The following is a 144,179-nucleotide window of genomic DNA, read 5'->3' on the forward strand; positions in this document are numbered from 1 at the left end:
TAAGGTGACAAGGGTAAAAGTGAAATCCCCATCTTTTTGCCCAGTGGGTAACTAACTAGTGATAATAATTTTACTTAATTCACAATTAAATTATTTAATTCCCAATAGATTCAGACTTCTGAACTAGGGTTAAATGGATGTCCTATGTTAGAAACTTCATTTTACCAGCTGACTCCATGACCTTAGACAAGTCACACTATATCTTAGTTTCTTCATCTGGAAAATGAGGAAGTTGGAAGGATGACCACTAAGCTCCTTTCCAACCCTAAATGTATGAGCTGTATGATTGTAGAGAACAGCAACAACAATCACTACTGCTATATGTTTATCTAAAGCAGTGTAGTTTAGGAAGCCAATCACTGGATACAGAGTCAGAAGAACCAGGTTCAAATCCCTGCTCTGCCACTTACAACCCATATGGTGCTGGTATGTCATACCCTCTCTGAGTCTCAGTTTCTTGAGGTATAAAAATAAAACCATTGAATTAAATAATCTTTAAGTTCTCTCAGAGTTTTCAATCCTGTGAAAGCCATCTTATATGTGATAAGACAAAATCAAAGACCAAAAGTTCAGAGAAACTGAGTAAAACATTAAATCTGCTAAGGTTTTGATTTGTAATAATCTTCTGATATGATTCTATATATTCCTTCATGTGTAGTCCAGAAACAGAATGGAGGAGGGAAAAGTTTTCCATTGCTTGAGTAGTCAACAATAAATCCACATTTTTGGAGGTTGTATTGAAAGATTGCAATCTCCCCAAATTGTAATCCACTGAACTCATATTACTAAGAGCAGAAAGTCTCCACCCTGGAGGGCATGTTTAGTGATCACATTCTAACATTATGAAGGCATCAGAAACCCAGAAATAAATGGAGTTTTCTTGGGCCAATTAGATTAGCTTGAGCTCTTTCCACATGTGATTGTAGATGATCTAATTGGCCTGTTCAGTAAGTAAGTTATACTGAGTGTTTGAATATAATGCATGGATGTTTACAATACTAAAAGACATTAGAAAAATTTTCATTTACTCCCTTTTTGTTGATGTAGATCCAGCTACAAAAATCTTTGCATAGCACTCTCAGTGTCAAGAAGAATGTTTGTGTTAGATTAGAATATAACTTTCTTATAGTTTTCTCCTAAGTGAATCACTAGCTATCATGGAGTTCTACTGTCAGAGGGAGTTGACCCTTCTGGAATGACTTTCTACTCAAACTGCTTTCTACCTTTGGTTTTCACCAGTTCAACATAGTGTACAGATTTGAATAAAAGACAGAGACAGAGAGAAAGAGACAGAGAGAGACAGGGACACACACACACATACACACACACACACACATGGAGAGAGAGAGAGAGAGAGAGAGAGAGAGAGAGAGAGAGAGAGAGAGAGAGAGAGAGAGAGTTTTTAACTTGGTATTTTTGGTTGTTGCAGAACACAAGATGAGTGGATAGAGCTGCCTTTAAATTCCAGAATACTTTAGTTCAAGTCCTGCCTCTGCTGCAATGGTCACATGTCTGTTGGCAAGTTGCTTAACTTCTTAACTAGCCAGGCAACTGTTTTTTAAGATTTTAAGTTGCTGAAAAGATGCTGATCTGCATTGGTAAAGAGATTTTCTTCACCTGGGAGTTCCTATGACCTTAAAATGACAGCTCCTGTCCTTATTCTTCTATCCTATTGTTGCCATTATAAATTATATGAAGATGTTCAATTTAACCTGTTATTATATTCCAAAGTAGTGTTGGTCTTGGCTGCCATATGTCTACATTTGGCAGGTAAATTAAGTATTTGATGATTAATTAAATTCTTAGACTCTTCCAGGCTTCTTGTTAGGGCAATTGGTTTATGTCAGTTAAACTGTAAGAAAAAAGTCTGGACTTGCAATCAAGGAAACCTGGGTTCTAGCCTCAACTTTGGTGTATGCTAATTGTGGGACCCTTAACACATCAGTTAGCTTCTCAGTTCCCCTAGGAAATGCTGTATGATTACAATCTGGAGAGAAATAGAGATCATCTACATTGAGAAATTGATTTCCTCGTAGGGAACTCTGTATGCCAATGGAATTAGAGCTTTGACATAGGTAAAAGTAAGTATTAAAACTTGATATAGTTAATGATGATTTCTTTTCCTCCCTTTGCTTCCTGTTGTTTTTTCTTCTTGGTTGTTGTTTTAAATTGTAAGAAATGGGAGGAGAAGTTTTGTTTCCACAGAATTGAAGGTGTACCTTTCCCCCTCTCCTACCCCAGCTTTAGCAGAAACCAGGCCTCAGGTCGGTTGAGTGAAAGGTCAGAGGCTTGTACACATGCTTAAATGAGCCATTTGAGAAGGACAAGGTGTAGGCAGTCAGGGGGTTGTATCTGGCCAATGAAGAGCTTGGCAGGAGATTTGAGGTGAGGGCCTATTAAAGGACTGGCATCCATCTGAGTCCTTTGTACTTATTCCTATACTCTGTTCAGGGGGAATAAATGTAAATTATAATTAAAATGTTCCTGCCTTCCCAACAAGTCTTGTTTATTCCTACACAATATAAGTATGTTTCTAACATAAATGAGGTTAAGTGGAAAGGATTTAAAAATTATATCTCTTATTGTTGTGTGGCCCTGAGCAAGTCATTTAATCTGATTGGGCCTTGGTTCCTTTATATGTAAAGTGGCAGCATTGGATTAGAAAGCCTTGGAGGTCCCTTCCAGCTCTGTACCTATGATCCTATGATCTTTTTCATTTCTTTTTTTCTTCTAGCTTTTTACTGATTGTGATATTTCCTATAACAAATTGGTGAATGGACTATACACAGCTAGCTGATTAAAAAAAGTATCTCATATTACTAGTGAGTCATTTTCTATCTACTAAAATATAATCAATTTCATTTTGGCATGTTGTTTGGAGCTCACCATTTCTACAGTTTTCTAATTATTTTCTTGATGAAAGTATTAATGACAGAGAGGCATGAACTCTTTCTATAGTTCTTCAAGTCTTTGTCTTCTTTTAGTTTTTACTATTCAACTGTATTTTCCAACATATATTTCATTGTCTTTGTTCATTACCATACTTGCATTAAAGTCACCATGCATCAATGTATATTGTTTTAACTTGATTTAATGATGGCTTTGTAAAATGTTTCTGCCTCCTCATCCTCTGTAACATGTTTTACAATTTTTCCTGGTGGTCTTTTTACAAATACTTATCATGAATGAGCAGTGTACACAAAGCCCACATCAGAGTCTTGAAGACCTTGTTTCAAACACTTGTTTTTCAGGCTATATGATCCTGGCCAAGTCACTGAAACTTTCACTACTTCAGACAATATCCTAAGACAGTAAGTCAAAAAGCATATGCCAGTCCCCATTAATAGAGGGGTTTTCCTTGAAATCCCATTATTTCCCAATATTAATATAATCATAGATTGATCAAAAACAGCCACCATAACCATAAACTTATGAGAACTGCAATACAACACGACCAAATGGCCCATGATATCTTTGTTTATTATTGTCTTTGGCCATATGATGAAAACTAATTCCATTAAATCCTTTACTTGTGTCATCAGAAAGAACCCTTGAATTATCCTTCCCTTTAGCTGTTGCAGTAATGTCCTTCTGTTTTCATTTATATTTAGTGTGACTGATTAATACAATTCAATTCATCCAATAGGATGTCCCTCTTTGGACATTGGATTTCACATTTAGAGCACTAACAGTGAACTATTGCTTATAGAGAGTCTAAAAATTATGTTTGGCTGCTGCCCTCTTTTCTGAAACTGCCACCATTACCGCAAAAGGTAGGCCTCACAGGTTTTATGAGACTTTTATATTTTTCTCTTTTTTTAAGAGTTGCTGTGATCTCAGAATTTATCACCAATTTCCAACCTATTAGTGATGAGTCTCCCCATTCTTAGCTAGGCTGATTCTCTGGGGGAAAAAAGACAGTCTATTGCTAGGACTATAGCAGTCTTTCCAGCAACCTGTCAAAATCTGAACCTTAATGAACTCAGGGTAACAAACACTGGTACACAATAGCTTTTATTTCACTCCATAGAAGGTGAAAAAGTCAGTCAGTGAGTCAACAAATATTATTAAGCATTTACTATGTGACAGGCACTATGCTAACTGCTGGGATACAAAAAAAGCAAAACAGTAGCCCTTGAATCCAAGGACTTCATGGTCTTATAAGAGAGATAATATGTGAACAACTTCATACAAATAAAATATATAAAAGATAAATTGAAGATCACCTCAAAAGGAAGGCACTAACACTAAAGAGTATCAAAAGCAGCTTCTTCTTTTTAGTTGGGATTTGAATGAAACCAAGGAAAGCAAGAGGTGGAGACAAGGGAAAAAAGAATTACAGCAATGGGTAACAGCCAATGAAAATGTCTAGGGTCAAGATATCAAGGATTTTGTTCAAGGAACAGCAAGAAAGCTAGTGTCACCAGATCATGTAATATGTGGAGGGGAATAAGGTGTAAGAAGACTAGAATACATCTGAGTCATGCGAGCAATCAATACCATGGCAGCCTAGACAATTTCTCTTATTCCAAAAACCTCCTAACCCTCTTCAAAATAGAAATTATGTGCCAAAGGTAAAGCAGCTTCAGCTGTCTTCAAGGTGTGAGGCACACCAAAAGAAGTTAAATACCCAAGAACCCAGAAACTAATGGTTACTGACTCTCTGCTCAATCAGCATCCTTTCCCCACCCTCTAACACTATGGGCAGCAAGGCTGCACTAGAAGACCCTAGACTTACATCAAAACCTACCCTAACATTCTGGTCCCTCTCCCCTCTTTCCAATGCCATGGATACCCTGGTTTGGGACTGTGAAAGTTTGCTTAGGACAGCCAGCTTGGCCACAGCACTTTGGGAATAAAAGTCTCCAGAAGTCTGTACATCAGAACCACTAGTACTTTGAGAGAAAGATCTCTGAAAGGAAAGGATATTCAAATAATGCATGACTATTTTGAACTCACAAGAAAAAGGAGGAAGAAATGGAATATATTTTGAAGAGCAATCGAGCTCAAGATACAACCCAGAATGACCTACCCTGCAAATGTGAGCTTAACCATACAGAACAGAATATGAACATTCAATACTAAAGGAGAATTTGAAACATTTTTAGAAAGAAAACCAGAACTGAAGGGATTATTTCCTTCTTGAAAAACCCCAGACAACAGAAATGCAGGAGTGTTTTAATGGGCCAAAAACAGCAACAGTGAAAGAGTGACATCACAAAGACCAGTAGGAGACTTCTTTCTAAATGTACACAAGGAGAAAGGGGGTAGAGGCAGAAATCTGATAGAGGCAACAGTGATGAGGCAGACAGGAAGCAATATAGACAGAACCTGGTAGCACCTTGCCTACAGGTGAATCTTCTTTTGTAGGAGTGCATTACAACATGGGAAGGTACATAAAAGAGATGGCAGGGAGCAGGAGAATAGAGAGGAATGTGAGATGAGCTGGAGTCTAATTGAGGGCTAATAATGAAGGGGAAATGGCCTTTGTGGTCACAGAAAGACACCAGCTTCCAGGAAAGTGGATGAGGAGACAGGGGAAAAGACTGAAGAGAAAAGGAAAGAAAATAAGCCTTACTTTGGACATAGGAGGAAGATCCACTAATAAATGCTCCTACAGGCAAAGGTAGAAGCCTGGTGAGGGAGATGAAGACCTCATACTGGATAAAGCCTGGGGGATGTGGTGCTTGAACAGTTTACTTGTCTTGGGAAAGAAGGGGTTGGAATCCCTGGAAACAACTGACACCTGGAAGGGTTGGAGTACAGGGACAGAGGGAGGAGATTTTCAAGTAAATGTAAGACAGAAAAAGGTAAACAAGAGAAGGTATAGATCAGTAGTAAAGAAAGGTCTCTACCATGGGACATTGTCCTTTATCACATCTTCAATAACAGGCATTGTTTTTGATCATGAAGCACTATGGAAGGGGAGAATCAACGAGGTAAATCTTATAAGGTAGTAGCAAAAGCACCTAGAGGGGAGATCCTAAAATTAATACCTGGGAAACTTTGTGTTCATGGAGAATACAGAAAAAAAGAGAGAGATCTGATAATTATAGTGGTGATGAATCAGAGGATGATGGCCTAGAATAAGCAGAAGGAAAAGAAGAATAATGAAGGAACTAAGAGAAATACTTTTTGAAAAGGAGAGTAAAATATGAAATTTTAAAAAGCTAATAAATAGGACTAGCTGAAGGGGAAGAGAAGAAGAGCTAATCTACTTGACTGACAGAGGTAAAAACAAAAGAGAAAAATATATAGCTAAATAAAAGTAGGAATGAAAAAAGGAATTAATAAAAAAAACCTAAAGGAAAAGGGGAAAGAAATGAGAAGAGGTCATCAGCATTGAGAGGAAGAGAGCCTGTAGAAACAGGCATTTTTAAACAGATTAAAGTAAAGTAACTGAAGAAAAATACTACTGTGTTTATAGCAGAAGAGGTGAAAATCTTAGCTTAAAAGAATTTTAGAGACAGATGGAGGAAAATATAAAGCTGACTCAAAACTTTAAATGTGGATGGATTAAACAAACCAATAAAATGAAAAATAGTGACAGATGGATAAGAAAACAAAATCCTACAATCTATTGCTTACAAGAAACACATTTTTTTTAAAAAAGTAACAAAGAAATGCACATAAGAAGAATGGAACAGATATATAGGAGGATATTAAGAGATATATAAAATGTATAAAGCCCTAACAGTAGCCAATAAACTCTTCTCAGAAGGGAATTGAACTTGGTGTTGTAACAGGGGTTACCTAGGAGTTCTTATTTTCCATGGAGTCCTACATAGTTCCCCCATGATTCAAAATACCATATTGAGGTTTAGAATCTATCTGGAAGGGAAATGTACTTGGGGGATTGCTAAATAAACAAATTCATCCTTATCTACCCACTCTGGATCATTGCCTTCTTTTCAAGGAGGGGCTTGCATAGTTCAATTGAAACTATAAGCTATGCCATACAGGGTTACCTTAGATGGAGAAGTCACAATGGAGAGTTTTGACAAAAGGTGAACCACTGGACAAGGAAATGGCAAACCACTGCAGCATCTATGCCAAGAAAACTCCACAGACAGTACTAAAATGACAAGAGATATACTATTGGAAGATGAACCCCTCAGGTCAGAATGTGTCCAACACGTTACAAAAGAAGAGCAGAGAACAACTACAAGTAGCACCAGAAAGAATCAATCAGCTAGGCCAGAACTGAAAGGAAGCCCACCTGTGGGTGTATATAGTGATAACAGGAAAATTCAATGCCTTAAAGGTCATTGTTCCATAGAAGCCTGGAAGGGGATGACAAGTTTGAGCATTGACATCTTGGCTGTCAGTAAGCTTAAATGGATGGGAATGGGTGATTTTAATTGAGGTGATCATTACATATATTACTGTGAATAAGAATCCCTTAGAAGAAATTAAGTTGCCCTCATATTCAATAAAACAGTGAGAAAAGAAGTACTGGTTTATAATCTTTAAAATGATAGAATAATATGATATCTGTTCAAATCCAAGGCAAACAATTAAACATCACGGTAATACAAGTCTATGCTCCAACCACTGGTGCTGAGGAGGTCAAAGTTGGTCAGTTCTAGGAAAGAACTACAATATCTTCTAGGAATAACACCAAAAAGATGTCATTTTCATCCTAAGAGATTAGAAAGCTAAAGTAGGAAATGAAAAGATATTTGGAATAACAAGCAAGTTTGGCTGTGAGTACAAAATGAAACAGGGAAGACACTAATAGGGTTTTCTTAAAATAACTTGCTGGTCATAGCAAACACTATTTTCCAACAACCCAAAGGGTGACTCTGCACATGGACATCACTAAATGTTCAATATTAAAATCAGGCTGACTGTGGCTCAAGTAATGAGCTTCTTATTACAAAATTTAGATTTAATTTGAAGAAAGTAGGGGAAACCACCAGACCATATAGGTATGATCTAAATAACATCCTTTATGAATATGAATTGGAAGTGATGAATAGATATAAGGGAATATATCTGGTAGATAGAGTGCTTGAAGAACTATGGAGAGAAGTTCACAGTATTGTACAGGAGGCAGAAGCTGCAGCAACAAAAACAACAAAAATCCCAAAGAAAAAGAAAAGCAAAATTGCTGTCTGGTGAAGGCTTACAAATAACTGAGGAAAGAAGGAAAGATAAAGGCAAATGACAAAGGGAAAGATATACCCAGCTAAATGCAGAATTCCAGAGAACAGCAAAGAGAGATAAGGTTATCTTAAATGAGCAATGCAAGAGATCTCTTCAAGAAAATTAGAGCTATCAAGAGCTATCATACCAAAAATGGTGTGACAAAAGACAAAAATGGTGGGGACTTAACAGAACAGATTAAGAAAAATGGAAAGAATACACAGAAAGACTACACAAGAAAAATCTTACCATGACTGATAACTACAATAGCTTGGTTGCTGATGTAGAACTATACATCTTGGAGAATGAAGTCATGGGAGCCTAGAGCATTGCAGACAATAAGTCTAGTGGAGGTGATAGAATTCCAGCTGAGCTATTTAAAATCCTAAGGATGGTGCTGTTGAGATACTACATGCAATATGCCAGCAATTTTGGACAATTTAATAGTGGCCACTGGATTAGAAAAGATCAACTTATGTTCCAATCCTAAAGGAGAACAATGAAAAAGATGTTGAAATTAGTGAAGAGTTGTGCTCATTTCACATACCAGCAAGGTTATGCTTAAGATTCTGTAATCTAGACTTCAGCAATATATGAAACAAGAATAACCAGAGGTGCAGGCTGGTATTTGAAAAGGCAGAGGAACTAGAGACCAAATTGCTAACATTTGATGAATTATGGAGAAAGCAAGGAAGATCCAAGATTCATCTACTCCTGTTTCATTGACTACATTAAAGCCTTTTGACTATGTGGATCACAACAAAATGTGGCAATTCCTTAAAGAGGTAGGAGTACCCGATCATCTTACTTGTCTCCTACGGAACCTGTATATGGATCAAGAAGCAACAATTCAAACCAAATATGAAACAACTGGTTGGTTTAATATTGGAAAAGGAGTATTACAGGACTGTATATGTCACCTTATTTATTTAAGTTATATACAGAGTACATAATGTGAAATGCCAGGCTGGATGAATCAAAAGCCAGAATTAAGGTTGCTGGGAGAAATATCAAGAATCTCAAAAACTCAGACAATGCCATTCTGATGGCAGAAAATGAAAAAGAACTAAGAAGCCTCTTGATAAAAGTGCAAGGGGGAGAGTGCAAAAGCTGGCTTGAAATTTAGCATTAAAAACACTAAGATTATTGTAACTTGTCTCATCACTTTCTAACAAATAGAGGGAGAAGAAATGGAAGCAGCATCAGATTTTATATTCTTGAGCTCAAAGATCACTGCAGATGGTGACTACAATCATGAAATTAAAAGACATTTGGAAAGAAAACCAAAGCAAATGTGGACAGCACACTAAAAAGCAAATACATCACCTTGCCAGCAAAGGTCTATATAGTCAAAGCTATGGTTTTTTCAGTAGTAATGTATGCCATTAGGGTTGAACTATAAGGAAAGCTATGTGCCACAGAATTGACACTTTCAAATTGTGGTGCTGGAGATGTTTGATAGTCCTGTGGACAGAAAAAAAGATCAAATTAGTCAATCCTTAAAAAAATGATTCAGACTCTTCATTGGAAGGACAAATATGGAAGCTGAAGCTTAAATACTTTGGTCACATCATGAGAAGGTGGGACTCATTGGAAAGGACCCTGATGTTGGGAAAGATTGAAAGCAAAAGGAAAAGGGGATGACAGAGGATAAAGTGGGTATATAGTGTCATGGAGGCAGTGAACATGAGCTTGGACAGACTTTGGGAGACAGTAGAGGATAGAAGAAACTGGCATGCTATGGTCCACGGCATCACAGACAATCAGGCATAACTGAACAATAACAACAAAATTCTTATCAAACCTTCAAATCTGCACATCGTACTAATTCAATAGCTGCTCAACATGGAGGATCCTTCAAAGAACAATATGAACTATGTATTTCATTCTCCAGGGAATAGACTAGAGTAGGAGACCTCAAGAGAAGGTGAGAGTTAGGATCAAAAGAGCCCGCACATACAGTTGAGAGAAAAGGGAAGAGAAAAAATATTTGTTAATTGCCTATTATTTCCCAAGCACTAATCATTTTTACAAATGGTCTTGGAAAGGAGAATTTTGGGCTCACTTAGATATCACCTGATGTTCTTCTATACTGAAAACTAGAAGACTGTGTTAGTAACTGTACTATTAAGCATTGTCAGGGAATTTGAACTCATCTAGGGAAGAAAGAATGGTTGAAGATCTTGAAGATCTAGTTAGACTCCAACTGAAGAAACTGACTAATTCATTGGTGACATACTTAGCACATTTCTAAGACATGTTTATAATGACTTGAAAGCCTATTGATGCCTTTCTCCTCATGTGCTGAAGAAAACTTAAGCAACATCATCCATTATGCAATGTTGACAATAATGAGAATAATATTTGCAAATACGGTAATAACACATCTCCCAGGGTGTGAAACCATCTGTCATAATCACAAAAGCTTGTCTTTGCCAAGTTATCAAATTGTTATGCACAGCTCTAAAGACCATTCATGGCCTGTGTTCACCTTCTGCTGTTGCCCAAATTTGCATCCTGCCTTAGGGTACAGTGGATTTTTCCAGGTCATACAGACACAGTTAACATGGACCCATACCATCTATTTACTTGACTGAAATTTTGTAGTACTTAGAAAATAAGAACCATTTGTGGGTTGGGATACATTGAGTACTGAAGATTTTTGACACTAAAGTGTGAAAACTGAGTAAACTAGACAGAGGGACAAGTAGATGCTTCTACTGAGAGTCCAAATGCAATATCCTCAGACATGTTCTCCTCAACCCTAGCAGGGTGGAATTAGATTATTCTGGCCACGTGCTCTGATATAGCAGTTTCACAGATTGCCCTCCTTTGTGTCTGAATGCTAGTTTTCTCCCACCTGCAAGAGGCAGAAAGCAGCCATAACTGAGTAAGAATGAATTGGATCAAGTTCATGCACAGTCACTAAGCATGGAGGTTGGTTGTCTAATAGATATTTGAGTGCTGGTAGCACGAGCAGCACATTGGGCCAACTGACAAAATAGTGGATTTCATAATACAAAGAAGTCTTTTCACTATTTGACAAGTATGGAGATGGTACTATGACAACAAAGGAATTGGAGTCTGTATTGAGGTTACTTGGGCAGAGCCCCACAGAAGATAAATTACAGGATGTGATTAATGAAATAGTTACTGATGGTAATGGCCCAATTGCTACTCCAGAATTCCTGACAGTAGTGGTAAGAAAAATGAAAGACATAGATAGTGAAGAAGAAACTGGAGAAGAATTTCGTGTATTTGATAAGGATAGAAAAATTATATCATGGCAGCACAACTTCACCATGTGATGACAAATCTTGGAGAGAAGCTAATAGATGAAGATTGCTTTGAAATGTTTAGGAAAGCAAATATTGATAATATTGGTCAAATAAGTTATTTTATATGAAGGATGACAGCAAAGGTCATTGTAGAGAATGTGTTAATTTTTTGTACAAAAATGTTTACTTACCTTTTCTTTGTAATTTAACTGTAAAAGGTCACCCTGACCTCCCACTGTGAGAACATATATATATATAGCAATTAGGACTTCATTCCTCTGTGCTTTTCTTGCTTTGTCTTGTGGGCATTGTCCAGAGACTTTATTTTGGAAAATTTATCATGTAACATGTTCCATGTTGCTTGCTCTAGATATACTGAAGCCCTCCTACATATTTAAACTTAGATAGAGTTGGCTAAATGAGAGAATATTTGGGTTATGCCTTCCTATTTTTTTAAAAATCATTTTCTTTAGGAGTTGTCATCTTTGTTAGTTTTTTCCTTTTTTATTTTTAGTTTACAATACTCAATTCCACAAGTTTTAGAGTTCCAAATTTTCTCCCCCTTCCTCTCCTCCCCCTTCTCCCCCCAAAATGGCATGTAATCTGATATAGATTCTATATATACCTTCACATTAAACTTCTTTACATTATAGTCAAGTTGTAAAAAAGAATTATAACCAATGTAATAAATCATGATGAAGAAGAAACAAAACCTAAAAGAAGGGAAAAAAGAGAGCAAATAATTTGCCTCAATTTGCATTCAGATTCCATAATTGTTTCTTGTTATGTGCATAGCTTTTTCCATCATGAGTCTTTTGAAGCTGTCTTTTTACCTTGCATTGATGAGAAGAGCCAAGAATATCAAAGTTAGTCCTTACAGATAACATGTGTCTGTAATCGTGTATAGTGTTCTCCTGCTTCTGCTCCCCTCACTCAGCATCAGTTCATATAAGTCTTTCCAGGTTATTATGAAGTTCATCTGTTCCTCATTTCTTATACCACAATAGTATTCCATTACATTCATATACCACAATTTGTTTAACCATTCCCCAATTGATGGGCATTCCCTTGATTTCCAATTCTTTGCTACCACAAAAAGAGCTGCTATAAATATTTTTGTACATACTGGTCCATTTCCCACTTGTGTGGTTTCTTTGGGTAACATCCCTAGAAATGCTATTTCTGGGTCAAAGGCTATGCACATTTTTATAGCCTTTTGGGCATAGTTCCAAATTGCTTTCCATAATGGCTGCATCAGTTCACAACTCTGACAACAATGTAGCAATATTCCAATTTTCCCACATCCTCTCCAGCATTTATCATTTTCCTGTTTTTTCATGTTAGCCACTCTGACAGGAGAGATGTGGTACCTAAGAGTTGTTTTGATCTGCAGTTTTCTAATCAATAGTGATTTAGAGCATTTTTTCACATCACTATAGATATCTTTAATTTTTTCCTCTGAAAACTGCCTATTCATATCCTTTGACCATTTCTCAAATGGAAAATGAATTGTATTCCTATAAATTTGATACAGTTCTCTGTATATTTTAGATATGAGGCCTTAATCAGAGACACTGGTGGTAAAAATTCTTTCCTGATTTTCTGCTTCCTTCCTAATCTTTGATGGATTGGCTTTGTTTATACAAAAACTTTTCAACTTAACATAATCAAAATAATCCATTTTGCATTTTGTAAGACTCTCTATCTCTTGTTTGGCCATGAATTCTTCCCTTCTCCATAAATCTGACAGGCAAACTATTCCTTGTTCTCCCAAATTGCTTATAGTATCAGGCTTTATTCCTAAATCATGAACCCATTTTGACTTTATTTTGGTATATGGTGTAAGCTATTGCCCAGTTTCTGCCATACTATTTTCCAGTTTTCCCAGATTTTTTTGTGAAATAGTGAATTCTTAACCCAGAAGCTGGGCTTTTTGAGTTTATCAGTTTTGTTGTTGAAATGTGGAGCTATAGTTCTGATCATGCTATAGACAACCAACAATAACATGTACTTAAAGTTGAACTATTGCAAAACAGGTGGATTACACAGATTTTCTATTTAAATGTTTTCCCAACTATGTGTAAAGAAATCAATTTTTAACATTTATTTTTAAAAATTTTGAGTTCCAAATTCTCTCCCTTGCTTCCTCCTCTCCCCATCATTGAGAAGGCAAGCAATTTCATATAGATTATACATGTGCAGTCATGCAAAACATATTTCCATACTAGTCATGTTGTGAAGGAAAACACAGACCAAAGAAAAAAATGAAACAAAATTTTTTTTTTTGCAAAATTACACTTTGATGTGCATTTAGATTCCACCAGTTCTTTCTCTGGAGGCAGATAGCATTTTTCATCATAAGTCTTTCAGAGTTTTCTTGTATCATTATATCACTGAGAATAGCTAAGCCATTTACAATTCATCATTACACAATATTGCTCTTACTGTGTGCAATATTCTCTTTGTCCTGCTCACTTCATTTTGCATCAATTCATGTAAGACTTTCCAAGTTCTTTTGAAAGCATTCTGCTCATCATTTCTTATAGCACAGTAGTATTCCATCACAATCATATATCACAACTTATTCAGCCATTCCCCAGTTGATAGCTATCCCTTCAATTTCAAATCCTTTGCCACCACAAAATCACTACTATAAATATTTTTGTACATATAGACCATATAGATGTTTTTCCTTTTTTGTCTTTTTAAGATATAGACCTGGCAATGGTATGGCTGGATCAAAGAGTATACAGTTGTATAGTTCCAGTGCTCTCCAGAATGGTTGAACTAGTTCACAACTCTACCAACAGTGCATTAATGTTCTAAATTTCCCACCTCCGACATTTGTCATGTTCTTTTTCTGTCACTATTTTTTGTACTGCTGGTCTTGTACCAGAAAATGTTTTCTTCTGTTGTTACTTTGATTTTAAACTTTGTTTAGTTATTTACTAAATTTTTTTAATATTTTCTTTTTTTATTTTTTGAAGGGGGGAAGGCAGGGCAATTCGGGTTAAGTGACTTGCCCAAGGTCACGCAGCTAGTACATGTGTCAAGTGTCTGAGGCCGGATTTGAACTCAGGTCCTCCTGACTCCAGGGCCAGTGCTCTGCTCACTGCGCCACCTAGCTGCCCCATTTACTAAAATTTTAAAAAACCCTTATGGCACAATTTCCATCAAATCTATTCCAAGTTCTATATGTTTTCAAATTTTTGAATTACAATTAAAAATAGAATAAGTTAGACTATTTGTGAAAGGTTTTCTTGCCACAAAGTTGACTTCATCTGAATCACCCAGTGAAAAGCAATACCATATGGTGAATAGATGAACAGCCCTGGAGGTAGAATCCTATATTTGAGTTCTATTTCTACTACATGCTATAAAACCATGGTCAAGACTCTCATCTTTAGAGTCCCAGGTAGCTCTGGAAGACAATGTTACAGACAAGTTGGTAACCCACCACAGTAGAGGGAGTTTTCATGCTAGAAACTTCCTATGCTTATAAAATAAAATGGTCTAGAATCTACCTCCTCTTAAAATTAGGTTGTAATCATCTTTATCATTGTTTTATTATATGATAATACATGCATATGCTCTTTATGATTTAATATCATGATACTTTCTTCGATTTACAAAATAAATGTATAATGATTATAATGATGTTGTCAATGATGATGATGAGGATGATGACATGATAAACAAAGCACAGCATTCTAATATGGCCCTTGCTAAGCTTAGGTTATGAAAATGGAAGCTAAGAGATATAAATTGCTATGGAGAAAATCAAAGTAAGCACAAATAGGAAGATGACAAAGTGTCAGGAACTTGAAAACCTATAATCCACTAAGGAATAGGATGGATATTAAAGAACAAAATGGCCTCTGACCATTGGTTTGGGAGAGGCTTTTAAACATTTTTGCATTGGGCATGAGATAAAATTCCATCAAAAATAGAATATTTGCTGTGATGGATAAGACAACATGAATGGAAAGCAGAGAGAAGATGGGATTAGTCTTATTTTGCATTTGACTTCATTTCTAAGAGTAAAGCTGTACAATGATATGTAGTCAGGAAAAATGGTTAATAGAGAATCACAGCAAGGATTAATAGATGGCAAAGAAACAAATGACTGACCTCAACTATTTCAAGTCATCAGGTTCAAATGAATTACAACTCAAAGCAAAAAAAAAAACAACTTAGGAATTTACAGGAAAAATCATGAATAATGAAAGTGACACAGGACTGGCAATGGAAAAAGTTTTTCCCTATTTTCAAAAGGAGGAAAAAAAGTAGATTGTTTAATTGACTAGGGCTCAAACTCAATATTTGAAAAAATCTAGAAGGAACAATTAAAGGGGCCATGTATAAAATTTGGAAAGGGAAACAAAGATCACTATAAACTTGTATATAACAAGAATAAACTCTGCTAGAAAAATGTCATCACCTGTCATGACATAGTCACTAGACCAGTACATGTGAAGCAACAAAGAATAGGTCTTCAAAATGTTCCAAGATATCTTTGTGGAGAAGATATAGGTTGTGGTCTACATAACATTTCAGTGAAGAGAGTTTGGGATAAACTCAAGTCATGAAAATCTTCAAAAGTTCAGGGATGGAGTGGGTATAACAAGGACTAGTGAAAATGTATTTGAATCAAAGAGACGCAACTAAAAAAAAGAAAAAAGGAAAGGGAGTAAATTGCCAACATATATCTTCCAAAATAGAAATACAGAGGAGATAAAATGAAAGGACAATAGCCATAGAAGTGCTGAAAAATTAACAGAAATACAGTTTTCAGCAGTAAAACCCATGATCTCAGTTCTCTATACAATAATGCATGAAGTATAAATAACAAGAAAGGTCGAAGAAGCAATCTTAATATTTGTGCAAATTAAGTTTGACCTCGTAATTATCACTAAGGTATGATGTTATGAGACCCAGAGCTATAATGTGATTCTGGAAAGGTGTATCTTTTAACCAAAAAGTACAGGACAGCTAAAATATGAGAAGAGCAGAGTAGCATTATGTATTCAGAAGGGACAGAATAGCATTATGCAGGATGTCCAAAAAGTCATTGTGTAGTTTTTATTTTATTTTTATTTCAGTTCCAAATTCTCCCCTTCCCCTTGCCCCCACCTTCATGCATTGAGAAGGCAAGAAATACAATATCCATTATATATCTGAAGTGATGCAAAACATATATTTGCATTAGTCGTGTTCTAACAAAAAGCAAGAAAAACAAAGGGAAAAAAATATGCTTCGATCTCCACTCTGAGCCCCGAGTTCTCTGTCTGAAGGTGGATAGCATTTTACATCATGAGTCTTAGAGTTATGATGGATCAGTGTATTGATCAGAATTGCTAAATCTCAGAGTTGATTATCTTTATATTTCTGTTACAGTGTACATTGGTCTTGCTCTGCTCACTTTGTTTTGCTTCAGTTCATATAAGTTTCCACAATTTTTTTTCCCTGAAACCATACTTTTCATTATTTCTTACAGCACAGTAGTTTTCCATCAGATTCACATACCATAATTCATTCAAACCAATGGATGGACATCCCCTTGGTTTCCAATTGTCTGCAGCCAGGAAAACACAAATATTTTTGTGCATATGGTCCTTTTTCTTTGCTTTGATTTCCTTGTGGTACAGCTCTAATAATAGTATTACTGATAAAAGGGTAGGCACAGTTTTATTGCCTTTTTGGCATAGTTCCAAATTGTTCTCCAGAAAGGTTAACCTAGCTGACAACCACACTAACAGTGCCTTGCTGTATTTATATTCCCACATCCTTTTAGCAATTGTCAGTTTCCTTTTCTGTCATCTTTACCAATCTGAGGAGTGTGAGGTGGTACCTCAGAGTTGTTGTAATTTGAATTTCTCTAATTATTAGTGATTTAAAGTGTATTTCACATGTCTATTGGTAGCTTTTATTTATTTCTCTGACAAATCCCTGAATACATCCTTTGATTATATTAATTTTAGAATGGCTCATTTTAAAAATAAATTTGGATAATTCTCTATACATTTGTGTAATTAGATCATTCTCAGAAAAATTTGCTTTAATTTTTTTTCTGCCAGTTTCCTGCTTTTCTTTAATTTGGGCTGCATTGATTTTATTTTTGTAATTGAAAAATATGTAATCAAAATTATGTGTCACACCAGGAACCACTCTATCTTTTGTTTGGCTATGAGGTCTTCCCCATCCATTGGTCTGAGAGATGACTTTCCCCATTCTTCTTTAATTTGTTTATAATATAATTTTTTTATATTTAAATTATGTACCTATTTTAGCTTATTTGTTATATGGTGCAAGCTGTTGGTCTATCCCTAGTTTCTGCCAAACTGTTTTCCAGTTGTCCCAGCAATATTTGTCAAATAATGAATCCTTACCATAAAATCTGGGATCTTTGGACTTATAAAATACTAGGCTTCTGTGTTTATTTACTTCAGTATATTGTGTATTTTATCCATTTCATTGATTAACCACCCTACTTCTCATCCAGTACCAAGTTAGTTTTGTGATTACCACTTTGTAGCATAGTTTGAAATCTGGTACCACTTAGTTACCTCTTTCATCACATTTTTTTCTGTCAATTACCTTAATAGGCTTGACTTTTTGTTACTCTAGATGAATTTTGTTATGTTTTCTAGCTCTTTAAGATATCTTTTGATAATTTGATATGGCACTGACTGAGTAAATTAATTTAGGTAGTATTGTCATTTTATTACATTAGCTTGGTCTAGCTATGAGCACTCAACATTTCTACAATTATTTAGAATGTTATATGTGTAGTGTTTTGTAATTGTGTTCACATAGTTTTTGTGTGTCTTGGAAACTATATTCTGTCTTCAGCTTTTTAATTGAAATTTATCTTTATATATTTTCCTGTAGGTTTTTGTGGTAATATGTAAAAAAATGCTTATGATTTGTATGGGTTTATTTTATATCCTGCAACTGTGCTAAAGTTGATAATTGTTTTGACTATTTTTATTTGATGCTTTAGAGTTCTCTGTGCATAATATCATATCATCTGGAAAAAGTGATAGCTTTGATTCCTCATTATCTATGCTTATTTTTTCAAAATGCTATTCTTGTCTTATTGCTATAGCAAGTATTGCTAGTACCATTGTGAATAATGATGGTGATGAGAGACATCCTTGCATTACTCCTGATCTTATAGGAAATATGCTCTAGCTTATTTCCATTACAGATGATGCTTTTTCTTGGTTTCAGATAGATACTACTTGTCACTTTAAGAAAAGCTCCATTTATTCCTATCATTTCTAGCATACTTAGCAGGAATTGGTATTGAATTTTGTCAAGCTTTTCCCTCATTTATTGACATGATCATATGATTTTGGTTGTTTTTGTTATTCATATTACCAATTATGCATATAGTTTTCCTAATAACGAACCAGCCCTGCATTCTTGATATAAATCCAACCTAGTCATAATTTACAATCTTTGTGATATATTGCCATAATCTCCTTGCCAACATTTTATTTAAAAATTTTTCCTCAATATTCATTAGAGAAGTTGCTTTATGCTTTTCTTTCTCTATCTTTGCTTTCAGTGGTTTAGGTTTCAAAACCCTATTTGTTTCACAAAAGGAACTTGGTAGCGTTCCCTCTTTATGAACTTTGAAAATTTTTAAATTTTGAGCTCCAAATTCTCTAACTCCTTCTTATTACTCCTCACCCTTTGAGAAGTCAAGAAATGTGACACCCATTATACATATGAAGTCAAGAAAAATATATTTCCACATTTACCATGTTGTGAGAAGGGGAACAAAGCAAGAAAAAAAAAGAAAGATGAAGAAAATATGTTTCAATCTGTTCTCAGAATTCATTAGTTCTCTCTTTGGAGATGGATAGCATTTTTCATCAGGAGTATATTGGAATTGTCATGGATCATTCATTTGGGCTTTCACAGTAGATTGTCATTACAGTATTGTTACTACTTATAGCAGTTCACATAATCTTTTTTTTAATTTTTTTTTTATTTTTAGTTTGCAACACTCGGCTCTACACAACTTTGAGTTCCAGATTTTCTTTCCTCCCTCCCTCCCCCTTCCCCAAGATGGCATGGAATCCCATATGACTTCTATGTATAACTTTGCATTGAATCAATTTACACACTAGTCAAGTTATGGAGAAGAATTGTGATCAAAAATTATCCATTTTGCATTTTGTAATGGTCTCTGTCTCTTGTTGGGTCATGAATTCTTTTCTTTTCCATAAATCTGATAAGTAAACTACTCCTTGCTCTCCCAAATTACTTATAGTATCAGCTTTTGCTCCTAAATCATGAACCCATTTTGACTTTATTTTGGTATATGGTGTAAGATATTGGTCTATGCCCAGTTTCTTCCCTACCATTTTCCAATTTTCCCAACAGTTTTGTGAAATAGTGAGTTATTAGCCCCGAAGCTGGTCTCTTTGGGTTTATCAAATAGTAGATTGCTATAGTTGTTGACTTCTCCATCTTGTGTTCCTATCCTATTCCACTGATCCACAACTCTGTTTCTTAGCCAGTACCAGGTAGTTTTGATGACTGCTGCTCTATAGTACAGTTTAGTATCTGGTATGGCTAGGCCACCTTCTCCAGCATTTCTCTTCATTAATACCCTAGATATTCTAGACCTCTTGTTCTTCCAGATGAATTTTGTTATTATTTTATCCAGCTCTGTAAAATAATTTTTTGGTAGTTCAATTGGTATGGCACTGAATAGATAGATTAATTTAGATAAAATTGTCATTTTTATTATATTAGCTCAGCCTAACCATGAGCAACTGATATTTTTTCCATTTATTTAGATCTGACTTTATTCGTGTGAAAAGTGTTTCATAATTATGTTCATATAGGCCCTGGTTTTGTCTTGGCAGATAGACTCCCAAATATTTTATAGTTTCTACAGTAATTTGAATGGAATCTCTCTTTCTATCTCTTGCTGTTGGGCTTTGTTAGTAATGCATAGGAATGCTGAGGATATATGTGTGTTTATTTTATATCCTGCAACTTTACTAAAGTTATTTATTATTTCAAGTAGTTTTTTACTTGATTCTCTAGGATTCTCTAAGTAAATCCTCATATCATCTGCAAAAAGTGATAATTTAGCTTCTTGTTTGCCTATTCTAATTCCTTCAATTTCTTTTTCTTCTCTTATTCCTACAGCTAATGTTTCTAGTACCAAATTGAATAGTAGGGGTGATAATGGACATCCTTGTTTCACCCCTGATCTTATTGGAAATGCATCTAGCTTATCCTCATTACAAATAATGCTTGTCGATGGTTTTAAGTAGATGCTATTTATAATGTTAAGGTCATGTAATCTTAGAATTAATTGTTCTTTAATTATTTAGTAGAATTCTTTTTAAATTTATTTGGTCCTGTTCCACCCCACCTTAGGGAGCTCATTTGTATCTCATTTAATTTCTTTTTCTAATGTAAGGATATTTAGCTGTTGTATTTCCTCTTCTGTTAGCCTGTGCAATTTATATGTTTGTAAATATTAATTTAATTCACTAAGATTACCAATTTTATTGGTACATAGTTGGGGAAAATAGCTCTTAATAATTCCTTTAATTTCTTCTTCATTTGTTGCATCCTTTTCATTTTTAATACTAGCAATTTGGTGTTCTTCATTTTGAAATAAAATTGGCCCAAATTTATCTGCAATTTTGTGTTTAAGTTAAGCCATCTCCAGGGAGACTTCCAGGAGACAAGATGGAAGAGTAAACAGTAAATTGCCATAACTCTCCCATATTCATCTCTAAGCAGCCAAAATAAAATAAAAAACCAAATAAATGCTAGAACAGCAGAAGCAGGAAAAATATGAGGTGAAACAATATTTAGCACAAGAAACATGGAAGATTGGAGGAAAAGGTCTGTCTCAGTTTGGTAGAAAAGGAATGCAGCCCAGGACAGGAAGCCTCCCAGCAAGCCAACAGCAAACCCACCTCAGCAAACCAGGAGGAGAGCCTGAGTCCCACTGCAGTGGAGCAAGTAAACACCAATACCAGGACCCCTCAAGTGCCTCAGCATAGCCAGGGGAACCAGCAGACTCCAGCTCCAAGAACTACCAAGTGCTTCAGGGTAGCCCCAGTAAAACAGGCAACCTTCAGTGGCCAGATCACCACATACCTCAAAGTAGACCAGGGGAAATGATGAAACACCCTACTGGCTGTAGCACATGACAAATACAACCAGTTGGACCTTGGCTTACTACTGGTAAGTTTCCAGACCCCTTATGGCCTTCATCTCAGCACTGGATATAAGGTGAATTTGAGGGAATGATACAAAAAATGTTTAAGGCATGAAAAAGAAGAGTACATTGGGTGGAAAAGGAAATGAGAGGTAGAATGTGATAAATTATTTAACATGAAGAGTCATGAAAGACCTATCATAGCAGAGGGGAAAATGAGAGGGTTGGCTCTTGGCATTGCTTGAACATTACTCTCATCAATATTGGCCTCAAAGAGGGATATGCACACAAATGCACACGCGCACAAACACATACGTATGTATAGATATGCATATGTATACATATATGTATATATACACATACATAAACATGCACATACATGTGAATATACACTTACATATACATACACATACATATACACATACATGTACATATACATATACATATACATATACATATACATATACATATACATACAGTCACATGAATATAGAAATCTAGCCTACCTGACTAGAAAATAGGAGGGGAGGAGATTAAGCAGGGGAGGAGCCTAACAAAAGAGAAGGCAGACCAGGGAAGGCAGTAGACACAAGAAAAACATCTTCTAGAAGGGAAAGGGTGAAAGGAGAGAGAAGACAAACAAGAGAAAAATAGTATGGAAGGAACTAAAGGGTTGGTAATAATAACTGTGAATGTGAATGGGATGAACTCTCCCATAAAAAGAAGCAGATAGCAGAATGGATCAAAAACCAGAATCTTACAATATCTTGCTTAGGAGAAACACACCTGAAGCAGAGAGAGATACACATACAGTATTGGTAAAGACCTGGAACAGAATGTATTATGCTTCAGGTAAAGTAAAAAAAAAAAAAATTAAAAAAAGCAGGGCTAGCAATCTTGATATCAGACAAAAAAAAAGCAAAAATACACCTAATTAAAAGAGTTAAGGAAGGAAACTGTATATTGCTAAAAGGAACCTTAGACAATGAAGCAACATCAATGGTAAGCATATGTGCACCAACTGGCATAGCAGCCAGATTGTTAAAGTAGAAGTTAGATGACTTTCAGGAAGAAATGAACAGCAAAACTATACTAGCGGGTGGACTTCAGTTATCCCCTCTCAGAACTTGATAAATTCAACCAAAAAAATAAACAGGAAAGAAACTAAGGAGGTATATCGAACATTAGAAAAGTTAAATATGACAGATCTTTGGAGAAAACTGAATGGGAACAAAAAGAAATATGTTATTTTCTCAGCATTATATGGCACCTACACAAAAAATAACCATGTATTAGGGCATAAAAACCTCAAAATCAAATGTAGAAAGGCAGAAGTGCTAAATGTATTTTATTTGGATCATAATGTAATAAAATTATATTCACCAAGGGGCAGTGGAAAGACAGATTAAAATTAATTGGAAACTAAATAATCTAACCCTAAAGAATAAATGGGTCAAAGAACAAATCTTAGAAACAGTCAATAATTTCATTAAAGAGAATGACAACAATGAGAGAGATACCAAAATTTATGGGATGTAGACAAAGCAGTACTTAGGGAGGATTTTATTTCTCTAAATTCTTACATTCCATGTAGAAGGTAGAGGAAGTATAACATTTATTTAGACTCCAGAGAAGGAAATCTCAAGACCAATAATCCCAATTAGATATAGCAGTAATTATATTACAAAACCAGTAATCCCACCTCAATGTAGCAACAAGGAAATTACAAGACAGTATTATATCTAGGAACCAAGTCACCTGTAGCCTCCCCCCCTGCTAGGGCCTTCCTGTAAACAATCACTTACTAATCCAAACTCTCTATTCAGCACTCTCTTCTGCAGCTCTGCACATGCTGGCTCTCTGTTTTTCATCACCCTCTTGGTGTCTACTGCCCCAATGTCTTCTCAGCTCTGCTGCTCTTAGTTCTGCTGCTCTCAATTCTGGGCTCTCTTTATATACAGTCCTAGCTGGTATCTTATTGGCTAGAACTCAGGTCTCTGATTGGCTGAATTCATGATTGACTAGAACTCAGTGCACATACCATTGGTTCAGGTCTCAGCAACTCCCATTAGGGCCCTGAGGGCTTCACACCTCTCCTGACCTAAAGAGCAAAAGGGTGTGAGCCTGGGACCTCACACTTAGTTAGTGAAAGTGTGTGGGCTGGCCTACAAACAAAACTCTAATTAAGCTTTCCCACCTAGCCCCAGCTTATTGAAAGGATGGGAAAGATCCTTCACTTACTGATTGGTCTCACATACATCAACAAAACAGCAAAAGAACAAATGAATGAATTGGGCATGTAACTAAAAAAACTAAAAAGAGGACAAATTAAAAATATCAAATTAAGCACCAAATTTGAATTCTGAAAATCAAAGGTGAGATTAATAAAATTGAAAGTAAAAATTTTATTGAGTTAATAAAACTAGGAGCTAATTTTCTGAAAATAAAAACCAATAAGACAGACAAGCCATGGGTTATTTTGACTTTAAAAAAAAAAAGGAAAACAAGATACTAGCAAGGTGATTGCAGCAATATATCACAAGGATTATACTGCTTAAAAGGGAGAATTGGCCAAATGGAAAAGGAGATACAAAAGTCCACTGAAGAAAACAACTCCTTGGAAAGTACAATTGACCAAATGTGAAAAGAAGTACAAAAGTTAACTGGGGAAAACAATCCTTAAAAGTTAGAATTGGGCAAGTGGAAGCTACTGACTCTATAAGACATCAAGAATCAATCAAACAAATTCAAGAGAAGGAAAAATAATAGAGGAAAATGTAAAATACCTCTTTGGAAAAACAAGTGATTTAGAAACTAGATCCAGGAGAGACAAAGTCAGAATCATTGGACTTCCTGAAAGCTATAACAAAAAGGAGAACCTTTCCCGCATCTTTCAAGAAATTATCAAAGAAAGCTGTGGGGGCGGAGCCAAGACGGCAGCTGGAAAGCAGGGACTAGCATGAGCTCCCCACCAAGTCCCTCCAAAACCCTATAAAAATGGCTCTGAACCAATTCTAGAACTGTAGAACACACAAAACAGCAGAGGGAATCAGGGCTCCAGCCCAGAACAGCCTGGATGGTCTCTGGGTGAGGTCTACCCCAAACGGAGCTGGGAGAGGAGCAGAGCTGAGCAGAGCAGAGCTCAGCATGGGTGGTGCAGACCAACCAGTCCAGGAGCTGGGCAGAGCAGGACCTAGTGCCCTAAATCAGTGAGCTGCAGCAGTTACCAGACTTCTCAACCCACAAACACCAAAGACAACACAGAAGGTTAGTGGGAAAAGCTTCGGGAGTGGAAGGAGTTCACGGTTCAGCCACCACCCCCAGGGCCGTGGAGGTGGGGCAGCTACAGAACTACAGATGCTGTTGCTTCAGGCCCCAGGCCCACCTGGTGGGAGGAATTAAGTGGTGGATCAGAGCAGGAGTGCAGAGCCTGCTGAAGATCTAAGTCCAGTCCGAGTTGGGGGTTCTTGGGGAAGGAGAAGTGCTGGTGTGGCAGAGCTAGCACATCCCCCCAAGCTTGGAACATAGTTCTCTTAACTCTACAAGCAGTCATACCCTGCTGAAAAACTCAAGGGTCAAGTTAGTTGGCTGGGAATATGGCCAGGCAGTGAAAATGCACCCAGATTCAGTCTCAGACTTTGGAATCTTTCTTTGGTGACAAAGAAGACCAAAACATACAGCCAGAAAAAGTTAACAAAGTCAAAGAGCCTACAACAAAAGCCTCCAAGAAAAACATGAACTGGTCCCAGGCCATGGAAGAGCTCAAAAAGGATTTGGAAAAGCAAGTTAGAGAAGTAGAGGAAAAATTGGGAAGAGAAATGAGAATGATGCGAGAAAACCATGAAAAACAAGTCAATGACTTGCTAAAGGAGACCCAAAAAAATACTGAAAAATATAATGGAGAAAACAACACCTTAAAAAATAGACTAACTCAAATGGCAAAAGAGCTCCAAAAAGCCAATGAGGAGAAGAATGCCTTGAAAGGCAGAATTAGCCAAATGGAAAAGGAGGTCCAAAAGACCCCTCAAGAAAATACTACCTTAAAAATTAGATTGGAGCAAGTGGAAGCTAGTGACTTTATGAGAAATCAAGATATTATAAAACAGAACCAAAGGAATGAAAAAAATGGAAGACAACGTGAAATGTCTCATTGGAAAAACCACTGACCTGGAAAATGGAACCAGGAGAGATAATTTAAAAATTATTGGACTACCTGAAAGCCAAGATCAAAAAAAGAGCCTAGATAATCATCTTTCAAGAAATTATCAAGGAGAACTGCCCTGATATTCTAGAGCCACAGGGCAAAATAGAAATTGAAAGAATCCACCTATCACCTCCTCAAATAGATCCCAAAAAGAAATCTAGGAACATTGTCGCCAAATTCCAGAGCTCCCAGATCAAGGAGAAAATATTGCAAGCAGCCAGAAAGAAACAATTTGAGTATTGTGGAAACACAATCAGAATAATCCAAGATCTAGCAGCTTCTACATTAATAGATCGAAGGGCTTGGAATACAATATTCCGGAGGTCAATGGAGCTAGGATTAAAACCAAGAATCACCTACCCAGCAAAACTGAGTATCATGCTCCAAGGCAAAATATGGACTTTCAATAAAATAGAGGACTTTCAAGCTTTCTCAGTGAGAAGACCAGAGCTGAATAGAAAATTTGGCTTTCAAATGCAAGAATCAAGAGAAGCATGAAAAGGTAATCAAGAAAAAGAACAAGAAAAAGAAATTGCAAGGGACTTACTAAAGTTGAACTGTTTTGTTTACATTCCTGCATGGAAAGATGATGTGTATGATTCATGAGACCTCAGTATTAAGGTAGCTGAAGGGAATATGCATATATATATATATATATATATATGTATATATATGTATATACATATATATGTTTATGTATATATATGTATACGTGAGTATGTATGTACATATGTATGTGTGTGTGTGTATATATATATATATATATATATATATATATATATATATAGAGAGAGAGAGAGAGAGAGAGAGAGAGAGAGAGAGAGACAGCAGGCACAGGGTGAGTTGAAGATGAAGGGAAGATATCTAAAAGAAATAAAATCAAATTAAGGGATGAGAGAGGAATATATTGAGAGAGGGAGATAGGGAGAGATAGAATGGGGTAAATTATCTCACATAAAAGTGGCAAGAAAAAGCAGTTCTGTAGGAAGAGAAGAGAAGGCAGGTGAGGGGGAATGAGTGAACCTTGCTCTCATCAGATTTGACCTTAGGAGGGAATACCATACATACTCAATTGGGTATCTTACCCCACAGGAAAAAAGGAGGAAGAAGATAAAAAAGGGGGGATGATAGAAGGGAGGGCAGATGGGGGGAGGAGATAATCAAAAACAAACACTTTCAAAAAGGGACAGGGTCAAGGGAGAAAATTGGATAAAGGGGGATAGGTTAGGAAGGAGCAAAATATAGTTAGTCTTTCACAACATGAGTATTGTGGAAGGGTTATACATAATGATACGCATGTGGCCTATGTTGAATTGCTAGACTTCTTAGGGAGGGTGGGTGGGAAGGGAAGAGGAGAGAGAATTTGGAACTCAAAGTTTTAAAAACAGATGTTCAAAAACAAAAACAAAAGTTTTTGCATGCAACTAGAAAATAAGATACACTGGCAATGGGGCATAGAAATTTATCTTGCCCTACAAGAAAGGAAGGGAAAAGGGGATTGAAGGGGAGTGGGGTGACAGAAGGGAGGGCTGACTGAGGAACAGGGCAACCAGAATATACATCATCTTGGAGTGGGGGATAGGGTAAAAATGGGAAGAAAATTTGTAATTCAAACTCTTGTGAAAATCAATGCTGAAAACTAATATATTAATTTTTTTAAAAAAGATTTATTCTGATGAAATATTCCCCACAGTTCTTTAGAATAATTCACCCCATTATATGCCAGCATTCTCATTGACTTAATCAGAATTAAACACTGATAAACACTAAGTACATAACTGTACACTTTTTATTCACATAAATTTGATTAGGTGGTTTAAAAAAAAAAAAACAAAGAAAGCTGCCCTGATATCCTGGAACCAGAGGGAATACTAGGCATTGAAAGAATCCAAGGTTCATCCCAGGAAAGACTTCAGAAAAGAAAAACTAGAAGGAATATTATAGCCAAATTTCAGAACTATCAGGTCAAGGAAAAAATCCTGCAAAATGCCAGAAAGAAGCAATTAAAAAATCTAGGAGCCACAATCAGGATTATACAGGACTTTGCAGCTGCAACATTAAAGGATTGAAAGTCATAGAGCCTGATTTTCCAGGAGGCAAAAGAGCTAGGACTACAACCAAGAATCCTCTATGCAGCAAAAAAAAATGGGGGGGAGGGACCGACATGTTGAAAAATATTTATAGCTGCCCTTTTGTGGTGGCAAAATTTTGGAAATTGAGGGGATGCCCATAAATTGGGGAATGGCTGAATAAACTGTGGTTTATGAAATTAATGGAATTCTACTGTGTAATAACAAACGATGAACTTGCAGATCTCAGAAAAACCTGGAAAGACTTGTATGAACTGATGCAAAGTGAAATAAGCAGAACCAGAAAAAAAAACATTGTACACAGTATCAGCAATGTTGTGTGATGATCAACTATGAATGACTATGCTCTTCTCAGCTACACAGTGATCCAAAACAAGCACAAAAGAGTCATGAAAGAAAATGCTATAGATAAAGAGCTGATGGACTCTGAATGCAAATTTCTTTTCACTTACTTTATTCTTTTCTTTGGTGTTTTATTTTCTTTTGATTTGTATCTTCTTTCACAACTATGACTAACAAAGAAATATGTTTTATGTGATAGCATGTGTATAACCTACATTGAATTGTCCACGATTTTAGGAAGAGGGGAGGAAAGGGAGAGAAAGAGAGAAAATTGTCTTGACATGTGATTGGGAAAAATAAAATACTATTAAACAGAAATAAAAAGGAAATGATTTTAATAAAAAGACATTAATTCAAAACATAAAAAATAAAGTAAATTAAACCCCTTCTCTCTTCTGTAGTTGTGCTGCAACTCTCTCTAGTTCATGAACTTAACAGTGACTCATCTGGACTATTGTATTATATTTCTAACTCATTTCCCTTCCTCCCATCTTCCTTGCCTTTAATTTTTCTTTCAAGTCTATTTTCCACACCTGCCAAAATTATCCTTTTAAGTCATAGTTATGACCATGTTGCTCATTTGTTCAAGAACTTTTCAAGACCTCCATAGTGCCTGTTAGGGAGAAAATGTGAATTTCTTAGACTAACATTAGAGACCCCTTGCAAAGTGGATTAAGCTTTACTTTTCAGATTCACTTCACTCTATTCCCTTGTACATATTTTATCTTCTATTCTCTCTTAACCCTATCCTCTCCTCTCTTTCCAAATCTGATCCATACTGGGAAGTCATTAATATCAATGCAAAGATCTCTATTTGTAACATTTTTTTCTAGTCCTTCAACATCAGTTTATAGGTCACCTCTTGTATAAACTATTCTCTTATCTCCTCACCTGAAAGTGAAGTCTTTCTCCTCAAACATTGAAATATATCTGTCTCTCATCTATATATATAGCATGCTGAGTTCAGTGAGTAGATAATACTAGAATTATGTTAATCTCATAGATGTATATTCAAATTGCTTGGTTCTTCTTTCTATCTGAAAAATCCAGTATAATATTGCTTGTTGTTCCTTGACAAGTGATATTTCTTCACTTCTTCTAACAGCTTGAAATAACTTTCCTCATTTTTGTACCTTTGGAATGAAACTATATTTCTAGGTGAGCTAATTCTTAGATTATTCTTTGGGAGAAGAGAACTCAGGATTCTTTATAATTATATTTTGAAAGTTATTTTTGCCAATTAACAAAAGATTTATTTGACAATTTTATGAAATATGGAGCTCAGATTTTTCTATTTAATATTTTCTTGGTCATCAATAATCTTGAAGTTGCTACTCCATGATTAATACTCCAGGTTAATCATTGTATCTTCATGATTTCCAACAGTTTGGAAAATTCAGTATTTTTTTGGATCTAAATTTCTTGCTACTAAGTATTTTAAGCCCTTTCTTTTTTCTGATATTATAAGCCTACTTGCTTTTGTTGATTTTTTCTGTTGTACTCCACATTTCAGCATTGTCATCATTATATCTGTGTAATATGCATGCATATTATGTAGATTTATATCATATGCATATGATATGTGTGTAGGTGTGTATATGTATAGATTTACATATATGCAGACATATACATATGTGTAATTTGCAGTGGAGGAGTAAGCCTACAGTGGTAGAAGAAGTTTAATCACCCAACTGTTCTCTGCAGCAATAAAAATGAAATCATATGCTCAGTGCTTAACCCTAGCTTATGTGTGCATGTATGTGTGTGCATATATATGTCTCAGTGTAAATATATGTGTGTATGTATGTATATTCTTAAGTTGAGGCTTTTACTTGAGTGGAAAATATGGCAATACTGACAAGAAGCAGGGGTTGTTTGGGGGTTGACTGCTCCAGAACATTAGAGTGTGTTTTGACAAGTGCTACCATGTATTCTGTAATGGTGAAAAGAAGAGATGAGCAGTGGTGATTGGTGATTCATTCCTAAGGAAGTACCGAGGAAACTCTTCATTGACCTGGCATAAATAATAGAGAGATCTTGATGTACCTAAGGCATGAAGTTGAGACTCCTTTGAATTTTCAAAGTGATGACTACTCCTGGTGATTTATATGGGAACAAATGATACTTCATGAAGCAATCAAGAAAACATTGCTAAGTGTTATAAGCTCTTAACTTTAATAAAACCAAAAAAAAATGACAAAAGAAAAACTGAAGATCTTAGTGAGTGGGTGATACGTTTTTATCACCATTGCCAATTTGACCATAAAGATTGTTGTTTCAGAATGAGATTTGGATTTCTGGACATCTCTTAAAAGATTCATGTCAAGATCTGGGCTTCTGGTAGTCAAGATGGCCGAGTAAGTAACAAATCGTGGTAACTCTCCTCTATTCACCTCGTAACAACAATAAAATAGCACCCCCAAACAAATCCTCTAACAGTAGAACCAGAAAAAAGATGGAGTGAAATAATCTTTTTAGCCCAAGAAACTTTAGCCCAAGATTGGCAGGAAAGGTCTGTCTCACTTGGGTAAAAGGGAAACACAGACTCAGAAAGGAAGCATCCCAGCAAGCCAGCAGTAAGCTCCACCTCAGCAAACCCATGAGAGATCCTGAGCCCCAGTGTGGTGGAGCAGGCAAACACCAACACAAGGGCTTCCCACAGGCATCAGCATAACCAGCAGAATGGGTAGGCTGTAGGTCTGAGAGCTACCAAATGCTTCAGCATAGCCCTTGGCAAACAGGTAGCCTGCAGTGGGCAGACTGCCACATACTTCACCGTAGCCTTGAGGAAACATAGAAATACCACACTGCCCTCAGCAGATTTCAGACATCACCACTATGACCCCAACTCAGCACTGGGTAAGCTGCCAAACCCTTATGGCCTCCAAGAGCACCAGTCACCCCTATCTTAGCCCCTCAGCACAGCACCAAACATGAGTGTCCCCCATGAGTCTCAGGGCAACATCAGTGCAGCACCAGGTTAAAACCCTGGGCCTGTAGCCTCAGACACAAGAAGCCTGAGACAGTGCCCCTCCCACCCCAGGAGCAGAACTCCAATTTAAAAGAAAGGGGAAAAGGCCAAAAACAATAAGTAAAAAACAATTTAAAAAAAGAATCCAACCATAGAAAGTTATTATGGTGACAGGGACGATCAAAAAACAAACTCAGAAGAGGACAACAATCTCAAAACACCTATGCAGAAAACCCCAGAGAGAAATGGGAAGTCATCTCAAGCCCAGAAAGAACAAATGGAAGAGCTCAAAAAATCATATAAGAGAGGTAGAAGAAAAATTGGCAAAAGAAATATAATGCAAGAGAATTATGAAAAAAAGTCAACAGCTTGGAAAAAAGGAAACAACTGCTTAAAAAGTAGAATTGACCAAATGGAAAAGGAGATGCAAAAATCCACTGAAGAAAACAACTCCTTAAAAATACAATTGGCCAAATGGAAAAGGAAGAACAAAAGTTAACTGGGGAAAACAATCCTTAAAAGTCAGAATTGGGCAAGTGGAAGCTACTGACTATGAGACATTAAGAATAAATCAAACAAAATCAAAAGAAGGAAGAAAAACAGAAGAAAATGTAAAACCTCTCTTTGGAAAAACTGACTTAGAAAATAGATTGAGGGGAGATAATGTCAGAATCATTGGACTACCTGAAAACAATAACCAAAAGGTGAACCTGGACAGCATCTTTCAGGAAATTATCAAGGAAAACTGCCCTGATATCCTGGAACCAGAGGGCAAACTAAGCATTGAAAGAACCCACTGACCACCTCAGGCAAGAGATTGCAAAAGAAAAACACCAAGGACCATTGTAGTCAAATTTCAGAACTATCAGGTCAAGTTAAAAATGTTGCAAGTGACCAGAAAAAATAATTCAAATATTGGGGAGTTACATTCAATATTACACAAGACTTGACAGCTGCATGATTAAAGGACCATGACAAATGATATTCCAGAAGGCAAAGGTGCTAGAACTACAACCAAAAATCACTTACTCAGCAAAATTAAGTCTAATATATCAAGGGAAAAATGGTAATTCAACAAAATAGAAGGTTTTCAAATTTCATAAAGAGAAGACCAGAAATACACCAAAGATTTGACCTCTTATATCAAGACCCAAACAAAGCATAAACAAGTAAAAAGGGGAAAAAAACCATAAGGGATTCAACAGAGCTAAACTATTTATGTCCCTACATGGGAAGATGATACTTGTAATTCTTAAAAATTGTATCACTAACAGTACAAGTAGAAGGAATATACATAGACAGAGGGCTTGAGTATAAGGAGAATTTGAAGGCATGACATTAAAAAATTAATAGATGAGAGTAAGGAGTACAATCAGTGCAGAAGGAAGGGAGAGGAAGAATGAGGTAAATTATTTCACGTGAAGAGATGCAAAAGATCTACTACAGTGGAAGGGGAGATGGGAGAGTGGGTGATGAGCATCCCTTAAACCTTACTCTCATCACTATTGGCTCAGAGAGGGAATTACATACACAGTCAGTTGAATATAGAAAACTATCTTTCCTAACAGGGAAGTAGGAGGGAAGGAGAACAAGAAAAGGGAGTGGGGGTGGGGACTGACAGAAACATGGACAGATCAGGGGAGGTGGTAGACAGAAGCAAAACACTGGTGAGGAGGGAAAGACTGAAAGGACAGAGAGGACAAACAGGAGGAAGAATTGGATGGTGGGAAACACACAGTTAGTAATCATAATTGTGAATGTGAATGGGACGAACTCTCCTATAAAATGGAAGTGGATAGTGGAGAGGATCAAACAGAATCCCACAATAGATCATTTAAAAGAAACATACTTGAAAAAGAGAGACACAGAAAGAGTAAAGGTAGGGGCTAGAGCAGAACCTATTATGCTTCAGCTGAAGTAAAAAAAAAAGCAGGGGTAGCAATCCTGATGTCAGACAAAGTCAAACAAAAATAGACCTAACTAAAAGAGATAAGGAAGGAAACTACATCTTGCTAAAAGGTATCATAGGCAATGAAGTAATATCAGTTCCAAAACTGTATGTACAAAGTGATATAGCATCCAAATTCTTAAAGGATACGTTAAGTGAGTTACAGGAAGAAATAGATAGCAAAATTATACTCATGGGAGAACTTAACAGTCCCTTATCAAAACTTGATAAATCCAACTAAAAATAAATAATATAAAACTAAGGAGGGAAATAGAATATTAAAAAATTAGGTATGGCAGACTTTTGGAGAAAACTGAATGGGCATGCAACTAAAAGAAACTAGAAAAAGAACAAATTTTTTAAATCCCCAAACTGGAAATTCTGAAAATCAAAGGTAAGATTAATAAGGTTGAGTGTAAAAAAATCTATTAAGCTAATAAATAAATATAGGAGATAGCTTTATGAGAAAAATCAATAAAATAGATAAGCCATTGGCTAATTTAATTTTAAAAATGATAAAGGAAACCAAATATATACAGTATCAAAAGTGGAAAGAGTGAAATCACCACCAATGAATAAGAAATTAAAACAATCATTAGGAAATATTTTGCCCAATTATATGCCAAAAATACCTGACAATCTGAGTGAAATTAATGAATATTTACTAAAGTATAAATTAACTAGATTAACAGATCAGGAAATAGAATGCCTAAAACACCGCATCTTAGAAAAAAAATTGAACAAGCCATTAATGAACTCCCTAGGAAAAAATCTCCAGTGCCAGATGGGTTCACAAGTGAATTCTAAAATACATTTAAAGAACAATTACTTCCAATACTATATAAACTATCTGGAAAAACGAGCAAAGAAGGAGTCCTGCCAAACTCCTTTCATGATGCAAATATGGTGGAAAGTCTTATAGGACTGATGTAAAGTGATATGTGCAGAACCAGGAAACATTATACAAAATATCAGTAACATTGCGTGATGAGCAGCCATGAATAACTCAGCTCTTCTCAGCAACATAATCATCAAAGACAAGGACAAAGGACTCACAAACGAAAATGCAATCAATATCCATTTCAGAAGAGGGAAGGGAAGGGAGAGAGGGAGAAAATCTGGAATTCAAAGTCTTGTAACAATGTTGAAAATTTGCTTGATATGTAACTGAAGAAAAATAAAATACCAATAAACATTAAAAAAACAAACAAAAACAAACAAATTCAAAAGAAGAAAAAATAGAAGAAAATGTAATATACCTCATTAAAAAAAACTGACCTGAAAAATAGATCCAGGAGAGACAATGTCCGAATCATGTATCTACCTGAAAGCCTTAACCAAAAGGAGGACCTGGACAGCATCTTTCAAGAAATTATCAAGGAAAAGTGCCCTGGTATCCTGGAAACAAAGAGCAAAATAGGCACTGAAAGAATCCACCAATCACCTCAGGAAAGAGATCCCAAAAGAAAAAACTCCAAGGAACAGTATAGTCAATACAGAACTATCAGTATCAATTGAACGCATTTGACAACATGAAAACATCATGCTAAAAAGCATGGGAGAAAGCACATAGCCTTGTTTCACTCCATTGGTGACCAGAGAAGTACTAGAGGATTGTCCATTATTTAGAACCTGGACAAGGAAAAGGGGAGGGGATGGAGAGAGAAAAATTTGGAATTCAAAATTTTGTAACAATGAATGCTAAATTTTTTTCTTGATCAGTAATTGAGAAAAATACTATTAAAAGAAAGAAAGGAAGAAAAAGATTGATATGTACGTCACTGCTGAGCCAGGGATGGAGTACATCTAAAAAGGGCCTTGAACCAATTATATTTTCTGGAATTTTATGAACATTATTCATTGAAATTTAAACTGAAAGGGGGTAATAATGGAAAGAGAAAGTTCCTTATGAGTCTGTCAAGACTGAAGAGGAGAGTAATTCATAGGAAACAATTTACAAAAAGTGACCTAACTGAAAAAAAAAACCACCATACAAAAACTGACCTTAAATGTCTATATGAATGTACAAAGTAAGGACAATAAACTGAATTAACAAAAGGTAGCCACAAAAGAGGTAAATGTGGCTTTCTTAATATTACTGAGGCATGATGGACTGGAACTTTATAAGAACATAAATCTAAAAAGAATAGAATAGATAAAATAAGCAATGCAGGAAGAACACACCTTAAGAAGTTATGCACATGTTGGGAAATCCAGGAAATGACTGGGGGAAACACAATACAGAACATTGGGATAAGAACAAATAAAGAGAGAAACAGATGCAATATTGTTGTATGAATTTCCAGTGGTTCATAGAAAGTATAAATATGATCTTATGGCCCAATGTTCTTCAGGAGAAAGTCAAGCCATGGGTGAGAGTAGGGAATAGTAAAGTTTCAAGAGTGAAATCCTTAAGACATGCAAAAATAAGCATGAAAAGAGGGAGATGCCAAAAGAATTTGATGTGACTGAACAAAGCATTCATTAATTGTCTAAGATTTTTTAAAAAAAGATATAGAAGACTAAATGTATACAACAGTATTGCACAGTCTTGAAAGTATAGTTAAGAAACCCAGACTGAGCTAAGATTGATGATAAATACTAAGGCCAAAAAAAGGTGCTGGTACTTTTCTTTATCAGCTGTGATTTAATAAAAAAAAAGGACAAAGATGGAAGATGGGCTAGGGACAGTCCTCAGGATGGATGGAATGATGATAAAAGACCACGGTAAGAAATTGAATTACTCATCTCTTTTTCTTTGCTTCTCCTTTCCTCCCTCCCCTTATCCTCTTAAAAGAGAATCATATTTGTTCTGAGGACAGAACAAAAAATGGTTAAAAGGGAGTGAAACTAAAAATAAGTGAGGATATTAAAAGACAGGATACCTGCCCTAACAAGTTCAAGTCACCAGGCCCTGTTGAACTACAGGGTATTGAAAGGCCTGGCAGATGTGTTTGTTTAACTGCTGTTAGTGATCTTTGACAGATCACGGAAATTATTCACTATGACCAAGTTGGACCTCTACCAGGAATGCAAGGACAATCCAACATTAGGAAAACTATAAACATAAAAAACCATATCAATAACAACAATAATAAAAATCACATGGCTATAGCTAGAGACACGGAAATGGAGTCCAATAAACCACAGTCCTCATTTATGTTTTTTAAGAATTTTACTTAATATGATCAAAAAGATCTCTCTAAAACCAAGAGTTTTCATCACTAACTTTTGTGTTTATATCACATTCATTTTTCAATCTACCCTTCCTAACCAATACCTAGGGAGGCTTCTTGATTAAAAAAATATTTTTAAATAAAGGAAAAGTTTCAGTGAAATCAAATAACATGTCAATTATTTGTAACAGTGTCTGCAGCATTCTACAGTGTTATAGAATATCAAATAAAGGAAGGAAAGTACATTTTCTCACCTCTTCTTCAAGACCAACCTTGATTATAATTACACAGCAATTAGATTAATTTAATTTTTAGTGTACACTGTTGTAGTCATTGTGTGTATTGTTTTCCTGCTTCTGCTTAGCTCATTCTGTATGATTTTGTCACCCCATGCTCCTCTGAATCTTGATATTCAATGCTTCATATGATACGATAATATTCAATTCATTTATATCACAATTTGTTTAACGATTTCTTAATCTACTACTTTGTAGCTACTTTCTTTCCAGACCTTGGTTACCATAAAAAGGGCTGCTACAACTTTATGAGACCTTTCTGTCTTTGATAGCTTTGGGGCATATGTTTAGCAGTGGCAACTCTGGGTTAAAAGCTATAGATATTTTAATCACTTTTGTTACCTAATTTTCAGTTGTTCTCCAGAACTTTTGAAATAATTCACAGTGCCAACAATAGATTATTAGTGTGTTTTCCAATTTGTTGAGAAAAGAAACCACAAGATTGTTATAATTTGTATTTCTCCCATTAGTAATTTGGAGCAATATTTCATATGGCTGTTAAAAGTTGGCAATTCTTTTCAAAATTGTTTGTTCATATTTCTGGACCACTTATTCACTGAGGAATGGCTTTTGGATTTCATTCCTGCAAAAACTTTTCAATTCCATATATTTTAAATTATCTGTTATATCTTTTCTGATCACCTCTTACTCTTGTTTCTGGATAAAAACCCTCCCTTTAGTGATAGTTCTGGGAAATACCTTCACTCATTTTCCTTCGGTATATTTTCTCTTCTTTGGATATCTGATGCTGATCTTTTGTGATTCTATTGCCAGACTGATCCTACTTGGTATCCTTTGCTGGATCATCATTCATACTATTCATTCTTACTATCTGGATACTGCAAATATCTCTCCTAGGCACTTTTCCATCTTCCAATCAGCTCATGTGAGTTGAATTATAATTTCTGTTGCTGACTCTCAGTTCTATTCACACAGACTGAGTCTCTCACTGGAACTCTAGGCACACATCACCCACTAACTGCATCCTGGACATTTCAAACCAGATATGCCATATACACCCAAATTTAATTGTCCAAAGTGGACCATTATCTTTTATTAAACTCATCACTTTTCCAAAATTTCTTCTCTCTATTGCAGGTATTACTCTGTCTTTCCAATCACTCAGGTTCAAATCCTTGGAGTCATTCTTGACTCCTCATTCAACTCACATAGAAAATCAACTGCTAAATCTTTTTGTTTCTACTTCTACATCAACTTATGTCTGTATCTTTCTCTCTACTTACATGGCCATCTAATTCAGGCCATCACCACCACTGGCTGGGAGAATTGTTATACACTTTGAGCAGTTTCACTGCCACTCCTTCATGCTTGAACTGCTTTCTATCCTCATCTCTGACTCCTAGTTCACCTTACTTCCTTCAAGTCCTTGCTAGTTTCAACTTTATTGGAAGTCTTTTCCAAAACCTCTTAATTCTAGTGCCTTTCCTCTCTGGATTATTTCTAATGTATCTTGTATGTTGCTTATTTATATGTTGTTTTTGTCATATTGTCTCCATCCTCAAACTGTGAGCTCCTTGAGAGCAAGGACTTTTTGCCTTTTTTTTCATTCCTAGCACTTAGCCCAAGGCTGGCATATAGTAGGCACTAAAATTTTCTGAGCAATTAACTGACTGGTGTCCCTGACTCAAGTCACTGCTCACCCACATATAACCAGCTCATAGTTGCCAAAGTGATTTTTCCCAAAGCAGAGCTCTGACTATATAACTCTCCTACTCAAACTGCAAGTATTCTCTCTTCTCTAGAAACAAATTTGATCTCCTCTGTTTGACATTTCATGTCCTTCATGACCTGGTCCTATCATATCTTTCTAGCTTTATTATATATTATGCCATTCATGCATGCTATAGTCTAGCCAAACTGGCCTTCTTACTATTCCTCACACACCGTACTTTATCACGTATTTCCTATATTAACATTGAATGTTTTATATTTTCATCTCTACCTATTAGAATCACTAGTTCTCTTTAAGGCAAACCCTAGCACACAAAGCCTTTACTGATTCCTTCAGCTATCAGTGCCTTCTCTCCCAAATTATTTTGTCTCTATTTTTTCATTTGCCTATCTAAATGCATGCATATGTGTATGTATATGCATATATATACATATATATATGCATGCATGTGAGTATGTGTTGTGTATGTGTGGATATAGATAGAGATAGAGGTAGAGATAGAGATAGAGATGTAGATATAGATGTAGATGTAGAAATATCTGTAGATATAGACATAGACATGGACATAGACATAGACATAGATATAGATATATATATACACTCAGTTTTCATAGTAGTTTATGTTATCAGATTAGCATTATTTTGTATTCAAAGAACCCTGGAAGCTTTCCCAATAGCACTTGAATAATGCAAGGATGTCTACTCTCTTCACTATTTCTTTCACATGGTGATAAAAAAAATGCTACCAATAGAAAGAAAAAAGAAAACAACAACAAACATCTTATGGAATAAGCATGGATAGAGAGGAGGCAAATTATCTGTATTTGCAGACAATATGATCATTCACTTAAAGAAACCCAGATTTTTAATAAAGTAAACAAAGTAATAAATAATCATATTAAAGTAACAGGTTACAAAATAAACAAATAAAAATTTTCACCTTTCCTATATGTTATTAATAAAACCCAAGAGGACAAAGTAAAAAAAAATTCTGCTAAATTAATTGTAAACTATTAAAACCATTTGAATATTAACCAAAATAATATATATAAATTATATGAATGCAACAGGATATATTTTTTCATAAATCAGAGAATATCTAAACATGAAGAAATATTCATTTCTCATGGTTAGGCCATAGTAATTTAATCAAAATAATAATATCTAAATTAGCATAGACATTATTCTGCACCAGACCTTGTTTAGGCAATCTAGTCCTTTGATTCAGATTTAGGACGGGAATGTAACACTTACAATCCACAAAATGCAACAAAGCCACCTTTCCTTGGAATTTAGTTAAAATAGATATAACTCCTATGACTAAAATGGATACTTATTCAGATAAAAACACTACACCCCTCTACCTCTGTATTCACTATGGCAATTATTAATGCTAGGTCAGGTAAAGGAAATTCTGCTAAAATACTGGGTACCAATTAGCCATAGCTGAGTCTTGAGACATCCAAGTGATGCAGTATATAGAGTACTGTACCTGAAGTCAAGGAGATCTGAGTTCAAATTCAACCTGACACCTGTCTGCCTTAGTTTCTTCAACAGTAAAATGGAGATAATAATGGCATCTACTTCCCAGGGTATATAAGGATCAACTGGGATATTTGCAAAGTGCTTATCACAGTTCCTGGCTTATAGTAGACACTTATTAAATGCTTATTCCCTTTTATACCTCACAAGGCATAAAAGCCCAAATAATAATTCATTCCTACACTCCAAGGCCAAATAAATCCCAAAGATGGCCTTCCTGACTCTTTAAAGAGAAATTAACCCAGTTAATATAAAAAGATGCAAGTCTACTTCCAGGGGGTAAGCCAAGATGGTTGAGTAAAGAAAGTCAGCCAAGTTCTCCTAACATTCTCATCTTAACAACCTTAAGAAAACACTTCAAAAGGAATTCTGAAGCTACAGAGCCAACAAAAGATCAGAGTGAGACATTCCTCCAAACCAAAACAACTTAAGATGTTGGAAAGAGAGATCTGTGACAAAGGAATGAAGGCTAGCCTGGAACGCACATGGCTGAGACACCAGTGGTGGGAGTAGGTGGCAGAGACAGAACCAACATCAGCTTCAGGAGCACTCAAGACAAAGACAGTAAGGGTATCTAGCAACTGATTAGAAAGAGATTACCAGTATACCTGTGCTAGCACTAGATGAAAAACCATATGCTATTTGGCAATCGTATTGCCTAAACCAATTTGTAGATCATAGTTTAAGGGTGGAGAGGAGCATTCTCAGTCAAGAGGGAGTGGAAACCCTGAGCAGCAATATTACTTTGCATCTCGAGGGAGGAGGGGCCCTGAGGAGCTGTATAAATTTCAATTCCAAGGGATCAGGAGCCCTGCCTGGGTAGAACCAGAGTGCAGAACAAGAGAAGAGTGACCATATCTCTCCTCAGATTACACCATTTGGGAAGAACCAAAAACTTCCAAACCCCAGAACAAACTCTGAAAACAGCAATGTGAAAAAGTCTGAAGTTTGAGATAGAGACTCTCTTCCATCCACATGTCAGGAATAGAGCCCAATATTAACATAAAGTTCCAAATTAAGAAATAAGGTGGAAAAATAAGCAAAGAAAAAAGAATTTGACCATAAAAATTAACAATAATCACAGAGACAATGAAGACACAAAATCATTAGAAGAGAACAAAGCTACAAGTAAAGCATCCAAAAAATGTGAATTGTAGATAACCCTCAAAAAATTTCCTGGAAGAACTAAGAAATTATTTTCAAGACTACTAGAGAAAAAAATTAGGTAAAGAAATGAAATCAAAGGAAGAAAATTATGAAACAATAATTAAGAGTTTGGTAAAAGACACACAAAGGATGCTGAAGAAAATAACACCCTAAAAAACACAAATGGAAATGGAAAAAGAGATACAAAAGCTCACTGAAGAAAATAATTTCCTAAAAATTAGAATGGGGCAAATGGAAGCTAATGACTCCATGAGTTGTCAAGAAACAATAACATAAATTCAAAAGAATGAAAAAATAGAAGAAAATGTGAAATATCTCACTGGAAAAACAAATGAGCTGGAAAATAGCTCAAACAGAGATAATTGAACATTATTGAATTACCTGAATGAAAGCCATGATTAAAGAAAGAGCCAAGACATATTTAAAAAAATATATCAAGAAAACTACCTTGATATTCTTAAACTGGAGAGTCAAATACAAATTCAAAGAGCCCACCAAACACCACCTGAAAAAAATATCCCAAAATGAAAACTTAGAATATTGTAGCCAAATTCCAGAGCTCCCAGATCAAAGAAAATACTTCAAGTAGCAAGAAAGAAATCATTCAAATACCATGGAGCTACAGTCAGGATTAAACAAGATTTAACAGCTACTACACTAAAGGAGAAGAGGATAGGGTAGGTGGGAGGCTTAGAATATGATATTTAAGAAGGCAAAAGAGCTGAGATTACAACCAAGAATAATCCACTGTGCAAAACTGAATATAATCCTTCGGGAGAGGGAGAAATGGATAGGTAATGAAATAGAGGACTATCAAGAATTCCTGATAAAAAGCCTAGAGCTGAATAAGAAATTTAACTTCTAGATATATGACTCAGGAGAAGCATGAAAAGGTAAACATGAAAGAGAAACCATAAGAAACACAGTAGTTTAAACTATTTACCTTTCTATATGGGAAGATGATACATATATCTTCTAAGAACTTTGTCATTATTAGGGTAGTTAGAAGGAGACTGCTTAGACAGAAGGTGCAGTAGTAACTTGATTGTGTTGGGATGATAGAAAAAATGGGTAGGAAAGAAAGAGGGATGCCCTGGGAAAAGGGGGAAGGGAAAGGAAGAATGGGGAAAATTACATCACATAAAATAGGCATGCAAGAAAGGGATGTTAAGGGAGCAACTCTTGAACTTCACTCACATCTAAATTGCTTTTAAAAAGGGAAAAATATATTCAGATTCAAGTGGTAATAGAAATCTATCTTACCAACATGGGAAATAGGAAGGGAAGGGGATAAGATAAAGAGCAAAGTATAAAAGGGAGGGCAGATAAATGAAGGCAATAGTCAAAAGCAAAACAGGGAGGGAGGGAGAGAATCTGAAACTACATTTTTTAAATGGTTATTTTAAAATTTCTTCATGTAATTGGTAATTTAATGAAACAAAAAATAATTAATAAAAAGATTTCTGTCTTAACAAAAAGATTTAATGCTCCAACAATCCAACCAAGAGGATACCTTCTAACAACAGACTAAATAATAACAAAATTCAAACTTATCTAGAAGAACAAAAGAACTGGGATCTCAGTCAATAAGCATTTATTATTTCAAGAAAAAAAATGAAAACAACAGAAATATTGACAAAAAGAATTAAGGAAGCCTAGCAGTACTTGCTCTTTAGCTATATTATATAAAGCAGTAATTATCAAAACTATTTACCTTGGGTTAAAACCATTACACACACATGTGCACACACACATATATACACATATGTGTGTATATGCATATATGCATACATGTGTATATGTACACACATATATTTATCAGTGGAATAGACTAGATAAGCCAAACTCAGAAGCAATTAAACATTTAAGCTCATTGTTCAATAAGGCCAAGAACACAAAATACTGTTATGATACTCTACTGTAAAAGAACCCTGGGAAAACTGAAAAATAATATGGCAGAAATCAGATTTAGACCAGTATCATTTACAATGTTTACAAAAATCTCCAGTGGCCTAGATTTAAAAAGTCATAACCTAAAAATATAAACAATAAAAGAAGACATATTTCAGTTCTATGGTAAGAGGTATTAAAGTTTAAGCAAACAGCAGAAAGAAGCAATCAGAAAAGACAATATAGATACTTTTAATTGCATAAAATTAAAAATATTTTCTCCTTCTTGTATTTCCCTATCCCAAGGAAATCACAGGTTTCTATACCAATGAAATTACAGGTCCCATCCCTCTCCCTTCAACAAATAAAATCAGTGCAGTTTAAAGAGAAAAAAGGTGTTAATCAGAGAGAAAAATCCCTGGTTGTTTATCTACAATAAACATCTGGTATCCAAGATATATATAGAATGTGTGTGTATGTATATACATACATATATTTATGTGCATGTGTATATATATATATATTTCTCTGTCTATATATATATATATATATATATGTACACACACAAATACATATATGAAGAGTCATTCCTTAATACAAGTAGTCAAAATATATGAACTAACTATTTTTTTAAAAAATGCAAATTATTAAAAATTACATTTTAAAATATTGCAAATAATGAAAAAACAGAAATGACAGACTACTAAAGTTTTACCTCACATCAAATTGGTAAAGGTCTATTTTATCAAAAATAATAATAATCAAAGTTGAAGCCACTTGCTATTGGAAGGTGGGCATGGTAATATAATATTGATATTGTAGCTCTAAATGAATTCAATGATTCTGGAAAATGGTTTGGAATGCTGTGATTTTGGAGGAAAATTTATACCCTTTGGCCAAGTAATCCTTCTCACTGCTAGGCATATATCCCAAAGAGGTCAAAGACATAAGGTTCTTTTCAGGAAATGGTTGAACAAACTGTAGCATGTGAATAAAATGGAATATTATTGGATCAGACCTGTGATTTCACCAGAATACTATTGAACCATAAGTAATTAGCAGTCTGAGAAATTTAGAAAAGCAGGAAAGAGCTGTGTGAAATGAAGTAGAAGGAATAAAGCAGAATGAGGAGAACAATATGCACCATGCCTAAATAATATAAATTTTTAAAATAATGCTAAAAATCAGGTGAACTCATGTTATTTCTAACATTCAAACAAGGTTGGAGTGTCTTCTTGGAAGAACTTCTCTTACTACTACTAAAGAAAATCGCATTAGCTATCACATGCAGTTATTTTTGTGAGCTTTTGTTAGCTATTTTTTGTTGTTGCCATAAGGAAAGATTCAATGATGGAAAGAGGTTAAACTGAGAAATTATGGTGATATAAAACAAAAAGGCATTAATAAAATATTTTCTTAGTATTAGAATGACACTGATTGTGGAAGGACTTAAATGGTGAGCAGAAGAGTTAGAACCTTCCACTATAAATCCTAACATGGGTTTTCCAGGGGCAGAGCCAAGATGGCGGCTGGAAAGCAGTGAGCTCCCCGCCGAGTCCCTCCAAAAACCTACAAAAAATGGCTCTGAACCAATTCTAGAACTGCAGAACCCACAAAACAGCAGAGGGAAGCAGGGCTCCAGCCCAGGACAGCCTGGATGGTCTCTGAGTGAGGTCTATCCCACACGGAGCTGGGAGCTGGGAGCGGAGCAGAACAGAGCCCAGCATGAGCTGCTCAGACCAACCAGACCAGGAGCCTGGTGGAGCGGGCCCTAGCGCCCTGAATCAGTGAGCTGCAGAAGTTACCAGACTTCTCAACCCACAAACACCAAAGACAGTGGAGAATGTTAGTGGGAAAAGCTGTGGGAGTGGAAGGAGGTCACAGTTCAGCCACCACCCCCGGGGCCGTGGAGGTGGGGCAGCTACAGCTGCTGTTGCTTCTGGCCCCAGGTCCATCTGGTGGGAGGAATTAAGTGGCAGATCAGAGCAGGAGTGCAGAGCCTGCTGAAGATCTCGGCCCAGTCTGGGTTGGGGGTTCTTGGGGAAGGAGGAGTGCTGGTGTGGCAGAGCTGGCGCATCCCCCCCAAACGTGGAACATAGAACTCTATAGTCTACAAGCAGTCATACCCCGCTGAAAAACTCAAGAGTCAAGTTAGCTGGTTGGGAATATGGCCAGGCAGTGAAAACACACCCAGATTCAGTCTCAGACTTTGGATTCTTTCTTTGGTGACAAAGAAGACCAAAACATACAGCCTAAAGAAGTCAACAAAGTACAAGAGCCTACAACAAAAGCCTCCAAGAAAAACATGAACTGGTCCCAGGCCATGGAAGAGCTCAAAAAGGATTTGGAAAAGCAAGTTAGAGAAGTAGAGGAAAAATTGGGAAGAGAAATGAGAAGGATGTGAGAAAACCATGAAAAACAAGTCAATGACTTGCTAAAGGAGACCCAAAAAAATACTGAAAAATACACTGAAGAAAACAACACCTTAAAAAATAGACTAACTCAAATGGCAACAGAGCTCCAAAAAGCCAATGAGGAGAAGAATGCCTTGAAAGGCAGAATTAGCCAAATGGAAAAGGAGGTCCAAAAGACCCCTCAAGAAAATACTACCTTAAAAATTAGATTAGAGCAAGTGGAAGCTAGTGACTTGATGAGAAATCAAGATATTATAAAACAGAACTAAAGGAATGAAAAAATGGAAGACAATGTCAAATATCTCACTGGAAAAAACACTGACCTGGAAAATAGATCCAGGAGAGATAATTTAAAAATTATTGGACTACCTGAAAGCCATGATCAACAAAAGAGCCTAGATATCATCTTTCAAGAAATTATCAAGGAGAACTGCCCTGATATTCTAGAGCCACAGGGAAAAATAGAAATTGAAAGAATCCATCGATCGCCTCCTCAAATAGATCCCCAAAAGAAATCTCCTAGGAATATTGTTGCCAAATTCCAGAGCTCCCAGATCAAGGAGGAAATACTGCAAGCAGCCAGAAAGAAACAATTTGAGTATTGTGGAAACACAATCAGAATACCCCAAGATCTAGCAGCTTCTACATTAAGAGATCAAAGGGCTTGGAATACAATATTCTGGAGGTCAATGGAGCTAGGATTAAAACCAAGAATCACCTACCCAGCAAAACTGAGTATCATGCTCCAAGGCAAAATATGGACTTTCAATAAAATAGAGGACTTTCAAGCTTTCTCAGTGAAAAGACCAGAGCTGAATAGAAAATTTGACTTTCAAACACAAGAATCAAGAGAAGCATGAAAAGGTAAACAAGAAAGAGAAATCATAAGGCACTTACTAAAGTTGAACTGTTTTGTTTACATTCCTACATAGAAAGATGATGTGTATGATTCATGAGACCTCAATATCATAGGAATATGCATATATATATATATATGTTTATGTATATATATATATATATATAAATGAATGTGCATGTATGTATATATGTATGTGTATTTATAGAGAGAAAGAGAGAGAGAGCGCGTGGACACAGAGTGAGTTGAAGATGAAGGGAAGATATCTAAAAGAAATAAAATCAAATTAAGGGATGAGAGAGGAATATATTGAGAGAGGGAGATAGGGAGAGACAGAATGGGGTGGATTATCTTGCATAAAGGTGGCAAGAGGAAGCAGTTCTGTGGGAGGAGGGGAGAGGGCAGGTGATGGGGGAAAGAGTGAATCTTGCGCTCATCAAATTTGGCCTGAGGAGGGAATACCATACATACTCAATTGGGTATCTTACCCCACAGGAAAGAAGAGGGAAGAAGATTAAAAAAGGGGGGGATGATGTAGGGGAGGGCAGATGGGGGTGGAGGTAATCAAAAACAAACACTTTGGAAAGGGGACAGGGTCAAGGGAGAAAATTCAATAAAGGGGGATGGGTTGGGAAGGAGCAAAATATAGTTAGTCTTTCACAACATGAGTATTGTGGAAGGGTTATATATAATGATACACATGTGGCCTATGTTGAATTGCTTGACTTCTTAGGGGGAGGGTGGGTGGGAAGGGAAGAGGGGAGAGAATTTGGAACTCAAAGTTTTAAAAACAGATGTTCAAAAACAAAAAAAAAATCGTTTTTGCATGCAACTAGAAAATAAGATACACAGGCAATGGGGTGTAGAAATTTATCTTGCCCTACAAGATAGGAAGGGAAAAGGGGATTGGAGGGGAGTGGGGTGAGAGAAGTGATGGCTGAATGGGGAACAGGGCAACCAGAATATACACCATCTTGGAGCAGGGGGGAGGGTCGAAATGGGGAGAAAATTTGTAATTCAAACTCTTGTGAAAATCAATGCTTTAAACTAAATATGTTAAATAAATAAATTTTTAAAAACTTAAAAATAATTACTAAAAAAAAAATCCTAACATGGAAAACAATTCAAAAATGAAATGAACTACCTTAATGGGTAATGAGTTCTGCTTAATTAAAGTTCTTTAAATAAAGACCTGTCAGGTATGCTGCAAGATATAATTTTGTTCAGGGAAAAGATGAATTGGATGACCTCATATAGAGATAAGGAAATAAGCATGTTGAAAGGGTAAAATAGGGGCAGCTAGGTGGTACAGTGAGTAGAGCACTGACCCCGGAGTCAGGAGGACCTGAGTTCATATACAGGCTCAGACACTTGACATAGTTACTAGCTGTGTGACCTTGGGCAAGTCACTTAACCCCAATTGCCTTCCCTTCCCTCCTCCAAAAATAAAAATAAATAAAGCATTAATAAAAAGAAAGGGGAAAATACTGTGTAATCATCCTAAGTGTGACTTTCACTAACATGACTGGAGACTGTAGAAGTAGGAGCAAATAAAACAGGAGGGATAAGGGAAATACAAAGGAATTTTCACCTATAGGATTTTTAGATGTGCTGCTAATAATTAATAATACAATTTCTGTGAAATTTAATGATTCTGAAATTCTCAGACAACAGAATCATGAAAGGCCCACTAAAGTTTTTTTTTCCCCAAATAGCTACCTGAGTAGCACCAGATTCCTTTCCAACAACTACACACACACACACACACACACACACACACACACACGTATACATATACGTGTAATATATAAATATATATGCATGCATGCATACACACATCCATATATTTAATAGCTTAAAACTGCACTAAAATATTTAGGACACCTTGAGTGTATTACATTTACCTTTCATGGGACTAATATTCTCATTGTTGAGTAAGAAACACTTATCTTTGTGTTCAGAGCTTTTTGCTTACTGGGAGAAAGCCACAGCTCCAGGCAAAAGGATGTTGCCAAGGGTGAAAAGCCCTAAATTTGACCTGCTCAACTGAATTATTCTCATATTTTATGTATTCGTAAAGCTCAGCTTATATCTAATGAATTCTTGTGGCTTATTTTTAAAACATCCCTATGCATTTTCTTTTTTTTATTTAAAAAAGTAAAGAATTTCTAACAGCCCAATCAATGGGAACCCATCTTTAATATAAATTCAACTATTGAAAAGAAGACAGAAATATTAACTAATCAGGAAGCTTTGGGATTGTGGGGAATTTTAGAAACAAAAAAAGGTGGGAAAAAGGTGGAGGCATGGCAATGGAGAGAGAAGGGTCAGCATCTTCTCTACTCCTACAAAAGAGAACCTCAACATTTTAAGAGAACTTAAATCAATAAAATCATCCTCCCCCTTTTAATTAATTAATAGACATATATAATAACTTGGTCCAACTATATACTATTTTTTGTGTAGAAAAAAACACAAGGAATATCAGCCTAGGTAGCACAGAGAGAAATCAGGGGAGAGCTCTGCTCCCTGGTAAACTATACAGGAACTGAGGGAAGCATGTTTCTAAATAATAATTGGTGGGAGAACAAAGGTCAAAGAGAAAGAAAGATGGGAGAGAAAGAGAGAAGGAGAGACAGAGAGAGACACAGAGGGACAGAGATAGACAGAGAGACAGAGACAGATAGAAATGGACAAAAAGATAGCTAGACAAAAAGAGACCTTTGAGAAAAGGAAAAGAAATGGTCAAGAAAATGAGTAAGCAGAAAGAAAAAAAACTCTCCAAAAAGGGGATAAATATTTTGGATTTAAATCATAAGAAGACAACACAAGAATGAATAACAATAGTCCCAGAAATGTATTTGGAAAGTTCACAAGTCACATTAAATTGAATGATAAGCAGTCTAAAGGAAATAAAGGAAGGTCTGGTTTCATTTTAGAAGGGATTTTATGTTGATAAATGGAGATCTGTCATCTATTTAAAAAGGAAGAATAAAAATATTATAGAGATGAAGGGCATGGAATGATCTGTGGGAAAGTTATATGAAAAAAATATGGAATCAATGAGAACTAGAACTATTTGATGGAAGACATAATAGCAAAGGATGAGTGAATGAGGTATAGTTAGATCACTGAGAAGGTCCTGGAAGTCTTAGTGGATTGAAAACTCAATATGAGTCATCATTATAATATGGCAGCCACAACAGTTACTAAAATCAGGCAAAGCATTAAGTGAGGAACACTATCCAGAAGTGGAAAGGTCATAGTTATGTCATTCTCTTATCTAAGTAGAACAAGCTTGAAATATTGTGTTCAGTTCTGGGTGTCACATTAGAGAAAGGACAATGATAAGTTTGAGAGTGTGAAGAATAAAGAAAATAGGGCGGTGAGACAAACAAACTAATATAAATTCTTTTTTTGATCTATATCTTTGATTTCATTGGTGAAGGGAATTACAAATTACATAATCCTCTCTATCAATTCTGATTGGCAACTCTTCCGCAGCTTACAGTGTTATTGCCTGGAGCATTAAAAGCTTAAATGAGTAGCCCAAGATCAAATAAACAGTGTGTGGCTTGAAATCATGTATTCATCTCCCAAAGCCAGCTTTCTATTCATCATACCATCTTTATAAGTAAATGAATGAATAGTAATATGTATGTATGTGTGTATTTAATACAGTTGAACATTAATAGTAGGTGAAGGAACATATGAGAAAATTTGATTGCAGGTTAAGAATAATCAAGGTGGAGGGAGAGGGGGAAAAATCTCAAAAATACATTCCTACCTAAGAAAAAGAGGATACAGGAAGTTTAAAATGGTTGAAAATTTTACAGAGGTAAGAGTAGGTATCATTTAAGTTGCTTTGTGTATGTAGGTTTGTGTTTACATATGTGCATAAAACAACTGAGACTGACCTAATTTTAGTGAACTAAGATAGGTTGTATTCTTTACTGATAAAATGTGATATAACAGGTTCTAAAAGAGGGGGAAACAAATCTGACAATTAGGATTTAGAGCCTAAATGAATCAAATTGCCCTATGAGATGGAAAAGAACTTGTAGACTAGATAAAAAGACAAGACCCATAACAAAATATTCCTGAGATAGGACAGTACATATCACAAAGGAGATGTTTAAATAAAATGTATTTTGCTTCAATTGACTCAAGACCTTTAGGAAAGGAGTTACAATTATTATATCTAACAACACAGAGGAATGAAAACATAACAAAAAGAACTACATATATACTGACTACAAATATCTTATTAAATAATAACAATTAATTAATGCTAAATATACAACAATGTTCAAAAGAGATTGTAGAAAAAAGTAGCACTAAGTTGATATCTATATTCAAATCAATAAACCCACCTCTGGTGTTAATAATCAGTAAATATTAGAAGTTTGAGGATATGTGTAATTTTCCATTCCATTCATTATTAGGACATTTGTATTTTCATTTCATTTATATTCTTATTTTTTAAATGATTTTACTCTTATTTTCCAAGTGGAAAAATGTGACAACCAGGGGGAAGGAGGGAAGGAAGGTAGGAAGCACTAAGTAGGGAAATAAAGGAAGCCCAAGTTGAGACTAGGAGGGATTGAGGTTTTCTAAGAAGTGGAGGTGAATATGGAAAGCTTTCCTGGAACAAGTGTTAGGGACAGGACTGGAAGGGAGCAACCTCTAAAAAAGTATAGAGGCATCAGGAGGAATTATCATAATTAGAAAACAGCAAGTTGCTGAAATGGTTAGAAAGTAAACTGAGTGGGGGGACAAGTAATATAAAATAAGCCTGGAAAAGTAATCTAGTCAGACTATGAAGTGCTTTAAATCCAAAAAGGAATTTGTATTTACCTTAAAATTTAGGATAGAGAGGAAATAGAGGGCTACTGAAACTTCTTGAGCAGAGGAACTATATGGTAAGACCTATGTTTTAGGGATGTGTGTGTGTGTGTGTGTGTGTGTGTGTGTGAGTGTGTGTGTACTTAACAGTTATGTAGACAGTGACTTGAAGAGGGGGAGAAATAAAAAATGGGGAGACTTCTTAAGAGACTTTCAATAGGAGGCTCCATGATGACCTGATTTGGGGTGGTTGTCCTGTATAAGGATTGAAAAGGGCAAGAGATATGATAGAAGTAAAATTAGCATGACTAGGAAATTGAATGGACATGAAGCGATGAAGGAAAGGGGAGAATGGAAAGTGAATTTGATGTGGCAAAACAAGGTGCCTAGAAAAGGGTGGCACCTTGTATAGAAAGAGAGAAATTAAGAAAAGGGATAGGCTTTTGTTAACAAGTTATCTGATTGCTAGTGTCCTTCCAGACTTGGGCAGCCTATGAATGCTGGGAGTAGAGGAAGTCCTAAAAGTCAAAAAAGTGTTCAGGATACTGAAATGACCAAAAATAGTTTACTTACTTCTTCCTTTAGGGTTGGCCTCATGTGTTACTATACAGCAATTGTGTTGGTACTCGCTCTACAATCAGTAAGTATTTATTAAACAGCTTTATGCCAGGAACTGTGTTAAGCACAGGGAATACACAGCAAAGCAAAAGAGAGTCCCTGTTCTAAATGAGTTCACTGTCTAATAGGGAAATCAAGATCCAAATAATAATGTACAAACAAAAAATATGCAACATAGAAACAATCAACAGAAGTTAGACTCTAGTGTTTAAGGGAGCTCAAGAGCAGTTTCTCATAGAAAGTAGAATTTTTTAATTGCAACTTGAAGAAAGTCAGGTAAGCTAGGAGGTGGGGATGAGGAGGGAAAGAATCCTCAGCATAGTGAACTGACAGAGAAAATACAAACTGGGGAGATAGAGTGTTTTGTGTGAAGAAGAGCAAGGAGACCAGTGTCACTATATTGCAGAGTATGTGAATAAGACATAAGACAACCGGAAATGAAAGAGGTGCCCAGATTATAAAGGGGCCAATGCCAAACAGTATTTTATGTTTGACCAAGGGGGTTGTAGGGAGCGATTATAATTTATTGAATGTAGGCAGGATAACATGGTCAGATCTGGGCTTTAGGAAGATCTGTTTTACAACTTCATAGAGAATGGATTAGAATGAGATAGACTAGACTGTGATAGAATGGGATAACCCTTAAGTCAGGAAGAAAAACCAGAAAATGATTGCAATAGGTCAAGTGTAAGGTGATTAGGTGATGGTAATACAAAGTAACAATGATTCCCCCAACAATCCCCCAATGTAGGAGAAGAAAAACCAGAATAGATGCGTCCTGAGACCATTACTAGAATGAGATTGCAAAGAAACATTAATGATTGCTTAGATTATCAAGATGGACAGGGCCTCTTTCCTAAGACAGTCTCTTCTTCATCCATCAGCCTGAATCCTGCTACTGATGGAATCCTTTTTTAAGAGAAACAATTTGGTAAAGTAAAACAAAACAAAACAAATCCCTGGCCAAATATTCAGAAAACTTGGATCCTATCCATAACTCAGTCAGTAACTAACTGGGTGACTTTAACAGAGTTAGCTTCTGTGGGCATCAATTACTATTTCAATAAAATTAGGCAGTTTGGGACTACATAACCTTTAAGGTCCATTTTATTTCTATGACTTATAGAATTTCTGCTCAGTGATCACTTATCTTCTTTCCTTTTGCCTTATTTCAGGCCTAATTATATTAGCTCTTTCAAAGGAAAGAATAGATTTGAAATGAAGTACAACACCAAATTGGCATATCCAGGAACTATCAAAGAAGAAATTCTTCTGTAGACTCCTTATGGGGAAAGACAATGAAGTGGGTGGTGATAAGTTAGTTCAAAGAGAGGATAATTCTAGAGGAAACCGATTGAAGCAGGTCATATTATAAGGTGGGAAGCCGACCAGTTTATCTATGAAATACCATCCTCTGGCAGCAACAACTTATTCGGTGCTGTTTTTCTACTGTGATTTGCACCATATTATGTGGAGATTCATTCTTCCCGGGAATGAGATGAGACATTCCAACTCATTTCCCTGGAGACTCAAACCAAATTTGAAACTAGCAGCAGAACAGTGAAAGACTAATAATCTCACCACCTGGCTCTCTTCACAATGATCTAACATCATATGGAAAGTTGTAATATATTGTGATTACTTCCTCTTTTTTATTTGTTTGTGTTTCCTGATTTTATTGTTATTTATTTTTGTTATTCCTGATGTTTTATTGAATCTTTCTTCATTGCATGAGGTGGAATATATATGAACATATCTATATATGAATGTGTTATATTATAACAGCATATATAAATAAATCTATATATGTATATATATATATATATATATATATATGTGCATATACATACATACTATAGGTGTGTGCATGCGTGTCTTCCTTTTTTCAGTTTGGAAGATTCAGAAGTTGCTGATTGTAATTTTTCTTTATTTAGAGTTAAAAAAAGTGGTTTTTCCTTGTCACAAAGGGAAGAGAAATAGTAGTATTCTAGTTAAACGAACTACACAAAGGAGAGAATGGAATGGTTATAACAAGGGCTTACTTTATTGGAATCCTGCGTGCTCTTGGTTGTAATATCACTTGTTTTCTATTGCATTTAGTAATTTTCAAACTGTGAAATTTGCTCTGTTTTTATTGGAAACATGATGGCATTTCAGTCAGAATTTAATCTTCTACTCAAATTATGTTTCTCTAAAACAAAATTCAGCAATGGATGAATGAATGCATGTAGCACACTGTTCTGTTGCAGGGACTGTGTATAAACTCCCATATACATTGCTTTGTATGTGTTTAAAGAATATCATTTACTGTGAGTGAGCAATTCCCTCAGGTCACATAGGCACTTGTATTTCTAAAGAAGTCTCAAGTGGTTTTTTTTTCCCCACATACAGTGGTACTTTAAAGCATACCAATAATGAAGTAAATCAGTAGGATTGCAGAAAACACAAAAAATCCCACAAATTGAACATTCCATTGAATTTTACCCAACAGTTTTGAGGCACAAGTGAATACAATGATAAGAACCTCACATATTCTCCCTTCTCTTTGTGTTAATTTAATTAATATGAAAATAACTACGTTTCTTCAATCTGCTTTCTACCCTGAAAAGTTTGCGATTTTATGTCTATTTTTATATTGTTACTTATATCTGAGAATGAAGAAGCTCATATGGACTAATTGTTCATATAGCATCCAGGGCGTTTCCTCATATGTCCCCCCACTCCCTAGAACTACAGGGAATTTAAAAGGTTACAGTCATAATTTTTTCAAAACCAAAGCTCACAAGCCCTGATCAGTATGCTCTATTTTTTTTTTACAGGCAAAGAGGTAAACTCATTTTTAAAAAAGCAAAATTCATTTAATTAAGTAGAGTAGAAAGATAAATGATGAGACAGGTTTTCCTTCAACACACAGAGATTCATTGTCCCACAGGTTCTACAACTCTACTGAGGAAGGTGGCAAATGTCAGAGATATGTGCCCATGGAAAACACATGGTCAATGGACATTTGTATCTGAGACAATTTACTTTTCCAACAGGAGAGCTGCAATTGTCTTCTACTGATGTCACAAGGTGAGCTGAATTCTATGTTGAGCAGAAGTCCTCTTTTATGTTGTTCTCTCCCACTGGTAAACTGCTGGACATCATCTCTGAGCTGTGTCTCTGTTACTTACTATTTCTGCTGCATAGCTATACTTCTATTGCTACAGCTTCTGCAATCATCTGTCCATTAACTTCTGTGCAGTGCCATTCCTTTCCTATAAAAGAAGTTGTACTTTTACTTCTTTTTTTCTTTTTACCTTTATAGTCCCATGGGTTATATTTAGCTCTTTTTATAATGTGAAGCCCAGCCTGACCAGCTAGCTAGAGTGTCTCTCAGGCCTGAGAAGTTTTTGAACTGACATTTCTTACATGTCATTTTGACTCTATCTTATTTGAGTTATGATCAGAAAATTCCTTTAATGCTTGTTATACCTCAGGATTTGAACAAATAATTCCTAGTGGTTCTATTTGGGAAAAATGCTAAGAACCTGGGGGAAGCTATCATAAAGAAACCCTTGTTACTTTGTATAACTATTGATAGCTTGAATTTCTTCCTTTGAAAATTATCTGTTCATATCTTTTGACCTTATATCTATTGGGGAATGGCTCTTATTCCTATGAATTTGAATCAGTTCCTCTTATATCTTAGAAATGAAACCTTAATGAGAGTAATGCTACAAAGGTTATTTCCCCCAGTAAAATATTTCTTTTTTAGTTCTATATGCATTAATTTTGTTAGTACACAAAATTTTTCAATTTTATATAATCCAAATTGTCCACTTTATATTCTGTGATCCTCCCTATCCTTTATTTGGTCATGGACTGTCCTAATCTCCATAGATCTCTAAGGTAATTTCTTCCATGCTCCTCTAATTTCCTCAGGATGCAGACTTTTATATCTATGTCATATATCCATTTGGAGCTTATCTTGGTATATGGTATGAAATATTGGTCTAACTCTAATTACTTCCAGATTGCTTCCTAGTTTTCTCAGCCATTTTTATTTGAACAGTGAGTCCTTACCCCAAATAGCTGGCATCTTTAGCTCTATAAAATAATAGGCTACTATCAATCACTCAAAATTCATTTATTAAGCACTTATTATATGTCAGGAACCCTGTTAAGCACTGGGATACAGAAAAAAAGCAAAAATCAGAGTCTCTGCCCTCAAATTGCTCACACTTTAATGGGGGAAACAAGATGCTAACAACTATGGGTGTATAAGGTATCTTAGTATAGGTGAAAGATAATCCCGAACGGTAGGCACTACTGACATTAGGGAATAGGAAAGTTCTCTTGAAGAAGGTAAGATTTGAACTGAGTCTTGGAAGAAGTCAGAAAAGACAGGAGGCTCAGGTGAGAAAAGGGAAGGAAACAAGTATTTATTAAGTGCCTACCAATTTTAAAAGGAGCTTTAACCATGGTTTACAAGTAACCTGGTTTATGTATGCTTCACTGGATTGTCTTGCAAGATGAACAAAAATTTGCAGTACAAACCTCATGTTTGGACTTGAATGGCTCATGAAGGGATGATGCTCAAGTAGGGCTATGTTTTTTTTTTTGCTTTCATATGTCAAACAAAGGAACCTGAGGTCACCCAAATAAGGTTATAGCAATGAGAGCCATGAATGTTTTTAATGATGGTGCAATGTCACATTTCTGTGACATCTTGAAAAAAAAACATCAAAAATAAGTGTCATTAGAGTCCTAGTCAGAAGCTGAACATAAAGAAAAAAAAATCAGTGAGTCAAAAACATGAAAGTGATTCTAAAAACGAAAACAAAATGAAGGCAGTAGTGTTAGACTTACTTTTAGTGAAAGTAGCATAAGAAGGAACACTCCCAATATTGAAATCCCCAATGTTCTCATGGAAGGAGATTCTCCTTCCAAGCAATAACCTTTCCTCCTCATCCTCTCTCATCTCCCTCACGCTAGCCACGTCTTCTCAAAGGTAAAGTGCAGGTTAATTTGTTTTATTTTTGGTTTATTCCATGTACTAATCATTGCTGTTGTAGTTCAGGTGTATTAGGGACAAAAAACTTACTTAAATTATAAATAATTATTTTTATATGAATATTTTTGGGGAGGTGGTACCGATCGTTCAACTTTACACTATTTCCTATGGGAAATTTTGCTGTGCAATATGAACAAATCACATGACAAACAGAATCTTGCAACGAATTAAATTCATAAACGGAGGTTCTACTGTATCTCATTTGATCCTCACAACAATCCTGTGAGGTAAGTACTATTATTATCTTCATTTGACAGCTGAGGAAACTGTAGTGGACGGATGAACAAGGTTACCTAGATTCCTAGGTTCATTTGGTTCTATGGATTGTATACCTAATACATTTCACTGGTGGATCTCTACATTTTTTAACCAGCACCAAAAGGAAATGTCTTATAGTGGAGAGAGAGTAAACCTTGGAGTCATACAAACCTAGATATAAATCCTGTCTGTGAAACATGATGTTACCACAGTGACGCAGGTGCCTTCTTCCTATGTCCCCATAAGCCCCTTTTCTCATTGGTGAGTTTCTCCCAGGACCTCCATCTTTAAAAGGATATTTAACCAACCATCCTTCATTCTCAGGACTTCACTACCACATCCCATAGTGGGTACTTCCCAAACCCCTTTCCAGCTTCTTTTTAGGTTTTGTCTTTCCTTGTGAGAATGTAACATCCTTGAGGTCAGGGCTTGTCTTTTATTTTGCTTATATTTTCATCCTCGACACTTAGCACAGTCCCTGGCACAGAGTAAGTATATTATACATCTTTATTGACTCATTTACTCCTCTTGGTAATTATTGATTTGAAATATAGTCTGAGGTCTCATGGTGCTATACCTCCTTCTTCATTCCCATATGTTACAGAGAAATAAAGATTCTGAGATCCATCCAGACAATGTTTTATTTAGCAAGGCATGTAATTAAAAAATAAATCAGTTCCAAGGCTCTGGATCAGCACAAAGACCTCAAACCTTGGTTTCTACACAATTGATATAGAGCTAAGGGAGTGAAAGAAAACACAAGAATCATCATGACTATAAGAAAGTCATAATCTCATATATCCTCTAAGAAGACAAACCTTGTTAAATAGACTATAAGTAAAGTCAGGTTACAGACAAAACTAAATCAGCTATAGATAAAACCACTTAAAGGGTTGCTGTAGACTAATTTGAGAGGGAAGATTTACATGTCACCAAGAATGTTCAGCAAACATTAATACCATGAAAAAGCTGAAGTAATAAAATAATGATCATCAAATAACATCAAAACTCCTTGTAACCTGGAAGCCCAGTCCCAATGTTAATTTAATCAACACATTTCATCTTCAGTCCCCACATGTCCCAGGCAGTCATCTGATCCATAGAAACATCTTCCCTTGGGCATTCTGGAATAGGCTTCATTCTCAGGACAACTCTGAAGGGAGCACTTTCTAGTGAATCTGCTTCTCTTGTTCCAAGTCACTTTCAGTGATTCCTTGGTAATTCTGCAAAAATCTGCCAGCAACAAGACCATACAATTTATTACAACCTCCTAAATTTGCTTTTCCAGTAACTAGTTCATGTGGTGAAAACCAGTTCAAGCCATGATGGTTCTGATCCTATTAACAACAGAGCTATAAGAAGAACATTAAATTGGTTGGTTGTTGTCCTTCATTCTCAAAGAGGACCTAAATGACATCACTATGTTAGAGTCCAGTTACAGTGCATCCAACTGTGGCTGATCAGACCAATATGATCTCAGAATTCTCTACCACAGGTCAGGCACAAATAGTTCATGTGAACATGTGGGGTAGGTTCTCTAAATTTGCATATCTCATGTTTCTTTTGAGCTACTTCAATTATGTTTTGCTCATAGAGCACAGCACCTTCTCTGATAAGGGTATGCCATGCTAGGCAGTCCTGTGCAAGTATCTCCCATGTCATACAATCAATTGCAAAATTCTTAAGTGAACATCAAATTAGGAACATATAATTCACCTGAAACTTCAGAGAATTTAAGTTTTTATGTGCCATTTGCTGTTTCTATCTTGACCTGAACACTGTATCTGATGTGAACAATGCCATCAGCAAGCTGAAAGAAGAATCTTTTAAAAAAAAAGGATCCCTGAGGACCTGACTCGGAAAATAATTTCTTCTGTCTCTTAATATTATCAGATAGAGACTTCAAAATAGAAAAGTACTTTCATTTTCTTTACAATTATCAAAGTAATTTTTATGTAAAATAGTTCAGTTTGGAGAACTTATTACTAAAATATATTTAAGGCCTGTATGTGACCTTAGAAACATTTGAAAGCTAATTATCTGTGCATGTACATATATTCATATGAATTATTTAAATATATTGATATGTGAATGTATGTGTATCTATATAAGTATACATATATCATATATAATAAACATATCTACACATATATACATATTACATATATATCCTAGTTCTTAGAGAAAACAGTTTGATTCCAGAAAACTTTTACGTTACATCTTTGTCTTATTCCCCCCTTTTGAGGATATTATTCCTGCATCAACCTGAAAGAATGAGATATTTCAAAGACCTAATCTTATACATAAATATATAACTATTAGCAAGTGGTTAGCAAGTCCAAGAACTCATTTACTTAGTTGCTTAGGATATGGAATTGACCACAATTTCAGATTAAGATAGTAAAAAAAAAATTCTACTTGCATCCTATTATAGTAACTTAGAGATGTTTTAGCATCAATCTGTTAATTAATAGATTTACTATTGCAACAACAAAACATTTGCAGTTTTGCAGCCCTTATAGACATTTGCTATGAAAGGATAAAGGAGGAATATAGCTATAATAATATCAAGATTGTCCTTTCAAGAACACATACTGATCTGAAATAAGCAATAACAGGAGAAGAACTTCCTTAGATCTGTTTGATTCCAGGCATGTCATCTTTAACAATCAATCATTGTAGCAAAGTCCCACATTATTCACAGGGCATCAAAAGCCAGGCTCAGAATTAACCAGGTGGGAAGAATTCCTGCTTAGAAAGGAAACAGCACAATAAGAAGCTGACCCAAATGGATCCTACCTTTGTCCCCTCAACTTTTCCAAGCACAGGTATCCACTTGTAGCAGTTCTCAGATTGTGTTCCCTTTTGGGCAGCACATGGTCTTTCCTTAGAAGAGTGGACTATTGTCTTCATCACAATTCAGACAATGACCCAAAATCAAAACTTAAAATAATATCACATTGCAGTCCCAGGAGATTTTAGTGCAAATAGAAAAATTTCATTAATCACAGGTTCTGGCTTGGTTATTATTATTTTTTCTCATGCTGCAATAACAATTCAAATGAGTAAATATAAGAACATTTCATTTATCCTTCACTTATAATTTGAGAATAATCACACTCTGGAGCTTTATACATATGGTAACTATCTGATTTTTGACTCAAAACCCCAGAAAATGCTGACTACAGTAAGTATCCAGACTAACATATCTATTTTGCCTATTAATCCCTAAGGAAAAATGAAATCTTTTAATCTAGGTCTATTTTTATTAAGTTGGTTCAAAGATATAACTGAAATACATATTTATTAATAGATACAATTCATAATTTTCATAAGTGGTAGTCAAATAATCTCAGATAAAACTCACTCTCTACTATATCATCCATTTGGAGCAAATATAGCTCATTAAATATTTAACAGTTTTAAAACATTTTAACATATTCTTTCAACAACTCAATTCATAACTTAACAGCATCCAGATTTCCTAATAGAATATCTGATACAATGGTTTCCCAAATTTCGCAAAAACAAGAAAATAAATTAGAAAAACAAAAACACACACAATGTCATTTAAAATATAAAACAAAGCTTATTACCAGTCAAATGGCATCAATTCAGTGAAATGCATTTCAAAATTTTCTTACATAGAAAATCATTCTTTTTTATCACTTTTGTTATTCTATATTGATTGTATTCAAGGTCAATATAAAGCCTCACATTTATTGATGTCTGTATAGTGCCTATCATGTGCCAGGCACTTGTGCTAAGCACACTGAATATATTGTTTTAAAATTGTATGTTTTTTTTTTGTTAAGGATGCCTACGATTTGATTCTCAAAACAGCCCCAGGAAGTGGGTGCTACCATTATCCCTTTTACAGATTAACTAACTTTGGTAAACAGAGGTGAAGTAACTTGCTTAAGAAAGTTAAGCAGCTAAGAAATTTCTAAGATTTGAACTTTGGTTTTCCTGATCTATGCATCCTCCCAGCATATTGCATTAATGCAATATAGCAACCACATTTTGCATTAAGTTATGATTTATCACAATTATCCTAATAAGATAGCACATTTCCCTATAAATAAGATCACATTATTATTTGATTTCAGGAAAAATTTCAACCAAATTAAATATGCATATGCAATCTTTAATGGTAACACTCAAAAGCTCAATTTTCCTAAGGACCATTAGCTGCCAGGTCCTCAAATTTCAGTGCCAATAGTTTTCAGTTAGCCCACTTTCAAAGATTCATGGTGACACTTTCATCTTCCCATACGCTTTTTTTTGGTTCCTTTAAAATCATCCAATGAACCCAATTAATTTCTTTTGCGTTCTTAACCCAACTTCACCCAGATACTTTGGGGATGGATAAAGTACACATCTCAGCATGTTTCACCTTTCCCTGAGTCTCTTTAATTTTAAGCCAAGGAAGCCCAAGGTGAAGGATGGGAAGAAACTCCATGTGGCTTATCTCAAAGCTCTTTCCAAAACTCTGCACCTTTTACTTTCAAACCCTCTATTAACAATGACAGTACAGACTTCAACTTTCTTTAGTATTTCTATATATTCTTCTCTCATACCTAGTGGCTTAAAATTTCTCTCTTCCTTTCTTTTTGTATCACACCAGTGGACTTTGATTAAAGCCTACTAACTTTTAAACTAATCTTTCATTTTACACTCTGATTTCTTACTTCCCATTACCTTCATTAACTTCTTAATCCGTCTAGTCCTTATTTCCCAACCATATCCCAGACTATCTAAAGAACTTATCTTCACTCTCCTGAATTTTTCTTTTGCAAATTAGACCTTTTTTCTTTACACAACCCTGATTAATTGCAATATTGTTACCTTTTGGCATTCCCTAGAGCTTACAAATGCATGGTCCATTCCCATTTCATTTAGGTGACTTTGCTTATAGTTTATCTAAACAATTCTGTTTAATTGTTTCAAAAAAGCTTCAGTTCTGCTAATTCTCTAGTAGGTAAAATCAATGTGTTCCAGAAGCTGCAAACCTCCACAAAGATGTTATCATAATTTGTAAATTTACAGTCAAGGTTTTACATTTCACTTCTAATTTTAGTCAATAAATAGTTTATAATGCTGTAAATTTCCACAGACCAGGAAAATTATTTCTTTTCTGGTCTTGTTTTTTCTTTATAGCTGAAATCTTCAACCTGACCAGGGTTCTGAAGGGAGAAAGAATGCATCTTGAAGTTGTTCCTCCTTTTCTCCCACTGAAAACGTAATCAAGTATCAGGAAGAGTAAGTCCTTGTTTAATGTGACCAATAGCTGAAAGAGATGTTTTGAGGCTTCATCAGCCTTCTCCACCCTTCTCTGATTTTTCCCTATAAAATAGTTTTTTAAGTATAAAGTTTTTTTATAATTTTTTTTTTATTTTTAGTTTACAACATTCAGTTTGACAGGTTTTGGGGTTCCAAATTTTCTCGTCCTCCCTGTTCTCTCCCCTCCCCCTCCAAAGACAGCATGTAATCCAATATAGGTTCTACATTTACCTTCACATTGCACTTATTTATATGATAGTCCAGTTGTAAAGAGGAATTGTAACCAATGGAATGAATCATGAGACAGGAGAAACGAAACCAAAAAGGAAGGGATAAAAAAGAGAGCAAATAGTTTGCCTCAATCTGCATTCAGACTCCATAATTCTTTCTCTGGATGTGCATAGCTTTTTCCATCATGAGTGTTTTGGAGCTGTCTTTGAAACTTGTATTGATGAGAGGAGTCAAGTCTATCAAAGTTAGTCCTTACAGATACTGGTACAAAATAGTTTTTTAAGAGTGCCATGGTCTTTAAAAATATATATATATATATATATATATATATATATATATATATATATATATATATGTATGTATATATATATACACATACATATACATATATACATATATATGTATATATATGTATGTGTATATATATGTATGTGTATGTGTGTGTGTGTGTATATATATATATGATGCCTTCATTGAGGTATTCTTAGAGCTCTATTCTTAATCATTCTGTTCTGAAAGGGAAGCTTCCCTTCTTCCCAGACCAATAAGAACTTCCCTAAAGGAGTATCTATCCTTCAGCTTACTAGATCTTGACCTGATAGTACCCTCATCAGGGACTAATCATCTCTAAGGAGGTCTCTGTATGGATGTGCTTTGGGGGACATAAAGGTTCAAGGATAGCCTTTTTTTTTAATCAAGAATTTCCTCAACAGAAATCTTACTGGAGGGCTCTAGGGAGTTTCTGCTGTGAGGCCCAACTCATCACATGACTGCTCACATCATCCATCCTGGCTGGTTCATCATAAACTATTACAGAGAAATACAAATTTTAAAACTTATCCAGACAATGATTTATTTAGCAAGGCACATGTTTGCAGAACAAATCACAAAGGCTCTCAGTCAGCAACAAGGACCCTGAAGCTTGGTTTCAACATAGTTAATATGTAGTTAAATGGAGTTGGAAAAAAAAAAAACACGGGATCAGGTGACATCAAGGTGGGGCATGGGGAGTAGTATTGTGAATTTCCCATCTCGTGACTTTCTTGTGATCAATTGATTTTATTACCATTAAATATCATGCTGGTTCTTGGTTTTGGTTACATACTATTTACCATATTAAAGAAAGGTCACTCATCCTATACCTTTTTTGAACAAAAATTTGTGCCATATTTGGCAAAAAATTTCTTCACCTATTGTATTTTTATACCTATTGTATAAAACATTCATATTATTAATATGGTCTACAATGTTTTTCAGTTTCCTATTATTGAACTAACTGTGCAAAATTGGCATAAATCCAATCTACTCATAGGGTATCATTTTTTAATATTGCTACAGCCTTTTTGCTAATATATTGTTTTAAAATTGTATGTTTTTTTTTTTTGTTAAGGATGCCTATCTGTAGTTTTATTGCTCTCTTTTGAACTCATTTATATTTTTAAAATTTTATTGATTTTATTCTGAACTTAAATAAAACAAGCATTTATATAACATAGAAGAATAGAAAAAAGATTCTTGCACATGAAACTGCACATCTATTATGTAAGACCTGTTAGTCTTTTTAAATTTATAATAGAATTATCATGTAATTTTCTCTTTTCCCCCCTTTTTTTCTTCCCCTTCCCACAAGTAAAATCATTCTGTGCATACTTCCATTTATCAGTTCTTTCTCTGGATGCAGATAGTAGTTAATTACAGTATTTATAATACTTAAAATGACTTAGTCACTAATAGTTCTTGTTAAAGATATTGTTGTTACTGTATACAATGTTCTCTTGGTTCTGCTCATTTTAACTCTTCATCATTTTATACAAATCTATCCATATTTTTTTCTAAAACCATTGAGCTCATTATTTCTTATAGCACAGTAGTATTCCATCACAATTATATACCCCAACTTGTTCAGCCATTTTCCAATTGGTGGGCAACCCCACAATATCTAGTTCTTCGCCACCACAAAGAAAGCTGCTTTAAACATTTTAGAAAATATAGTTCTATTCCTTTCCCCTAATCATCTTGGGAAACAGACCTAGTAGTGGTATTGCTGGGTCAAATGGTATAGACAATTTAATAACTCATTGGACATAATTCTATATTTCTCTCCAAAATGCAAAATATAGCTCCCTCCTTCCTTCCTTCCTTCCTTCCTTCCTTCCTTCTTTCCTTCCTTCCTTCCTTCCTTCCTTCCTCTTTTCTTTCTTCCCTTCCTCCTTCCTTCCTTCCTTCCTTTTTTCTTTTTTCCTTCCTTCTCTCCCTCCCTTCTCTCATTCCTTCTCTCCTTCCTTTCTTTCCTCTCTCCTCTCCTTCTGTCCACACAGGGAATCATTCCTTTACCTGGGGGTGTTTTGCCCAAAGGAATATAAATTTTGATCATTCAATCTTCTCAAGATATCTTGGGTTAGATTTTTTAAGCACCATGCCTTAAACCCAAATCATTCTGGCTCTCATTGATTGGCCAAAAATAGGTGCCAGCCCAAGCCTCATTTGGTCATTGCTTGGGCTATGAAGGTTCAGAGTGAGTGTAAATAGCAATTGCTTCCAGTTTTGTTTTTTTTTTTTTTTGGCCAGAAACCCTTAGGGTCTTTGGCTCCCACACTGATTTTTTATTAGGTAAAAGAGGCCATTCCTTGCCTCATTTGTTGCCTACCCTCATCATTGAATGGGCTGTTGCCTCAGACAAACTGAGGCCTGGGAAAAGGCTGAGGTCTACCACTGTATCTGGGCCATCTCCAGTTGTCCTCATCTTTATCTTACCACTGGACCCAGATGTCTCCAGTGGAGAAAGTGAGGCTGGTAACTTTGCACAGCCCTGCCTCACTTAAATCCAATTTACTTGCAAGTCATGACATCACTTTCCCAATGTCATGCTCCTCTTCAAGAATGCAATACAAACAACAACAACATCTGTGTAGCTTTTTTAATAGCAAACGTTTAATAGCAATAATGATCTATGACATGGCACTCATTACTCAGTTGTAGATTTCAAACCAGATCTGTGGATTCAATCCAGGAACCCACTCTGGGACTCACCTATATGGCCAATATAGCTATTATAGCCTAATTCCATGTATGAGTTGACTTCACTAATCCTTGCTCTGATAAAGGTTGACTGGTACCTGGCCACAGGTCCCTTCCTCAGGGTCCACTCAATCTATATCCAATTCTATAGCTATAGCTACTGATTCACTCCTGTTTCTATTCCCTGCACATTATGCAGCATTGGGCATAGCGTCTATTGTATCTGTGATGAATCCTTGCCCTGTCTTGCCTAACACAGCCACAGACGCTAATTCAGTTTCCATATTATTAATCTCTAGCTGGGGCCTTCTTGGCTGGACTCTCTCTGCAGTGCCCACGCAACTTTAGTGTGTCTTGCTATGATGATCTAAGCTGGAAAAAATACTTTGGTTTTTCCTTGGATAATCCTTCTGGTACTCTTCTTTTATTGGAGCAACTATGGGAAAAGTTACACTATAATGTTTCCTACTATTTGATCATCTTTGCTGGTCTCTCCCATCTCCTTTTCCAATCATATATATCCTTGATAATATATATTTCACTTTATGTTTTGGGTGTGAATCAAGATGGCCACCATTTCTCTGTTGTTCTTTTGGTGATCCACATTTCTAAGAGATTGTGGTATTGACATCATGGCTACCAAAATAATGGTGTTAAAAGATGATTATTTATCTCAACTAGCTGCTTGGAAATAGTGCAAACAGTACAAAATTTCCCATATACAGTCCACCCTCATGCTCTTCTTCCTGCTCAATTCTTCGTCCAGCTCATCATTCATCTTCAGGGTCTGTGCAAGATATATTTCACTGATGGCACAACTCAATGGATATTAGGCCAAATGAATATTAAAGGTTTCATCCATTTGGGTTTTCCTTTATGGATTTTTTAAAGATGAAATCTTCTGTGTGGTTATAAATCAAATTAAAGAGGATTGTGAGTTGTTTGGTTGTTATCTTTCATTCTCAAAGGGGATCAAAGTAACATCACTGTATTGGGATCAAGTAATATAGTATGTCCAACTGTGACTGATCAGAACAATACAAGCTCAGAAGTTTCTACCACAGATTGGGCACAAACAATCCATACGAACATTTGGAAGGGAGATGTCTCTAAATTTGTGAATCTTGTATTTCTTTTGAGCTGCTGCAATTCTGCTTCACTCATGGAGAATAGTGCCTTCTTTGCTGCAAACATGCAATACTGGGCGGTCCTGTTCCCGTGTCTCCCATATCTTACAATCGATTCCAAAGTTCTTCAGAGAAACCTTTAGAGTGTCCTTGTATAATTTCTTCTGACCTCTATGTAAGCACTTGCCTTGTGTGATTTCTCTAGAAAACAGGTTTTTTTTTTTTTGGATTCAGTCAAAGAGTAGCACTTGGGGACCTAGAGGACCACACATGGCCTCAAGGCCACAGGTTCCCCATGCCTGGCCCTAAACAGTTTACTGGAGTGTGGCTATTGTTCATTCTAGAGCTTCTTAGAGCCAACAGTGAGAATTGGGTTAAAACAGATGGACACCAAAGGTGCAAAGCAGCCCTGAAATGGGCTTGATAGTCTTCACAACAGAATACCCTGAACCTCCCAAAAAGGATTGTAGGTGTCCTGGGCCTTGATGCAAATAATATAGTGCCATCTGAAAATAATAGCATTGGGAAAACCTCACCATTTCTGCAGAATACTTACATTTGGACTCACTCTCCACAAGATGTCCTTTGGCAATTACTCATCTTTTTTAATGCCTCTTTTGATATTGATAATTAGAAATGTAGAAGAAATTTTTTCTCTCTCTGGTTGTATCTATCAAGTAATCTTGTAAGATTCTAAAATATGCATGGAAGATATTTTTGTTTAGGAGAGGCTTTGAGGAAGCATTTTATCCCTTCAAGTTAAATGCCCTTTATAGTTAATAAATAATAAAGGAATATCTTGTATTCTCAATACTTTTCGGTCAATTGTATGACTACAAAGAAACAGTGAGCTGTGGAATCTTGCCTGTTTCCTCTCATAATTTTTTAAGGATCATATATATTTTAGAGTTATATACCTTAGAAGTCCATGAGTTCAATCCCCTAATTTTACATATAAAGAAATTGAAGCACAAAGCACAAAGAGTTTAAAAGGCATGCCCAAGGTCATCAAGTAAGTATCTAAGGAGGAATTTGAACCCAGTTTCCTCCATACATGTAAAAATCATGTTCATGTGGGTGATTTAGCGATTTTTTAAAAAGGCATATGTATCATTAGTAAAGCTATCCTTTCAAGAGCATTGTTTTTGTAGTAATAGTATGGCTTTTTACCCCTGGTGTACAAGATCATTCCTTCTCTCAAATGCCTTTAGAATGGATCCTTCAAATGTTTCAAAATCATAGCACCTCCAGCATAAATTTTGTCTGGATGTAATTAGTCTTGTCCAGCTTCTCTTTCCATCTTTAGTTCCATTTCAACTTCCTCTTATAGCGTATCTGGAACTGAAGTACAATACATGGAAACCATAGGTCCAGTGGGCAAACTTAAAATTTAGCTTTGTAATTACTTTCACAGCTGTTGGACCTAGATCTATGAAGACACATTCTTAACTCCCCAAAGGCTTAGAATTCCATTGGGGATTTTTCAGATGGGTGCTTTATCTATGGCTTCATGGCTTTAGTAGACATTGAGGGCAGTGAGACCCCTAGGTCTTTGGAGTACCAGGTTAATGAACAATAAGAGAACAATAAGGCCTTTCAACAAAACCAGAATACGAAGAAATCCATGCATATGTGTATGTATGTTTATAAACATATGTGTACTTACTTCTTCTAATAAATATGGTTTCCAGAGTAAAGTCATACAAATCTTACAGCTACAGGCATACGAGGTCCATATAAGAAATTAATTGGTACAATACTTAGCAGGGAATCTATTTATCTTTAATGGTTTCTGGTAAAACATATCTCTAAGCAAAGAATCCTATAGACTTGTTTCTAGCAGAAAAGCAAAGAGATCTCCTTAACAAAGGAAAGAACAAGCACCCATACTGATTTATACAAGTGAGGGTAATGCAGACATACATTTTCACTTTCCAACAAGTATTCCTGTTTGATTCTTAATGAGAGGGAACACTTTGGACTTTTAAATGATGTAGCAGTCCCTTTTCTATGGAGTGACAGAACTTGAGAGCCCCTCCCTAGAATTATTGTCTTAGAGGTGAGAAAAATAATTGAAAAGGTCTCCTGCAAAGTATTATGTTAGAGGGGAGAGAGATAATTGAAAGCTTTTCCCTCAATGATTGTGTTAAAGGGGAGAAAGACAATTGAGAATTCCATGTGTGAAAGAGAAGAAGGCTTAGAAATACTTGTTCATTCACTCAAATGTTTCAATAGTTAGGTTAATTGGGAGGGGGGGCACAATGCATAAGAAGAAAATGTTAGCCACAACACATGCTTTTCACTGATGCCTTTTTTAAAAAGGTAATTTTAATAAGTAATTCCCTGAAGGAGAAAAAAATCTTTTCCAGGAAGATTTCCTAATGGAGTTCTCATGGGGTATTTATTCAATTATGCTTGAAGGATTCCTATTCAATATTCTGGTCCTCTACAAGTCAATAAAATGTGGTGCCAGATCATATGTGTCTCAAATGCAAGAAGAGAAGTTTATTTTGTGAGAAGGGAGGGGGATCTATAGTCTGAACCTTGAAGAAGAACAGATAATCTGGGAGGAGCTAAGAGAGGTTTTCTTTTCTTATTAGTCTAAGGGTCCTCAGGGTTTACCTTTAGTCACATTGAATAAAGGCATCAGCTGCTCTCACAAGGGTTGAGAAGTTAAAGCTAGCTAGAATAATTTATACAGGGTTTGTTATAGTGCTACATGTATTGGGGTTTCTCAGGTCAGTGAGAAAGATCAGAAGAAAAACACAGGAAACTAAAAGTGAATACTAGTACAATCCTCTAAGGGGAGGCAGGAGACTTCTATGTAACATACAAGCTTTATGCTTTCCTTTCTTAATCTTGAGTAATATTTTCAAGCATGTGTTTTGCTTTTCTATGCCTCATTTTATCCTGAAGACATTAGGTGTTAATATACATGTTTATGCATTGAATTAATGATTTACAATTCTGCAAGGAATAATTTTATGAATGATGATCGTTGATTAAGTGAAACTGTATAACTCAGTAAAAAGGGTCATATTACGAAAATATTAACAGTTCCTACATCAAAATGTGAGCAGTGTGCAACTATGGTTTCAAACTACAGATATTTGGGCACACTAATAATTTTAATTAAAAGCAAAATATTTAGACCAATTTGTTATTAACAATCTCTTAATGAATTTCTAAATTAGTTTTTGCTGATGTGGATATTATCCAAAAACTGGTTTTTACTTGCTAAAATTATGGAAAATACACCAGAACTTAAGGTAGAAATACAGTTATTTGACTATAAATTAAAAGTTAAATTGAGGTTTTGGTGAATAACATTATTTATAGTCCACATTTGATTACTTGTGCTAATGGAAGACACAATATTGCAGGTTTTTTTAAAAACACTTTAATTTGTCTTTGCAAGGCAAATTTACATTTGATCCCAGGTCCTCTTGTCTTCTCTCTATATACCCTCAGTCTCAGTGATCTCATCGCTGAGTTCAATTAAAATGATGATGCAAATTATTCCCAGACCAATATATCCAGTCCCAATCTATTTGAACTCCAATCCTACATCATCAATTGTTGTTTGATATGTTCCAATATGAAACCATGTAGAAGAGTTTATACATGGCTTGTCTTAATGCTGCATATATTGGTCTATATTGTTCTCATGTGATGGATCATCAGGCAAGCATGGAAGCTTAAAAAAAAGGATGCTAGAGAGATCCCTTAAATAGATCAAATTTAAGTCAAATTTAACATGTTCAAAATAGAACTTATGATTTCCTAGCTCCAGCCCTACATATCCAGCTACCTTAAAAACTTCCCCACTTCTCTAAAGAACCCAGATTCTCAACCTTAGAGTCATTATCAACTCTTCATTCTTCATTACCCCTTCACGTCTAATCAGGTACCAAATCTAGTTAAGTCAACCTCCCCAATATGTCCCTTTTCTCTACATACAAGGTGTGTAGAGCCATTTTCACCTCCCACCTGGACAGTTACAATAACCTTATTGTTGGTTTCACTACCTCAACACTGTTCCCTCTTCAACCCATCTTTCACACAAATACTAAAGAAACATTTCTAGAACCCAACTCTGATCATATCATTTCTATGTTCAAAGAACTTCATTGGCTGTTTATTATCTCTTAGATAAAATATGAACTCTTTGGTTTTTAAAGTTCTTCACAATCCAGCTCCAATCTCATTAGACACTATTCCTCTTCCCACATTCTGCATTCCAATATACTAGCCCATTTGTTCCCTTGTACACAACACTCTTTCTCCTATCTTTCTGCCTCTGGACTATCCCTTTGCCCAGAATTGTCTCCTTGCACATTTCAAATTAGAATCTCTAGCCTACTTCAATTCTCAACTAAAGTACTTCCTCTTACATGAGACTTTTTCTAATGCTCTCCACCCTCCCCCCCCACACTTTGCCAATATTTTGTATTTACATATATATATATATATATATATATATATATATATATATATATATATAGTCAATATCTCCCACAATAGAATGTAAATTTCTTAGGATAAAAGATGGTACCATTGTCCTAGAACTCCAGGGCCTAGCACAATGATTGGCACATAAATGTATATTTAAATATTTGTTGACATTAGATTTCACCTAAGATTTTGGGAATTCACATTTCCATTAAAGTAATGAAATCATACTATGAATAATTTTCTAGCTTTCTTATTTTATAAAATTGTTAAGAATTCTTGCCTACCACTCCCATTCATGCTGTAGATAGAGATATCTCATCTTAGACATATACAATAGTCTAAGGCAGAATTTATCTTAAAAATAAACTTGCTATAATTCTTTGTGTAGGGGAAGATAATTAATAATTCTGGAATACTGGGTGGTCTTTTTAAAAACAGTTTTGACAACTTTTAATTATTTATACTTCTGTAGGAGAATAGTGATACAGAGAATCTGGAAATGTTTATATTTGACTTGGTATTATGATTTTCATCCATTTATTCAACAAATACATTGAGCAACTGATCCATGCAAGACACTATTGTCTTAGACTAAAATTAAATTAATTGGCATCTTCTGAATGACTGCTATTATAGAAAAGTGGGATACAAAATAAGTGGGAGGGCAAAGAAAATAATTTATATAAATAATAGTTTAGATAAAGTATCTGGCTACAAAATAAATAGGGAAGCTAGGTGATGCAGTAGATAGAATGCCAGGCCTGGAGTCAGGATGACTCATCTTCCTGAATTCAAATCTGTCCTCAGATGCTGACTAGCTGTGTGACTCTGGGCAAGTCACTTAACCCTGATTCCCTCAGGTTTCTCATCTGTAAAATGAGCTGGAGAAAGAAATGGCAGACCATTCCAGTATCTTTGTCAAGAAAAACCTGAAAAATGGGCTCATGAAGAGTTGGACAAAACAAAATGAAAGAACAATAAAATGAAAATCATCAGCATTCCTATACACTGCTAAAACAAAAGAAAAATAAGAAGAAATGATAACAAGAAAAATTCCATTAAAATAATTACAAAAATGAATGTATGGGACTTAGTAAGACACATCTAAGATTTATAAAGATAAAAGTCCAAAACCAGCTTTACAGAAACAAAAGAAAATTGAAATGAGATTTTTTTACTGCTGATAATTAGACCATGGAAACACAATAAGAGTGATGATATTACCTAAATTAATTTACAGATATGGTCTATACCAAATTTTCAAGAAAGTTATAGAACCAGATGAAGAATAATAAGTTCATTTGAAGGAACAAAAAATCTAGAATCTCAAGGAACATGATAAAAAATAGTATGAATGAAGGGGGTACACCATTACCAAATCGTAATTTATATTACAAAGTAGTAATCATGAATGATATTATGTGTGGATTAAAACAAAACAACATAAAAACACATCAATGGAGTGGTAGACTAGATAAGCAAGTAGTAGAAGCAATTACAAAGTAAGAGTCTTACTGAAAAACCCAGGAATATAAACTACTCAGGGAAGAATTTCCTCTTTGACATAAACTGCTGGGAAAAAGTAGAAAGCAGTTCAGCAAAAAATTTTGTTTAAACCAATGTTGTAAAGAATTGTAGCAATAATTATCATTTATGTGGTGCTTTAAATTCTTTAATTGTGTTATATTGCTGTTTAGTTGTTTTTTAGTCATGTTCCACTCTTCATGACCCCATTTGAGGTTTTCTTGGAAAGATGTTGGAGTGTTTGCCATTCCTTCTCCAGTTCATTTTACAGATAATGAAACTGAGGCAATCAGGGTTAAATTACTTTCCCAGGGTCACATAGCAAGTATCTGAGGCCAGATTTGAATTCAGATCTTCCTGACTCCAGGCCTGGCACTCTATCCAATGTGCCACCTAGATCCCCTGTGTTATAACATTTGATTAATGCCCTCAAATAAGATATAAGACCTGGATACAAAATGTCACATCATAAAAAATGAGTAGAGGTAACTTTTACAACTATGGCTAGGGGACAAGATTCTTAAATAACAGATAGAAACTATTATAAGAGACAATATATCCCATTAAAAAGCTTTTGCGCAAATAAAATAAATTAAGATAAAATCATGTGAAAACTGTTAGATGGGAAACAATAGTTGAAGTAAGGAAGGAAACAGCATTCATCAAGCATCTACTAAATGTCATACACTGTGCTAAGAACTTTATAGATATTCTTTCAATCCTCAAAACAATCCTGGGTGGTAGGTGCTATTATATCTCCCATTTTATCACTGAAAAAAATGAGGCTGATATAGATTAGGTGACTTATCTAGGGTCTCACAGCTAGTAAGTGTCAGAGGCCCTATTTGATCTCAGGTCTTTGTGACTGAGTTCCAATATTCTCTCTAATATGCCACCTGGTCAACTCTCAAAATACCACTGATAAAAGTAAAATATCCAAGATATACCAAGAATTGTCACAAATACATAATTCCAAAAGATATCATAAGAAAAAATGGCTAAAGGATATGAATAGTTTTCAAAAGAATTACAAATTATAAATATTCACATGAAAGCATGCTTCAAATCAGAAAAAAATTAAAAATTAAAAATTCAAATTAAAGGAGTGGTGAGTTTTTACTTGTGAATGTTAGCTCAACATTAATTTGTTAATTGACAAACATAATTTAAAAACCCCCAGGAATAACCAAATGCAGAGAGGCTATGGGAATGCAAGCATGCTAATACATTGTTGGTGGAACTGTGAATTCAGTTTTACAACACTGGATATCAATTTATGTTTCTATAATCCTAATTATACTTCTTTAATTCTGGAATGAAAAAGTAAACTGTTTATGACTTTTAATACAGTAATTGTGGTAGCAGACATGTACTGCCAAAGAAGTAAAAGACAAAATTGAAAGGGTCCAACATATATCAAAATATTCGTAGAAGTTCCCCTTACAATAATAAAATTTGTAAACAAAATAGATGCCCATCAAAATAGAAGAGAAAAAAGTCTGGCATATGAATACAGCAGAACATCATTGTCCCTTAAGAAACCATGAATATGAGGAATTCAGAGAAACATGGGGAAATGTATATATACTGATGGGGGGAGAAAAGTATAATCTATATCACCATACACACCTATGCACAAACATTAACTATAGCAATATAAATGAAAAGAAAGCCTAACTCTGAATAATTGAAAAATCAGTGATGGTCTCAGAAGACAGATAATAAAATACAACTCTATCCTTGTGTCAGAGAGGCTGAGCACTACTAGGGCAAAATGTTGTTTATATTGTCAGATTCATCCCCTATATCAGGTCTTTTGTCAGGTTCATCCCCTGTATCAGGTCTTCTTGTATAATTGCTTTTCTTTGTTGCAAGGAAGAGTTCACTGCAGAGAGGTGGAAGAAGACTCTTTCCCTAGAAATGACTGTGATGAAAAGCTGAAGGGATCAACACAATGAATTCAAAACTGAAATAAGTAAAAATCAAATAGGAAGAACAGAAGAGAAGAGACCCTGAATCCCCCTTAGATCCTGCTAGGTATCAAGAAAAGTCAGCTGAGGATTTAACATTTTCTGTGAATAATCAACAAAGTGGATAATTCATGGGTGAATAAGCAAAAAGAAGACTGTAATGTGTTAGCATTTGTTTTTAACATAATTACCTCAAGAAAAAATACTCATATTTTCGTTAGATTTAGCTTTGAAAATCATTTTGAGTTTATAGTAGGTCATGATTGAAAATGAATTTATTTGAAATGTTATATAGGAGAAGCAAAACAACTCATTCACCAGTGTAAATATATGACTTTTATCTACCTCTGATGACATTTACAAGTCTTCCACTCTATTTTCATTATGACATAAGTATCACCTCTGGGGAAAACACCATCAACTGTAGCAGTTAACAATTTTCCTAGAGTCAAATTTCTAGCCACTAGTTTTTATGGTGTAAGTCCTATGATTTCAATTTTAGAAATTCATAACAAACAGTGACAGGAAAAGTAACCACAGGCATGAGATTTGTATTTCTTGTATTCCTAATTTGAACTTTGGTTGTAGCACTCAGCTCCATCCCAATATTTTTTTTAGAATAACTCCAGACACGAGAAACATTTAATTTAAACCATTTCTTCATGAGACAAGCCTTTTTCAATCATACTCTATTATTTGGCCTGAAGCTTTTTTTTTCTTTCTCCCTAGTACTTGATTATAGAAAACACATATACATAATCATAGAAATGGTATGAAAGAGGAAATATAATAGGAACAGGTGTAGAAGAGAAGCCTTTGCTGGCAGCCAAGTATAGGCTTTTACATTGTCCTACCTTCAGTGCTAATTCATAACACGTATTTGATTCCTCATTTTGAAACCAGGTGTGGAGGTGTAGGTATGTAGCTCAGTGGCTGATAGTTTTTGTTTTCACTCTATCACTCTCTTTATCATTTTTATGTTATCTATTGGAAACCAATCAGGAGGCAAATTCAAAGATGGGGTTTGGATAGGTTTGGTGGGAAATTTTCCCTTCAATGCACCAAGTTACAAATGTTTGAAGCAAACATTTTCAGGAAATCATTCACAGAACAGAGATAGCTTTGCCATTAAGAAACATTTGTTCCGTGGCATGTAGAGATTTATTTTGATAAGTCAAATCACACGTGTTACACTGAAACTGCATGCTAAGGAAGCTATCCCAGTTGAGGTGATGGGGCAGCAAGGATGAGCCTTAGACAATAGCTTTGGAGCTCTTTATAGACATTAAAAATAAAGCAATGCAAAGCAGGAACTGTGGACTAGGAGGACTTGCTGAAAGATGATTGAGTGAGAGGTTGTGTATGAGCCAAGTTCCCCACTCATCACTTCAAACAAAACAAAATAAAACAAAAAGTAAGAAATCCACCAAATAAAGAAAAATAACTGCCACCCCCCCCCCCAAAAAAAAGAAGGGGGAAAGAAAGAATGCATCATAAGTAAAACCTTAGGGGAAAAAAGTCTAGAAAAAAGGTTGAAAAAAAAAGTCCTAAATATAATGAATGCATATTATGGCATTGAAGGAAATGAGGTAAAATTCCCAGAAGAGAGGGATAATACCATAATAACAAAAACTAGAGTATTCCCCAAAATGATAATGAAACAGCCATATCACCTCCACAATGGTTTGAAGAACAACAGTAGAATTAAAGAAAGAATTGGACCAATTCTCATATTTCATCCATGTGGTGAACTTCTTTTGAGGAAATTCTCTCTATTGATGCAGATAGGCACCTAAGGCAACATTTATGGTCAGAAAGTTTTCCAGGGAATTTAAGGTTAGATACCTTCCCAAGGTACATATTTAATAAACATCAGGTGTAGGCATTGAAGGCAGTTCTCATTGACTCCAAAATCAGCTCTCTAGTCAATCAATCAATAAGTATTTATTAAGCACTTACTTTGTGCCAGGTACTGTGCTAAGCACTGAGGATATATATACATATTGTATACATATTATATATATAATATATATATATACATATATATGATCTATATGTATATATATACTATATGTGTGTGTGTATGTGTGTGTGTGAAAAAGAAAACTAATTCCTGACCCCAAGGAGTTTACAATCTAAGATGAAAACAGTATCCAAAAGAAAATTGAAGAGAAGAAGGGGTGGCTACAGAAGGGTTCTCTACTACAGGTACGTGATTTTGTGGAAATGATGTTTGTGGAGTCCAGACCAAGTAGGTCAGCTGATGCTACTATGGCACCCCAAAAAAATGAAGTCGATAATCATTTAGTGAGGAACTACTGTGTGCTAAGCACTGTGTTAAGTGCAGAGAATACAAAGAGATAAAAGGCAGTCCCTGTTCTCAAGGAGGTCATATTTTAATGAGGAGACAGAATGCAAACAACTATGTACAAAGTATATACAAGATAATTATTTTTTGTTTTTCTTTTAAGATTTTTTATTTTTAGTTTACAACACTCAGTTCCATAAAATTTTGAGTTCCAAATTTTCTTCCCCTCCCTCCCATCCCCCCCCAAGATGGCATGGAATCCAATATATGTTCTACATATACCTTCACACTAAACTTATTTATACAATAGCCAAGTTTTAAAGAAGAATTATGACCAATGGAATGAATTATGATAAAGAAGAAACAAAACCAAAAAAGAAGAGGAAAAAAAAAAGAGAGAGAGCAAACAGTTTGCCTCAACCTGCACTCAGACTCTATGACTCTCTGGATGTAGATAGCTCTTTTATACAGGATAAATTAAAGATAATCACGGAGCTAAGACATACCATGAGAGACTTTTTAAGAAGGTGGGATTTCAGCTGGGACTTGAAGAAAGCCAGAGAATCCAGGAGATAGAGACGAGAAGAAAACAGAATTCCAGGAGTAGCAGTAACCACTGGAAATGTGTGGACATTATATAGGAGGCAGAGCACAGCAGTCAGTGTCACATCACATCAAGGGGAGCAGTATGTAAGAAGAATGAAAAGACAGAAAAGGGAGAGGTTATGAAATGCTTAAAAAATCAAAGAAGAGATTTTATATTTGGAGGTAATAAGGAGCCAGTGATATTTTTAGGGGGCAACAAGATAAAAGGGAGCCACTGGAGTTCCTTGAATTGGCAGGTGACATGGTCAGGCCATGACAATCATGCCTTAGGTTCCTCCTCCCTCTGCTCCTGCAGGCCCCTTCTATCATTGGTGAATTCTTCCTACAACCTCCACTTTGAGCCCAAGGTCAGCCATCCCTGATTCTTTGGACTTAGCTGCAATGTCCCTTCCTGGATTCCTCCCCATGTCTCACTGCTATTTGGCTCCTGTTTAATGTGTTGTCTTCTGCCATTAGAATGTAAGCACCTTGGAGGTAGGGAATATATTATTTTTATTGTATTTTTAACCCCAGTACTTAGCATAGTACCTGGCACATAATAAGTGCTGAATAAATGCTGTTTTAGGAAGAAGACAGAATAAAAATTAGAAGAAAAAATTAGAGTTCTCAAAGGAAAACATAAAAATGTAGACAATAAATTGATTAAGAGAAAGGTAGGAAATATCACATACTCAGAAAATAATCTAAAAAAAGACATTAGCATAGATTTGGAAACTTAAAAATACAGAGATAGAAGAAAAATTGTCAGGGGAAAAACCAAAACAGGAATATTGGAAAACTACTTGTGATTTCTACAAACCAAAGTGATTGACTTTGCAGAGAGGATGTACGGAGGTGATCTAATGGTTGTTCCCCCTCACAAAATATGCTGAAACAAAAACCTGAATACCATATTTCAGGAACTAAGAAAAATTTCACAGAAATCTTGAAAGCAGAGAGCAAAGTAAAGATTGATATTATCCAAACAAAGTTGGCAGAGAGGAAACCCAAGTTCTACCTAACCATAAAATTATCTCTAAGTCACAGAGCTTCAATATTAAAGAAAGACTTTTGTAAGCAGTAGGTAGAAGCCCTCACATATCAAAGGAAAACAGTACAAATCGTTACTGCCTCTCTGTTGTCCATGAGAAATGAGAGAACAGGTTATAATATGACATTCTGAAAATCAAAGGAAATCCATTTTCACCTCAAAATAACATATCCCAAAAAGCTGAGTTTAACCAGAATATGGATTTTCAGCAAAAGAGAAGAATTTGAATTCTTAGAAGCTAGAGGTAAGCTGTACGTTTGACATGCAAATTCATTGAGCAAAAGAAACTATAAAAATAAGCATAAATCTCTATTTATATGCTTTAAGGAGGAGGTCACTTTTTTAGAAATCTCATCTTATTTGAAGAGTTTTGAGTAGACATTCATGAGTGAAGCTCATGAAAATGTATCAAATACAAGTATGAAAAAGAGTCAGGGGACAGTAGAAAGAGAATCCAATTAATAGTTTGTGGAATGGAGTGCCATAAGTAACATTCATTTGAACAAAGGGGTGGTAAGATGGAAAGGATTTGGAAGGAACCACAACCTAAGTTATAGGCTAGATAAAGGCTGTCTAATGGCCCAATAGATTAGAAAGCAAAATCCTTGAATTTGCTTCCTTTAAAAAAGCAAATTTAGGAAAATAGATTTAAAGCTGGAAGGGAACTTAGAGGTCACTTTATCCAGTTTCATTGTGTTATAGATAAGCAAACTGAATTCCAAGGAGTTGGAATCATTTAGATATTTCATTTACTCTGAGTGACATTAAAAGAATAAAATACATAATGGGTGAAGTCTATGAGTATGCTTACAAAATATCTAAATAAGGCAAAGAGTAAGCAGGTAGAATAAGATAAGGTCATATAAGCAAGGAACCTTTGAAATAAGTTAGTCTGACTCCCTCTTTTTCTAGATGGGATACTAATGCCTCAAAGTGTAGAGTGAAAAAAAGCCTAAAAGGATCTTAGATAAAAAATAATAATTACATATATATGTATGTGTTTATATGCACATATATACACATATGAGTATATACACAGACATATACGAGATCACTATCGTCAAAGTTCTTTAATGAAGATCTAATATGCGAAGAGACACTGCTAACGAGAATTATATGTAACAAACATTCTGCTTTAAGAACTTGATAAATATAATGGAAAGTAAACATGAAGGAAAAATCTGGACAGAATTTTGAGTAAAAAATAGATTTGCTAGACCTGTTAAGATATTATTAATGGGAATATTAGAAGTGGTACTTATTTTTAAGTATCACATGATACTTTTACAATAATTTGTTATGAGCTAGGCCAAAAATAACATGTAAAAGTAGAAATGAAAGAATTTTAGACTCATTTTACTAACATTATTACAATAGGGGAAAAAAGCAAATACAAAAAATATATAGACTAAATAGGGAATAAACAATAATATCCTAAATTGTAGGGCAGCTAGGGGATGCAATGGGTAGAGTGGCAGGCCCAGTGGCAGAATGACTCATCCTCCTGAGTTCAATTCTAGCCTCAGACACTTTTTGAGAGAACCTGGGCAAGTCACTTGACCCTGTTTGCCTCAGTTTCCTCATCTGTAAAATGAGGTAAAAAAGGAAATGACAAACCACTTCATTATCTTTGCCAAGAAAACCCCAAATTGGGGTCGTGAAGAGTCAGACATGACTGAAACAACTGAACAACAACAATATATGGTTAATAATGAGATTAAAGAATGAATGATAGAAACAATAAGTGATGAGAGGAATCTTCTGCTGAATTTTGGCACTAGGAACACCTCTCTACCTTTCTCCTACCTCTTCAATTAGCTATCTACTGCCTTCTGTGCTAAGATAATGAATTTTAATCAGGTTCTTATTTCATCACTCTCCCAAGCACACACACACACACACACACACACACACACACAGACACACACACACTTTATTTTTTAAACAGGGTCCACACACACATCATTTGAATGCAGTGGGATGGTACAGTGAGTGAATAGAATTCTGGGCCTGGAGTGTGGAAGACTTGGATTCTAATCTGACCTTGGGTAATTTCTTCCTGTCAGCCTCTGTTTGCCTCAGTTTCCTCATATGTAAATAGAGATAATTACAGTACCCACCTTGCAGGGTTGTTGTGAGTATTATATGAAATGATATTTGTAAAACACTCAGCACGGTGCCTGGTATGTAGTAAGTACTACATAAATAATTATTCCATTCCCTTCTCCTCATTGACAACTAGCCTCTTTATTTCTCTTCTTTATCCTTAGAGTTGTTCTATCATTTTTATTAACATTTAATATTTTAAAATATCAGTTACTTGGTAATTCCCAATTCAAAAAAAAGCTCTTCATTAAAAAAATGTAAAGCAAAACTGCCTAATAAGAATAATGTTTTTTTTCTTTTTGTATTTTATAAAATAAAATTTCCCCCCATAACTTCCCAAATGTTAACAGACAAGAAAGATGTACCTCTAACTTTATTAATGTGGGACCATTGTACAGTATAAGACATGGCTTTTGTTGTGTTTTGCCAATGTCTTCACTTACATTATTGTAGATGTATACGTTGTTCTTCAGGTGTGCTTTCTTCCATCTGAATCAGATCAAAGAACTACCTTTATTTTCCTGAATTGTTCATATCTGTTATTCCTAATATCACAATGCCATTTTTAACACCATACAATACCACTATTACATTTATAGGATCACAGAATCCTAAACCTAGAACTAGAAAGAACATCAGAGGTCATCTACTCCAAACACCTGGCTTCCAGATGAGGCAGTTGAGTCTTAGGGAGATTAGATAATATGCCTAAGATGTTGCAAGTAGTAAACAAAACTGGTGTGATTTGAATTCACATCCTTTGACTCCAAAGCCAATGTTATTTCCGTTGTTCTATACTGCTCCCTAACTTGTTCAGTTTTACCCCACTCTTTGAATGTATGATTTGTTTTCAGATTTTTTTGCAATTATAAGTGTTTCAGCTAGGAATAGTTTGGAAGATAAGACATTTTTTTCTGTCATCCTCCTTGAATAACAAACTCATTGGTAATATCAGTGGATAAAAACAGTAAGTGATTTAGTGAAAGAAAGAAAGGAAGGAAGAAAGGAAGGATGGAAGGAAGAAAAGAATGAAGGAAGGAAGGAAGGAAAGAAGGGAAGTGTCATTTCTAGATGGAGAAAGTAGAAGTACGTTCAGAAGGTGCTACATCCAAGTAGAACAATGTTGATACTATTACTTTGACATTATTATCAGTCAGTCAGTCAATAAGTATTTATGGAGCATTTACTTTGTTCCAAGCAAAGTGCTAGGATCCAGGGATACAAAGAAATTCAGTCTGTGCCCTCAAGGAGTTCACTTTGTAATAGGGGAGACAATATATAAATAAGTATGTCAATACGAGATATATGAAGGTGATCTGGAAGGGGAGGACATTGTCAGATGGAGGAACTAAGAAAGGTCTCCTACAAAACGTAGGCTTTAATCTGATTCTTGAGGGAAGCCAAGGAAATTAGTAGATAGAATTGAAGGGGAAGAACATAAAAGGCTCGTGAGATAGTGTGAAAACATGGAGATGAGATATAGTGTATTGTTTTGAGGTACAGCTAATAGGCCATTGAAGTTGGATCATAAAGTGGGTAGAAGGCATCGTGGTGCAGGACGCCTGGAAATTTATGAAGGAGTAAGGAAACTAAGAGTTTGGATTGCCAAAAAGAATGTTATATTTGATCCTTGAAGTAATATGGAAGCACTGGAGTTCCCTGCGTAGGAGGGTGAAATAACCACACACATCTTTGGAAAAATCAACTTGGCAGCTGAGTGGACAAGAGACTTGAAGGCAGGAAATCACGTTAGAAGGTAAGCACGTCTAATTGAGAGATGATGAGAGGTTGAAGATTAAGGCTGTATGAATATAGAGAATTGGACATAAATGCAACATATTGCAAAGGTAAAGATGAGAAGACTTGACAAAAAACAAAACCTACAATGTAATAGAGAGTCTCTTCTATATACCCCCTCTTTTCTCCAACACTCACACTACCCTGGTCCAGGTCTGTATAACCTCAGGCCTAGACTATTCCAATAGCCTTTTGATTAGTCTCCCAGCCTCGAGTCTGCCTACTCCATTCCATCCACATCTCAGCTGTCAAATTGATCTTCCTAAAGCACAGGTCTAAGCATGTCACCAGCCCTCTCATTGCCTTCCCCATTCAATAAACTTCAGTAGCACTCTATCACCTCTAGGATCAAATATAAACTGATGTGTCTTTTAAAATTCTTCATAACTTTGCTCTCCTTCACCTTGCCAGTGTTCTTACATCTTATTCACCCCCATGTACTCTGTGAACTAGTGACATTGGCCTCCTAGCTATTCCTTACACAAGACACTCTGTCTCCTCACTCTGAATTTTTACTGACTATCCCTTATGCCTTCTTTGTTCTCATCTCTGCCTTCTGGCTTCCCTGGATTTCTTCAAGTCCCAGTTAAAGTCTCACTATCTACAAGAAACTACTTTTGCCCCACCCCCTCTTAAGGTAGTGCCTTCCCTCTGCTGATTATCTTCAATTTAGCTTGCATATTTCTTATTTGTACATAGTTGTTTGCCTGTTATCTCCCCCATTAAACTGTGAGCTCCTTTGAGAGTAGAGACTGTTTTTGCCTTTCTTTGTATTCCCAGCACAGGCACATACTAAGCTGTTAACAAATGTTTAACTACTGACCAACTGACTTAGCACAGTGCCTAGCATATGGCAAGCACTTAATAAATATTTATTGATTGATAATCACTATCCTATCTTGACACATACAAATATGTAGTAACTAATGGTTGCCAGCCAAGGAAAAAGAAAAAAAAATCTTCGGTATTCATTTTACTGTACAGATGAAGAGGAAGAGAAGTAAACGAATAAAGACTAAGCCAAGTACAGACAATCCTTTAAAGATAAGGTGTCACAAATATGTTTCTTGCTCTATTTATTAAGTAAACAATCAATGAGTTCTACTATGAGTCTACTGTGAGGAAGAGATTTTGGTTGATATTAGAGATACAAAGAGAAAAAGGAAGCAGTCTATGACCTTAAAGATCTTACATTCTGTTAGGGAAGAGAAATAGTTTAACAAAGAGAGACAACTTGTAATTCTATGTGTACATATTGTCTTCTACTATTAGAAAGTCAACTCTTCAAGAAGACAGACTGTTTCAGACCCCCCCCCCCCCGCCACCATTCTTAGTTCAGTGCTTTATACATTGTAAATAGAAATGCTTATATTAATTAATTGACTCATTTGTTAACTCATTAACATATTCATTGGTTTGTTCTTTCATTCAAGCATATATAGAATATATGTCAAATATATACCAGGGATTTTAGTTAGAGGGAGGCAATAGCACCTGGCAGTAGCAGGAAATACTTTACATACAAGGTAGTGTTTTAACTGAACTTTGAAAGAAACTAGAGACTCTAAGAGACAGTAGTGAGGAGGGAGTAGATTCTAAGACACACAGACAAGGGTTGAAAAATCATATGCGAGGAATATAATGAACAATTTGGACTGCAAAACACATAAAGGAGAGTAATTTATAATAAGGCTAAAGAGGTAGCTTCATGTCAGGTGGTGAAGGAATTTGAGAAAGAAATAGAAGATCTATATTTAGGCTTTGAGGGAATGGGGAACCACTGGAGCTTATTGGGCAAGGGAGTGACATGTTCAGAACCCTGCTTGAGGATATGCCTAGAATCATCTGAAAATGCAAAAATAATTCAGCCATAACCCTAACACCAGCATGCTTTTAGTTCAAGTTCAATGATGGGATAAAATGAGGCCCTCAGTAGTCATTGATCATTTAACAAAAGGTTTACTTTGCCCTAATACCACAAGGATATGCAATAAGGATATGCTGACTTATAAAGATATAGCTTCTCTGGATCTGGGCACCCTTTTCTCTATGTGGAATTTATCTGGTCATCAGGGGAGGATATGATAAAGGATGTGTGGTGACTTATGTGGTCTACAGAAATTCACCAAGTCAGAGGGGCATGAGCTTCAACATAATTGGGACTTTTATGCCTTTAGGTGACCAGGAAGCTAGGTCTAAAAAACAGGTACCTATCAGGTCCTGGGACCACTTTGTCTCCTTTTATGGAAATTTAAACCACGCTGCAGGAGTGTAGGAGAAAGGATAGGCTTAACACATGTTGTGGGGAAACACTGCTTACCGCAGCCAGAAAGAAAAGGAGTTATTATACATTAGTCAATATAGTAAGTAGGGAGTGCAGGTGGAATACATAAGCAAATGAAGTTAACAACTTTTAAAAGTGAGAATTTAAAGCTAGAAACATAATGAAATAAAGAGAGGGTTGACAGTTAAGGAGAATGTGGGGCAATTGATAAAAGAATGGAGTCAGGACACTTAGGACTTGCCTCTGACATGAATGACTTGTGAAACTCTATAAAAGTCATTTAACTTTTTGGAAGCCATACAATTCTCCAAGGCTTATAAGTTACAGGTGAATTTCCAATAAGCCATGTGCAATTAAATAATAAATTTAGTAATAGTAGTAGTAGCAGTAGTAGTAGTAATGATAGTAATTCATGTTTATAAAGGCTTTGTGGTTTTGAAATTACTTTAAAAGCATATCAATGGGTTAACGAAAAAAAAGATGAAATGAGAAAAGATTCTTAAAAATATGTAAATCAATAGCTGGACCCAGGGACCACTGGCTAGTTGAACAAGAAACTATTAATCTGACCAAGATAACAAACTTTTGTTCTCTTCTTTTTTTCTCCTCCTCCTCTCTTCCTTTTCTTCTTTCATAGTGTTATTAGAAAATGAGGATGCCCCTTTAAAATTTGGATACTCTGAAATGACAATGTGAGCGGTTGGATAAAGAAGAGTTGGAGGGACAGACTTCTTGCTTAGGGCCTGCCTAGACTATGTCTTTGAATAGAACTTTTAAAATAAAAGCTCTTTTGTCCCCTGCCGTCTTCCTTCCCCCTGTGCTTTACATCTTGCACTCTTTTCTTATTCTTTTTTTTAATATGAGCTCAAACACAAGAGGCTCTCTTCACTTCATCTCCGTGTTCCTTCCCTCTCCCCATGGCCAGCTGGGTTTCTTCTCCAGAACACAGCAGAGCAGACACAAGCATTTTTCCTAGCCCCTTTCTCCTTTGCCTAATCACTTCATCCTTTTCTAAAAAGCCTAAACATTATTAGGAATCACTGTCTGATTTTTCTCAATCAAAGAGAAAAAGTGATAAAGGGCTTTTTTCTTCCCCTCTGGCCTGTGGGCCTCAGGGCTAACCTGATTGGAGAGCCCCTAGAGGTAAGACCAGAGCCTTCTTCAGCTTCACTAACAAAGGGGCTAATTGTGCTGTGTAGACTGGCACCTGTCCGTTATAAAACAGAGCTATATCATCGAGCCATTTTGCTTGTACTCTCTAGTAGGCCAGTGAATAGCTGCCAGATGGTCATAACTTTCAGTTACTGGATACTAGTTTCATTCCAATAAATGCCGTGGAAGTAAACAGTCTGTATCCTATTCAGGTTCTTAATTCCCAGGACTATTCAGTCCCCTAGTTTTGTTTTGTATCGCTAAGCTATTGCTTTCGATGCTGGGTTTGTATAACCTAAACAAACAGGTGGCCTGTGATGCCACAAACTGGCAAGCCAGATTGTTAATTGTAAATTAATCTGGGAGAAATATCTGGTTTGGGAAACAACAGATACTCACTTAGCAAAGGGATCGTTTAAAAAAATAGTGAAGCTCTTTAAAAAATCCATGTTATTTTTGAACAAATGCCTTTCCAATGACCTGGGTTTTTGGGGGAGGTACAAATTACCTAGAGAGAACATTGAAGAGCTTTAAACAAAAGACATGTTTATATTTTATGCTAGTGATAATAGGGTGCCATTGGATCTTTTTGAACAGGGGGGTCCTGGGAGGGGTGTAGACTTGTGCTTCAACTATATAGTTTTCTGTAATATACAGCAGAGAAAGAAAAGACTAGGACCAAGGAGACCAAATAGAAGGCTATTATAGTAATCCAGATAAGAGATGATGAGGGCAAGAACTAGAGTAGAGGCTATGTAAATGCAGAAAAGGGGGAATATCTTATGAAAAAAATGGGCAAATAAAATCAACAGCAGTCCTGTCACATTCACCAAGGGCTCATTGCATCATCAGTCTGGTCCAAGGTCACATTCAGAACCATGATATACTATTAGGAAGTAGAAGCTTCCTTTACTAGATTCAAAAATTAAGAGACTTTCAGATAAAAAATTGCTGCTTGTGAAACAAAGAAAAAGTTCATTTCAATAAACTTCCTATAGATTAGGCACTTGGGAATACAGAAACAAAAATAAAATTATACTTGTTCTCAAGGAGCTTAAGTTCTACTGGGAATGCAAGGTTTCCCTGGATTTGATTTGTATATGTACTATATATACCTATACACGAGTGTTCTCCCCCATTAGAATATAAGTTCCTTGATGGTAGGGACTGTTTAACTTGCTGCTTTGCATCCCCAGCATATACTATAGTGCCTGTTTCAGGGTAAATATAGTGTGTGATTACCTTTTCAGAGAGAATTCACAAAGGTATTTATATATCATGCAAATTAGAGTACAATGGTGGTTTTAAGTCCTAAAACATAATCACTGATTAAGTTTCTCTGCATATCTCACATGAAAATTCAATTCATACTAACATGAAAAATATTTTCCTTTCTCAGATTGAATTGTATTTAATCTAAAAGAACAAAAAAACCAGTGGCGATAGTGGTAGAGGCGGGGTGAACAGTCTGATAATTTGGCTGGTAATATATGCCCCGTCAGTGGGGGGTGGTGGTGGGGGTGGGGAATCTAATCTTAAATTCGTGCCTTTCCATTAGCTAAATTGTATGGGAGATCACGCTACAATGACAAAAAATAGCATGTATATAAATAATTGAATAATATTGCAAAACTTTAAATTGTCCTTAAATGTTAGCTATTATGTAATAAAACATATACAAAGTGAAAAAGTAAATTTGTTGAATGGGTGGAGTGTACAAATAACTGGTGATGGGAGATCACAAAAGGTGTTGTAAAGGAGATAGCATTTAAGCTGTATCTTGAAGAATAGCAGAGATTTCTAAAAGTTGAGGTGAGAAGAAATCAGAAGCACCTAAGTAGATGACAAATGATGGAGATTGGTATTAATCATTTCTGTGGCATTGTGGCAGAGCTTTACAAGGAGTATAGCATTTATTAAATGCATTGGCTCTGTCTTCCTATTCTAGGAAAGTAAATGATCCTATCAACATTGAATAATCTTGCCATGGAATCAAGCATGGATGACTTCATACAACTCACAGGCAGAGTATCATTCATTGATAGTACATGAGTAGCCTTGCTTTAGACAAATTTGTAGATATGTTTATTTGCTTGGACTTTCAAATTTTTGAAGGTAATAGAAATCACTATTCTACTAAAGAAATTAACCAAATGTTTAAACAGCTGTTATGTAACTTCTTGTAAGGCTTGTTGGAAAGAATGCTTTTTGTCTTGCTGTTCTTAGGTTGAAGCATCACGTGCCTTTCAACAGAGATACTTGACAGTTGACATTTTTTTCTTTTACTTCTTCAGCTGCTAATTGCATATTTACAATCCTTCAATCAAGAGGAAAAGAGAAACAGATTAGAAAAATTTTCTATCTGTCAACAGAACTATATAATATAATGAAACATCTACTCATTAAACCTAGAGAACTTTTATGGCATCAATAATAAGTGTTATAAAGGGCACAAAGGTATTATTAATTCTGAAAGAATGCAGGCCTGGAAAAACAATAAGTCATTTTGACAGTTGCTATGAAGACTATTACCAAATGTTATATTTACTTGACTAGACTCAATTTATAAAACAAGACCTATAAAAAAAATCTGCAGTTTAATCAATTGAGATGTGCTATTACAAACAACTGCTAATGGACTAAAGCTCTGGTTCCTTTCGTAATGATGAAACTGTGTCTGTAGATTTTTAAAATTAAGGTAATTAGTAGTGGGGTCAGTATGTGTGCATTAAAAAAAAAGACCCTTAAATCAATGAAATAAAACTGCAGAACAAGGGTTTAAAGAGACCATAAATGTTCCTTTTTAAAGTTAAATTAAGCTAAAGATTCGAGTCTATTTAAATACAGTGTGTGATTACCTTTTCAGAGAGAATTCACAAAGGTATTTGTTTATCATGCAAATTAGAGTACAATGGTGGTTTTAATTCCCGAACCATAATCACTGATTAAGTTTCTCTGTATATCTCACACAAAAATTCAATTCATATTACATGAAAAAAATTTCCTCTTTCAGATTGAATTGTATTCAATCTAAAAGAACAAAAAAACAATGGTGATAGTGGTAGAGATAGGATGAACAGTCTGATAATCTGGCTGGTAATATATGCCCCATCAGTGGTGGGACATGGGTGGGGGAATCTAATATTCTGTTTGTACCTTTCCATTAGCTAAATTGTGTGGTGGATTATGCTACAAAGACAAAAAAAAATGGCATTTGAAAACCTGTGATTTATTTTGTAACCAACACCTGCATTTCCCAATAAGACCGCGTATTTTGATTAAGATTCTCTTCGACTTACAGTAATATCTATTAATGTCTATGTATATGTATATGTATATATATATATATGCACACATAAAAATATCTGCATATACATATATGTACACACATACATGTTAAAATGCATCTCAAAGAATGTTAATTAATGAGAATCAACCACCCATACAATCATGAAACCTCTAGAAACTGAAACTCACCATCAGTTGACTATGTGCATCAAGTCATTTTTTTTTTGGTCATAGTGACAGATTTGCTGGTACAATCACACTATCTCATCTAACGCCATGCACTTTTGTAAGACAGCTGACTAGGATAAGGAGCAGGATTTATGGTCATGAAACAAAGAAAAGGTTATGAGCCTACAAAGAGATTAAACCTATGACTTCTTTACTAGCACCATCTAGCAAATTTTACTAACTAGCCAGGGTAAAGATGGTGTAAGAAGAAGAGTTTGATTCAATGTTTAGGAAAGTCAGAGAAAATAAAAGCCCCTGTAATGTACCTACTCATATTTGTAACCTTAAACATTTACATGGACTTTCCTCCAACATTTGGAACACGAAGGCAAAGCCTCTAGATTTCAAGTACATGATTATATTTGAAAATAAAGGGGATAAAAACAAACAGGAGAGAGAGTGTCAAAATTTGAGAGTGAAAATCTGAGTTTGAGTTTGAGCACCAGCTCTACCAATTCCAACCATTTCCAACCAATTATACCATTCAACTAAGATCTCCTCAATCTTCCATTAACTCAACTACAAAATGGAGATGATAGTTACACCATGGAACTCACAGAGTTGTTTTAAGAAAATGCTTTGTAAAATTGTAAAGCACTATGTAAAAGGGAGTTGCTTATCATCATTAATTGCGTCAACCCCATTTTGGCTCTGGAAGAACTTGACCAGGTTCCTGCTTCTGCATCACTGGAAAACAATGGGAGCTGAGGGTAGATCCACTGGGATTCAATAGATTTTAAACAGTGATGCTTTGAGGATGCTATGAGACATTCCTAGAAGCTGAACTACTCTTTGAAACCTCCAAGAACTTGCTTCAAATCCCTCAATCAAAATAATCACATAGGTTCTGAAGATAATACTGTATTATACTAGATAATACTAATGTGGCAGCAGGCTTGAGGCCAAGTTGTGAGTCAAGAGCAGCTATTCTCTAACTCTGATATGATTGTTAGACTTTTACTTGAAGCAGATGCATACTTTTATTTCAGTTTCCTTTGTATCACCCACAAGAAAAAAACAAAATTTATCTAGCTTCTCCTACTTCTCCTACAAGTCACTAGGGCCTAGTAACTAGGCTCAGGCAAAGAGCCAACTTTAAGATACATTCTTTGTATCAGGGGGCTAAAATCAAAATATAGTAATGGGAAAGGAAAGGGATAAAGGAAGACTTTGATGAGGAGGTGGAATTTGAGTTGGCTTTTGAAGAATGGGTAGAAATTCAACAGGTAACAGGGAGTATGAAAATTAAAACAGACACATGGTACAGCTTGAACAAAGGCTCCAAATCATGTAAAGGTAGCAAGTGTTTAGGGAGCAGAGGGCAGAAAAAAATGACAAGCTATAGAAGAAATGGCTGTAAACAAATTGAATGTATATCTTGTCTATGGATGTAATGGAATATCACTATGCTTTAAGAAAAGGCAAAAATGATAGATTGAGAGGAACAGTAGAGAGATTATATGATCTGATACAGAATGAAGTAGGCTAAGCCAAGAAATAGCCAACAAAACAGTACACACAATGACCACAACATGTATATAAAAAGAACTACCACAAAAGAAAAATGTGAAAAAAAAAAAACCACAAGCCCACAAACAAAACAAAACTAAAAGCAACAACAAAAAATGTTGCAAAATTACAAAGAACAAGTTTGGTCCTAAAGAAGAGAAAGGAAAAGACACTTTAACCTATTCTTTTAAAGAGGTGGGACATTGAAGGTTGTGGAATATTGATATTTTTCTGATTTTGGGGGGGGGGGATTTTTCTATTGGTTTTGCTGCTTTTTTCTTTTTTTCTTTCTCTTTTTTCCTTTAAAATTATTTGTTATATGGGATAGCTCTCTAGGAAGGGGAAGGAGGAAGGATATGGGGAAAAATTCTGATGATATAAAAACAAAAGATAGTGATAAGATTTTTTTTTTAAATAGAGGAGCAGCTGCAGCTAAATGCCAAAAATCAATTTTCTCATGTGCATGGTCCTTTCAGGCAGATAGACATGAACGTGTGCGGACGCACACACATGCATGTGCACACACACACACATACACACACACACACAGAGTCAACACTATTTTTTTTTAAACTGGACAGACAGACATATATAGACATGGAAAGGAAACATGACATAACCAAAATGACATTAGACTAGGAGGCAGGAGATGTAGCTCTAGGTTTGGTTATCCCATTAAACATCTCTGTGACCTTACCCAAATCACTGAAATATTTCTGAGCCTAAATTCCCCCATCTACTAAATAAAGACATTATATTTAACATCTCTAAAGTTCCTTCAGTACTTCTCTTCCCCCTCCCCACTTCTACCTAATCTCATCCCTCACTTTGCCAATGGATGTAATTAGTTAGGCTCTAGGAAGGATGGGCCACACCCAAGGAATCCTTGGGAATATGTGTTGAATCATTATATGTAGACACCTGGCCTCAACTGTGAGGCTATGCTTGTCCACCCCTTTGGTCCTATGGAGGGAATCACTGAGTCAAATTATGAGTCTGAATATCGAAAGTCATGAAGAAATAAATAAGGACATTCAGAACTAAACAGAGACATTAGGGTATTCCAAATCAAGGATGGTGGGAAGGGGAGTATGGGAATAGAAAGAGAGCAAAAAGGATTGAGAATATGTAATTGGATCCCAAAGGTGAAGGAAATGAAATTTCCTTTTCATTCCTGATAAATTTGAAAACATCTCTGCCAAAGGGTTGTTACTCAACTTTATGACAATCCAAGTCTTGGCTCTATTGACCTATTGGAATTGAGCCAAACACATTATCCCACTCTCCTCTAATTCTAAATTTGGTTCAAAATAAGGATTATCTAAGTAATGACAAAAACACTCTGAATTCTCAAGTGAGAGGTCACCTTTGTATGGACCAGTCATCAATTTTAAACTTGAATCCCTTCTAACACATACTCAGAAAGCAACTCTCTAGTTATTACATGAAAATCTTCTGTGCTGGAGAAAATCATTTCCCCAAGAAAACCCATTTTACTTCTAGAAAGCTCTAATTGTTATTAAGTTTATGTTTATAATGATTTGAAATTTGTCTATTTAAAATCTAGATCCTTTGACCCTTTGTCATGTCTTGATCATGCCTTGCCAAACACTCAATCATGTTTTATTCCCACCATGTACCTCCTCTGCTCCTATTTGCAAGATGCTAATAGGAGCAGGGGAAAATCAAGAAAATATTCTGAGTCTACTACCAATTTATATTATCTAATCCAAAGTGGGTCTTGTCAAGAGAATCATTCTATTCCTCACTAATTGAACAGCTATTTCACTCTATGTTTCACAACTTCTTACCCTCTCCTGCAAAATCCCTATCCCTCACATTCCCAACTGATGATTTTACTTCATACTTCCTTGAAAAAGAAAATGAGGCTATTTGTCAAGAGTTCTCATATTTCCTTTCTTCACCTCATATTACCCAGCCATGTTCCATCAATTTCTTCTTTCGCTCCAGTCTTGGATGAAGAGGGGAGCCTTTCTCATTGCAATGGCCCACTCCTCCACGTATAGCCTTGATTACATCACCTCCCATATTCTTTAGCAGATTGTCACCACTATCCTCCTCACTCTCCTTATTTTCAGCTGGTCCCTATCTGTTGACTTCCTTTCCTTATTATCAATGAAGCCATACATGTCTCATCATTAAAAAAAAAAAAAAACTCAACTAAACTAAAACAACAGAAATCCTCATTTAATCCAACAGTCCCTGCTAGCTATTTCCTCCATTTTCTGGCTAAAGTCCTTGAAAAAAGTCCCTAAACTTGGTGCCTTCACTTTCTCTTACTCACTTCTAAATCCTCTATCTTCAGCCTCCTAACTTCACGATTCAACTGAAACTAATCTTTCCAGAATTACCAATGATCTCTCAATTGATAAATCTGGTAATGCTTTCTTAAACAAAATCTTTCTTAACCTCTCAGATCTTTCTTGGTTCTCCTATTTGTCTCCTTAAATCCCTTCGGTAATTCTTCACCCTTGTCATATTTATTAACCATATATCCTGCACTATCTTTTCACTTGATGTTATCTTACTTAGTGACCTCATCAGCTCCCTTTAGTTTAATTATCAGCTTTGCAAGAGATCGCTTCACCTATATATCTGTTTTGATTTCTCTTCTGAGCTACTGTTCTGCATCACCTTTAGGACACTGAGAATGCGATACTACTTAGGCATCTCTAACTCAAAATATACAAAATATACAAAACAACATATTGTTCTCTTGTCCCAAACTCTCCCCACTTCCCAACTTTCCAAAATTCTTAAGATCTTCAATACTCAATGTAGGACCAAAATCTTAGTTTTTAGATTTTTGCTTTGCTATTTATGTTCACGAAAATGCTTCCTACTTATATCATTTCCTTCTCCCTGAATCAATCATTTTTGGATCCCTTGTCAGTTTAATCAGACAACTTAGAAAATCACAACTTTTCTGAATTTGCTTCATTAATGTAGTACAGGAGTCTAGGGCTTCTACAGAATTTTTCTTACTCTCTATCACTTTGATATACTGCATAGGTCCTGAATAATTATCACCTCTTACTGGCCTCTTCCATAAATTCCAATCAAGGAAGGGAGCTTCCCTTGGGAGCTCCAATCTACTTCCCCTTCACCTTGGGGTCAGTCTGTCACCACCTCACCCTTCATTATCTGGCCCCTTTAGAAACCATAGTCTTTGGTCTATCTTTTTGTATCTCTTTTGTTTTTCCCAAACTTCCCACCTCTGGCTGATCTCCCAAAGCAAATTGTCTATGGCAAATCTTTTAAGACATTTCAGCCTCTGATGATTAAGGTAAAACTCAACAACGTGGTAGTGATGCAGTTTGGGGTTGCTGGGAACCCCAAAATGTCATAGTATAGAGCTGCATCCACCTGAAGTGATTTCACGCACTCAAACTTTCTTCCAGTCATGGAGCTGTTTATGTGTAATGCCAATAGAAGTGGGCAAAGTTCCTAGTGAATCTAAAACTTAATGGGGGTGAGACTGATGTTTATATACAAAAGGGAAAGTAAAGGGATCTAGATAGGATTAAGGAGTGAGATATTGTCTGGGGTGGGCCAGGTGCTACTGTGAAAGGACTGTTAAGTAAGCTAATTAAGTGATCTAGGTGTGCTAGGGTGGGCCAGATGCCTTGGGTGGAGGCACCAGTGATCTGGGCTACCGAAATGTATGGGAAAATTCAGGAACTGGGTTGCTTCAAAGACATGGTCTTTTCCTTTTAGGAGTCCAGGTCCCATAACTCCATCAGTACCTTACCCCAAACTAACTTAAATTCAGTTTTTGAACTTTCCCTCCATGTTTACCTATTCTTTCGATACTGAGAGATGTCCTAAAGCCAACTTCCTAACAGAACTATTTAGAAGCAGAATGAGTTGCCTTAAGATGCCTTCTCATCTAAGGTCTTTAAGAGCAAGTAACATGCCTACTTGTATATAAGGTAGATGGGAATTCTTTTTTTTCCTGACATTAAGTCTTAAATTTTCTTTCTCGAAATGTCTTCTCTTCATTTTTCTTAGTACTTCCTTCTAAAGACAGGTTAGGTATTGGAACTATGGTTTCACTGACAAAGAGAACTCCCAGGTGAGGACATTCCTTTCACCAGTGCAGGTTGCCACCTTCTCTGCAACTTAAAATTTAGCCTGGAATAAAGGAAGAAAGTTTCCTGGAGCACTGAGAGGTCAAATCCACTTGCCCCAGGTAAATGCCAGGGACTTCACCACGTTCAGGGTTGTGGGGGGTTCCCAGGGCCTGTACCCCATCATTAATGATGGGGATGGGATCTGAACCTATAAAAAGGAAAAGACCATGCCTTTGGGATCTGGACCCCAAAAAGGAAAAGCCTTGGACTTTCCCACATGGCCCAGGTCTCTGGTGTTCACCTGGGGCAAGCAGCCCTTCCCAGTTATTAATACCAGGGACCTAGGCCACATGGGAAAGTCCAGGACTTTTCCTTTTTGGGGTCCAGATCCCATCCCCATCATTATGACTTGGACAGAGTCATATCACCAGAATGTGTCAGAGATAGGATTTTAACTCAGGTTGTCCTGTTTCCAAGACCAGCTTTCTGTACACTATGCCACACAGCTGGATCTCCCCAAAAGAACAAGTCCAATCCCTCTTCCCCATGCCAGACTTTCAGATTCTTGAACAAAACCATTGTGCTCCCTCTAAACTAAATATTCCTGGTTCTTTTGATGGGTTTTCACATAGCATAAACTCAAGACCATTCTCTTTCTTGGTCATCTTCCTCTGCATGTTCTTATCCTTCCTAAAATCTGATGCCAAAAACTGACCACAATAGTTTTTTTTTTCCCCTGTTTGGATACATATTAATTACTGCACATTAAACAAGTCTTTAGGATAATGTTAGCCTTTAAATAATTGGGAAATACTAAACACAGTATGTTTTGAACACATGCATGTATGTAGATAGAGATATGCTTCATATCAGTACATCATAAATTTTGACGAATATAAATCTTGTCCCCAAAAAAAGAAAGGAAAAGAAAATTTGCAATTCAAAGAAGATCGGGCTATGTATGGAAAATCAAAATTTGTAGGGTTATCTCCCTGGAAAGAAAGGGAAAAAAGAAAAGATAATTGCATTTCAATTCAAGTTCCAAAGCACAAAACTCTATCTAGAAAATCACAGTCATCATGGGCATGAATAAAAATTTGCTATTGCTGAGAGACTGTGATTAAAAAAAAAAGTAATATCAGGGAGAATATCTAAGCAACCAGCCCAAGCACAGGAATAAGTTAACTGATTCTTTGAACATTTTAGGAAATTTCTCCAAGGTTCAAAGATTTGTTCTTTAGGTTATCTTTCCTTAAGAAAATAGGAAAGAAGGGACTTGGTGGGAACTTGACTTTATGGAAGCTGTAGTTTTTTGTGCATTAGCTCTTGTCCTCAGGGCCTAAAAAAAAGTTAAGGCAAGTATAATGAAATTCATGACTAATGAGAAATTTAAAGTTTCTCTCTCTCTCTCTCTCTCTCTCTCTCTCTCTCTCTCTCTCTCTCTCTCTCTCTCTCTTTCTCTCTCTCTCTCTCTCTCTCTCCTCTTTCTGTGTCCGTTTGCCTCTCTGTCTCTCTCTCTGCATTACCAGGGGAATTTATAGCTTTAGATGTATTTGCTATGAGTAAGTACTTGTGTTAATCTAATATGGGAAAATGTAGAAAAAGGTGAAGGTGGCTAGTTAGGGGAAAGCATGGTATTGGTTGTCAGCAGCAACATCATAGTCATCTGATCAAGGCCACAGAGAGCCTTTGAGGGTTCTCACCAGGAATGGGAATATGGAATACGTTATATGTTATGTGCAAACTGGGGGGGCAACAAGCAGCTCTGAAGTGAACTTTGAGGAGGAAAAAGAGAAGATTCCTATTCCAATCCTAATGACATACCCAAAGCACCACTACCCACTGCTCAATAACTTTCCAAACCAAAATATCCTTCCCTGGACACCATTCCCCTATTTCTGGTATTCCCTAACCTCACTCCCCCCTTAGAATATAAGTTCCTTAAGGATAGGTATTGTTTTCTCTTTTGTATTTGTATCCTGTGTTTAGCACATTGCTTGGCACATAGTAAGAACTTAATAAGCACTTTTTTTCTCACATTAATTCAGTCGTTCAGTGATTTATTCAAAAGAAACATGAGATGCACGGATTTTGAAATATCACCACTCCAAACATTCATATGGACTATTTGCCTGATCTGTGATAGAGCCTTTTGAGCTCATATTGGTCTGATCAGCCACAGTCTGACATACTGTACTTTGACCCCAACATAGTGATGTCATTTTGGTCCTCTTCAAGAACAAAGGACAACAACTGATTCATTCATGACCCTTAGCCTCAAGCATAGATTAGAACACTAAGCAAAACAAAATGTGAACAAAAGGTTAGTGGAAAGTTTAAGGAAGATGTAAACCAGTGTGAACAATTAAGATAAGTGGACCACCTAGAGTGAATTTAGTTCATAACATAGTAATTTCTCATTCTTCTTATTGTCCCTCACAATACTTAGAACAATATATTGCTAATACTATTCATTGGTAACATGACTAAGGAATAGTTTACTATAGAATTTCTGCTGAACCCAGCCAAGCCATACTAAATTGGAAACATTCTTCAAAAACAACACATAGTCCTGGCCAAAATTTTTGCTGTGTAGAAGTGGCATTTGGCAAATACATCTGTTTTATAATTATTCCCCTCATACACACAAAACCGTAATTTCTAACATAAGCATATGTATTTTTCCCATAACTTCAAATATGGACTCTTGAATGAATGGGGAAGATAGGTGGCACGTAGGTTAGAATGCTGGGCCTAGAGACTCATCTTCCTGAGTTCAAATCTGGCCTCAGATACCTACTAGCTGTGTGATCCTGGGCAAGTCACTTAACCCTATTTGTCTCAATCTTGTCATCCATAAAATGAGCTGGAGAAGGAAATGACAAACCACTCCAGTATCTTTGCCAAGAAAATACCAAATGGAGTCACAAAGAGTCAGAAATGACTGAAACAAATGAATGATCACAAAAAGAATTTGTCTAATGGGATTACTTTTGCTTTAATTTTGTTAAAGAACTCTCAGATTCAGTAGATCCCCTTGCATATATTTTGTGTATTGATTACTTCATTTTTTTCCTCTAACGTTGTAATGGGATATTGCAGATAAATTTCGTACTAAACTAATCAGCTACACAAAATCCAAGATCAATAACCGGCTCTGTCCAAAACCAAGTAAGGCACATGATGGTGAAAAGAATATTTAGATAGATGCACATTACCCTCTCCTACCAACCCCAAAAGGTTCCATTGCTTAATCACCCTTGGGCATGTAGGGATCTAGTACAGGCATAGGTATGAGGCAGGCAGCTTCAGTACAGACTAAGTCAAATATATCTAGCCTGTCCTTGGTTGGTTATAAGATAAGTCCTGGAAAACCAAGGTATAGAAGTTCAGTAACTATTAAGGAAGAGAATATGTTCTAAGGGCATTTCAAAGTTATTCCTGGGGAAAATGAATTTACACTAACATTCCTTCAGTTGAGAAGATTTTGTGACCTATTATAAAGAACATTGGTCCAGGAATTACAGCAGCATCACTAATTAGTTATATAGGTTATGTAACCACCCCAATCTTAGGATTTTTTACATTTAAAAAATAAATAACAATGCCTACCTTTATCCACCTAACAGGGCTGTTGAAAGGAAAAACAAAACCAAAAAGGATTCTCCACAAATTTAACTATGTAGGTATTCTCTGGATCAGCACTGAGCAGAATCCCTTTCTACCTAATAAATAAGATAGGATGAGGAAGAAAGAGGAGGAGGAGAGGAGGAGGAGGAGGAGGAGGAAGAGATAGCATATTTGTAGTGGGACTTTCAATGTAAAAGTGAACTAAAGCCCCAAAATCACTTGCCTCGGGGTCCTGAGGTAGTTAGCCCCATGAAAGGTGAGATTATATGTTATATTAAATTCACCTAATACTTATGGAGTGACAACTCTATGTACTGAACAACAACAAAAAATAAGACATGGCCTTTATTCTGGAGGAATTTGTAATCAAGGAGGCTCAAGCACAAAAATTTATGCCATGTGGATTTTCTCTTTTCCTCCCTTTGATTCTTGGTATTCATGCTTCTTGCAGATCATAACTGTCTCTTACAACAGCTGAACTCTAGTGAAAATATGATTGATAGGTTTACAGAACTATCTCTTAGATAATGAGGGGATTATAGTCAGGGCAAACTGTCCTGCACAAAAAGAAAAATGCATTTGGGAAATGGGAGGAAGATCCAGTCTTCATCTAAATCTGAACTATATGAACAAGAGAGTGGTAGCTGTCGCACATTAATTTGCTAGGTGGAGAACACAGTCGTGTAGGCCCATTCAAAGCAAAAGGCATTATCTGGAGGATCCTGGAGAGGAATAAGGCAATGATTACCAGAGGAGAAGTACACAGATTATAAAAACCAGGATTAATCCAGGAATCTGATATTTAGGAAGGTCAGCTATCAACGTGGGGCAGTCAAGTTCCTGGCATTCCAATGAAGAAGTCATCTCACTGTTGCCACACTGTGTGTGGTCTTGTGCCTGCCATGCCCACACATACTTTTTCGATGTGTTCTGCTTCTGGAGGAGTACTGTATCTTGTCCCATCCTCTCCTAGAGCATTGAATTATAGGAGGTTTTAGAGCTAGATGGGAACTCTGAGGTCTATCCTATTCCACCTTATGTGATCATTGTATACAGCTTCCAATGTCTCTAGATAATCTGTAAGATATTTGAGGACAGGGACTATAATTTATTAATCTTTCCATCTCCTATAAATACCCTCTCTTCTGGATCCCAAACACAAACCTCCTTCCCTTTCTTTAAGTCTAGCCCCTTCATTCTACCCTTAGGCTGGGCTCTTTTTCTAGACTCCGTTTCTACTATAGATCTGAGGCTAATAATTTTAGCAAATTACAAAATAGTCTTTGAGAAGTAAATCACATAATAACATATCCTTTCTATATCATTCTCCATTGCTTCCTTAATAATCAGGTAGGGTCATTTTACAACAAAAAAAACACATATGTGTATAATCATTAAATATTATAACTTCAGTTTTAATCTTTTCATTATACATTATGAAAATGATGTATGATTTTAATAGCAAGGATAATGAAGTAGCATTCCTGGACAAATTCCCAGTATTAATGATTTTGAAATCTTAAGTAAGTGATGAAAAGGAAAGCAGTATTGTACAATTGAAATAGTACTGGCTCTCTAAATAGAGGCTTTGAGTTCAAATCCTACCTCTGACATTTAATATTTGTGTGACCTTGGGCAAGTCTCTTAATTTCTCAGGCCTCATTATTCTTCTCTATAAAATGGGGAGTTTAGACAAGATAGATAGACTTTCACATCCCTTGTATCCACAGAGCTACAATTTCATGAGCCAATGATGCTTCATTCTATAAAGTGATTTGCAACTTACCTTTGGGAAAATTTGATGAATTTAATAAATCTTTCAATTAATAAGTAAATGAGGATTAAGCATATACTACATAATGATTTTTTCTTTGGTGTTTGTTAGATCTTTGCTTTCACCAACGTTGGGATCCTGCATCTGTAAGGCAAGTGTCACAATATCGATCGTGACCATGAATATGCCTGTATCATTCTGTATCACAGAATATGAGACTCTAAATAGAAGGTAGAAGAAGTAAAACATTTATTCAGACACCAGAGGATCAAATTCCAAAACTGATAACTCCACTTTGACATAGCAGCAATTGAATCCCAAAACCAGTAAGTCTACTTCATTATAACAGCAAGGAAATTAAAACACAGTATCACAGCAGGGAGCCAAGCCATCCAGTAACCCTCCCCTCTGCTGGAGCCTTCCCATAAACACTCACTCACAAATCTTCCCCCTCTGCTTGCCTGCATCCTCTCTTCCCACAGTTTTGAGAGCTTGCAGTTCTGAGAGCTTAACTGCTACCCTCAGGGTGTCTATATATACATATATACATATATGCATATACATCTACATACATACACACATATATGTGTATATATATGTGTGTGTATGTATATGTATATATATATATATATATATATATATATATATATATATATATATATATATATATATATATATATATATATATATATATATATACACACCTTTTTGGGGGGGGGTATACTTGGATACTCTGTCCTTCCTGGCTCGTGGATGGGGTTTGGAGATTGTGAAGGACATATTGTCAGTGGGGCTGCTTTCTGAGCCATTTGAGATCCTTAAGAGTCTCCTGGCTGACAGCAACTGAAGACATTCTGGCACAAAGTTTACCTAACATCTTTATTATCTGACTAAGCCACACCATTGATTTGTACACTTGGGCTTAGAGCCCAAAGGACTTGCACTAAGTTTTGGGGGCATAATTGCAACATAAAAATCGAGTTTTAAAGGCGAACAATGAAACTATGCAATGAATGTCCAGGGAACTCTTTATGATGGTAGGGTGAACAAGACCAGAGAAGAGCCAAGAGAAGAAGGATAAAGAGAAGGATAAAATCACAGGATTGCTTCAAGTCCAAAGTTAACTGCTAATGTGGAGGATGGACTGTATTTTCCATTCCTTGAGTCATTTCCTTTCTTCTATGTTATCTTAATGTTCTCCTATGGGAGCACAGAATAAAGGCAAAGTGCATGGCCAAAGGCAATTTTGTAAAAAGATGGTTGTTTACTTAATAACTTTCTCAGAGCACTTTGTTTAGACTTCTCCAAAGCTTCTGAGTATCAATTGTATCTTATCTCTCTAAATTGTAAACTCCTGGAGGGTAGGATTTGTGTCTGTTATCTATGTTTCACTTTCAGCTCTTTTGTGCACAGAGTGGGCATTAAATCAATATTGATTCAGTGGAGGAAGAAATAAATGCTGCCTACAATATACTTATCTCAAGCTGACTTTTGCTTAGCTCTTTATTGTCACCTATCCACTTTTTTACTCATTATCATTGTCCTTATTTCAATTCAAGAGATATTTATGAAGTGCCTACTATGTGATAGGCACTAGAGATAAAGAGATAAACATAAAACCTTATTTCTACTCCTCAGAAAGTATTTTCTACATAACTTGAAGAATTAAATCCTTTATTTCCAAAGACAAAAATTTTGCAAACCCAAACTGTTCCTCTAGTCTCCTATCTGGTTTCCAAGAGTCAGGGCATTCTGTCACCAACTTTGCATAACACTTTTGAAAAATGCTGAAAACTCTCCTCTTTAACAATAAGATACATAACAAACATTTCCGGAGAATGTAGCAAATATTTTTCTACAGTATTTGGTATGTAACCATATTATGTCTGTGAAATTTTTTCTCCACAAATATGTTTACCTGGTACAGCTTACTGCACCTGTTAGTTTACTCTATCCCATTCGCTTCTTATCATATCTCTAATTAAGCAAGATCAAACATTTTCAGCTAACCTCCCCCTCAAACAGATCTTGATAAAAATGTAAACCACTTGGCCCAAGACTACACTCTTCAGCTTAACACCACTGCCAACTACTCTCGGAATTTGATTCTCAAAACAATGTTCACACCTACCTGATTGGAAACTACAATAAATACTACACATTTTTTAACATCAACTTAAATCTCTATAATTTGCAACAGTAGACAGAATATAAATTGGTTTTATTACTGATTTAGCTGGTGTGAATTGTCACTTATCTTAGTAGACAGTCATATATATGTGTGTATATGTACACATAAATGTAGATAGATCTATATACATATCTTATATATGCATATATGCTATATATACATACATGTGTGTGTATACACATGAATACATGTATATGTCTCATAAGCATAAGAAAAGTAAGGAAAATCTCACTACAAATGTATTAGTAAGTTGGTTTGGGGTCATGGAAAGAGCACTGAATTTGTATCTATGATTTTAGTTCCAGCTCTGCCATTAATTTTGAGGCCTAATCAAAGCATTCATCCTTTCTGGGACTCAACTTATTCCTTAAAATGAGGGTGGTATTAAAAACACTTGAAAGTATGGGTACAAATGGATTTCTCCTTAAATTCATAAAAAGCATTTACCTAAAACCATCAGCAAATGTTATTTGTAATGCAGATCAGTTAGAAGCCTTCCTAGTAAGATCAGGTGTGAAACAAGGATGCCCACTGTCACCAACACTATTCAATATTGTATTGGAAATCCTAGCAATAGCAATAAGGGAAGAAAAAGAAATAGAAGGAATTAGGATGGGGAATGAGGCAATAAAACTATCTCTTTTTTGCAGATGATATGATGATATGCTTTGAAAATCCCAAAGACTCAACTAAAAAGTTAGCTGAAACAATTAATAATCTTAGCAAAGAAACAGGATATAAAGTAAATCCACATAAATCATCAGCATTCCTATGTATCACAAACAAAACCCTGCAAAAAGAGATAGCAAGAGATACCGTATTTAAAACAACTCTAGACAGTATAAAATACCTAGAATACACTTGCCAAAACAAACCCAGAAACTATATGAACAAGATTATATTAAAAAAAACTTTTTATGCAAATCAAATCAGATTTAAATAATCAGAGAAATATTGATTGTTCGTGGATAAGCAAGGCCAATATAATAAAAAGGATAATTTTACCTAAACTAACACATATATTCAGTGCCATCCCAATTAAATTACAGAAAAATTACTGAATTAGAAAAACTAATAATAAAATACCTTCAGAAAAGCAAAAAGTCAAGAATATCAAAGGAACTAATGAAAAAAAATTAAAGAAAGGAGGTTAAGCAGAACCAGATCTTAAATTATACTATAAGGCAGTAATTACTAAAACTATCTGGTACTGGCTAAGAAATAGAATGGTAAATCAGTGAAAGAGAGTAGATATAAAATTTATAGTATCAAATAAATCTAGTAATCTTGTATTTGACAAGTGTAAAGACAAGTTTGGGGGATAAGAATTAATTGATAAAAATTTTTGGGAAAACTGGAAAGGAATATGGCAGAAATTGGACATAGACCAATATCTTACACCATTTACCAAGATAAGGTCAAAATGAATGGATGACCTAGATACAAAGAGAGAGATTACAAGAGAATTTGCAGAACATGCAACCAATAAGCTATTATATTAGACTTATGGATAGGCCAACAATTCATGAACAAACAGGAGATAGAGAACAATGTGAGGTACAAAATGGATAATTTTAATTACATTAAATTAAAAAGGTTTTGAACAAATGAAGCAAATTTAGCCAAGATTAGAGGGAAAGCAGAAAATTGGGGAAAAACTGTTTCTCACATAAAAGTCTCCTATTTCAAATAGATAAAGAACATTGTCAAATCTATAAGAATACAAGTCATTCCTCAATTGATAAATGATCAAAGGATATGAACAGGCAATTTTCTGATGAAGGAATCAAAACAATTTATAGTCATATGAAAAAATATTCTAAATTATTATTGATTAGAGAAATTAAATTAAAACAACCTTGAGATTTCAGTTTACATCTATTTGATTGGCTAAAATGATTGAAGGGGAAAGTGACAAATGTTGAAAGGGATGTGGAAAAATTGGGACACTAATTCACAGTTGGTCAAACTGTGATAGTATTGATCCAGCCCTTCTGGAGAGCAATCTGGAATTATGCCCAAAGAGTTATTATACTATCTATATACCCTTTGACCTGGCAATACCACTATTAGGTCTGTTTCCCAAGATGATTAGGGAAAAAGGAAAAGAACCGATATGTTATAAAAATATTTATCCTAGCTCACTTTGTGGTGTCAAAGAATTGGAAATTGTGGGGATGACCATCAATTCAGGAAATGCTGAACAAGTTGTGGTGTATGATCATGATGGAATACTACTGTGCTATAAGAAATGATGAGTTCAATGATTTTAGAAAAACAAGGATATACTTACATGAAATATTGAAGAGAGAAATGAGCAGAACCAAGAGAATGTTGCATACAATAATAGCAATATTGTTTTAAGGACAACATTGAGAGATGAAGTCATTTTGACTATTATAAATACCCAAATTAACTACAAAGTACCTATGGAGGAAGATACTCTCTGCATCCAGAAAAGGAATTGATAGAGGTACGTATAGAATATATACATATTTATGTCTAATGGTAGCCATCTGGGGTGGGGAGAGAAGAAATAAAAGGGAAAAAAAGAAAGTTACATGATAACTTTATTATATATTTTAAAGGAATAGAAATTGATACATAATAGTTTCATGCATGTACATACAGTTTCATGTGCAATCATCCTAAAAATTCTACTGTTAATAAAATGCATTTTTTATTTTATAAATTAAAAACAAAAATATGTGTGTATATATAATGTGTATATATATATATATGTATATAGAAATAATTTAAAATAATTATCTAATTTTCCAGATGGAGAAACTGAGATCTATCAGGTTAAATGTCCAAAGTAGTACAGGTAATGGAATAGAAGAATCAGAATTTGAACCCAACCCCCAGCCCTTTTCCAAGATGGCGGTGGCTGTTCTTTCCTGGCTCTTAGGGTGTCAGTGAAAGGGGATATGAAAGAAGGCCAAATGATGCCTCACAGACCTGCCCCTCCAGAGCCCCATTGACCCCCTACTTCCCCTCAAGCCACAGCCTGAGTCCTGTCACACTCCAGGATCTTCTGTCGGATTGTGGATTGGGCTTTCACACTGGCCTTGCTTGTGGGCTCCCATCTGGCTGTCCCTTGGTGGTTTCCATAGCCTTGGTGCCCTGTTTGGTCCAGATCCAGGCCCCATCTTCAATTATTCATGACCCCTGATGTCTATACCAACCTCTGCAGCCTGCCTGATGCCCCTACTACCCCAGGGGCTCCTGTGGCTCCAGAGGCTTTGCCCTACCGCCCTGAGCACTCTCCCCTCCTAGAGTTGGTGTCCTTTAGCCTGGTTCCATCAATGGCACAGATTTTGGAGAGTTACCCTCTAGTGGAGCTGCGGGGCTGCTACCATATAGGGGACTGTGAGCCTCGCTCTCAAACTGCAATCCTTGTGCCACATCAGGCTTGGGAGCCCCATCTCCACCTGCTGCTCTACCACCTGCATCCTTTTATGCAAAGTCAGCAGATCACCTACAGCATCTGTGTCATCCACCAGGCTGGAAATGGAACATTTAATAGGGTGAAGCTGCTGAATGTATGGCTTTGGGAGGCCCTTCATGATGAAGAATGGGACTGCCTGTTTCTGCATGATGTGGACTTGCTGCCTGAAAATGATCTCAATCTTTACTGTCTGTGACCCTGGGGGTTCCAGGCATGTTGCTGTTGCTGTGAACAAGTTTGGATATAGCCTCCCATACCCCTAATACTTTGGTGGGGGGCTCTCAGCTCTTACTCCAGATCAATCCCTAAAGATGAATGGCTTCCCCAATGAGTATTGGGGTTGGGGCGCAGAAGATGATGATATTGCTACCTGGGTTCAGCTGGCTGGGATGATGATCTCTTGATCACCCATCTCTGTGGGACACTACAAGATGGTGAAACACTGAGGAAATAAGGGAAATGAATAAAACCCCCACAGGTTTGACCTCTTGATCTGGACACAGGATGGAACGAATCCACTGACAAGTGAATCGGCTGGCTCAACAATAGGGCCCACTTTATACCAATATTACAGCAGACATTGCAGTTGATCCCGGTGGCCCCAGGTCATCCTCAGGTCACAAATTCCCACCTGGTTCCTCTCAGGCCATTCTTCAAGAAATACTACAGTGCTGGCCTACAGCATGGCCTGGTCCTCTGCCTCCTGCCAACCACACTGGTTCCCACTGAAAATCCCTCTTTTCATTTGAAATTAGAGAGAATGTGTCCTCTCCTGGTCGCCTTTCACTGCTGCCTAAAGGAGTTACCTCTGCTGTGCTGTGCTGGAGCCGGGCTCCTGCACCCCTGGAGGGCCCTACTTCTGAGTCCCCCAAGATAGGGGACATGCCTGTGATTCACGGATGTGTTATACATAATGCTGATTCTCCACCTCTGTGGAGTACCCTGCCACTAGGGTAGAAGTAAGTTTGGGCCCTAGGGATCTCCTACTCCCTCCTCATTCCCCCAAAAGAGGACACAGGTATGACCCTCCTCCCTAGGCTACTGTGAATATTTATTTTATTTATGGTCCCTGGGGAGGGCATATGTCAGTTGGGGAGAATCCCCTTCAGGATTCTCTTCACCACCAGGTCTGTCTGGGAACCCTGGGATTTTTATATATTTTTTAATAAAGTACTCAGTTGTGTCTCTCAAAAAAAAAAAAAGAATTTGAACCCAAATTTTCTGCCTCTACTATGCTATATACTCTGAAGTCTCTTCTAGCTCTAAAATTCTATGATTCTGCAATGGCACTGGGAATATAGCTTATCAGCTGGATCTAAGGTAGCTGACTGAGTCTCAGAGAGACTCCATCATGTCACATAACTACTAAGAGCTACATACAAAATTTGAACCCAAATCTTCCTGATAACACCCTATCCACAATGTTATCTTGCTTCATTGCCTGTTATTTAAAATTTCAACTCTTCTGCTTTGATTTTGAGAGTGTTTTATAACACAAATTAATCCAAATCCTTAAAATATATTTTGTTTTTGAGAATGGCATACCACCCCTACTCTAGTCAGGAAAGTGTCATTTTTATGTTACTTAAAAGTGTCATGTTCATTCCTGCCTCCACACTTTTGCTTCTGGAATGTCCTTTACCTTCTTTAATATTTAGGCCTACATGTCTGTCCTTCAGAACCAAAATCTTTTATGAAACTTTCTTGAACTGCTCCAGCATAAGCTGATATCTTCCTTCTCTGTACTATTGATTGAATTGTCAAAATTACATAATTTATCCCCTAATTGTCTCTAATTTTCTCAAATTTTGAAGCTCCTTGATTGTCATTTATTTCATTTGTATTCCCTATAATACCCAGAATAACGAAGGGTAGAAAGTATAAGCATAGCCCACTGAATCACATTAATTGGTGATATGAAAACATTGCACCAATGTTACATGTAGCAGTGAGGTACCTTGATCATTAAGTTTGTTTCTTGAGTTATCTACTTAATACTAAATGGATGGATGGATGGATGGATGGATGGATGAACGGATGAAAAAGCATTTGCTATGTGTAAAGAACAAGCACTGTGCTAAGCTCTGAGGACACAAATAGAAAATTAAGATGGCCTTGCTCTCAGGGAGCTCCCATACTAATGGGGGAAACAACCCATATGGAATATATCATCTTCCAATCTAATAGAGAAGTCTTGTGGACTTTAGGGTTTAGCAGCAAAGACTAGGGTAATACACTTTCTTTAGTTTCATTTCTACCGAAAAATCTCATGAGTTTCTGATGTTGAATTACTTGTGCCAAGGATTTCGGCGTCAAGAACTTTCTTTTCCGGGTCAACAATGCCAGCGGCTGGAGGACCCACAAAAGCAGTTGCCAGGCCACATTTCTACCAGGGTTGTTTCCCTGGATGACAGCTACAGGGGCCGGAGTGGAAGCACTCATTGGGGGGGGGGGGGAAGAGTGCGGCCACTCACTAGGCTCTTAGACTGTTTGCATTCAAGTTGATGGAAGTTGGTTAGCAGTTGGTTTGGCTGTTGGTCAGGAAGTTGGGCCTCCTTCTTCATGGTGCTCCCCTCAATGATGGCTGTGTGGCTCAGGTTGGAAAGAAGCCTGATTGTCTGGGGGACAGGCATTGCTATTTTCAAGGACCTTCGGTTCACGGTTCTGGGCCATTGCGGTGTGAGGGGAAGAAATTGACTTGCTTTTTAAAATTTACTTGCCTGTAATTTTTACTTATTTTTGCTTTCCTAGACTGCTTTTTACCACTTTGAAGGAGTTCTTTACTTAAGGAGTTGTTGGATGTTTCTTTTTTTTTTTTTCGGTGGGGGGAAGGTAGGGCAATTGGAGTTAAGTGAGTTGCCCAAGTTCACACAGCTAGTAAGTGTGTCAAGTGTCTGAAGTCAGATTTGAACTCAGGTCCTCCTGACTCTAGGGTTGGTGCTCTACTCACTGCTCCACCTAGCTGCCCCCTGGATGTTTCTTATTAAAGGGATTCTTTATTTGAACCTGAGCCTCTGAGTGGTCCATGTTCCAGACAAGTGATCACAAAAGGGGCACCAATCTATATACCCGAACAAGAATCCTCACTACAACATGACCTATAGGTGGCCATCTCGGTCAAGTCAAGTCAAATCAACAGTTATTTATTAATACTCTACTGTGTTTCAGGAATGGGGCTAAGTGATGGGTATACAAAGATAAACATGAAAAAATGTCTGCCCTCAAGGAGTTTACTGGGGAAGGTGGGGTAGGTAACATGTATGCAGATAAGCAAATGTAAAAGGTGTTTAAAATAAAGAAAAACATAACTTTGAAGGAGAAGCAATGTCAACAATTGGAATTAGGAAAAGTATTTTGTAGGAGGTAGCCCAGGAGTCAAGCTCTGAGGGAAGTTAAGATTTCCAAGAAGTACAGCTAAGGAAGGAAAACATGCTCAGCATGCACAAAGGCAATTGAATTGTGGCATATGAGGAGTAACAAGTTGACCAGTTTGACTGGAATTCAGAGTATGGGGAGAGTGATATGTAATCAGTAATCTTCATGGTACAGGAACTGAAGGCCCTTAAGTATCACCATTGTCCTCTTGGTACTCTTTGGGATAGTTCTTCCTAAACTGTGGCACCCATAACTGATCACAATATTCAGGATAATGATTTAACTACAGCAGGGTGTGGCCGCATCACTGGACAGATAAGACTCATCTTCATGAGGTCAAATCCAGCCTCAGACACTTACTAGCTGTATGACCCTGCACAAGTCACTTAACCCTGTTTGCCTCAGTTTCCTCATCTGTAAAATGAGCTGGAGAAGGAAATGGCAAACCACTCCAGTATCTTTGCCAAGAAAATCCAAAAAGGGGTCACAAGATGTCATACATGACTGAACAGCAAAGTAAAATGGTGCAATCACTTCCTTATTCCCAGAAGCTATTTCTTCTTTATCAGCTTCAAATAGCATTAGCATTTTTTGGCTGGCATGACCCACTGTTTACCCATATCAAGCTTGAATTCTACCCTAAGAGCCTGGTATTTTAGGCAGGTAGGCGGCATGGTAGAAAGAATACTGGCTCTGTAGTCGGAAAGATCCAAGCTCAAATTGGGCCTCACATACTTACTAGCTGTGTGAACCTGGGCAAGTCACTTGACCTCTGTGTTCTTCAGTTTCCTCATATGTCAAATGGAAATAATAATAGCAGTTATATCCCAGAGTTGCTGTAAAAATAAAATGAAATAATTCATAAGACTCTTTGCAAACCTTTAAGCGCTATATAAATGGCAGCTATCATTATTTTCCCAAAAAGCTCCTGAGTGATGAGCCATCCCTCACCCATCTTGATCTTGGGAAGTTAATTTTTTTAACCCAGTTCTAAGATTTTATATTTATCTCTATTAAATTCTACCTCCTATGTTATATTAACATATTGATATTTCATGTTAAAGCAGGGTTTATGACATTAGGTTACAATGCATTGGTGTCATCATTTTAAAGCTCTGTTGATTGGGACAATATTATTTGGGGGTAGACCCATGAATACTCAGTTGTGACTTGGTGCATTGAATTGTACATGTTTCTGAGTCCCATTAAGGATTAATTAAAATGAAGGGAGAAGACCTTATTAATTTGGAAGCCTTTTAACCATAAAGTCACTAATGTTTTAAATCCATTTCTTTCGACCATGACCAGAATACAAGAAATTCATGATTAGGTGTAGACTTCTTACAGACTATAGACCTATACTTGCTTTACTTGGCCTCGGGGAACATTCTTCAATAATACACAGAGAACCTGAAAAGATTGTCAATATGGTACAAACAGTCTTTGAAAGTGGTACCCAGAAAGAGATGGAAAGTCACAGTTTTTCCACTTCACATCTGTAACCTCGTCATAACCTTTTATGGAAAGATGGGGAGGGGCAAAGATGTTTTTGAATTTTGGGGTCAGTGATTTTTCACTCTAATTTCTCTTAGGATTTTCATTTTTCTTTCCCCTTACAAGAAAAAAAAATAAAGTTAGGAACTTAACTGAGGTAAATGTTTGAACACACAAGGGAAAAAAGTGACCTTTTGAAAACTGAAAGGTTACAAAACTCTTTCTCTTCTTGTTTTTCTCACGGTTTGGATTATCATCGCTTGCTACATTTTCTCTTCTCTGTATTCTATACTTCACATTCCTCCCTCATTCCTTTTTGATCTTTCTGATTCATTTCAATGAGCATTTATTAAAATACACTGTATGCAGAGCACCATGCTATTGGGCTTATTATGTATCAGCTGTAGGCATGAATGTCCACCAGGATCTTATTTTCTTCCCTAACACTCATTCATAAGTTGATACTAAAACTGGAGGCCAATTGCTTTTTTCTTCAGGTTTATTTTAAAGATTTTATCTTTAAAATTAATTTCATAGCTTAGATTCTTCTGCAGTTTCTACTACCATTAGTATGCAGGAGCTTCTGTGATATAACATTAATATTTGTATTCCTCAGGCACTCTTGTAGGTTGGTGCCTCCTTTGGGAGCGTGTACTTGGAAAGCCCTGGCCCAGCCCCTACAAAGAGTAATGTTTTGTTTTTGGTAAAAAAAAAAAAAAAAGACTGTCACCTTTAAGGTTGGTTAATATCTAATCTACCTCCTCCTTTCCTCTTTCTCTTTCTGTTAGGCCTTGGCCTTCTGCTCCTCCTAGCAAACCTCTGTATGTTTTTTTTTTCCTAAAATAATTTATCATGTCTTTTAAAAAACAGAACCTAATGTGGTCCTCACAATAACCATGTGGAGTAGTGTAACAACAATCTTGCTAGCAGCTACTGTGGTTGTGTACACTCAACAACAACCAGCACACAGAAGGCCACTAACATAAATTCTTTGATCCAATTTACTAAGGAAAGTAATGTTAAGGGGTTAACAATCTTACTTTAATCACACATATAAATATAATTCATTTAGTACAGGAGGAAAAGCCAGCAACCTGAACTTCAGAGCAAATACAAATAAATTACAAACATACACAATATAAACAGACCAAATCACAATTCATAGTTACCAGGAAAGCATCAACATCTGGATTTACAAGCTGGGAGCTCTTAAAGCAGCTGCCAGGAGTCCCATGCCACTCTTCTAGTGACTGAGAGCCCCAAGGGAGACTGCCAACCTCTGGGTTTATATATCTTGTTCCAGGTCAAAGGTGAGTCACAAACATGCAATTCACCCACGTGACCTAAAAGCATCACAAACATTCAGCTTAAACCCATGTGGCCTAAAAGCTTCTGACCGGCACAAATGTGTGACTCAAACCCATGTGAACTAGGCTTTCTCTTGAGGCAAGAAGGGCATCAAAGACTCCTAATTTAACAAAGGCCAAACTCTTCAAGGGCACTTGATTAAATAAATGCTAAAAGCCCACTTTAACTACTGATACAAGTAGAAAGAGCAGGGATTATCATACCCATTTTCCAGAGGAGAATATTGGTGGTCATAGGTTAAATGACCTGCCCAAAGTTACACAGCTAATTTGTAGCTTCACCAAATCCAAATACTCTTTGTACTATCTTTCAAATAGTAATTCCTTACATTTCTATAGTGCTTTAAATATATCTAAATCCTATATACATTATTTCTTTTGGTCCTCACAGCAGTCCTTCAATCTGAAAATTTGAACAATCAGTTAGTCACTTATTACATCTGAACAATCAGTTAGTCACTTATTAAATGCTTACTGTGTACTAGACATTGCTCAAGGTACTGAAAAAACAAATACAACGAATGAAGCGATAGAGTTTTATGGATGAGTAAACTGAGCCTCAGAGATTTTCAGTGACTTGCTCATGGTTAATGCTTTTCTACCCTAATCCATGCCACAGGGGAGGTGGAAGCTTTATTATAAAAACTCCAGATAATTTATAATATTGTCGATAAAGATGCAGGGTAGTGAAGAGTATAGGGGTCAGATGTTGAAACCTATAAGCCTTGGATTCAAGTTGTGTGGTGAGGGGCAAGTCTTTTAGTTTCTCAGTGGCCCCAAGCAATTCTATAAAAGTAAAGAATACAGATGAGCTGCCACTCTCATTGGTGAAGAAAAATTCTAAACTGCGAGTTTCCAACAGGAATGAAATCATAGTTCTGAACCCAGCCACACCCACTTGCTCCCCCAAGTAATCAATTTCATGTATCTATGGGTGTCAAATATAAAACTCGTATAATAAAATACAAATCCTTAACAAGTAAGGTTTGAATATAGGCCAAAGTCCAGAGCAAGGAAGAACTAAACTTTTATTGCCAAATCTAGTTGTTTCTTTGTTTTAAACAAGATCTTCTGCCCTCATTAAGGTCATTAGTGCTTGTCAATAAATGATTATGTTTGGATTTCATGCACCTTGAATTCCCAAGTAGAAACTCAGATTCAATCAATACTTTCACATAGTGACACCTGTAATCAGGGCATGGGCTCTTATTTAAGCTGACACATGATTATACTTCATAATAGAAGTCTAAACAGAATTCTAATTCATGGATTTACTAATTATTCTTTGCAGCTGCAGCTATTAACCATAACATATATAATATATAATCAAAGATACAGAAATATATAATTTACTTTATATATAATGTGAATTTATCCTATGAATATGAATGCGTGCATTGGCACATATATACACAGGCAGAGACATTGTGGCCTTACTCTTGGGTGGGTCTGGTTAGTTGAGAGCAGTATCCCTTTAAGAAATAAAGCAGTATGGCAAATACCCAGATCCTTCATTAAAAGTTGTTCACCAGAGAACAGAGTTTACCATAAAACTGTCATTCAATGAAAGTACTTTTCCTTTCTTGATCCAGTTTAGTTGATTCCTCACTTCTTGGCCCTTCTCAATACTTACAGCTTCATCCAAGCTCCTGAATGTACAACCTAAGAAATAACCCTTTCAAAGCATTCAGATTTCATCTTCTTTCTTCTGTTAAGTACCTTACAAACACTGCTTCAGGTGTTGGCAGGAAGTTAATAAATGAGAACAGCTAATGTTACAAAAAGATTGTAGAACGTATCCCTAGAGGAAATTGACCTTAAATTAAATCGTACACTCTTGCCGCAGGATAAAGGGGATAGGGTTGGGGCATAAGAAACAGTGATAGAATATGCTGGAACCACTCAAAAAGAGAAAATTAATTTCATTTAAGTCTTTTCACTTGAATGGTAATTAATGACTTCTGGTAACAGACACATTGCAAGTAATATAAGACCTACAATCATTTTCTAATGGTAGATCTTAAAAAAAGAACTTCATAGTATTAAAAAAAAACAACACAATAAAATAAAAAGGGGGGGCAAAACCCTCCCAGGCTTAGGTTTTGAATAGAGTAGAGACATTGTGTTTAGCATTTATAGATTACATTGCATAGTCAATGCACTCTACAAAGTAATCCCCACAAAATGGCCCCTTAGGCATAGTAAACTCTCTTCCTTCAGTTGTACAGAAGAAAAAAAGTGAGTTGCCAAGAGGCTCGTTCATTTATTCACTCATTCACTCAGCAAATACAGGCTTAGTAGAATCTCCGAGTCAGAAGGGACTTCTTGGTCGTCTTCTCCACCCTCTGTGCAGAAAAACTCTTTGCAATATCTCCAAATAAGGGATATATAGGTCAGTTCCTTGAGGGCAGGGGCTGTCTTTTACCTCTTTTGGTATCCTTAGTGTTTAACACTCGCTGTGCTGGGCACATAGTAGATGCTAGTATATGTTTACTGACTTACTGGCTGACACATGAAGTTCTTCAATGAGGTAAAGCTTATTATATCCTTCCTTAGGAAATCCACTCCACTTTGGGGAAAACTCTAATTGCTAGGAAAGTGTTTTTTTTTCTTACATAGAACCAAAATCTTTCTGTCTTCGCTTCATACACATAACTTCTTGGTCACCGAACCACATGATTTAGAACTGGGAGAAGCAGAGGTGTACTGGTAAATGTTTAACAACAAGCTTCTCTTCCCCCTCCCCACCCTCTGAAAAGTACAGCTGGCAGGACATATTTTTGAGTTTAATCTGCATTGTGAGTATTTTCTCCATCACTTTGTTAAGTCTAAACAATTAACTAGATCAATAAAAAAAATCGATGCAAGATTTGTAGAGTTTGCTGATTTTTGAGGCGTAAATGCTCACAACGAAAATTTAACAATGGGCTCATCTGCTGGTTGGAGCTGGTTTCAGTATTTAGAGAATTTTTAGTATATAAATGAGGGAACTGAGACCCTGACATGTTAAGGAATTTGCCCAAACTCATATGGGCAATAAGTAGCCCAGCCAGGATTCAAGTCCAGGTTTTAAAATTCTAAATCTGGTGTTCTTTTGGAAAATGAAAAAGGTGAACCTAAAAGTCCCACATGTCCTCCACCTTCTAGATCCATACAGAGCAAGAGTAAAGTCTCTGTGAGCCCAGTCAGTCAATCCTTTCTGTTTCCAGCCTGCCCTTGTCTATCTTGTCCACAAAGACATCAAGACATTCTTTGGCAAATGTCTTTCTTAAAGTCAGGGATGCTATGACTGCAGCTCTCCTTTGAACTACCTGTTACTTAATCCTGTCAGAAAAGGGAGTAAGGAGAGCCTAGCATGCCTTCCACTTGGTGAACCGATGCTGCCTCATACTGATTGCCACTTTTTAAGTGTTCACAAACCAAGTGCTCCCCACACCAATGCATTCTAGAAAATTTCCAGGCAATGGAAATCAAATAAAGCTGCCTTTTGTGTAAGGAGTTCAAAGAAACTATATTCTTCCCCAAAATGAAAAGTAGAACTAAATCACTGCTCCCATTTCCCACTATTTTTCAAGGATGACCAACAGTTTCTTAGCAATTATTTCTTCAAATCCCTTCACTATCTTTAGGTATTATTTGGGCCTGTTGACTTTGACACATTAGGGGCAGCTCAGTGGCACACTACATAGAGAGACAGACCTGGAATTAAGAAGACCTGAGTTCAAATCCAACCTCAGAAACTCACTAGCTGTGTAAACCTGGACAAGTCTCTTAACTATGTCTGGCTTAGTTTCTGCATCTGCAAAATGAGATGAAGAAGGAAATGGTAAACCTCTTCCAGTATCTTTGACAAAGGCATCATGAAAAGTCTAAAACTCCTCAGCAATAACAAAATATTAGAATTTCCTCACTTAGATGGGGCTTCAAATCTCTTTTGGGGCTATACTTCTTTTCAGTCTAAATATCATTGCTTTTTCAAAGGGAAAATGGAAATAAAATAGGAACTGTCTAGTACAGCTATCTTTCCATTATTCGTTACCCTGAAGGGCACCATGGTACTGTGGGGACATTACTATGCTTGGGAGTCACAGGACCTAAGTTGAAATCTTGTCTCTGTCACTTAGAACTTGTGTGAACTTGAGCAAGTCACTTAATCCCGATGGGCCTCAGTTTCTTCAACTATAAAATGATGCCTCATGTTGGACCAGATGATCTCTAAGATCCCTACCAGTTCTAAATCTTGGACTGGGTGATCATCCCATTTTTCCCAAGCATAAGTTCTGTCCTTTCATTAATATTTCTTATTACCTCTTGCTATTTTAAAGTACCTGCTAAGCATAGTTGGCTATATTTAAGAGATTCATAGTAAATATATTTCAAATCATTTCACATCAGTTTCCTTTTAAGAGGAAGAAATTATAAGAATTTGGATCTAAAGAGGAGAAAGAGAATGTTACATGGATTTGGCTTCAAGACTACAGGAGATTTAAGGAATTGACTCTTTCAGGCAGCTCAGTGGTACAGAAGCTAGAGGGCTGGGTCTAAAGTCAGGAAGACAAGTTCAAATACAGCCTCTGACACTTAATAATGGTGTGACCCTGGGCAAGTCACTTAACCTACATCTACTTCAGTTTCCTCAACTGTGAAATAGAGATAATAATAGCACCTACTTCAAAGGGTTGTTGCTAGGATCAGATGAGATAATATATGGAAAGTGCTTCGCCCAGAGCTTGGTATACAGTAGGCTCTAATTAAATGCTTATTTCCCTTTTTCCTTGAAATTTGGTCAGTTTCCTCCCCCCATTCACATGGGCTATCTCACTGTAATCATGGCTTTGTATCTCAAATACAAACTAACATAAATAACTTATTTTTAGACCTGTGAATTTGGGCTTGTTCTATCATTCAACTGTGCTGAGTACTGATTCCTCCAGGTTAAATGAGTTTTATCCCAATCTTCTGTTAAAACTTTTGACTGTCACTGAATTCCAAAAATGCAAAACCTGACATTTCAATGAAACCATCCTCTGAAACCACTGAGTTTTAAACTGAGGTTTTCATATGAGCAGATGCTGCTCTGGTTTCATAATGAAACTTAGCTCAGATTGGGGCAAGTGTCACATGAATTTGAAAGCCAAAGCAAAGGACAAAGTTTCATGAAAACAATCACTGAAGATGGAAAGTAAAGTTAAAATCTTTCACCCTATTTACCATCATTCCTTTATTGTTCCCCCCTCTAAAAAAAATCTTAACATGGAATTTTTTAAAGTCACAAAGGATCAGAACAAGGTTGCCAGTGTTATACTAGACTCACATTTTTTTTTTACTTTTTTTCCTTTCATTTTCCTTGACTCTAACATAAAACCAGTTACATAGTAGTTGCTTAATAAATGGCTATTGATTGATTCAAAGTTAATCAAGAACCCAACTTGTGCAATGAATTGTGCTAAAGACCTGGGGGGAAACCCAAAAATAAACATGACATTACATAACCACGTCACAATTGTAACTCAATATATTAAATATACATCTTCCTAATTTTACATTTAGATTTAATACAGGTTCTTTAGCGTTCAGCCCATAGCACCACTAGCTCAGAACATAGTATATATATTAAGATTTTTTAGTTTATCTGAAGCAACAGAAGATATCCAGCACTTCTTTCCAAAAAAGTTGTTTGATGCTGTTAATGCCCACTTAGCATAAACATCAAATTCATGAGTGATGATATGAATTGGATTCTTGAGCTTCTTGAAGTTCACTCTTCACTCATCACCTAAGAAAATAGATGTATGTTTATCCCAAAGTTCTTGTCTTGCAGACTAGGTCATCAAAAATGGCAAATGAGACTATTTGGCCCTAAAAATGATTCTCATTGCCAATTGGTATACCATTTCTTACTCTAATAAAAAACAAGAAATGAAAAGGTGAATCTAAAAGTGAAAAAAATAAACCCACCCAAACAATCTAAACAAAGATTTGTTTTGAAAGCTTCATGGAGGGGTGTTTGGAAGCTCATTTCAGCTGAAAGTTAAGGTTTGATTATAGGATTGAATTATATAAAAATGATTTGCCTTTTTTTAAAAGACACTTAAAACCAGGTGGCTTAAAAGCTACATATTTAAAAAAGAAGCTTTTAAAATATAATTTTCAATTATGTTTTCCTTTAAAAAGTTACTTTGAGATTTAAAATCAAAATGAAAAGTAACAGTCATGACTCATGGGTTGATGGCAGGATCTTCACAATTCCCATATTTTCACTGGAATATTTAACTTTGGCTATATAAATTGAGTTTTACATTGTTTTTCTAGCCTGCCTTCTGAACTATCTATAATAATACAAAATCTGGGTTTTGTTTTTGTTTTGTTGTGTTTTGTTTTTGCATTTTAACATTCTCCTTCCCTCCAACTCTCTCTCCCCATTCATAACTTTACTTTCACCCTCAAATGCCCCTCAGGTTATATTTGTCCTACACATGAAAGAAATCAGAAATAAGGAGAACTGGATGGCATCCTCTGAAATAGTAGGCATTTCAGAACATCTTTCCAGTTGTCAGTGTCTCTACCGTCTCAAAGTATGGTTTCAATTTTACTCTTGAAATATGAGTCAAGCAGTGTTGCCAACACATATTTTCCCCTGTCATAACATTTCACTTATTTCTGAGTCTGTAGACAGCTTATAGGTTACATCTTTTCCCCAGCCTTATTGAAACAGTATCTTCTTGCTGTGTGAATTCATTTTTCATTAGGAAAAGCAAAAGCAGATCTTATGCCTGATAAGTGGCAGCACCTGGCTTAAAGACTTGTCATCAATGCTGACTTTTTTGAGCGATCACCTCTAATAATTGGAGAACAGAACCAAAGCAGCAGTCATATACCAATTAGAAGAGGTGAAGACACTGTCTACCATGCCTCCCTTGCATAGCCCACCATAATCATCGATTTCACTCCCCTCCCACCCCCCACGGAGTTGAGAAATCATGTAATATGCAGAGCAGCAGCAACCTGAGGTGATGTTTCCCCTAGACCGTAACTTGGTCAGTACATTTTTGACATTGTATTTGACAAACCCACAGATCTGATGCTAAATGTCCCATTGGATGTATTTTAGTGGGTGGGATGATGAGCAGAGAGTCAGAGGTATAAGCTGAAGCATCTTTACCCTCAAATAGCTTGGATTTGATCTTTATTTTAATCAATTATTTAAACCATCCAAGGTGGGATTTCTTTTAGTTAAAAAGAAAAACCTAGACACTGAATGAAAACGAAATAGCAGGATTCTAGGATGGGTAGTTAATTCTGAGGGACTTCTATTAAGCCTTATAATTATATTCAAATAAAGCATTACAGTTTACACAGCACTTCCATGTATTTTAGCTCATTTTATTTATTATTGAGCCAATTGAATAAATAGAAAACAGGCAGAATTTTGACTGGCAAATTATGCAGAATTTTGTAAGATCTCAAGGAGCTCCCTGTCACAAAAACCCATTTTTAATGCCAATATTTCCTGATGTGACATTGCTGAGAAATCACGGAATGAATTACAGATAATCCACAGGCAATGAACTGACAAATGACTAATGCCAAGTAAACTGTAGTATATTAAAAATACTGATTATGTCAGTGAATAGGTAGTTGTAGTGACAAGAATCTCTTGTTTAGGGTCTGGGGACCTGAATTTGAATCTCGACACTGCTATATTCTATTAAGAAAAGAAATAGGAAGAGCATAGTTTTATCCTTGTATTCAGAAGGCCAGGTTTTGCATCAAAATGCTACTATTTACTAGCTGTGTGACCCAGGACAGGTTAGTTCACCTCTCTGAGCCTCAGTTTCCTCCACTTTAAAATGAAGGGGTTATACTAAATGATCTCTAAGATCTCTTCTAAACCTTTAAAGACATCATCATGAATATTTGTGACCAAAATCAGAGTGTGGACAACAAAAAGAAAGGGAGTTAGCTAGAGAGACTGAGTTCAACAATGACGTATTTAAAGAACTAATTGAAGATTCCAGCAAATTGCTTAGATCCTCTAAGAAAAATTTGTGGAAAGACAAAGACAAGGAAAGATAAGGACACTCTCGCTCAGGAGGCATGAATTAGTTGTATTGTGCACTGGTAGGGAAAGCTCCTATGTATGAGGTCACAGAGCCATCAAAATATGGAATTATCTTTATGATAACCCTGTGAAGTAGGTACATTAGAAGTAGGTACCTATTTTCAAGGTAAGGAAACTGAGGCAGGCTCAGAGATGAAGAGGCGTGCCTGAAGTCACATGGCTAGTAAGTGGCAGAGTTGTTTATCAAAGCTAGGCCTTCTGACTCCAAGCCCAACATTTCTTTCACTCTGTCACTCTGCCCCTTTTCTTAATCAAAAAGGCTCTTTGCAACATAAACCTCTGCACAATGTACATCTTTCATTAGACTCATTCAGTATAAGCAGAAAAAAGCCTCATTCTTGCTGTTTAAAAAAAATTGAATTATTTCAAAATTAAATTATTCATAATTTATAAAGCATAAGTGTAATAAGGAAAGACATAAAGAAAGGAAATGAATTGGGACAGGAAAGTATAAAGCATACTATGAAATCTGGTATATTTTATAAGAAAATCTGGTCAGAGTAATATCAGGAAAAGGACAGAGAGAGTAATAAATAATATCAGTATCATCTTACATTTATATAGCCCATTGCATTTTGTAGTGTGGAGATGGTTATATTAGAAATAAATCACCCAGCTGTGACCTCTGGGGTGAAATACAGTAACCATGCAATAACAGCTGCATAGCAACACGGAAGACTGTTTAGGACAGGAAGTAAAGAAGGATCTTAGAGTCATGGATAATGTTTTGTGGCAATATAAATAATCAGTTTGGGTTCGGGCTAAGATTCAAGGGGTGATAGCCTTCACCTCATAGAAAATTCCTTGGTATCTTAAAAATGAAGTTAGTTACCCAAAACTCAAGAGCAATTGTATCTACAAAGTTGTCCCTTAGCTTCATGAGTTTGAGGAGGGGGATGTAGATGGTGGTGATATTCTGGAAACAATACTGTATTTGGAATTAGAGAAGCTGGGTTTGATTTCTGGCTCTGTTCCATAAAAGCTATTGTGACTATGGGTAAGTCACCTAACCTTGTGAAGCTTTGTCTCCTCTGTAAAATGGAGTTGAAAATGCTGGTTCCTGAGATCCCTTCCAGCTTTGCACTGTGTAATCTCAATCCTGTAAGACTCAACCTGCTTATTGTATCAGTTTTAAATGGTGGTGGTGGGGAGAGGGAAGACAAAGGGGGAGTGGTGAAAAGGAAGGAGAGTGAACATTCACTAACAGATTTCTAGAATCTTGCCTCTTGTTTGCTCATTTTGGAACATCTACAGGTGTTTATTACTTATGAAGTATGTTTTGTAACTTTGTGGTCATGGCAACACAATATTTTCTCTAGGAGTCTTAACATACTATTGTACTGTCTCAGGTTTGGTATTTGTTCCAGAGGAGTGTCAATTTCATCAGGGAATGTTCTTTCCTTCCTCCCTCCCTTCTTCCTTCCCTCCTCCTTCCCTTCCCTTCCTTCTTTCCTTCCTTCTTTCCTTCCTTCCTTCCTTCCTTCCTTCCTTCCTTCCTTCCTTCCTTCCTTCCTTCCTTCCTTCCTTCCCTCCTTCCTTTTCACTTTCTCCCTCCCTCCTTCCTATCTCTCTCTCTCTCTCTCTGTCTGTCTTTATATTTTCAGGCCCTAGAAGAGTGACAGGATCTTAATAAATCTTTGTTAATTAAAGATTAATTCGCTATTTTTGGTTGGAGTGTTAGATTGTCTTCCAGAATAAAGTGTCAAAAATAGAACAAACTAGTCAGTTTAAGTCCTGATGTATTTCTGTGGCTGGTGTGTGTGTGTGTGTGTGTGTGTGTGTGTGTGTGTGTGTGTGTGTTTGTGTGTATGTAGAAGTGGTCTGTAAGCACATGCTGTATGATCACTTATCAGGGACCTTGGAATCAGAATTCTTTTTTAGCTACGAGTTTTACCAGGTGCTGCATATCAAGTCCCTATCAACTTTTAAATTCTGTGATTCTGTGGAAACTAGCAGGTAAAAGGAAGAATCGAAAGATGTGACACTGGATTTGTGCTAGAATGTCATGAGCCTTAAGCCTAAACTAGGGCAAGAAGAGAAAATCAGTAAAGGTTTAATTTTTTACAAAAGAAAATCACTAGGGAGCAAATAAAGTGAATGAAAATTAAAATAACTTGATATTGAAGAAGAGAGAAGCATTAAAATCATGAGTAAAAGTAATCAAATTGGTGCCCCAGGTGCACCAAAGGTGGAAAAATATTTTAGAGCTTTGAGAAACATTTGAGAGCTAAATTAAACAGGCTAAATTAATCTTTGAACAATTTTCTTACTGGGGAAAAAGATATTCATTTTTTTTCACCTTAGTGAATTTATTAATCTCCCCATGGGCAAAAAAAGTCATTTAAATTTTTTAAGTACAGAAAGATCTGTGGATTTTCAAAGCACCATTAAAAAGCATGAGTCATCCTCATTACAGTGTGTGAACAATCAGTGTTTTAGGGCTTTTAAGCCCATCCTTGTAGAGTGAGCTTAGAAATTCTTGATAGAAATATTCCTATTCTTAGTATGTGTTTTCACTGGCAAAAGAAAACATCATGAAAACAAAAGAGGAAGGCAAAATAAAATAAAGAATGTGCCTCAACAAATGGTTAATCTAAAGGTGGCTAGGTAATGCCTTGCTTCAAATGTTGATTAATTCAATTTATGTGGGCATAGAAAGAAAGTATCCTTGTTGTTGTTCTTTCTTCTCAGTTATATCTGGCTCTTCCTGATCCCATTTGAGGTTTCCTTGGCAAAGATATTGGAGTGGTTTGCCATCTCCTTCTCCAGTTTACTTTACATTTGAAGAAAGTTAAGCAAACAGGTTTAAGTGACTTGTCCATGGTCACATAATTGACAAATGTCTGAGGCCACATTTGAACTCAGATCTTCCTGATTCTGGTGCTCTATTCATTGGGCAACCTAGCTATCTGAATGTTTGCTAGATTATCTTGGAATCATTCTGTGAATTTCCAGTATTTCTATACTAAAGGAAACTTATACCACTCAATTGACAATACATCTCACAAATTCTTTCTCTCACAAGCAAACACACACGCACACACACACGCACATACACTGATAAAGTTTTACTTCATTGTCATTTTTTTTAGTTTCACACAGTAACTTGGTGTGAGTTTGCTGATATTGAAAGGATATTACAGCTGTGGGTGGTGCTTTCTCCTAAGTGACTGAAACTATGCTTTAAAAAGTAGCCTTATTATAGGACTCCTTCACTTTATGACAAATGGAAGGGGGACAAAAAGACATTCATCTCCTGAAACCAGTGGGAGTATGAGGGCATGTGAGTTTTCAGGAATAGAAAAAGCCCATAAGATCATAGATCTAGAGCTAGAGGTGACCTTAGAGACTGAAGGTGCTTTAAATTTTTGCAGATGCCCCTTCCAACCCCCCAAGTACTTTCCAATTGCTATGCAAGCCCAAAGTACAGCAGTAGCAGGATGTAAGCAATGTGTTTTTGGTATCTCACATGCAAGACTGACAGCTACTGTTGTGACATATGGGATTCTTAGGTAAGAATTTAGAAGTATGCCTTTCCCTCCCAACCTGCTCCTCTGTGTATTACAGTGGGATAAGGTTTGGGGCTTCACTTGAACACAGATGAAAACATCACAAAATGAGTGCTTGACATGGAAACTATAGGGAGTTCTGTTATGATAAATGTATGCATATTTTAATCAAATCTTACTTTTTCATAGTGATATTTAAAAGTGTCCCTTGATTCAGCTATCCTAAAATACATGTCAATGAGCTTCCAACCTTAACTACCCCTAGTTCCAAGTGCTGTTGCCAAGATTATATTATGAAAATTATTATCTTTGTATCATCTTAGAACAGTGGATGATCGGAGCTCTCCATGATTCCATAGATCATTATCTGGATTAATTTTAATTTTTTGAAACATTATAGAGTGTTATGAGGGGGATGGGTTGCTTGGAGTTCCCAGTTCCAACCTCTAATCAGAAAGCCAAGTGGGTAGTGATGAGGTAGAATATCAAGGCTTATGGGATTTTACAAGATGATGAGATTATCCCAATAGTGAACTTCCTGAATCTTGGAGAAGTCAGTCAGATAAATCCCAAAGGAATACATGCAGTTAGGTGAGAAATGGACTAAAGTCTTCTGATTCCTAGTTCAATGCTTTTCCCATTATACGGGTGTTCCTAAAGTCTAGACACATAGGCAAAAATGCATATTTTCAAGAAATTGAAATGAATGAAATTTTCAACATTTTATTTAATTGGAATGTTAACAAATAACATCTTCAATATGATTTCCATCATTTGTGATGCAAAGGTTGATGCACTTTGTAAGATTCATGTGAACTCCACATTGCTGTCAATTTTAGCCCATTCACTCTTTATGCATTCATTCAAGTGTGTTGCATCTGTGATTTTCATTGAGTACACCTTCTCCTTTAGCATACCCAGAAAAAGAAGTCTCTGAACAACACAAAGTCTTCAGTGAAATGGTTAATGAGATGTTAATTAGATTTCCTATGTGTCTGGATTTTAGGGACACCCTGTATAACACTGCCTATAAGACCATAGCAAATGATATTTGTGGGAAAGATCAATGATCCACTGTGTTTTGTCTCTTAATGTGGCAATATAGGATAATGTGCAGGTCAACAACTATCCTTAACTTTCATAATCTTAAAAGGTTAGGGTTTAACTTTCCTTAGGATTTCATTATATATTGATCACCCATGAATTTATCTAAACCCTTTAACATTTCATACATATATATATACATACACACATATATGAATGTATACATATATGTGTGTATATATACAAACATACATATATGTGTGTATGCATGCATATATAAACACTTCGACATACATATATGTGTATATCTATATGTACATACATACACACATGCATACATAAAAAATTTCCTCCCCATGACCTATCATCCAGGATAACAAGTAGCAAAAGTTTGTAACTTATTTGTCAAGTGGTTTTAGCCCTAATAGGAATTCCTTCAGGCTCCAAGGTCTCTGGAGGCCCAGTATTTGTCTTATGTCTTCTCACTCTGATTTTATATATTTTGTTCCTCTTACCTTCATTTCCCAGACTGAAAGTTACTAATCTATTGAGGTTTAAGGTTTTTTTCCCCTCACACAACAGCACCTCCTGATTCCATACCTTAAGATAATTTTATTTTTCTTCCTATTGGCCCACTTAAGCTCTATTATCTTTTGTTTGGTTGGTATGGTTTGTCTCAGTTTTGATTTTTAAGGTGTCGAATTAAGAAGTAATAGGTTTATATGAATGCATTGAGGCTTTTCACAAAGGTGGATGCTATTTTCCTTTTTTTGTTTAAACAGCTTTTCTGATAATATCCAGCATTATACAGTAGTAATAGTAGTGGTGGTAGTGGTGGTAGTAGTAGTAGTAGTGGTAGTGGTAGTAGTAGTGGTGGTGGTATTAGTTGTAGTAGTAGTCGTAGTAGTAGTAGTAGTAGTAATGTGATGTAATATTTTACCATATCAGCATATTAGACCAAGGCGTTCTTGAGAAAGTTTCTGAAATTTTTAGACTCTTTTTATGAGTCCAAATGGTTGGTCTATGGTCTACTATCCTATAAATGGAGATTGGATTACTTTCCTCTCACATTGAAGTTTATCTGTCAGGTTATTATTTTTCCCCTACACATAACCAGTTTCATAATAAATTCATACAAGTTAGATCACTCAATGGTATTTGTTGCTTCCTAACCCTCTTAAGCTCATGACCACCTGGTTTGGAAACTACAGAGAGGATTTATCCAAGCACTTTATGGAGCCTGTATATTTCTAACTAATGGTATGTAGAGTGAACTTGTACAAGAATGGCCCAAGTCCAACTTCCTCTCCGGATATAAAATTTCATATTTAGTGAGCCGTATCCTACTCTCTTTCCATAGTCATGAGGCTGAAAAGCTTAGCTCCTTTCTTGTCCTTTCCAAAACATCACTCCTGCATCAGCCTCAAACAACCATCTATAGTCATTTACCTCATTGGCAAGTATTAACATAATCCTGTATATGCTCAATCTAAGCTCCAGCTGAGAAAAGGGCTTTTCTTTGTGATCTTGATAATGAATGGTCTTGTGGCACTGGCTTCTCAGTAACTTGGTCTATCCTGTAGATTTCTTGGAATCCATTTCACTTGGTCTGTATTCCTATGGTCTTGTGCTTGTGATTCTTCCTGCTAGTGCCTGATGAATCCCATGTCTCAACCCCAAGGTAAAAGGACCCTATATCTCCTCATTTTGTCTTCCGTTAGGATCTTTAGATAGCATACTGATAATAACATAATTTAGAAATAAAGCAAGCAAGGTTATAGCAAATATCACTGAAGGAGACTAAATGAACCTCTGTTCAGGAATTCCAGGATACAGAAAGCTTCTCAATGGCATTTGACATAGCCATGGTAGGTAGCCCAATCTTTAGCCTACCAGCTTGGTTGTTAGTGCTCTTACCTTCTTGAAATTTATATTGTGTTTATTTATCTGCATGAATAGTCATTTTTCATATATAATATAAGCTCCATGAGGGCAGGGATCATTTCCTTTTTGTATGTTTGGATCCCCAGTGAGTGACACAATGTCTTGTATCTAGTGGGCACTTAATAATTGACTGCTGAATGGAATGGAATTAGTTGCACCACTTGAAAGATGGGCTCTTGTAGTGGAGAGAGTGTTAGGCTTAAAAAGATAAAGACCTGGTTTTAACATGCTATTAGTATGACCATGGGCAAATCCTTTAGTGTCTCTGCACCCCAGGCGCTTTGTTAGGACATATCAACAGCCCTAAGTGATAAGTTGAGTATCCAGTTCCCACAACCAAAATTCAATCACAGATCTTCTGTATAACCTGTTGGCTATTACAACAATATTCTACTACACAAAAAAGCAGATCATCATTTGCAAACATGGGAATTTCTACTGTGTACTCCTTCTTCCAAGTTACTTTTCTGAAATGTTCAATTTTCACTATATATTTTATTCACTTTCCAGATAATATTCTTTTTTTTCCCCTTGCCTTTGCTTTTTTTCTGGCAAATACATGGTATCCATGGTGATGCTTCTTAAATCTTGGTATGGAAACTTAGCAAAGACACCTTAAAATTCTAAAGCCACTGATTTCTCCACTAGTGTCCTACTTTGTTGGGTTTTTTTGTTTGCTTTCTTTTGTAGGGGGGTAGGCAGGGCAATTGGTGTTAGGTGACTTGCTCAAGGTCTGAGGCCAGATTTGAATTCAGTCCAGGGCTGGTGCTCTACTCACTGTGCCACCTAGCTGCCCCTAGTGTCCTACTTTGATGCTTCCTTGTTGTTTGGAGGAGACCCTGGGCTTTTCAAGGCTGTGGATCACAAGTTCTTAGTAGATCCAAGACTCTATCTTTTTTTTCACATAACCAGCCTGCTCATTTCAGAGAGAATCATTACCAGGCTGACTATAGGTCAATGCATGCTTGATTCTAATAACTCCTAAAGACCATCTACTAAAGCAAAGAATGGTGAGGAGGGAGGCAAGGGAAAGGTGCTGGTAAAATCTGTGTTGATAGAAGAAATATTTATGCCAAGGAAAACACAGGAACTTGAAGAGGCATCATGGCATTATGGAACCTACAGCCAAGAGGACCTGGATGCAAATCATGCCATTTACACTTGGATGAATGAAAAAAAAATTCATTAAAAAACTTTTAGTATCTGAGAATATGGATGCAAATGTGAAGGGTCTCTGCTCTGAAGGAACTTATTTTAGAAAGTTTTGATGAGAAGAATTATAAAGACAGTGAGTTAATCCACAGAATAGCCATTTTGTATGTCATTTGTAGAAGCAATTACTGTTTGGATTCATTATATTTTGGGAAGATATTGGAAAGTAGGTAGATGGGTACAGCAGGGCAGATGGTGAACAGTCCAGGATGGACAGCTGGAGGGGATGGGGAGTGTGGTCTAGCTAGTATGAGGCCAACTAGAGGGCTGGGTGAATATCCACTCACTCACCTAAATATGGCTCTAGGGAAGTTTACAACAGCTATCAGAATTTTGATTGGATAGTAGATATGATTGTATGGATCTCAAAGAAGAAGTAATGACTGAGTGATAGTCATTGGGAGAGAACCTAGAAGTCAAAATATTACATACCAATATTATATATTATCAATATAAATTATTATTGATTATGTTATAATCATACCACATGATATATAATGTGTTAATATTATAGTTTATGTTAATATAGGTACCATATTATATATACTTCTATCACACAACATGCAAAGAATATGTGTGCAATAAATGGCATATAGTGTGTGCATTAAGTGATGTATTACACATGTGCTATGTGCCATTTGTTGCCCATGCATAACGAATTATTATGAATAACTCTTTATAATTTTTCACAATGCATAATTAACATGCATGTAAATGGGCAATAACATTACATGTTCAATGAATGATTTTTTATTCATGTGTGATTAATGCCTTATTATACATGTGATAAATGGCACTGGATAAGAACAAGTGACATGCATGTGATATATGCATGCAATGCGTGTATTTACATACATTTAAATGTATACAGGTCCTACATACATGTGTTTATATATGCATGCATGGCTGTGTTAGCCAGTCTCTGCCCCTCCAGATTTGAGGATCTGAACCTGAATTTGAACATTCTGAGGGAAAGGATCATATCTATTTAACTTGGTAGAGTTAGCACAGGATCCTGCATGCATTAGTGACGATAATTACTAATCTTTATCTTTCTGCTGTCAAACCAGTTAGTTTCATGGTTGTTTCCCCTAGTGATGGTGTCATGTAGCAGCCAATTTGAGGAGACAGAAGCCTAGGGTAAGTAAAGTTGCAAGGTAGCTTTTAATGGGCACTGTCTGATAGTCCGTGTTCATTTTTTTTTTCAGCTGAGTTTCTTTTGAGGAATGGTGGGACACTTTCTGTTGCCTTTTAGCTAAAGATGCTTCAGGATAAAAATACCTTTCCAAGTAAAATTCAGGAACTTGACTATAAAATGTATCCATTCTCAAGGGCAGATGGATAAGCAGATTAGCCGAAATGCAAACCACATGTTTGCAAAAATTTAAATCACAAAAGGTGAATCATTCCTTTAAAAAAAATCTTTGGCACATATTAAGAGACAACCAATCTATAGCTGCATTTTTGTTCTGAGGATACAGATGTAACTTCTTAAGTTGAACTACATTAAAATGACTCCTTTAATAAGAAAGTATGTTTGGCTGGTTGAATTATGTAGTGAATTCATGTAAAATGGCAGTGATTTCCTCTCAATTGTTGTTCAAATAGTTATCAAGATGTGTTCGATACTGGGTGACAGAGACATGTTCAACACTACATCCACCTGCCCATGTCTACCCATGGGGAATCTCCAAAACCTATATTCCATTTCCATTCTGGGGAAAGAGAGGGGCATATGTTCCAAGGAACATATAAAGGTGATCCTTCACTGCTCAGATGTGGCATTGTACAGCACTGTGTCAAATGAGATCTCCTGGTTGCTGGAAGGAACTTAGTACAGCCAAACAGCCATTGAAGCTTGGATCTCAAATATTTGAGTTATAATAGGTGATTGCTGTGAAACTCTTATTGTCCCTACATTGTGCAAAACATGCCATCTCTGAGAGGGAATAAAAATGGAAGTATCTTTTATGATCAAGGAGCATGAGCCCTATGAAAGAAAACCGGGGAGATCAGTGCCAAAAAATAGGTGGTATCATTGGTATTCCTTAAGAACACTGCTGGCAAAATTTGAACAATTGGTGGCAGCTCCCAAGTCATAGATTGACTAAGTCTGCAACAGAGACCTATTAGTAAAAGGCTGGCATCATTCCTCAGGAAAAAAGTTTGAAGTGGACAAAAATGCTTGAGCAGCATGAAGAACCCAGGAGAAATGAAGTCCCAGAACTGCAACTTGCATATTATATAACATTCAGGCAGCTCTCTAAGAAACGCAATCACTTGGGCTTTTCACTTTCTCTCCTGAATAAGACAGGTGATTGCCAACAGTTAGGAAAGCATAAAGAGTAACACATTCTAAGACAGGTGCGCTGTGCTTAGCAGCCCAGGAGCAGATGCATGGGAATAAACCTTCACCACAAGAAAAGGCAGGTTGATTAAATCATCAGACAATATGGACAGTTTATTGGATGTGAAAAGTCTCTATTAAACCATACAATAGGTAACAATAGAAACATACCTATGGGCCACCTCTCGGTGCTACTCCCTTGATTCACGCTTATACTCACACATGTAGGCTGGGTGTCCCAAAAGGATCCTACTACTTCAGGTCTGCACACACTGTTTGGGACCACATTCCTAAAATTAGAATTCATGTGGTCCCAATGAAGTGTTTAATATTAATAATGAACCAGGTGGCAAAATTAACTCAAAATGAAGCATATACTAAGATGGCATGATAAGAACAGTAGCTCTGAAATACCCTTTCTATAAAGCTGAGGTGTACTCTTCCATAAAATATGCAAAGTATCCAAAGGAAGACTAGCACACATTTAGATTACACAGGTAGTAAGGAATAGGTGAATGTACGTGGCCAAGACAACTCTTGCATCTGGCACTGCAAGGCCCAATGCCTTTTCTTTTTTCATGCTGTCCTCACATTGCTCTTTCCTGCCTTTACTATTAACTAAAAAGGCTGGTACTTTATTAAATGCATAGCAGACTCTCTTCCCTGCTGCCAAGAGTCACTGCCTCTACCAACTATTTCCTTGGCTCTTTGGGACAATTACTGACTTAAGTGTGCTATCTAACTTTGGGTGAGTAGCCACACTTCATAGTACTTCAAAATACATGGTGGATGGTGAGGGTAAGAGGAAATAAATCACCTCCCCCAGCTTGCTGCCCTCTAGTAGAGAGGCAAGAAGAAAAGCAGTAAGTGATTTCCTCTCAAGAACTGGATTATTCCTCCCTAGCTGATTTTCCTCTAGATTTCCAGGGACCAATCTGTCCAAAACTCTTTCTTTGATGGTCTTTGGTTTTGGCATATACACTGGGGATATGACAGAGTCAATGACAAATTTCCATCAGGGTACCTTCCTTTCCTTCAGGAAAAACATTTTCATACTTCATAAAGCACAACAGGGTGTAGACTTGTCTTTGCAATTTCTCTAACACATCAATACCCTTCCGTCCTTCCTTATTTATGTATTCTGTGATCCGGTGGCACTGGGCCTGTAAACTTCAAGAGGGCTTAAATGTGATTGCTTAGAGTCTGGCGAAATTTTGGAGCTCCCTGGCCTGAGTCTCCCCTGTGATTCCCAAAGAACATAGCTCTCATTATCCAGAGACCTTAGTAGTAGGACTAGAGACAGTGCAGACTGTGATAATGGGAACAATCCAAAGCAACAATGATAATAACAGCCAACATTTATGTAGTGCTTACTCTATGCCAGGCATTGTGCTAAATACTTTTAAATTATGATTTCATTTGATCCTCACAACAACCCTATTTTACAGATGAGGAAACAAAGGCAAACAGAGCTTAAGTGACTAAATAACTTGGTCACTCAAAGTTTTTCTTAAAACAATATTGTTACTGTATACAATGTTCTCTTGGTTCTGCTTATTTCACTCTTCATCAATTCATACAAATCTATCCATGTTTTTCTAAGATCATTGAGCTCATTTCTTATAGCACAGTAGTATTTTATCACAATCATATACCAACATTTATTCAGCTATTCCTCAGTTCATGGGCATTCTCATGATTTCCAGTTCATTGCCACCACAAAGAGAGCTGCTATAAATATTTTATTTAGCTTCTTTTCCTTTTACCTTCAACATCTTGGGAAACTGACCTAGTAGTGGTATTACTGGGTCAAATGGCATAGGCAGTTTAATAACTCTTTGGGCATAATTCCAGATTACTCTCCAAAATGGTTGGATCAGGCCACATTTCCAGTGACACTGAATTAATGTCCCAACTTTTCCATATACCCTCCAACTATACTATATCTTAATGGCTACTTGTCATTTAAATGTTTGCTTGTTTAAGCTATGAGACTGAAATGGTAAAAGCCTCAGAGACTCATTTATGCTTCCAAATTTTGGTTTTAGAAGAATACTCTCTTTCTCAGGAAGACAAAATAAAGGATAGATCAATGAAGAAATAAGCCCCCAAGCAGAAAAGAATCATATTCTATGCTTTTTTTGATTAAAAACAGTGTAAACCAAGAAAGACTATATAACTAGATTTCATACAAATTTTAATTCATTTATTTATTCATTCATTCAATTATGTTTGCTTGCTTATTGACCTATTCTAATGCTTCATTCTGCATGAAAAATGACCCCAAATTCTCAAAAGATTAGCAAAGGAATGAAATCTCTGGAAGGTTATCCCATCATACTAAGTTTCTTAATATGTTCCCTGTATCAGACTGTGTTGGCTTTCCAAGGATGAACTTCAATAAGCATAGGCTTATTAAAAAAATAAGCTAGCCATTTTACTGTGAATTCTTTGGTCATGGTAACTCATGAAACCAAGAAGATATAAGATAGCCATCAGTCCTACATATCCTCCTTCTGTTTCTGCAATGAGGGTGATATTATTCAGGTGTTTAGTCATGTCCAAATTTTTGTGACCCTTTAGACCATACTGTCCATGGTGCTTTCTTGTCAAGGATACTAGAGTGGTTTGCCCTTTCCTTCTCCAGTGCATTAAGGGAAACTGAGGTTAAATGATTTGACCAGGGTCACACAACTAGCAAGTGTCTGAGGCCAGATTTAAACTCAGGTCTTCCTGACTCCAGGTCCAGCATTCTATCCACTGAGCCAACAAGAATGATAGAGTGGTGAAAAGGGGGTAAATTGTGCTGTGAAGCAATAAGTTTAGGTCATTGGTAAACATTCACATAATTTTTTTTGTCAGAAAACTGACATCTGTAGTGCTTTTGGAAGAAGTAATTCATATAATGATATTTCTATTATGGTCCAAACCATAAGGCAAAAGATAGCTTCATCTAAATGGAAGGATATTGCACAGATTCTCCTTTAACAGGGCTAATAAAGGAGTTAATGGAGTTGGTTTCATCACCCAAAGGCAATAAAACATTTCATAAGGCATTTTTTCATCTTCCAGCAAGTTTTTGCAAAAAGACTACCATGACAGTGATTACAGTTTATATACCAACATCTGTTTCAAAAGAATAGAAAGGTGAAAACATTCCATAAAGAACTTGATAAGACCTTCCAAGTGAAATCAGCATATATTCTAATGTTTAGTTCCTTTAATATGAAAATGGACATAGGTAATGATAGAGAAAAATAGATTATAAAATATCATTCAGAAGTAAGGAGTGATGGAAGTCTAAGGTTTTGAGACAACACAAAAGATGGCTGGCTACACATCACGAATATCATGAACAAGTCCTTTCCTTGAGAAAAGAAACTAAAGGCACTTGATACAGGGAATAGCAAAGAATATTACCTCAGAAAAGGAAATTGATGATATTTTAACAAACAGGAAACAACTTTTTACTGATGTGTGAATCATTTCAAAATCAGTTGTCTATGAACCATCAAACCATTGACTTGTTAGGTCAAAGATAAAAATATACAAAGCTACATGGCACAGTGGATAGAGTGCTAGGCCTGGAGTCAGTAAGACTAAAGTTCAAATCTAGACTTTATTAGTTGTATGAGGCTGGGCAAGTCATTTAACAACTGTTTATCTTAGTTTCTTTATCAGTAAAATGGGGTAATAATAGCAGCTACCTCTCAGTGTTATTGTGAGCTTCAAATGAAATAATATTTATAGTGTTTTGCAAATCTTAAGATGATATATAAATGTAAGCTGTTATTGTTGGTGTTATTGCTAAAAAGAAGAAGAAAAATAAGTAATGATATATATTTAAAACTAGCACATAATTTCATATTTAAATCAATTATTGAGGTCAGAAAATGGTAAATGGATGGGGCTGAGGACATTGGTACTGACTATCACAATTTCCTACAGAAACCCATTCCAGGTAAGTCATTTGCCATAACATAAAGACCAAAAAATGTATAAAACACCACATTCGGAAAACCCTGAATTCCTTGCATTTATTTTAGCACATAAAGTTGCATGGTATAGTCATGCACAATGACTACAAGATAAATGGGAAGACCCACTACAAAAAAGTGAATTATGCACAATTATGAACAATAAGCATGGCTTGGAAGAAAATATATAAGAAGATACTCTCTACCAATTCCTTTGAAAAGGTAGGAAGTCTGTAAGTATCACACATTGGACATATTGTTAGAATTTTTCAATTTTCAGTTATGCAGTTATTTTTTCCTTTTCCTTTTCTTTTTTTGTGTTTAAAAATACTATTTGTTACATGGAATCATTGTCTGGAAGGGGGCAGAATGTTGGGGAAAACTATAATGATGTGAAAAAAATTCCATAAAAAAAAGATGGGATAAACAATAGAACTACATTGTCTACCCAGCATCCATGCTGGAGGCTAGACAGTTTTGAGACCATTGAGGTATCAATTCTCAAAGTATATGAAAGAATTAAAAATAGTGAAAGCAAGAAAAAGAAATCTAAGATCTTATTACTGAACATACACACACAAGCACACACACTCTCACACACATGCACATGCACACACATACACACACACAAAGCTGATTGAGAGAACATTAATAACTCAGGACTCATATTCTTATTTGACCATCTACAAGAAGTTGTTTTGTGAAAATATAATATGTGTATGTATATGTATATATGTGCATATATACACATATATTATATATGTATACATACACATATGTACCAAAATACAGAAAAGTTTTTTAATACACAGTAATGTGTCATCTTGTGCTTTGAAGTCACCATTAATAATATGCTTTTTAAGAGTGGACCTTAAGTTGTGTTGGTCCCTTTGGCTAAATGACTATAAATTCTTTTTAATCCTACTGAAAATACCTTATCCTGGAAATCTCTTCCATTAGATCACCTTTGGAGAATCTGATTTTGCTTTCTGATATGCAGACAAGACATGTACTAGTGCTTATCTTGTAACATCAGCTATTACTCAGCTGCTGATTTTCCCAGTAGTGATATCCATTAACATAGGTGAGGTCAGGTTTGTATGCTGCCAAGAAATTCCCTAAGTGAGAGTCCACAAAACCAATTTTTAAAAATTCATTGTCTCTCAAAACAAAACAAAAAATCTTTAACGACTTTATTCATGTTCCTAGCTCTTTTTAACCAAATTAAATTGCATTTTGATGAGAGAATACATAGAAGCTTCTGTCCTGCTTACATGTAAAAGTTGTATAAAACTGGGATTTACATCTATGAGCTGAAATAGTTGATTCAAAGGCTGTATTAATTTTTTAAACTGATTTGTTGAATTGAAAACTGTTTAGAAAGCTCTGGATACCCAGGTCTACCCTGTATGTGTGTATGTATGTATGTAGGTATGTGTATATCTGTATGTATGCATGCATGTATGTATGTATGCATGCATGCATATACACATACATATACACATATATAAAATATTGTATATGCATATTTGCATGTATATAAACATGCACACACATACATATATACCCACATATATATATACACACATACATACACATATAGATATATAGAATAACCAGTCTTATTCTCTTTTAATCACTGTGATTCTTTTCCCATTTCAACACACTCCCCCACTTCTAATAGATTGAGGTGCATGCAGTTGTGAAATTAATTGCTTGATGAAGTCATAATACCAACTGTTTGTATTTACATCATACTAAAATAATGGACTGACTAATGAAAAATTAGTGAGTTACATAGTCTAATAGACCTTCCCTACTTCCCCTACTCACCACTCTCCATTCTTAGTGATTTGATTGATTTTAACTTTTCTAGTCAAATTCAGCCAAACCAGTTTCTGTGTATAGATACAGCAGGGCACTCAGTCCCCTTCTTGAAGGCCAGTGATAAATGCAACCCACAGACCTACCAGCTACTTTGCTGAAGTATCCAATTTCAGATTCTTATTATATAGAAGCAGCTATCCATATGACCTTGAAGTCTTATTCTTTTTTCTTGGCTATCTCCCTCTCCTAAGATATCTTTTCTCCAGAACAGTATTACCTTGGAGAAATTATGGGATTTTTCTACAAAATGAACTTGGCTTTCTTCTCTTAAACTAGTACTTCCAAATTCCCAACAAAAATGTCTCTGTACATTAATTCTTTGTCTTCCTCAGGGCTTGAAGCATCTTCCAATTGAAATATTACTTGTGATTTTAATTAACAAGATGCTTATTTATTTATCTATGTCATTCTGAAGTATGTCATGCTGTGAAATAGCATAGGTGTTACCCATGGCACTAGCTATTCACATGCATCCCACTAACTCAATACTTTCCTAGCCAACTTTATTCTGGCCTTTGTTTATATTTTCCCCAGTCCTTATTAATCAATGTGAAAAAGCAAATGTATTGACTTTTCTGAAATACATAGGACTGCATTTAAACTGAATTAATACTGGAATTCAGTAGGTACACATATAAGGTACTCTTCTCCCCACAAAAAGATCAAATTTCCAATAATACACATGGCTATCCATGTGTATTATCCCATTGCAATAAAGATTTTGAAGATTTTTTCTTAGCACATTTTCTTCCTGCACTTTGCTATATCTTAGGATTTAAACAGAGATTGTAACTTACACAGCAAACAGTTAACACTTAGATCTTAACATGCACTTTATCAACTGCTATCATGGCCACATGCTCTTAGAGTAGAGGTTTCTAACCAAAGTTTCATGGATGATTTTAGGAGGTCTGTGAACTTGGATGGGAAAATAAAACAACTTCAGTTTCAATAACCTGTAAATGATGCCAGCATTTTCTCCAACTATTCAAAAACCTTGTTCTGAGACATGGACCATAGCTTTAACCAGGCTGCTGAAGGGATTCATGATATAAGAAAGATTAAGAACTTCTGTCTTAGAGGGATCAGAAGGTTCTTGTGGACTACTAGGGAATGGAATAGTGGTGATATTGACAAGAATAGTGGGATCTGTCCTAGACTTTTTCAAGTGGTAGGAGATAATGGAATAGGGAGAACCCTAGAATGATAGAGTAAACACAAATCTATAAATATTTATTAAGAATCTACTATATACAAGGTCCTGCATAAACCACTGGGGATACAAAGGCAAAAACAAAACCTAAATTAAGGAAACAAAAACAGTCCCTGCCCTCCTTCATTCATCCATTCATTTACTGAGCACTAATAATGTGACAGGTAGTGAGCACACTAGGTGCTGTCTATAAGGACAAAAATTAATGTCTTTGCCCTTGAAGAACTCACATTCTACTGGAAAGAAATAACAGACAAGTAAATACCAAATACAAACAGGGAGCACACTAGAACATAGTGAATGGGGTAATCTAGATATACTTCGTGTAGGAGATGACTTGGGATATAAATACTAAAATAAAAGAGTCTTAGTACTCCAAGACTTTGTATTCCACTGAGAAACAAAACATGTGCATAGGAAAGTAAATAGAAGATCTTTGGAGAAGAGAAAGAGTTAATATTTTTTTTGACTTTCTTTTTTTTGAATTTTATAATTTTTATTTAATATTTTAGTTTTCAGCATTGATTTCCACAAGATGTTGAGTTACAAATTTTCTCCCCATTTTTACCCTCCCCCATTCCAAGATAGCATATATTCTGATTACCTCATTCCCCCAGTCAGCCCTCCCTTCTGTCACCCCACTCCACTCCCCCCCCACCCCCTTTCCCCTTACTTTCTTGTAGGGCAGGATAGATTTCTATGCCCCATTCCCTGTATCCTGTTTCCCAGCTGCATGCAAAAACTATTTTTTGAGCATCTGCTTTTAAAACTTTGAGTTCCAAATTCTCTCCCCTCTTCCCTTTCCACCCACCCACCCTCCCTAGGAAGGCAAGCAATTCAAAATAGGTCACACATGTATCATTATGTAAAACACTTCCACAATGCTCATGTTGTGAAAGGCTAACTATATTTCCTTCCATCCTATCCTGTCCCCCTTTATTCAATTTTCTCCCTTGACCCTGTCCCTTTTCAAAAGTGTTTGCTTTTGATTACTTCCTCCCCCTATCTGCCCTCCCTTCTATTGTCCCCCCTTTTTATCCCCTTGCCCTTACTTTCCAGTGGAGTAAGATACCCAATTGAGTGTATATGTTATTCCCTCCTCAAGTTGAATCTGATGAGACCAAGATTCACTTATTCCCCCTCATCTGCCCCCTCTTCCCTTCCAACAGAACTACTTTTTCTTGCCACTTTTTTTGTGAGATAATTTACCCCATTCTATCTCTCCCTTTCTCCATCTCTCAGTATATTCCTCTCTCACCCCTTAAATTTATTTTATTTTTTTATATCATCCCTTCATATTCAACTCACCCTGTGCCCTCTGTCTATATACATATATGTATATTCCCTTCAACTATCCTAGTACTGAGAAGGGTCTCATGAATTACATACATCATCTTTCCATGTAGGAATGTAAACAAAACAGTTCAACTTTAGTAAGCCCCTTATGATTTCTCTTTCTTGTTTACCTTTTCATGCTTCTCTTGATTCTTGTGTTTGAAAGTCAAAATTTTTATTCAGCTCTGGTATTTTCACTGAGAAAGCTTGAAAGTCCTCTATTTTATTGAAAATCCATATTTTGCCTTGGAGCATTATACTCAGTTTTGCTGGGTAGGTGGTTCTCGGTTTTAATCCTAGCTCCTTTGATCTCCAGAATATCGTATTCAAAGCCCTTCAATCCCTTAATATAGAAGCTGCTAGATCTTGTGTTATTCTATTTGTGTTTCCACAATACTCAAATTGTTTCTTTCTGGCTGCTTGCACTATTTTCTCGTTGACCTGGAAACTCTGGAATTTGGTGACAATACTCCTAGGAGTTTTCTTTTTGGGATCTTTTTCAAGAGGTGGTCAGTGGATTCTTTCAATTGCTATTTTACCCTCTGGTTCTAGAACATCAGGGCAGTTCTTCTTGATAATTTCTTGAAAGATAATGTCTAGGCTCTTTTTTTGATCGTGGCTTTCAGGTAGTCCAATAATTTTTAAATTATCTCTCCTGGATCTATTCTCCAGGTCAGTGTTTTTTTTTTTTTCCAATGCGATATTTCACATTGTCTTCCATTTTTTCATTCCTTTGGTTCTGTTTTATAATATCTTGATTTCTCCTAAAGTCACCAGCTTCCACTTTCTCCATTCTGATTTATAAGCAATTATTTCCTTCAGTGAGCTTTTGGATCTCCTTTTCTATTTGGCTAATTCTGCCTTTCAAGGCATTCTTCTCCTCATTGGCTTTTTGGCGCTCCTTTGCCTTTTGGGTTAGTCTATTCTTTAAGGTGTTCTTTTCTTCAGTATTTTTTTGATCTCCTTTGGTAAGTTGTTGACTTGTTTTTCATGGTTTTCTTGCATCATTCTCATTTCTCTTCCCAATTTTTCCTCTACTTCTCTTACTTGCTTCTCCAAATCATTTTTGATACCTTCCATGTCTTGAGCCAATGCATATTTTTCTTGGAGGCTTTTGATGTAGGCTCTTTGACTTTGTTGATTTCTTCTGGCTGTATGTTTTGATCTTCTTTGTCACCAAAAAAGGAATCTAGAGCTTGAGTTTGAGTCTGAATTCATTTTCCCTGCCTGTTCATGTTCCCAGCCAACTATTTGACCCTTGAGCTTTTTGTCAGTGTATGACTGCTTATAAAATAGAAAGTACTTTGTCCCAAGCTTTAGGGTCCAAATACTGCTGTTTTCAAAGCTACTTCTACTCCACTGTCACCCCAGGCTCTCTCACAGCAGCATTCCTCCTCCCTCAAGAACCACCAACCAGGACCACAATACAGATCCAAACAGGGCTCAGCAAGAGAACTTGCCTCTGTTCCCACAAAGCACTCCTTGCACTTCTGCTCTGATCCGCAGCTAGATTCCTCCTACCGTATGAGCCAGGGACTCAGGAAGCAGCTGATGCTGGAGCTCTGGAAGCAGCCTCAAGAACTTCTTGCTGCTGCCACCGCCACCAGTGCACCACCTACGCCACTCCCAAGGCTGGTGGTCAGACTGCTCTGAACTCGATCCTGCAGTTTCCCACTAACATACTCTTTCGCATTTGTGGGTTGAGAAGTCTGGTAACTTCCGCAGCTCAATGATTCATGGCCCTAAGGCCTGTTCTGCTGGCTGACTGCAGGTCTGGTCTATCCTGGCATGGCCCAAGCATTGCTGTGCTTGGCTCCCAGCACCATGGGAGAGACCCTTCCCGGTGACCATCCAGGCTCTCCTGGGCGGCTGGAGACCTGTTTCCCTCTGCTATTTTGTGGGTTCCACAGCTTTAGAATTTGTTCAGAGCCATTTTTACAGGTGTTTGGAAGGATTTTTTGGGGAGAGCTTAAGCAAGTCCCTGCTTTCTTAGCCGCCCTCTTGGCTCCACCCCCTTGTTGTTCTAGAGTTAATATTTAGGTAAATAGGGAAAGGTAACTTATAAGACATCTGACTTAAGCCATGAAGAAAGCTAAGGATTACAAGAGGCAAAGATGAGCCTTGATGGAGGGCTTTTGGGGCATGAAGGATAGCCTGTACTCACAGTGGAAATGAAGAAATTCTTGGGGTTCATGGCAGGTTTGTTCTATAGGTAATAAATGAATTTAAATCTAATATGTAAGTAACAAAAAAATCTAATCCTGGCCTAAGCAGTTGAATTATCATATCTTATACTTAAGAGTTTATTTTTTCTCCACCAATTTCCAAGATTTAGATTATTCTTGATTTTTGTTTGTTCATTTTTTTGTTTTTAAAATTCAAAATCCTCTGATATGATAGTCCTTCATGGTGTGTCATAAAGGTTAACCTAGTTGTTAATACTTGATGCCAGTGTGTTTTCATAACCATTGCAACTTTTTCCAGTGCTAAAATGTATGCCATTTTATTACTTACCATTTGTTCCTATCATCCATCATTAGTCTATTTTATAACTTCTGGCTGAGAACACACGGTTTGCTGATTCAGCTCTACATTGAAAAAGACCAGGTCAGACAATAACAATCTCTCTGTTCCTTAGAAATGAAATTAAGATCTAATTCAGATGTCATGCTTTAGGTGTACATTTTTTTCATGATATCAGTCATCCTAAATCAATTGCCTCACAATGTAATTAACATGTTCTGATGTACCCCTTGAGCTGATTGAATGCAGATAAGGGGAACATGTTTTTACTTGATGTGTTTATTCCTGCCAGGAATGTTTCTGTTGTCACCTAAATAGATAGTTTCCTATTTCATTTTTTCCTACATATCAGACACATTTTTTTTTTTTTTTTTGTGGCTGAGAAGAAAATATGTTACACATAAATGGTTCCAGACTCTGTCCTGTTGTTGGAGGGGTGGGTGGGGAGATGGACATGTTGATATGATAGTTGTATGTCCAATCAGTGCATTTAAAAATTGTTATCAAAATATATGCTAAGACAGTTGCTCCCAAAGGGAGGGGATACAATAGTTTGAGCCTCAAACGGGATGGAGGTATGTGGTAAAGGAAAGTTCTAAGCAAAAGTGCTTGTGGCCTTAACAATTATTACAATCATATAGATGAGCTTAGCTAAGAGTGGGTAGAACTGTTAGAGGAAAGAGGACATTTTAGGAAAGCATGAAAAGTTGGGAGCTCAAGCTGGAGTCCTGAGTAGCTGAGCATGAGAAATGGAGTGAGGTGGAGCACGGTGGATTCATAATGTGATTTGGGTTGTGTAGGGGGAAGGTAATATAGATAGAAAAGATCCCAATACTAGCCCAGTAATATGAGGGTCAGAATTGTTCAGTGAAGGTAAAATGTGGAAGAGAAAAAATAATTTGCTTAAGCAGGATTACCAAAAGCTCCCCCAGTGAAGAGGTGCAAAGCATGAGCTAGTTAGGGCCAAAAGCCTAAAAGTCAACGAGCAGAATTTTGGGGACAACAGAGCAAGTGAGCTAATGACAATGAACTGATTGCTTACAGCCTGGGGAGGATCTCAGAACCCCAAAGTCTGAGAGTTGGAAGGGAACTGAGAAACCAATCCATAAATGAAGGAACTCCCACAGTGTCATACCTTAAAAATAGTCATCTAGCCTCTGCTTCAAGACTTAGAAGTGTGTAGAAAAATGACCACCAGAATCAAAAGTTTGGAGTCTGAGTCAGAGATCAGAAAAGGTTTTTATTCTTTCTCATGAGAAAGAGCACAGCCCTCGTTACTCAAGCAGCATCAGCCAGGGAGTGCCCAGACTGGCTGGAAGTTAACAGAATTTTGTAGCCATAATGCATGTCCTTCACACCGCACCCCCCTTACTCTTTTCTCCATTGGCCGGGTACTCAGGGTGTACAATCTAAGCACGGAAGCTAATACCCAATAGAAGCAAACACACCCATAGTTGGAAGCTAGGTGCTTACGTGTCCCGGGAAGGGGGAGTGACCAGGAATTGCCTATGCTGACATGGATCAAGATTTATAGGGGAAATGGAAACTTAACACAGAGCTCTCCTTATCTGGAGAAGTCTAAGCCTAAGGAAGCTGCACTGTTGGCCATTTCTCACACAAGGAAGGGGAACCTACCACCTCTTGAGGCCATGTATTCCCCTTGTGGAGAGCTTTAATTTGGTCAAGTTATTTTGGTTTTGTTTTTGTTTTCTCTGACGACAAACCTTAATTTGCCTCTGAAATTTCCACACAATGCTCATTGTTCTGCCTCATGGAAGCAAAAGGAACATATTTATTACCTCCCCACATTGCAGTCAGTCAAATACTTGAGCACAGGTATGTCCCTGGAAAGTATGTCCCCTCCCCCTACCCTCCACTCATGGCCAAATGTGCCCAATTCCTTCAGCCAAACTTTATATGTCATGGACTCCAGGCCCTTCACCATCCAGGTTGTCTTCCTTGGGAAACTCCAGCTTATCAATATCCTTCTTAAACCATAGTTCCCAGAACTGAATATATTATAGATGAGGTCTGACAAGGGCAGAGTACAGTGGGACTATCACCTCCCTATTCCTGGAAGCTATACCCCTCCTAATGCATACCAAGATTGCATTAGCTTTTTTGGCTGTCACATTAGATTGCTGACTTGTATTGAGCTTACCAAAGAATGATCCCCTCCACTCCCTGCATCCTTTTCAGAACAATTGCTATCTATTTTTCTCTCTCATATCTTCTATTTGTGGAGATCTCTTTTTTTTAAACAAGTGCAACTGTTTACATTTATTAAATTTAATCTGGTCAGATTCAGCCCAATGTTCTAGGCTGTTAAGATCTTTTTGGATCCCAACTCTGTCATTCATTGTATAAACTATCCTTCCCAGCTTTGTGTCATCTGCAAATTTTATTTGCATACCATCTGTGCCTTGGTCCAATTCATAGATAAAAATGCTAAACAGCACGGGTGTAATTACCAATTCCTTGATGTATTCCACTACAGGTATTTCCTACCACAATGATCATGATCTACCAACAACTACTCTTTGAGTCCAACCAGCCATCCAGTTATGAATCAATCTGATTGTATTATTAACCCCAGAGGTGTCAAACTTGTGATCTTCTGGCCACAAGTGCTTGGCAAAACTCCAGTGTCTCCAGAACCAGATTAAAATGCAATTGGGAAATGTTTAGCAAAATTTCACAAGAAAAAATATAATACAACATAGATAAAGTTAACTTGTGGTTTTCTAAGTCAGTATGCATCTGTAGGGATCTATCTAT

General features: G+C 36.2%; 2 pseudogenes; both read left to right on the forward strand.

Moving 5' to 3' along the window:
- The first annotated feature begins 8,825 nt into the window (after window positions 1-8,825).
- On the forward strand, window positions 8,826-11,635 carry LOC118836993 (annotated as a pseudogene).
- Window positions 11,636-30,615: 18,980 nt separating this feature from the next.
- On the forward strand, window positions 30,616-106,781 carry LOC118837004 (annotated as a pseudogene).
- Window positions 106,782-144,179: the final 37,398 nt, after the last annotated feature.

This window comes from Trichosurus vulpecula, chromosome 1, assembly GCF_011100635.1.
Source record: "Trichosurus vulpecula isolate mTriVul1 chromosome 1, mTriVul1.pri, whole genome shotgun sequence".
Taxonomy (NCBI): domain Eukaryota; kingdom Metazoa; phylum Chordata; class Mammalia; order Diprotodontia; family Phalangeridae; genus Trichosurus; species Trichosurus vulpecula.